The sequence below is a fragment of the Vitis vinifera genome, chromosome 17 (assembly GCF_030704535.1).
Source record: "Vitis vinifera cultivar Pinot Noir 40024 chromosome 17, ASM3070453v1".
NCBI lineage: Eukaryota > Viridiplantae > Streptophyta > Magnoliopsida > Vitales > Vitaceae > Vitis > Vitis vinifera.
This window is the reverse complement of record NC_081821.1, coordinates 14,469,134-14,613,312: the sequence shown is the minus strand read 5'-3', so window position 1 is coordinate 14,613,312 and position 144,179 is coordinate 14,469,134. Positions and strand designations below refer to the sequence as shown.

General features: G+C 37.6%; 1 protein-coding gene and 1 long non-coding RNA gene across 8 annotated transcripts; one reads left to right on the top strand and one right to left on the bottom strand.

Annotated features, from left to right (window-relative positions):
- Positions 1–1,732: 1,732 nt before the first annotated feature.
- On the top strand, positions 1,733–9,277 carry LOC100260795 (calmodulin-like). Its single transcript, XM_010647464.2, has 4 exons — positions 1,733–2,031; positions 5,580–5,737; positions 8,608–8,688; positions 8,885–9,277. The coding sequence occupies exons 1-4, from the start codon at positions 1,956–1,958 to the stop codon at positions 9,017–9,019; spliced, it is 450 nt and encodes a 149-aa protein (XP_010645766.1). The 5' UTR covers positions 1,733–1,955; the 3' UTR covers positions 9,020–9,277.
- Positions 9,278–46,709: 37,432 nt separating this feature from the next.
- LOC104877931 (uncharacterized) lies at positions 46,710–97,001 on the bottom strand. Of its 7 annotated transcripts, none has more exons than XR_009464619.1 (4): positions 92,411–97,001; positions 91,941–92,303; positions 47,178–47,264; positions 46,710–47,086 (listed from the first exon to the last, which is right to left on the bottom strand). It is a non-coding gene; the product is annotated as an uncharacterized LOC104877931 (long non-coding RNA). The 7 variants fall into 7 exon arrangements; XR_009464622.1 differs by lacking the exon at positions 47,178–47,264 and having other exon boundaries at positions 46,715–47,086; positions 91,941–91,993; positions 92,090–92,303; XR_009464621.1 differs by lacking the exon at positions 46,710–47,086 and having other exon boundaries at positions 47,095–47,264; positions 91,941–91,993; positions 92,090–92,303.
- Positions 97,002–144,179: the final 47,178 nt, after the last annotated feature.

Below are 144,179 nucleotides of genomic sequence, written 5' to 3'. Positions count from 1 at the left end.
CAGAGGGAAAAGGACGCAAGGAGGGAGAGAGAGCTGCCAGCAACCCCTTTACAAGGGGTGGGTGACTCGCTCGCTCAAAGCCCATCAACCCTCCGCTCTGATAAGATCAAGTAGTGTGGCCGCCTGGAGAGAGGGGGGGGGGGGGTTTCCAATGCCGACAGGAGCTGTCTGGGGGCGGGGTACCAGCCGGGCCGGGAGGGGGGTGGGAAGTTTTCCAACACCGATGGGAGCTGTGGGTGTCGCGGGGCGCCAGTGGGATGGATTTTCAGATTTTCTTATATAAGACTCCAAAACGGCGTCGTTTTGATGTTTTTTTTTTTAAAAAAAAAAATATTTTGGGTGAGGGGGGGGGAGAAGTTTTCCAACACCGATGGGAGCTGTGGGTGTCGCGGGGCGCCAGTGGGATGGATTTTCAGATTTTCTTATATAAGACTCCGCGTCGTTTTGATGTTTTTTTTTTAAAAAAAAAAAATATTTTGGGTGAGGGGGGGGGGGGGAGAAGTTTTCCAACACCGATGGGAGCTGTGGGTGTCGCGGGGCGCCAGTGGGATGGATTTTCAGATTTTCTTATATAAGACTCCAAAACGGCATCGTTTTGATGCCAGAAGCATCTAAACGAAGTTTTGATGTTGTTTTTTTTTAAAAAAAGAAAATTTTAAAATCAATTTAACTGACTAGTTCGTCGGTTCACCGATTGGACCTCCGGTCTAAGTGGTCCGATCCCGATTCAATCCCAATCCGGTCCAATTGACCGGACCAGAACGGTGACCAGTCGGATCAACTGGTTCGGCCCAATCCGATTTTTAAAACATTGATTAAAATATTCAACATAATTTTCTAAAAAAAAATATTAAATTTTTGTCTCCCAAAATGCCTTTTAGAGGCAAAATTATATTCATGGCAAAAGAATTTATAGCGAAAAGTAAAATTTCTTGTGGTATATAAAACCTTTTTCTCTTGTGAAACTTTTTCCCAGTCCTATTGTGAAACCTTTTTCCTTTTTATTTTTATTTTTAAATCCTTGCATTGAAAGAGATTACTTTATTTATGAGTGGAAACGGAATATTTGATTGATTATTCCATTCAAGAAATTTGACTAATTGATTTTAGTTATTTGTCTCATTCATTTAAAAAATTTGTCAATAATAGAATATTTCTTTATAATTGCTCTAATTATTTTATTTTATAAAACTTAATTTTGTAAACTTTCAAATTTTTTTATATATGACATTTTGAATTACATGCCATATGTTGAATGTATTTGACCCATTACTTATGAAACCTGAATTTATCGAGTCTATTGAGTCTGAAGTCACAGTTTTATGATAAATTTTGTGATAATTTATTCCATCAATTTTTTTATATTTATAATCATTTTTTAAAAACTTATTCTAAAAATAGGTTTAGAACATATTTAATGTTTTTCAATTATTATTTTTAACAATAACCCGAAATATAGAAAATACTTTGCAAACTTAAGGGTAATCTTTCATGAAGAATAAATGGAGAAAAATATTTTTTATATTTAGGTTTTTAAACAAAATTTTATTATTTAAATAAATAAAAATTTATTCTTAAAAACTATTTTAAGAAAATTATTTTAAAAAATAGGCTGTCAACACTTATATTTTTTTATTTATACAGTAAGTCAATATTAATTTTCGAAAAGTCATCATACAGCGAGTCAAGATCAGACATATATAGTATTAAAGACGGTGGGGAGGTGTATTGAAGACTTAGAAGGGCGGTGGACCGTGGGAATAAGATAAAGAAAAGGCCAGTGGGTCCCCAGAGAAAAATACTAAAGAGGTAGGGGCTAGGGGCAGAGTTGGTGGGGCCCAGTCACCGCGAGTTGTACGAGGCTTACAAATTTCTTCTCTCCATTTGTATTTGGTTTGAGCAGAAGCAGAGGAAAAAGAGAGGAAGAGAGAGGAAGGAAGAAAGAAGGGGGAAGCATGGCAGAACAGCTTACGGAAGAGCAGATCGCTGAGTTCAAGGAAGCTTTCAGCCTCTTCGACAAGGACGGCGATGGTATTTTTGTTTTCTTTTTTCTTTTTTTCCTTCTTTTCATTGTTTTATACATATGTTTTATAGGGTTTTATTTTTGGTCTTCATTTTGAATCTACCATAGATCTGTTGTTTGATGGTGAAGATGATATTTATGATGATCGTTTTAGGAAACCCATGCGAACCCGGATCCTCTTTTGTCTGTTTTCTTGGACTATGATGCTTCTTTGGGAGTTTTTTTTTCTCTTTCAATTGCTTTTTCTCCGTTAAATTCATTTCTGTGGTGTTGTTAGCGCAGATTTGAAACTAAGGAGGGACAAAAAACATGGTTTTCAAAGTTGAATCTGGATTGGTCTAGTTTGACACTTCCAGGGCTTTTCATAGTTAGGGCTTTTTGGTAGCTGAAATGAGAATTGTTTTATGTTTTTGAAAATAGATAAATTGAAACTAATATACAGAATTATGTTTCGTAGGATGTTTCTGAAAATTGTTGTAGAAAACATTCCTAGAAATGGGTGGTTTTAGGAAATGCCAGTGTGTTTTTCCTTTAATTTTTTTTATTTTTTATTTTAAAATTTTTTTTTGGTGTTTTAGAAAAAACCTGAACGCTTTAAACAATTGGAAATAACCCAAAGACGAAGGCGTTCTTTGTTTCCATTCTTGAAAAAGGAGAACATTTTTTCAACTATTCATGGGTTTATTTGGTTGGTTTGATGGTTCTCAATGAATGTTTTAGATGACCATTGCTGGTTCTTATTAAGAGTGTCTTGTTGCCATGAGGGTATGCTGTTTGGATTATGTAATTTATTCTGTGCCATGGAGCTTGGGTATTCCGGCAGCATAATTGGAAAATGAAAACTGGACAGAAGATGTGTTTATGCATTGAGCTTTATGGATTAGAGGTACCCACCTCACACCTACTAGATTGTCGTTATTGTATCTACTTTACCAAGGAATTGGGCTGTTAAGATGCTTCTGGAATGTTGATTTTGTTTTGCTTATTTGTTCCCTGAGGCAGTTTGCTGGTAGTGACCTTGTAAACATATAGGAATGTGGTAAAGTCTCATTTCCCCATGTTTGACATTTTGCTTCTGTGAAGGATATTAGCCAGTGTTGAAGTGAAATTGGAAAAGGGTTTTTGTTTTGTTTTATTTTATTTTATTTTGTTTATTTATTTATTTTTCATTTTGGGTGTGAGTTGTGGTTAATTCCTTATCTATGACTCAGACACAAGCTAAGGACTTAAACCTTTTGGTTGGTAGTCTTTTGCTAGAATAGACCATTCTTTATTGCATTTCATTTTTATTTTTGTTTTTTTGGAAATTATTCTAAAATCTATGATTCAAAGGTACCTTATTTCCTTTAGCAGTTAACATTAGAAATAAGATTACTTTATCAGCATGGAAGAAGTTTGCATCTGATATTCAGATTTGAGAGTATGTTTAGAACCTTTTATTTAAAGCTTTTCGCCTGATGAATTTTGTGACTTTTGGCTTTCAGAGTGTAAGTTGTTTTTCATATGCATTACACTTTTCTGTAAAATGGATTATGAGACTCAAATCTTTATGCTAAGCAAGGTATATTTCAAATTCTCTTTTTTCATGTTGCATTCTTCTTGCTTCTTGGTTTGGAGAAAGATATAATGAGGCTGAATTACAGGAGTAGAATATTTATGCTACAAAATGCACATAAAATCCTTATCATTTACGGCAGAATGCTGTTGCCTTCAACTTTGCCTTTGACAATACTGTTCTATGAACCATTGTTTTTGGGTTCCTTGCAGACGTATTTTCTTTAAAGCATCCTGAGCTCTTCCATTTTTTGTTTGAATTGTTTTTATTTTTATTATTGCCTTGTGGTGGAGCTATGTAATGGCTGAAGATGTCCTATACAAGCTCCTTGTTTTCAGGCCTTTCCATTTGAAAATAAATCACTGGTGTTCTGATGTTGCTGATTTCTATCCTCTTCTCATCAAAAGTGAGACATTAAGAGAATAGAACCATGGAATCTTTCTAAGTTTTGATATTAGTACTTTCCTGCACTCCAGTTGAAGCTTTTTTTAAGCAGCTTCTTACTTTTTAAGATATCCTTCTGGAAATCCCGTGGGAGTTTAGTGTTTTTTATTTTTTTATTTTTTATTTTTTTTTATGATGATTCCAGAATATTGGAAACATTTGGCTTTTAAACTTTTGCTCATGCTTAATTCCATCCAGTTTCAGCAATAAGAGATGGTTTTGTATTTGCTTCCACTATCAATCTGAGCCCTCCAACCTGTCAAGCAACAGCTGCAGTTTGGCTACCAGTCTGGCTGTTTTTCTTCTTTTTGCCTTCCTTATCCACACTATTGACGTTTTCAATCTTGGGGCATAATGCCTATGTTGAAAAGTTGTTTGTCAGGATGGCCTCTGTAACATCCTTGATTAGCGTGCCTCCTTCCAGCAGGATGATGTTTTGGAGTCTTCTTTTCTTAAATTTAGTTTAGTGAGGTTAACTGTTGGCTTGACGGTTTGATGTTTGACTTCCCTAAAACATTTTTGTCCATATTTACTAAAGTGTTGTGGATAATGTTTTTTTTCTAAGCTGAAAGTTTAGTTTCTTGTGATTCACCTTTTGATCACACTTTCCTTGATATTCTGCTAGAATATTTTCTAAAGTATGGCCTTATCCTGAGTCTATTTTTCCAATTTGTGTGACTTCTGTTTGGCACCCCCTACTGAAGTGAAGACCCTAGATTGCTTAAGAATGGATTGTGAATAGAGTGGATTCTAGGGGTCTACTCGATTGAGATTGTTTTGGGCTTCAAAAACTACAAAGTATGGAACCATTACTGATAATGGTTGAGAGTCTGTTTTTGTATGCTTTGCATTCCATTAAGAATTTCTCATGGAAAAGCTGTTGACCTGGTCATAGGCTGTAGATGTGTATACTTACAGAGAAATTATATGGAATACTAGAACTTCTTCAACTCAAAGAAGTTCACTTACTCAAAGAACTTCTGTAAGTATAGACATCCACAAGTGATGGTGAACTTATAATTCCACAAGTCATATGACGGTGAACTTATAATTTCACTTGTGGAATCCTTCTAAAGCACTATCTTTTCCCCTTTTGGTGTTACCACTTCCTGCATATGCTAGAACCTTCTCATTAAGAGAGCCTAGCTTGAGTTTGTATGATCCATAGTTGTTAAGGACCCATGATACATGATACAAGAAGGTTAATTTTTTTTTTTTTTTTTTTTTTTTTTGTGTAAACCGATATCTATAACTTGTACCATATAGATGCTACAAAGTACATCAGAAGTAGACAGTAGTTCTGGATTATCATCTTTTATCCTATGCAATATTATCTTTCTTAAAAGATGGAAAGGGAAAAGAATATCCCTGTTAGTATGGTTATACAAATTTGTATTTGTTTTTGGTTGTTTGCTGGCCTGGACTAGCATATTATGTTCTGTTATGTCTTGTACTTGTGCTTAATCTATCCCTTTGCTTTAAAACTGCTTACTCAGAATTCATATTGTGCTAAAAGAAAAAATAAATACCTTCCTAATGTATGCTATGATTGTATAGGCTGCATCACAACCAAAGAGTTGGGGACAGTAATGAGATCTCTGGGACAGAATCCCACTGAAGCTGAACTGCAAGATATGATCAATGAAGTTGATGCTGATCAAAATGGCACCATTGATTTCCCTGAGTTCTTGAATTTGATGGCACGCAAAATGAAGGTGAGTACATTTTTTTCATTCATCACAGGCCTGGTGTTGGCCATGCAAAAGTGAGGCCTGCCGGGATATTGTTTGCCACTTTATTTGTGGACCTTCTTGGGCATGAGGCTTCATTGCTGAACTTGTGGTTTTTCATCACTTTCTGTTCAAGTGCTGAACGTATGCTTGTTCTAGTACTAGCTGTTCAAGTCTTGAATTGTTCTTGTTTTGAACTCGGTTTTAAGCGCTAAATATCTCCTTGTTCTGAACTTGCTAGCCTATTGTTGACCCTATAATTGGTCAAAAGTCAATTTTTTCAACTGCTGCAGTAACCATTTTAGGCTCCATTTTAATTTTTTATTTTTTATTTTTTCCTTAAGCTTTTTTGGTTTCCCCAAAATTGGACTATTGGACATTTGGACTGTTGAACACCCTATTATTTGCTGCCTGCAAGTGTTGTGGGCAGTGTGGATGTTGTCCTACATTTACTATGGAAACTAAAAATTTCTGTCAAAGCAATAAATTATTAGGTGAAAAAAAAAAGTCATGCACTTTTGAGAAATTCTTTATGGCTTCCCTATTTTATTTCATCCATTTCCGTGTTATTTCTCTTCTGTGTTACCATCTGCCATGTTTATATATTTCAGCATTTCCTTACCCATTATATCTAATAAAGTTTTATGTTTGGGGGCTAATCTCATGCAGTGAATTGAGACATCAATACACTATGTCTCAATTTCACATAGCAAGGTTTTTTCTTTTGTCTAAATGTCATTTCCATTGAGTAATTAGCATGAAATTTGTGTGAAATTTCCGACTGAAAGATGCATTGCCTTTTTGTCTTAATTTCTTTCTTTGCTTATGTGTGTAATATACACGTGCTTCCACATGTAATTGCTTGTATCCACACATGTGAGAAAGGGTTATTATCAGAACTGTTTTGGTGCTTCAGTGGTTTTTTTGGTGAAAAAATCCCGTCCTTAGTCTCTTTCCACAGCACTCTTATCTTCCAAATTAGGATTAAGCCTCCTTCCTTGTATTGTCACAAGTAACCTCTCCACCTCCTCCACCTCCTCCACCTCCCAATCATTGAAGGGCCTAGAGAATCTAGGACTCCAACCCCCTTCCTCGCCTGTTGAGTCCCACAACTCCACTAACCAAGCCTCTTTAGAAGCCGCTAAGGCGTACAAAGAGGGGAAAGAATCATAAAGAGCAATGTTCCCACACCATTTGTCTTTCCAAAATTTCACTCTTTTATCATCCCCCACAGAAAATACGACTTTTTTTTTTTTTTTTGCAAAAGAGATCCTTCCTTCCTAATTTCCTTCCAAAATCCCACACCAAACCCCTCCCTCACTTCCCTAGTACACCACCCCCCTTCTTCCTCCCAAACTTCCTACTAATAACATGCTTCCAAAGAGTCCCTTTCATTCGCAAAGCGTCTGTTCCACTTATATAAAAGAGCCCTATAGAGAGTAGAAAGACGTCTAACTCCCAAACCACCCTTCCTTTTGTCTGAATAGACGGTATCCCACTTTACAAGATGAGGCTTACTCTCCAAAACACTCCCTCCTCATAAAAAATTCCTTTGAATTTGCTCTAATCTTAATCTAATCACTCTTGGAATATGCAATAAAGACATAAAGTAGATGGGCATACTAGACAAAGTACTGCGAATTAGAGTGATTCTCCCTCCTTTAGAGATAAATTGCCTCTTCCATATGGCAAACCTTTTCTGAAATATCTCCTTCACCTCATCCCAAACAGCCACGGACTTGTGTTGTGCACCCAATGGAAACCCCAAGTAAGTAGTTGAGAGCCTCCTCACTTCACAACCAAACTCAAGAGCCAAAGCCTCCAGATTCTCTACTCTCCTTACCGACAAAATTTCACTCTTATCCAAATTGATTCTCAAACCTGAAATGACTTCAAACCACATCAACAATTAGCTCAAATAAGCCATCTGATCTTGGAAAGCCTCGCAAAAGACTAGCCTCGCAAAAGACTAGCCTATCGTCAGCGAACAACAAATGAGTGACCAGAACCCCATCACCACTTCTACCATTTATCTTGCAGCCTGATAAATACCCCTCCTCTCTGCTCTTCTATCATCACTCCCTCTGTAGCACGTCTCAACTCCATCCAACAAACTACTAAGGCTTGCATCCCCAAATGCACCCTCTCAATTTCCCTCCTACGTTGTCAACCAAAAGCTCAAAAGATTTGGACTCCACAACAAACCATCTTCTTCCACCCCTAGGGCCTTTCTTCATCTCCTTCATTGTTAGTGTATCCTTTTATGAACTTCTCTACTATCAATTAAGATTAGAATATTAGTTTTTGGTCTTGGACTAAGTTGTATATAGATGATGATGGACCTTTACCTTTAATCAACTTCCTTGATTGGTTGGGTTCTAGGTGAGGACGAGTGTGATTTTTTGTATCCCCTCTTATTTTTTATTTTATTTTTTTGTTGTTGCCTTTTGGTGCCTACTGTATGCCTTGGGTTGACCATTGGGCAGCCTTTTTCCTCATTTATATATTTTTACTTCTGCTTTTACCGATTAAAAGAAAATAAAAATAAAAATTAGTAAGGTACCTTGGTTCGATAGTGAATTTGTAATTAGTAGCTTCAAGTCCCACATGAAGCTATTGAATGACATTAAATTGGCAAGTCTTGCAAGTGACATGTTAATATGACCATTGTTACTCTGATTGAAATAAAAAATAAAAAAAAGGTTTTTACATTATGGACTGCTTGTCTACAGGGAATAGCTTCCAGTCTTATAATCACTTTAGGCAGCACAAGAATTTGTTTTTCCATGTTGTTACCTTTGAAATTTATAAAGGTGTATACATTTTTATCATTCTTTTTTTTTTGGCCTCTGAAGGATACTGACTCTGAAGAGGAACTCAAAGAAGCTTTCAAGGTCTTCGACAAAGATCAAAATGGCTTTATTTCTGCTGCAGAGGTAGCTTCTTAGTCTGCTTCTCTTTTCTATTTTAGTTTCAATTATTTGATAAAATGAGATACACAGTTCAAATCCAAGTATTAAATCTCAGGTCTACCATCTGATCTGCTTCAGAAATATAAAATATGCTCTAAGCAGTTATTTATGGCTCTACAAATTTGTTTTGTTCTCAATGTTAATGATTCTCATCTTGCAGCTTCGGCATGTGATGACAAATCTCGGTGAGAAGTTGACTGATGAAGAGGTGGATGAGATGATTCGAGAAGCGGATGTAGATGGTGATGGGCAAGTGAATTATGAGGAGTTTGTGAGGATGATGCTTGCCAAGTGATGGACCATTGTCTTGTTGTCTATCTTGTTGGGGATAGAAAACCGTGCATAAATCATAAAAATTTGGTTTTAGCTTCGCCTTCCTACTTAATCAAGATGCTAGAAGGGTTTTTTCCTTTACTTTTTCATTTTTCTTTCCCTTTATTCTGCTCTGTTGATTAGTCTTTAGCATGTGAAACTAGTATGCTTATTTGGTTTCTTCAAAGTTTGTTGTCTTGGATGTTGATGGTAATATATTTCAGACTCCATGGTTTGTTGATGATCCTTCTTGAAAGAGAGGTGATTTCTCGAGGGGTTAGGGTTTGGTTCTCTTTGATAAAAACAATGACATAGTGCATAATCTGTTCCAATTGGGGAATTTACAAGTGAATTGTGTTTGTTCTGACAACTTATCACCATGTTTTTGGTAGGGAAAGAGAGTAGAGCTAGATTTGGACCCTGGAACAGGGAATGAAATGAGAGACCCAATCCATTATTCATTCCAGTACAATGGGAATGTGACAACATTAACACTCATGAAAAGCCTACCTTGGATTGCATTGCCATTCCTATTCCTATTTTCATTCCAGACTCCTGACAGGAAACGGATGGATAGTAGATCGTAAATGTTTGGGTGTTTCTCATTACGCTGAGAGGTTGCATAAGAACGGTTGTTTTTGCGAAAATATATTTTAGATAATATGATTAAAAAAAATTTAGTAGAAAAAATGAATTTGGTTTTTAGCTTAGTTTTGGAAGCCACATTTGAAGTTTATAAGGGTTTGTTTGGTAACGGTTTTCAGGAAAAAAAAAAAGAAAAAGAAAAAAAGAAAAAGAAAACACGTTAAATAATAAAAATTATTTTCTGTTTTTTGCTTTGAAATATAGTAAATGTAGCATTTTTTAAAAACATCTTTTAGTTATTTTTATTTGTTTTTTAAGGGATCTTTTAAAAAATATTATATAAATATATAGAACAACATTAGACATTAAAATTATTTTAAAATATTTAAAATAGGTTAAAAATTCTATAAAAATTGAAAACTATTTTTTAAAATTATTTTTTAAAACTGTTTTAAAAAACAGTTATAGACCAAGTCATAAGTCTCCCATAGAAAAGTGTAGGGGTGCAATACAAGATGAGTTTGAGTGAAGTGTAGATGTATACCAATTTATAAAATATAATACAAAATGCAATCTAATTGATAAAAGAATTCAAGATTGCAAATATTTTTAAAAAGTACTAAAAAAAATAAAAAAATATAAATTTTAATATAGAATAAAAATTTTTAAGAATAAAAGTGTTTGAAAAGAAAAAATAAAGCCAATGAGGTGCGTCTTTTCAATAAAAATGCGTGTGCACGTCTTTGCAAATAAGGTGTTAGAATTTTTAAATTGATATATTAGGTTTCATTTGTATATATTTCTTATATAAATTGTAAGATTTTTTTTTGAAATTTATCCTAAAAAAGATACTAAATTTTAAAATCTATTTAAAAAATTGAGATATTAATTTTTTTTTTCCTATCTTAAAATTTTAAAAATTATTTTGAAGAACATGATACAATCATACTTTTATACAATAATTATTATATTTATGTAAAAGATATTATTATTTCCTATTTTTAAAAACTGAAAATATGTAGTATATATACAAATAAACACTTAATTTTATATTTTTTATTTAAAATAAGATTTAAGAGGTTTTAGTATATATACAATAATTTTATATTTTCAAAAAAAAAATATTTTTTGAAAATTTATTCAGATTATTTTTTAGAGTAAATTTTGTGCATTTTCAACTATTTTCTGTAGTGTTCTGAGCAATAATAGACAATATAAAGAATGCTTGAGACACTTTTGCAATATGCATAAATGTATAGAGAACAAGTCATTTTCGTATTAGAGTTTTTAAACGTAATTTTGTTTTTAAAAATAATTTAGAATTGTTTTTAAGAATTATAGTCACGACATGTCAAATCAACAACAATGGTAAGCTTTAACCACATAACCACATTATATTGCCATATCATCGCCTCACACCGTAGGCAGTCACCACTGTCGTTCGTAGGTTACGACGTTTGACTATGAAAACATCCCTAGCATCTCGACCTCCTCAACAACCTAATGACTAATTCATTTAAAACATATAAAACTTTGGAGATGAGTATAATGGAGTCATTTAAAGTATAACGTATACTTTTTGAAGTGTTCTCTATTCTGAAAATTGTACTAATAGAATAGAACCATATATTTCTCACTAAAGAGACATTGCTGGTATATATATATATATATGGGTGGGATTTGACATTTATTTTCAATATTTAAATTAGGTTTGGGTTAGATTTTTTCAATCCAAGCTTAATTTGGGTTGAGCTCTGATTACGGTTCGGACAACTCGAACCTAACTTGAATCGGATTTAATGTTTTTATAATATTTATAATGTATTTTATCTTATATAATAAAATTTATTTTTATTTTTAAGAAAAATATCAAATTATATTATATTATATATTTTTTATTAGTTTTAGAAAATGTATAAATTTATGTTTATTTTTTGGTTGGTATCTTGAATTTTTGTCATATTTGTTATTTAAATTTTCATATAAATACATTAAAACAATATCATTGATAAATTTTGAAATTTGTAGCATGATCAACCTGAATCTAATCCGATCAATTTGAGTCTAATTTGAAAAACTCGAATTTAACCTAGACCTAAAAAAATAAGGTTGGGTTGAATACTCCAAGTTGGATTGAGTTTGAATTGACTATTTTTTAATTCAGGTTGAGTTTGGGTTAGTCATCAACCTCATCAATCCGCCTAAGTTGAAACCATATATATATATATATATATATTCTCTTTATGGGATTTGATAATTTTTTTTTCTTTTTATCTTTTCTACTATTTCTCAGGAAATCTTTATCTTATTAATAGTTCTCATTCTTCTAAATGATTCCATGGTCTTATCCATTTTTTTGGCTTTTGAATATTCACATATTCACTTAACTATTTGAGTTCATGGCACTATATATATACATCTCAAATTTGGGCTTTGGTGTTTTTGTGATTAATTAGTAGGCTTTTGGTTAGGAACTAAAATTCAAATAATTTAGTCATGATTTTCAACTTGCATCTTTTGTGTGAGAAATAATCAATGAAAGAATCTAAAAGTGATATAGACTAAATGGAAGGTAGACTTTAATATATATATATATATATATATATATATATATATTTTCCTTCTTGTTTTCTTTTGAATTTAATTTTTATTTTTATTTAGACATCGAGTAGTTTTTGTATTTAATTTTAAAATCAAGAAATAAGGAGTTGGACTAAATAGTTTAAATTAATATAAATTACTTAAGAAAATGGGAAGGTATTGTACTTCATGTTGAAGCATCGCATACTTAATAACTTTGCAATAATAAGGGAAACTTTTTTTTTCTATTTTCTTTCCTTAATATTTTCTAGGAATCGAACAAAACCTATACTATTCACCGTAGGTTTCTTAGTAAGATTAGTTTATACTTTATGGATCTTGCACAAAAGTAGTACAAATTGCTCATGGAAATTGATTAGCTTTTGGAAAATAAAGAGTTCTGCTTTTCATATATAAAAGCTTATACTTTATGGATCTTGCACAAAAGTAGTACAAATTGCTCATGGAAATTGATTAGCTTTTGGAAAATAAAGAGTTCTGCTTTTCATATATAAAAGCTTAGAAAGTTTTAGGCAAGATGATCCAAGGTCAACACTAATAGTATATTTGATTTGAAATGTATGAACAATGATGAGTAAAAATGTTTTGTTTGGAAGACTAAATAGATAACAACATTCTGAATGTCTTTTATAATACTGATATTAGTTAGTGATTTTGTAAATATATCAAAATTCTCTGTTCTTCCATATGAGTTGACTTGATTTATATATTTAAATTAAAAAAAAACTTAACCCTATATAGATGAGCTATGATGAAAACTAATATGGAATTGAATTTAACCTAATTTGTTGAAAAATATATCATTTTTTTTTACGATCAAATTTTTAAAAATAACATCTAGGATATGAAGAAGAAAACATATTTTGATTAATACTCCTAATTTCAATATAATTTGAAATACTTCAAGTAACATATTTGAACTTTTTCATTCTTAGTCTTCACTTCTTCTACTCTCTCTCTATGCACTCTTTTGTGATGGGTGTGAAAATGCTTTAAAAAATTGTAAGACTAGAAAAAGGAACAAAGAGCTCTTCTATTTATAAGTGCATTATGGTTCTTCCCATCAATGAACCATTAATTAAATACTTTGAACTTTTCTTTAATTAATAGTAATAGTAATGGTAACAACACCACCACCACCAACAACAATAATAATATTTGGAACATGATATTAATAAGTATTATGGATTTTAAAATGAATATAATTTAATTTCATTAAAATTTATACATGGGAAAATGAATCAAAATTTTTAATAAAAAAAAATCTTAACTTTTAAGAAAAGAAAACTTAATGTAGCCATTAAGACCATTTATGGTCTATAATGATGACTTTAAGTTTTTCTTACTAGATTCATTAAGTGGTTATCCAAAATCCTAGTTACTTTAAATTCCAAAATTATATACTTTGAATAAATAAATTGCAAATATGGATCAATGCGGTCCTACATTACTTTTTAAATACAATTCCAAACATTTATCACAATATTAGTAATTTTCTTGTTCAAAAAACCTTTAACAAAGAATTTAATCTAAAATCATTCTACTTTGTCCACAAACTTTAATGGTCCAACTTTAATGTAAAATAAATGACATTTCTGTTTTGAATGTTGTTCCATCAAAATGTGCACATAATGGAATAGGATAGAGCAAAATCATTATGAATAATAAAGGGATCTCATAGTGTCTTAATTAAAAATCCAATGATGAAATATTAGACACATGTTACGAAGATGTTCCTTAAAGGTCTTTGACGCTAATTCTTTAAACAAAGGGTTCATAATCATCAAGTTTGTAATGTATTCATGTGACATTATTTGATTTTGTACTCTTTTTCTCATATCAAGATATTTTATGTCAATAATATTTGATGCACTTGAACTCTTGCTATTTTTAAAGAAGAAAATTATAGTGGAGTTATCACATAAAATTCTCAATGACTTTGAAATGGAATCTAAAATTCCAAGCCTTGAGATGAATTTCCTTAATCAAAGTACATTAGAAGCAAGGTTTGAAATATCAATATTTGGATTTTATGGGCATATTGGTAAAATATTGGTGGATTTTTTGACAAAAATATTGGTGGGTGAAAATGATTCAAAATTCATGGAAATGCTTGAAAAAACACCAAAAAAATGATAAAATAAGTAAGAATATATATGTTAAATTATTTTGTAAATGTAATTGACATAAATATATGATTAAAGATAATATTTATCATTTTTTAAAAAAAATTAGCTTAAATTCCTTTAATATATTTATATTCATTTATTTTAAAAATTAAAACTTATTTTTATTACATTTTAAATAAAAAATTAAATCAATTTATATAATTAATACTTAAATACAAATTAGTGCTCACAAAACTTGGGAGATAAAAAATAAATGTTGAGTTTTAGGTAGATTTTAGTTCAAAATGAGGATGTGGAAACCTGTTATAAGGAAGTATGTACCTTGTGATAAACCTTTGAAACCATCAATTAACAAAATATAATTTATTTCACATAAAGAAAACCTGTACAATATTAGTTTGTACATACCAAAACCCTATGATTCACTAAGGATAACCCATAATGTACAAAAATAAACATAAATTATATCGTTTATTCAAAATGACTTAGTCTTCCTATAATACAAAGGCAAAAGCCTCAAAACACTCTAAACATGAGCAAAACAACATCAACAACACATGCAAAGCTCAAGCATTAACCCAACAATTGTCTTTTGGTCTGCATTTGGAAGTGGAAGGGATAAAGTGAGTTCACAACTCAGTAGAAAAATTTATAATCATCCTATGCATATTTTTAAAAAAACCTTGAATTAAACATTCAGCATCATGCATAATAAACATTTTATAACCATTAACAAACATGCAATAATATCAAATATGCATGCATGTGGTTGATGATTTTATCTTTGCTTTGTCTCATCCATTCTCTCATACATGACAAACTACTAATCCCCACCAATGTACATATCAACTATCAGTGCTCTAAAAGATGCTCGATCATAAATAATGTATATTCTACTACCACCTAAGGACAAGTCATAAAATGTGTCTTTTGGAACTCATACCCAAGGGTAGGACCAACCTCATGTCTTTAGGACTACAATCCAAGGGCAAGACCAATCTTGTGTCTTTAGGAACTGAAACCCAAGGGTAGGACCAACCCTATACACCTACATTAGAGTGTCTTCTTTGAGGGCTTTAGGGATTTTCACCCAAGGACCCACAGTTCCACATAAACAATATATTAAAAGATATGTTTGTAGCTTCTCATAGATACTTCCCACATACTAATATGTTTTTTTTTGGATATTATTTCCCATTGTTCCATATAATTCTTGCAATGTAACCATACCATTAACCATTTTCACAACACTTAACTCATGAATCCTCATACCAATACATATCTAAACATCATTACCATATTTTAAAATAATGAACTAAGGACACCATGGCACATTGAGATACTTCATAAAAATCATATTAAACATATGAATTTCCATTAAACGCTTTAGGAAAAGAAAACAAAGATACACAATAAAAGGATATAAAATTCCTTACCTTACATGGACTTCTCCTTTGCAATTCTTCTATGTAGACAACCCTTAGCTATTACAAGGAACTGAAATAAAACAATACAATTTATGTTTCTTAGCCATAAAAATTATACAATTAAGGCTTATGACATTTTTCCCTTATTGCTAATTTTAACAATTCACTATTGCTAACTTTAATTTCCATATTCTCTAATCTACATGCCCGTAAGTTTTCAAATCAAATTTAAAGTGAATTAAACAATCTTTCTTATGTATACTGATATTCCTCAATTAATTAGTATATACTAATTATTTTGATTCTCCTTAAACTCAATCTATTAGCAAGTTGCAAATGCACATATAAGCCTAACTAATCACATGATTAATCAATTTATTTTTCAATTAAAACAAACTAAAAAAATAAGCCTGCTGATTCTTCTATCAAAAGATACTTAAATCGAAATACTTAAAATGCTAATTATTTAATTTATAGTTAAAACAAGATTATAACTAATTAAATTTAGTTTTTAAACAAACTTTACAATTAATTTGCTTCAAAAGACTATTTAGACTCAAAATCTACCAAAATTACTAACCTTGTTTTCTTGCTCATCTTGGTTCCTCCACTCTCTCTCTCTAACTTCTCTCTCTAACCCACTAGATTTTTGTAGAGGATGGGCTGAAATTGCTTCAAAATGGGTTGATTTAGTGTTTTTTTTCATCCCTATTCTCATATTCAACTTATTTGGGGCAAAAAAGGTCGAGATCAAGCTTGGTATGGATTATAAGTGTGCACTAGAAGAATAAAGTGGGTACCTGAAGTTTGAAGGTTCTAGGCAAGTAGTTCAGGAGATGATTGAAAGCATGGATTAGGTAAATCATTGTATTTAGTGAATTTTCTTCATAGTGGTTGTTTTAATTGTTTGAGGCTCGTAGTTTTTTATCTCTTCAAAGGTTTTCCACATTGGAAGTTTGGTGTCAATATCTCTCTATTAGAAAGTAATTTATTTTAATAGATTAAAATGTGCACAATTGATTTATTACTTTGTTAATTATGGATCTATTAAAATTTTCTATTAGACAAAAAATAAATAAAGAAAATAAAATTAAAAAGAGTAATAAATATATATAATTCAGTTATTTAATTATTTTTCATGTAAAAGATAGTCCCACAAAAAACACATAATTCATCAATTTCTTTGTTTAATTGTAAACATACTATATATATTTTTTTATATTAAAATAACTAATGGAAAAATAAAAATAAAAATGAATAATCAATGAATGAAATTTAATTATTTTTATTATTTTCATATAAAAAATAGTATTAAACAAGGTTTTAAATTTTTATTTTTAAAAAAAGTTTTCATTTTTTAATTAAATGTTTTTTAAAAAAAGAAAATATAAAAAATATAAATCATATTACCATTTTTTTTGGGAACTATTTTTTAAAATAGTTTTTGAACATAATTTTTCTTTATTTATAATTTAAAATAGAAAATAATGTTGATTTTTAATTATTTAAAAAAAATTAAAAACAATGAAAAATCCAAATTATTAAAATATAATCATTATGGTTGCATGAATAGTGGTACAATAAAGACAAAAAAAAAAAAACTTAAGTAAAAGGTCATCAATTATTTTAGTCCATTAATATTTTATATTCTTAAAAAATAATATATAAAAATTTGAAAGATATATTCATCTTTTCATATCTTATATCATTCAAATGTTTATTTTTTCTCCCTTAATGTTTTGTCATCCGTCATGATTATGGTATCCTTTTAATGATTCGACAGTTGTATAGTTGAACGTCATAACGAGCCTTTACATAGACATTTTGCGAGGCCTTCAGGTCAGATTTCTTCATCGGTTGTTATACTCCCGAATCGACCCGTGCTTTGAGGCAGGGATGATGTATCTTATCGTATTTAATGCTCTGCAACGTGGTGGATCCCATGGGGATGTTGTAATGATTTTTGATTAACCCTCGTGCCTCTCCTACTTGGTGACACGTGGGAGCTGATGAACGCGTCCCTGCATGTAGTTGTGTGCTACTTCTGGGACGATCGATGGATTTCAGTTGCAGCAAAATAAATGTAGTTATTGTGTCAAAATAAACACTTCCTGCTTATCTGTGGTTTTTGCTTATGGCTTTAGGAGAAAGAGACGAAATAATCTCATAGGCTCGTTGAATGTTACAAGGCCTTTGGGAGTATCACATTTTCTAATATTATCAAAAACTGACACTGCACCGTACCTGAGGGTTTTCAGGACTCCACAAGGCCTAGCTCAAATTCAATTTACATGAGTACTTATTGGCAGTTGACCCCAGATGTCCTCGATATCTTTTCAAGAATTATCCTTTGGTAACTTTCCATAAACAACATACACAAGGCCATCCACAAAGATAAAAATAAATATATAGATGCCTTCTCCTCAATGTCAAAATCAAATTTGATATTGATTTATCCTCCTTTTGAGTCTGTGAATGATTTTCTTGGAAAAAATAAAATGCTTCCATATGGACTTATTGTTCTATCATTTTTTTCTTGTCTCTCATTCATTCCAAGAAGTGAAGCATCAGTAAGCTGTTGTTGAACCCACAGTAGGAGCATGTACATGGTAATTGCAGTTCCCAAATGGAATAGCAGGACATTGGGATCCACCATCTAAGTGAGTACTATATATTAAGACCTCATAGCTAAAAAGATAATCATGGCAGCTGGTTGACCACAATCATATGTTTCTTTGTACTTCTTCATTATGTTGTTCTTCCTTTTGATATTTTGATATAGAATTTATTGGTGCAACCCTTAAATGGTGGATCTTGTCCCACTCCATGTCTACTTTATACTCTTAGTTCTAGTGTCTGTATTATTGGTTGATTTTAAACTTCTCTAAAAGAGAAAAACAACTATCTATATTCTTCACAATATGGGCTTGCCTCTAAATTGTTTTCCATGGATGATGTGTACCTTTTGAGCCACAAATACATGAGATTGTATGTTCTTTCTTTTTTTGACATCTTATTTGATTACTACTCAAAAAGTGCTATTTTGTAGCTTGTAATTAATCCTTTTAAACACTTTTGAGTAGTAGTTATTGCCTTTTAACCCAATTAACATGTTAAGGACCCTTGCAATCATTTCTAATCAAATTGTGTAAGTTTTGGTGTTTTTGTTAGTAATTTGATCACCAAAACAATCCAAGAATGAGGGAGAATTGTATATAGTTCATGGCAAAGCAATGAAGAGCTCAAATTCATGAAGAACCAAGCTTTGGAGCTCCATAGCCCTTTGCCAAAGTCGTTCAAAGTATGCAAGGAGAGAAGCAAGGAGAAAGGAAAAACAGAGTGAAGAAAACAGAGGACAAGCAGCTACAGTCTTCATGCGCACTTTTGGAGCACTTCCCGAAGTCCATTTTCTGCATTCTATATACCATTTCAAATCTCAGGAAGTCAAGAATCCAATGCTTCAAACGGTGCGCGATTTGGAGTTGAAACGAAGGAGTTACAGCCATTGCAAGCAGATCACTCCAAAGTGTTGCGAAATCAGCCTTTTGTTGCGAGAATTTCGCAGCCTTTCTGTACAGTGCTATGGAATTCCTCCTGAAGCTACCCGATACATGCCGCAAGCTGGAACGCTGAGAACCTCAAGGTGGAAGCCAATTTCGCAGCCCTACGAGTTTAACTTGTTGTTGCGAAAATATTTCGCAGCCCTCTTGAGTGTCTGCGAAATCTCGCAGACACCATTTTCACCTGCGAAATGTCCTTAGTGCTTCCCGATATTTTTGCACCGACTCTTTTGGATATTTTTCTTCAGATATTTTTGTATAAATTTCCATTCTTCTCCTTGTAATCCACCAACCATAAGATTTCTTAGCTAGGAAGGTTGGAAAAACTCCTCCATATAAACTCTCTTGCATCCACTGTAAAAGGCAGAGGACCACCATATCGTGTAATCCAATATATAGAATCAAGGAACAGAGCACTTGCTCTGTTTTTCATATATATTCTTGTCTTCTCTTACATTTTCATTTTCTAGCCAACCAAACTCTGAGGATTTTTCCACAGAGGATGAGAGGCTAAGCTTTTTGTCTCTTGGAGTGAGGAAAGCCGGGTAAGTTTCCAAATGCATAAATTGGAAGTTTTGTTGTTTTAGTTTTTAATGAAGAGAAAGTGTAACCCGTTAGTGATTTCTATGTTTTTAGTTAACTTAAAACACCTTAGAGTCACCTGGGCGAACACTTGGTAAGGCAAGTGATTTCCAACCATGGAAATGCACTAGTTTACCCCTTGCGAGCCTTTGGGAGGTGACTTGAAGGTAGGATTTTCTAGAATAGCCAACACTTGGTAAGCTTTTGGACTCCAAGGAGACATCCATTAGTTATCTCTTGCGAGCTTTTGACGGGTAATCCAAGGTTAAAGATCACCTTGAATGGCAAGTGCTAGGTGAGAGGTATGAGCCATTGCAAAGTGCATCAGTGAGAGGGATTTAGTGTTTGAACCCATTAATTGGAAGCATCTGTACAACACCGGTTAGAGAATTAACTATATGTTAATTCTCTAATGCGAGGAAAAGAAACAAGTGACCGAAACTCCCTTTTTGTATGAGGAACCTGAGCCTAGTGATCTAAACTCCAAGAAACACTTTTCTTTGTAGTTAAAATCAGTTACTATTTTTAGTTAGCTTAAAACCAAACCTTTTTCATTTAAACATCTTTATGTTTTCTTTTAAAGCTAACCTTGAAATGAAAAGGCACCAATTCAGCTTTGAATTGATATCATTTGTGAAGTGAAAACCCATCCCAGTGAACGATCCTAGAGCCACTATGCTATAGTAGCTTTGTCTTTGCTACCCTAGTTCATGGTGTAATAGGTTATAAATTTTGTTGATTACTCCCTCAATCAAGGAGCACCAGCTGGACACGAATCAGCTGAGACACCAAGTGGGCACGAATCAAATGGCGCCGTTGCCGGGGATCGAACCTCGAATCAAATGGTGCCATTGCCACTGCCACTGCTGGGAATGAATCATTATTCAAATTGTATTTTCTCTTATTATTTATCTTGTCCTTTATGGTTTTGGGACTGAAGAGCAACACCTAATGCTCTTAGCTGTTATTTTTCAGAACATTTTTCCAACCATTGGCATTACATTATCAGTGCTTAGGCAATATCAATCAAATTTTGGTACCCACTGGAATACTTTTTCTTCATCTTAATGCTATCTTGATGCATATTTTGCAGGTGAAACTTTCTTCCTGCCAAAGAATTGTGTTGCTTAATCACAAAGACACAAAGCTTATTAGTTTTTGACATTATTCCATCAGATTACAGCCTATTGATGTCTCCAAGAGAATTAGAAAATTTGTGTAGAACCATGAAGTTTAATTCCTGATCTCAACAACTTTGTTACAAAGTAGTGGATCCTTCTTTTGTCACAGACCAAATCCGCTCCAAAGGCATGGTGGTTATTTCACACCTCAAGCCCAGAGGCTCAAAGTGGAAATGACATAAATATTCATCATGCAATTAAAAATTTCTAATTACCAAATTCCTATTCAGAGTAGTAGAATAAAAATTCTAAAATCTTTAAATATCGACTTTAAAACTAACATATCGACTAAAATATTATTGTCGAAACAAATTCAAACTTAAACAATAACTAATAGTAATCAAATTCTAACATTTAAACAAAGTCCCAAAAGAGAGTTTAAACAAACGTAATAAAGCCAAATTCCCCTCCTAACCATCACTTATTGTCTGAACTAAGGGTACCTAAAAAAAAAAAAAAATTATCAACAAAGGGGATGAGCTTAAAGCTCAATAAGGAACATTAGTATAGTTTCATGAATCAAATAGTTTCAATCATGCTTGCAAATAGGAGATATAGGGTACAATCATTTTCGTATAAACGTTTGAGTTCAAATTTGCTATTACGTTTTAAACTATTTAATCAAACATTTTCATATATACCAAAACCATTTCATATCAAATCCAAATCAAATACATTTCAAATGCTTTTATTCTAGCTATCAAATAACAAATAGTGTCCAGTTAAGTGAGACTTTACAAATGGGTAGATAACCTCAAATTTGTTCATTTTAAAGTGGACAGAACCAAACACTACTCGTACTAGTAACCTCTAACCAAACCCCTAGAGGTTGTGTCCAAATCAATTACATTCCCCACCACAAAAATGTAAAAATCAATTATTATATCTCGTTGATAAGAACTAAAAAGTCAATTATTATATCCCATTAACATGAGCCAAACAAACCAGATTTAAAGTCTTTATTTTATTTATTCAAATTTATGAAAGCATGATATCTCTATATGTTCAAAAGAAAAGTTCTAATATATTTTTCATACAAAAATATATTTGATCTATGTATAAAAGCAAAATAACATTTATACATTTCAAATAACATATATATACAAAATTATTTTATTTTATAAAGTTTGTATTAATTTCCCTTATCTAAAAAAAAATCTTCAAAAACCTTGGAGAAAAATATAATTTTAAAGAATCTACTCTTCACCTAACATAAAAAAATAACTATTATTATTGATTATTTATCTAAAATTATAAGTTTAAAAATTCTTAAAAACAATCCTATATTGATATTTTTTTATCGGCTATATTATTTTTAACTTCCTAATCAATAAAAATTTAATGAGCGAGTCTCCAAATTTTCATAAAAGTTGTCTTTTCTAAAAGAAAAAAGTCAATTCCTAAGAATCATTTAATATTTATATATTTTAAACTAAAATTCCTAAAAATATATTATTTCTATTCCTTGTATCAAATTATTATTATTATTTCTTAGAAAGTTTATGCAATAATTATCAAGAGTGGTTCTTCCTATTTATTTATTTATTTCTTATATATATATATATTCATCATTCTTTACTAAAAAAACACAATTTGGAGCATCCTTAATATTTTATTATATAATATATTTATACTTAATTAACATCCCACAAACCTTCAATTCTAACCTCCTGCGATGAAACCACCACCTCCAAATTCTCATTGTTTTTTAAAATATACATATATATTCTTTTCAATACCTTACAAGCCACCAACTACAACCATTCAACAGTATTACTCCAAGCCAAACAACTTTACGTTCCACTTTAACAACTTTCCTGCAAAATAGTTTTTATTTTATTTGTTTTTCTTCCTCCAAATTGCCACCCCAGCGTACGATGCATCAAAACCTTTATATGTGTATAAATTATATAACATACTTCCAGCCTCCATAAGTCATATAATTTTTTTTATTTAGATTTACTCATCTAAAAACTTAAAATTTTCTAATTTCCATTAATAAATCAACCCATATTATTAAATTTCCAATATTTTGATCTTAAAAAAATAAAAATAAACTAAGATTGAAATTTTCTAAAGAATATCTAATATGTTCAAAATTAACTAACGAATCTAAAATATTAATCTAAGGGGTTAGAATCTTGGAAAAAATTTGAACTTCAAACCTTAAACCTCCAAACTTTTAACTTTATGTTCTTCAATTTTTTGATTTTTGATTAATAGAGTTTTTTGAATAGAAAAAAAGAAGAATAAGAAAATCAAATTTATACCTAGAACTATTAATGAAAAAATGACCTTTCTACCCTTATTAAATTACTTTTTTTTACTACCTTACCCCCAAAATAAATTTATACTCTTAGTTCTTGTGTCTGTATTCTTGGTTGATTTTAAACTTCTCTAAGAAAGAAAAACAACTATCTATATTCTTCACAATATGGGCTTGCCTCTAAATTGTTTTCCATGGATGATGTGTACCTTTTGAGCCACAAATACATGAGATTGTATATTCTTTCTTTTTTTTTGACATCTTATTCAAATTGTATTTTCTCTTATTATTTATCTAATCTTTTGAATAAATTTCTAGCAGGTTGTCCTTTATGGTTTTGGGACTGAAGAGCAACACCTAATGCTCTAATCTGTTATTTTTCAGAACATTTTTCCAGCCATTGGCATTACATTATCAGTGCTTAGGCAATATCAATCAAATTTTGGTACCCACTGGAATACTTTTTCTTCATCTTAATGCTATCTTGATGCATATTTTGCAGGTGAAACTTTCTTCCTGCCAAAGAATTGTGTTGCTTAATCACAAAGACACAAAGCTTATTAATTTTTGACATTCTTCCATCAGATTACAGCCTGTTGATGTCTCCAAGAGAATTAGAAAATTTGTGTAGAACCATGAAGTTTAATTCCTGATCTAAAGAATCTTCAAGATGTAAGCAACTTTGTTACAAAGTAGTGGATCCTTCTTTTATCACGCCCCAAATCCATTCCAAGGGCATGATGGTTATTTCACACCTCAAGCCCTGAGGCTCAAAGTGGAAATGACATAAACATTTATCATGAAATTGGAAAATTCCAATTATCAAATTTCTATTCAGAATAGTAGATTAAAAATTATAAAATCTTCAAATATCGACTTTAAAACTAACATATCAACTAAAATATTATTGTTGAAGCAAATTTAAACTTAAACAATAACTAATAGTAATCAAATTCTAACATTTATACAAAGTCCCAAAAGAGAGTTTAAACAAACGTTCTAATAAGGCCAAATTCTTCTCTTAGCCATCATTCCTCGCTCGAACTGAGGGTACCTGAAAAAAAAAATTGTCAACAAAGGGAGATGAGCTCAAAGCCCAATAAGGAACATTAGTACAGTTTCATAAATCAAATAGTTTCAATCATGATTACAAATAGGAGATATAGAGTATAATCATTTTCGTATAAACATTTGAGTTCAAATATGCTAATACATTTTAAACTATTTAATCAAACATTTTCATATATACCAAAACCATTTCATATCAAATCCCAATTAAATCCATTTCAAATACTTTTATTCTAGTTATCAAATAACAAATGATGTCCAGTTAAGTGAGACTTTACAAATGGGTAGATTGCCTTAAATTTGTTCTTTTTAAAGTGGACGAAACCAAACACTACTCGTACTAGTAACCTCTAACCAAACCCCTAGAGGCTGAGTCCAAATCAATTACATTCCCCACCACAAAAATGTAAAGGTCAACTATTATATCCTGTTGACAAGGGCCAAAAAGTCAATTATTATATCCCATTGACATGAACCAAACAAATTAGAGTTAAATTCTTTGTTTTATATATTCAAACTTATGAAAGCATGATATCTCCATATGTTCTATCATAAACAAAAGAAAAGTTCTAATATATTTTTCATGCAAAAATATATTTGATCTATGCATAAAAGCAAAATAACATTTACACATTTCAAATAACATATATATATAAAATTATTTTATTTTACAAAGTTTGCATTAATTTCCTTTACCTAAAAAAAAAATCTTCAAAAACCTTGGAGAAAAATATAATTTTGAAGAATCTACTCCTCACCTAACATAAAAAATAACTATTATTATTGATTATTTATATAAAATTATAAGCTTGACAATTCTTAAAAACAATCCTATATTGATATTTTTGTAAGAAGAGTGTAAATAATTTTTATTTTATTCTATTAGTCTTATATTTTTGGGAAGAATCCTATTAGGAATTATTTTTATTTTATTTTATTATATTAGTCTTTTATTTTTGGGAAGAGTCCTATTGAGATTGTGCTAGTGGAGTCTCATTCCTTTTATAAGTAGAATCTCTTTCCACTTTGAGTCATATTCTGATTACAAGTAGAGTCCCATTGGGACTATATTAGTGGTCTATAAAAGCAGTCACCCCTCACTCTCTAAATATGAATACCAAATTTTCAGAGAATTTTTTCAAAGAGTTTTTTTAGAGAGTATTTTCATATATCTATCTGGAGGAATTTTTTCAAAACCCGAGTTGTACATATCTCGCTTACAGAGTGCACCCAAGGCAAGATCTGGTTGTTGAATCCCGGAGGTAGACCACTAGTACCCTAGTGCACCGAGTTCGTCTTTGAGGAAGGTGGATCTATTTCAAGGACAACATTTGTCACACTTCAGCCGATAAGTTTTTCTTCTTATTAATTCTGTTATTTGTTTGTGTCTTTTGGGCTAGTCAATTGTTTCCATACCCTTAAAACCAACAATCTTGAAATAAATCCAAATGGAAGCTTCCCTAGTTCACATCCATCCTAACACCTCTAAAATTGACCCCTTCAATGGGACATTCTTTAAGAGATGGCAGGAAAGGGTTTTCGCTACAATTGATGTGGTGAAATTGGGACACATTTTGACTGACCCAAAACTAGAAGATGGTTCTCATTTGTTACCAACCTGGGAAACTAGAAATAAACAAGTTAGACATGCTATTCTGAGTACCCTTTCTACTGAAATTTTTGATATTTATTGTCAATTTAAAGTTGCAAAATAAATTTGGGATGCAATGAATAAAAAATATATTTTAGAAGATGTAGGAACTCAGAAATATGCCATATGGAATTTTAGAAATTTCCAAATGATGGAGGATAGAGATGTATCATCTCAAATCCATGACTACCACTTGTTGATTAATGACTTAGCTATTGAAGACATTAAACTACCCGAACCTTTTATGGCTAGTTATTTAGTAGCGACTCTTCTAAAGTCTTGGAAAGACTACAAAAATAACATGAACCATAAAAGGAAACAGATGTCCCTAGAGGATGTCATAATCCATATTAGGATTGAGGAACAAAATCGAAATAGGGACAATGTTGAGAAAGCTAAGGAATTGTCTTCTAAGGCTAATGTAGTAGAAGAAAAACCTAAACCCAAAAACAATAGGTCCAGGAAACAAAACTTTAGGACTAAGCCTAATGCATCAAACAAGGTCCAGCACTCAACTATTAAAAAACGAGGTAATTGCTTTGTCTGTGGCAAGTCTAGACACCATGCAGCTCAATGTCGCCATAGGAAGAGAACTGAGAAGTCCAATTCAAAAGCAAATCTGGTAGAGGTAGAGGTGATCACAAAAGTAATCTCCTTTGAGGTGAGCACGGTCACCAATATGAAGGATTGGGTGGTAGACTTTGGGGTTACCAGGCACATTTGTGGGAATAAAAGTGCATTTACTTCCTATACCACTATAAAGGAAGGAGAGGAACAAGTGTTCATAGGTGATTCTAGATCTACTCCATTGATTGGCAAAGGAAAAGTTCTCATTAAGCTAACCTCTAGAAAAGTGCTTACCCTTAGTGATGTTCTTCATGTGCTAGATATATGCTGGAACTTGGTGTCATTATCTCTACTTGGGAAAGCAAGAGTGAGGATCTTGTTTGACTATGATAAAATAGTTTTAACAAAGAATGATGCATTTGTGGGGAAGGGTTATTGTAATCAAGGTTTATTTATGTTGAATGTTTATGATATTATCAATAATAATGCATCTTCTTTTTCTGCTTACATAGTTGATTCTTGTGATATTTGGCATGGTAGATTAGGACATGTGAACTTTTCATATATTGATAACCCGACTCTTGGTAGCTTGGCATGTAAGGGTATCAACAAAATTTATACCTAAGGTCCTTACACTAAAGTAGCAAAGCTACTATAGTATAGTGGCTCTAGGATCGAACACTGGGAAGGGTTTTTACTTTAACTAGTGAAGTTCAGAGGATGGAGTGAACTTTTCTTAATAAAAATTAGGTTAAGATGAAAACATAAAAAGATGAAGGTGTTGTAAACTAAACTAACATGAAAATAGGATAAAAGATGGAAAAAGAAGTTTCTCAAAGCTTTGGATAGCCATGCTTAACTCACCATGTAAAAATGGAGATTTTGGGACTTTTCACCTCGCGTTGGGGAAGCAACTAAGGTGATGCTTACTTCCCGAACCGGTATGAGTTTAACAACTGAGTTTTAGTCCTTGAAAACTTACAAAAAGGGTAGCTGAACCTCATAAATGCCCTTTTAATGATATAGGTCATCTCCTCAACTTGCAATAGAATGGCTCGTAGGAGATAACTAACGAACGTCAGTGGATCTAACAATAAGAATCCACTGAGACCAAAAGCTTATCAAGTATTGGCCATTCAAAGCAAGTCAGAGGGATTAAAAGCTTTACTTTGAATGAAAACATTTATGGTGCTCAGCTACTTACATTCATGGCTTGAAAATCTCCATCCTGACACGGGAGCTTCACATGGCATCCATTACTTCAAGAAACTAAAAGGTTTTAGCCTCTCATCCTTGGGGATTTCATCCTCCAAGGATGTTTGGCTACTAAGAAAATGAGAAAATAGAAGAGAGAAAAAGAAAGCAAAAGAGATCTATGTATTTCACTAAGTAACTAATTTACATTGGTCTCCTGGAGAAAGCTCCCCGAAAGATGTCTTTTCAGTGATTACAAGAGAATTTATATAGGAAGGTAGTTTTACCCTTCCTTGGATACTTCCTAGCTAAGGAATTACATGGTTGGTTGAATACAAGGAGAAAATGGAAATTTAGACACCAAAATATCAGAAGAAAAAGAGTCGGCAAAAATATCCAATTTTCGCACGCTGAGTTCTAATTTCGCACTTTGATTTGAGGTGTGCGAAAATGTCGCACAGTGGGCTGAGGATTTCGCAACTTGATTTCCATCGTGCGAAAATTTCGCACAGCCTGATGCAGTTGTCTTCCGAAGGCCATATCTTTCTCATTTCAGCTCCAAATCATACATGGTTTGAACCGTTGGATTCTTGACTTTCTGAGCTTTGAAATGGTATATAGAATGTAAAAAATTGACTTCGGGAAGTGCTCCAAAAGTGCAATGAAAGACTGCAGCTGTGTCCCCTGTTTTCCTCTTCTCCATTGTTTCTTCCTTGTATACTTTGAACCACTAAGGCAAAGGATTATGAGGCTCCATAACTTGATTTCTTCATAAATTTAAGCTTTCAAAAGCTTTGCCCTGAACTATAAATAGCTCTCCCTCATTCTTAAATTGCTTTGGTGAGCATAAAGCTATCAAAAAGCACCAAAACTTAACACATTTGTTAGAAACGATTGCAAAGGTCCCTAATATGTTAATTGAGTTAAAAGATAATAATTACTACTCAAGGGTGTTTAAAAGAGCTAATTACAAGCTACAAAATAGCATGTTTTGAGTAGTAATCATATATGAAGAAAATGGTTGAATTGAGTTTAATCCCTAAACTGTCCTTAGAAAACCATGGAAAATGTGAATCTTATGTAGAATCTAAAACCACAAAGAAATCTTGCAAATTAGTTGAAAGATAATCGGATCTACTAAGTTTAATACACAGTGACTTAGGAGACTTAAAAAATACAATGACTAGAGGTGGTAAACGATTCTACATAAGTTTCATAGATGACTACTCAAGGTATACAAGGGTATATCTTTTGAGAAACAAAGATGACGAAAGAGATGCTTTGATCAAGTACAAAAATGAAGTGGAAAATCAACTAAGTAAGGAAATTAAAAGGTTTAGAACTGATAGGGGAGGAGAGTATGAGTCCAACCCCTTTAATTATTTTTGTGAAGATCATGGGATCATTCACGAAACTACTCTTTCTTATTCCCTTGAGTCTAATGGAGTAGCAGAAAAGAAAAATAGGACCTTAAAAGAAATGATGAATGCAATGTTGGTAAGTTCCGGAGCACCCTTGAACTTGTGGGAGGAAGCTATCCTATCCGCATATCATATTCAAAATAGAATACCTTACAAGAAAACTGGTAAAACTCCTTATGAGTTGTGGAAGGATTATGCACCTAATATAGCATACTTGAAAGTGTGGGGGTGTTTAGCTAAAGTTCTTCTCCTTGAACCTAAAAAATGAAAACTAGGTCCTAAAATCTTTGATGCAATGCTCATTGGATATGCTGAGAATAGTGCGGCATATAGGTTTCTTGTTACTAAGTTAAAAAATAGTCTTGTAGATGTCAAAACTATAGTAGAAACAAATAATGTAGATTTCTTTGAAAACATCTTTCCTATGAAACTAAATGGTGAACAATAAGTTTAGAAAACAAGTAAAGACAAGTCCATTGAACCTTCTGAATTTGAACCTAGAAGGAATAAAAGAGATAGGAAAGAAAAAAAACCTTGGAGATGGTTTCTACACCTTCCTAATAGATGAGGACCCTAGATCCTACAAAGAAGCTATAACTTCTCCTGATGTACCATTCTGGAAGGAGGCCATTAACAGTGAAATCGAATGAATCATGTATAACCATACATGGGAGTTAGTAGATTTACCTCCTGGTGCAAAGACTATTGGTTGTAAATGGATCTTTAAAAGAAAGTTAAAACAAGATAAGTTTATAGAGAAGTATAAATCTCGTTTAGTTGCTAAAGGCTTTAAACAAAGGAAGGATGTAGATTACTTTGACACCTTTACCTCTGTGACTAGAATAGCATCAATTAGAGTATTGATCGCTCTAGCTTCCATTCATAATTTGGTGATACACCAAATGGATGTCAAGACTACATTCTTGAATGGGGATTTGGAAGAGGAAATTTATATGGATCAACCTGAGGGTTGTGTAGTTCCAAGGAAGGAGAAAAAGGTGTGTAAGTTGGTTAAACTATATGGGTTAAAACAAGCTCCCAAACAATGGCACAACAAGTTTGATCATGTGTTAGTAAATAATGGATATTCCATTAATGATGTTGATAAGTGTATTTATAGCAAGTATGAGGAGAACACATGTGTAGTCATTTGCCTTTATGTTGATGACATGCTGATCTTTGGAACTAGCCTAGAGATTATGTGTGAGACCAAGAAATTTCTAGGTTCTAAGTTTGATATGAAAGACCTAGGAGAGGCAGAGGTGATTCTAGGAATTAAAATAACTAGAACACCTAATGGGCTTAAACTTTCTTAAGAACACTATGTTGAAAAGACCTTAAGGAAGTTTGAACACTTTGATTGTAAACCAATGTCAACTTCTTATGATCCCAACTTACAGCTGAAGAAAAATAGAGAACATGCCCAAATAGAGTATGCTCAAATCATAGGGAGTCTAATGTACTTAATGAACTATACCATACCTGACATTGCTTATGCAATAAGTAGATTGAGTTGGTACACCCAAAGTTATAATCAGGACCATTGGACTGCTGCTCGTAGAATCCTTAAGTATTTGAGAGGCACCATTAACTATGGTTTATGCTTTAGTGGATTTCCAAGTGTTCTTGAAAGATTTAGTGATGCAAATTAGATCTCGGATTCAAATGAGAAGAAATCCACTAATGGATATGTTTTCATCATTGGTGGAAGTGCAGTTTCTTGGAAGTCTGCCAAGAAAACTTGCATTACTTGGTCTACTATGGAGGCTGAGTGGCTTAGAAACCTCTTAGCAGATATCCCTTTATGGATGAGACCAACCCCATCTGTTTTTATGCGTTGTGATAGCCAAACTACAATTGCTAAGGCTAAGAGTAAAATTTTTAATGGGAAAAACAAGCATATACGCCTAAGGCACAATATTGTGCGGCAGTTGCTTGAAACAAGGGTTATATCCCTATAATTTGTGAGGTGATAGTTGAATTTGGCTGATCCTTTGACCAAACCACTAAATAAGAAACTAGTGGAAGAAACATCGAGGGAGATGGGGCTTATGCCTATTACAGAAGTCCAGAGTGGTGGTAACCCAACCTTTTAGAATGGAAATTCCATGAAGTAGGTTCATATGGGTAATAACAAATCACTTGTTGACTTGAGGTGCTCTATCAACTCTAATTATATGAGAGTCTATCCCTATAGTGTAGATAGAGTGTATTCTGCATTGATTAAGGTTAAGTGTTTACTCTTAATGAATACCATATTCCTTATGGATGGTATGTTTAAGTGCAAAACATACTTGATGGATTCACCTATATGAGAGTGGAGGTGGGGTCGCTTCCTATGAGAACTAAGGCAGGTTCTCTAGTGCTCTCATGAATATCCAGGCAGGGCACATGACCTATTTGAATCAACCCATTTTATACAACTCGTAGTGTAGTTGAGAAAACTAATGTAGATAAAAGTCCTTTGAGTTACATCAAGAAACATTGGTTCATAGGAATTTATTTTTACCGTGTTTTGTGATTCAATACTTATTTGTCCTAAGACTGGTTCATAGCCTTTGGACACTAGTACTGATGCATTGGATTCTTTTTTCCTCAAAAAAATAAAAAAAATAAAAATCACGTATACACTTTGTGGGGGATTGTAGGAAGAGTGTCAATAATTTTTATTTTATTTTATTCTATTAGTCTTATATTTTTGGGAAGAATCCTATTGGGAATTATTTTTATTTTATTTTATTTTATTCTATTAGTCTTATATTTTTGGGAAGAGTCCTATTGAGATTGTGCTAGTAGAGTCTCATTCCTTTTATAAGTAGAATCCCCTTCCCCTTTGAGTCATATTTTGATTACAAGTATAGTCCCATTGGAACTGTATTAGTGACTTATAAAAGCAGGTCACCCCTCACTCTCTAACTATGAATACCAATTTTTCAGAGAATTTTTTCAGAGAGTTTTTCAGAGAGTATTTTCATATATCTATTTGGAGGAATTTTTTCAAAACCCAAGTTGTACACATCTTGCTTACAGAGTGCACCTAAGGTGAGATCTGGCTACTAAATCCTGGAAGTAGACCACTGGTACCCTAGTGCATCGAGTTCATCTTTGAGGAGGGTGGATTTATTTCAAGGACAATGTTTGTCACGCCTCAGCCGATAAGTTTTTCTTCTTATTAATTATGTTCTTTGTTTGTGTCTTTTGGGCTAGTCAATTGTTTCCATACCCTTAAAACCAACAATTTTTTTTATTTTTTATAACCTATATTATTTTTAACTTCTTAATCAATAAAAATTTAATGAGTAAGTCTCCAAATTTTCATAAAAATTGTGTCTTTTCTAAAAAAATAATCCATTCCCAAGAATCATTTAATATTTATATATTTTAAACTAAAATTCCTAAAAGTGTATTTTTTTCTATTCCTTGTATCAAATTATTATTATTATTTCTTAGAAAGTTTCTGCAATAATTATCAAGAGTGGTTCTTGCTATTTATTTATTTATTTCTTATTCACCATTCTTTACTAAAAAAACAACAATTTGGAGCATCCTTAATATTTATTATATAATATATTTATACTTAATTAACATCCCACAAGCCTTCAACTAACCTCCTACGATGAAACCACCACCTCCAAATTCTTATTGTTTTTTTAAATATACATATATATATTCTTTTCAATACCTTACAAGCCATTGACTACAACCATTCAACACTACTACTCCAAGCCAAACAACTTTACTATACATTCCACTTTAACCACTTTCCTACAAAATAGTTTTTATTTTATTTGTTTTTTTCCCCTCCAAATTGCCACCCAATGTATGATGCATCAAAACCTTTATATGTATACAAATTATATAACACACTTCCAGCCTCTAGAGGTCATGTAATTATTTTTTATTTAGATTTATTCATCTAAAAACTTAAAATTTTCCAATTTCCATTAATAAATCAACCCATATTATTGAATTTCCAATATTTTGATCTTAAAAAAATTAAATAAACTAACCTTAATCTAGATTGAAATTTTCTAAAGAATATCTAATATGTTCAAAACTAACTAATGAATCTAAAATATTAATCTAGGGGGTTAGAATCTTACTTGGAAAAAATTTGAACTTCAAACCCTAAACCTCCAAACCTTTAGCCTTACGTTCTTCAATTTTCTGATTTTTTATTAATAGAGTTTTTTGAATATAAAAGATAATAAAGAAAAGAAAATCTAATTTATACCTAGAAGTATTAATGAAAAAATGACCTTTCTACCCTTATTAAAGGTATTTAATTACTTTTTTTACTACCTTACCCCCTAAATAAATTTGGGGTGTTACATCTTTATTTATTTTTTCTTTAGGAGAAAAACAGAAATTGAAATGTGAACAATTTCATGTTTGTATAGTTAATTTGTTGTGTACAATATTCTGTGCATTTGAGTTATGTCAACTACTTATCCTTTGTAGGGTTTCATTTTACTTTGTTTTATTTATTTATTTATTTTTGTTTCTCATTCTACAATCATTGTATTGAACAGGTGGTCAAGCACGGGCTGATACTAAGTTGGTAAAGAGGTATTTTCACATGTTTATTAAAAAAAAAAAAAAAAAGTTAAAGTTCCAAAGGACATTTTATTTTGCCTAAACTTACTAGACCTGGTTCTTGCTCTAAGAGGGTAATTTTGGTTAAAGAAATTGTTAATTTTTTGCTTCATATATTAAATTTTCTGTTTTACTATTTCTTTCCAAATTATTAAATCAAATGAAGGTTATGGCCATTTAAGATTTAATTTGTGTTAAGTATATCCTTGATTGCTCTAGTGAGCTCCATCAACTATGTTAACAAAGCTGAAAAAGCCCCAATGTATGATGGATTCCTTTGTTAACAAGGATACCAAAACTTTGCTTTATATGATTTCCATACTCTTCTTTCAAATTATTGCAAGAAATTTACCATACACCTTTTTAATTGTACACAAGTGACCCACAAGATGACAGAGGCCTCTATTTGACCAACATGATGAAGTCTCTCTAGATGGCACACAAAGCATGATTAATAATATAAGGTATTAAACTTTTTAGATAGCTTAAAATAAGGTTTAAAACTGGTTATGTTATTTCTGTATCTATCAAAACAATTGTTGAATGATAAATCCACAAATAACTTAAAATATACTAGAAGAAAAGTAGAGGATATATATACCATATAGATGCATGTGTGTGTATTCCCTACCAGTAAAATAATCTTTTCCATTTTCATGAAGCTCCCAAGGTTATACATATAAAGATTATTATCACATTTAAACATATTTATTTAATGTTAAACTAAATCTATCAATTTTTATGGGTAAATTGAGTTAAATGTATATAGCACACCTTCATAATCTTCTAGTTGCTATAAATTTCATTACCTTGATTCTTTTGTCTCTTATGTTGTGTTACTCCTTTTTAGTAGTCTTGAGTGGTTTAAACAATGATTTTGATATATGGGTGAGATTATAATATGATCATGTATTCACTATGGATTAACTTGTGATTTAAGCAAGTAGTAATATATAATAGAGACATTATGATATCTAATAATTTTAAGACAATATGCCTTCTTAGGTGATCCTAAGTATTTATGATTATGAAATCTATGAACAATAGTAATTTCTTTAGTAAAATTTGACATATATCATTTGTGGGCAAGAGTGTATCAGTTCATCATATAAGTGTGTTGGGATAGAGCCGTGGAAAGCAAGACATGATGTAACAAATGGTTGGTTTATTAATAAATTTATTTATTCATGTATCTAGTTCCTTTTATTATCCCATATGTATTAATTGATTATCTAAGTATATACGTTCATATCACTTGCATTGTATATGCCTTGGGTGCATTAGGAGTTGCATAAAGTGTTGGGATTGAACCCCTAAAAGTAAGACATGATGTAACAAAGTTAGACTTAACAATCCCCTTGCTATCTCTTTAGTGTATTAACATTGATTTGAGCATTCAACTCATGTCTCTTACATTGTAAATGCCTTGGGTGCATTAGGAGTTGTATAGAAGATACAATTCATGGGTTCCTTGTAAGTAGATAAGTTGTATCTATTAGGATTGAGTCCCTAAAAGCAAGACATGATACAACAAAGTTAGAATTAACTATCCCCTTACTATCCTTTTGGTGTATTGACATTGATTTGAGCATTCAACCCATGTTTCTTACATTGTACATGACTTTGGTGCATTAGGAGTTGGATTTCAGATATAATTCATGGGTTCCTTGTAAGTAGGTTCATGGATTTAGGCAATCCAATAGAGACTATAGTACACCACCTCCTAATCGAAGGGATGACTTGTCTTGGTCATTGGGATGGGTTTCCCATGGTGGGTGCACTATATGTGATGTACAGTGGACAAGACCTATGGTGAATCATGATGGAAGACTATCAATTTCCATGATTCACCAAATTACTATACTACATGGACTCTTAACCTTGATAGGATATTGGACCTATGCTAAAATCATAAGGAAACTTTAACTTATGGGTGAGACCTTAAAGTGGTCATATATCCCTATGGATTGGGTCACTATTGATGGAGGTTGGTGGCAACAAGTATTCTCAATAAAGGCACCATGATATCTCATAAGATTGAGACAATTTATTCCCTTAGGTGATTCAAAGGATATGTGATCATGAAATTTATGGCCACAATAATTCAATTAGTAGAATTTGACATATGCTCCTTGAAGCTAGAATATGTTAATTGATCACATAATAAGTGAGATCTGTAACTCAAGGATTGGAAATGTAATCTTGATAGGTGATAGCACTACCTTATTATATTACGAACACCGGTTCATGGGGAGTCTGCATGCAGTGGATAGTAGGTCATGGACCCGAGCACTTGGTGTCTCATTGTAATATACATAGGGTACTAGAGTGTAGTTGACTTTTTGTAGTGGGATGTTGAGTCAATTTCAAAATTTAATTTTGAAGGAGCTAGTACTCCTATGGGTTCCAGTGGTCCTCACTCTAAGCTCATATTCCTTGATGACATGGTTTTGAGGGTTGGATGAGTTATTAGTTCACTTTTGTGCATAAGGGCATTTTGGTAATTATGCAAGGTTGCACAAGGATAAGTAAGTGGTATGTTTGGATTGGGATAATTGATTAATTAGGGCCTTGTATGGTTAATTAATCAATTAAAAACCTTTTTGTGCTAGATTAAGGGACCCAAGTCCATGGTGGACTTAAGTCACTTAAGCCTAGTTGGAAGCCTATAAATACCCCTTTAAGGGTTAGGGTTTCCAAGTCTTGCCATTCTTCCCTTCAGTCTAGAGAGAGAACCTTAGCCTCCACATTTGAGATCTCCACCATCTTAGTGCCTAAACACAAGGAAGAGTCATCGGGCGGAAGATCATGGTGTTTACGATATCCATTATGACTTTGGAGTTATCTACATCTATTAGAACTAATTTAGGAACATCCGAATCAAAGGTGTGTGACTTTATTCTCTAGATCTATGTTTTCTATGGTATGTATATTGTTTTTTGATTTTTTTTTATCTATTGCGATAGATTTAGAGAGCCTAGGATAGATTTGCATGCACCTTACATGATCCAAGGCATGAGAACAAAGTAATCTAGGGTTCCTAACAATATCTATTTCCTTTTATGTATTACTATTATTTTTTGCTCATCTCATTATATTCTAATGTACGTCTTCCCTTATCTATTATTCTTATTTATATTATTTATTTCATACCAACTAGTTACCAGAAAAATTTCAAAAACTAGGTGTCAAATCCCATCTTTTCATTTCTTCATATAAGGTAAACAACAACTTTCTTTCACTCTCTTATTTTCTTCCAACCATTTTTTTGTTGGTTGTTTATCACTATATAATGTATATAGATTCATTTTTATGATATTTGAAAAATGATGAAGAATCCTTATTGAAGAAGTTGTTGCATAGATATTTTATGCCTTGAGAGGTATATAGATTTCTTATTATCATTGTTCAATTATGAATAGGTTGCTAATCTAAATTGTTATGTTGTTACTTATTTCACTTCAATAAGAGGACACATTTCTTATTTTTGATGATTTTTTATTTTTTATTTTAATTTTTTAAATTTATTCTCACCACAAATCTGACTCTCTATTTTAGGGAATCATTTTTTATATTGATTCTTCATGATTATTATTTTGAGATCAATTTTTGATTTTTATTTTTCCTGATTAATCTAGTTAGGATATTTTTGGGGTACATTCATTTAGTTTATACCTTAATTTATTTTGGGGAAATTGTAATTGAAAGGAAATGAAATTTTTTTTTCCATTAATTCAATTAAACCTAACCTATTAGAAGATTCAAAATTTTCCTTCTTTCTAAGAAAAATCGGATGTGACATTAAGTAGCATTGCATCTAGAGATATTAGTTTTCTCGTTAAATTTATTATTATTATTATTATTATTATTGCAAGAATATATACTTTGCTTGTGTTTATTTATTTATTTATTGTGATTTATTTTCATTATAAGTCATAGCAAGCAAGAAGACCGATACACCTTTCTTGAAAAAACGAGGGAAAAACGTAGGTACACGATAGTGATTATATTTATTAATCTAATAATTTAAATTCATTTAGAACTTTGATTTATATAGACTTTATAGAAAAAAAAAGTGTGTTTGTAACATAGATTTTATTTAGCTTTTTTCCTTCTATTTTGTTTGAAGTTTTAGATGGATGAATTGATAAGTTGTGTTTTATTAGGATATTTGTAAATACCTATAGGCATTAGATAATCATTTTTAAAATTAATTTATTTTTACTATCTTTGGATGATTATAGAACACACAATTTTTTTTTTTTTTTTGGAAATTGGAAAAACATTTAAAAAAAAAAAAAATCTTTTTAGAGGGTGAGAGTGAAAAACCAAAGAAATATAGAGTATAAGATAATTACATTTATTTGGATAAAAATCATATATTTTTGTAAAATAATTATATCCATATGTATAATTACAAAATCATATTAATATTGAAATTTTAACTTCACTTAAATTTAAAATTAATATTTATCAAATACAAAATATTAATAATTGTAAAATTAATATTTAGAAAAATATATAAAATTGAGATATAAACTTCTTTAAATCTAAAATGCCATTTCCATTTTTTTTTTTAAAGTAAATGTAACACAACTATGAAAGATTTTTCAAATTAATAAAATTTGTATATACAAATTATTTGAAAAATTTATATTTAAAAGAAAAGGAATGTGGGTACTCTCTTTTACTATATCTTTTATATTTTTTAAAATATAGAATATATAATCTTCTCATTCTATTTCCTAAGTTAAAGATGTTGCTTGACTTGATCAATGATTGATTAAGTGTTTGAAAACAATAAAAATTCTACAAAACTCTCTTCTTATTTTTTTTAGGTAAATTTTTTTTTTCTATTTCTATCTATAAAATAGAATTATAAATAATAATTGATTTTAAATTAAAATCTCTATAAATAGAACTATGGATAAAGATAAATTGATTTTAAATTCAAATAATTATTGAATATGTTACTCACATGCTCTTGATTAATTTTTGAAATTATATACAAGAAAATCAATTGTCTTTATTATTTCTGATAAAGTGCATGTTGGGTGATATTTGTTTCATTGTTCGATTATTTCTGATAAAGCGCATGTTGGGTGATATGCTATTTGAACTAACCATTGATGTCTTGTGATAGCGCTTAAGATGCAACTCAGGTACGCACCATTTGACTCTCTTTTATAATCATGATTTGACTTTTTGGCTTAATATGTTAATTATGAAATCACCTTAGTCTACTTAGGTACCCTCAATCAACCAATTAATTGTCGCATTTCTCTCAACTTAGTTAGTAGAGACCTTTATAGGGCTTAGAGAGGTGCTACCTCTTAAAGGTACCTTCCCAATAAGCAACCTGATCCCTAGACCTAGATTCGGGTTTTTCAAAGACACGCTTTTCCAAAAACTATGGAGTCATTTTTCAAGGTTTTATTTCTTGTTTTATTTTCCCTTTGAAATAAAATAAAATAAGTGGCGACTCCGACTTTTCCAAAATTAATTTTTCACCAAACAAAAAGTGAGTCTCGCCGATCGAGTGGAGCGCACGTGAAAAATGCGGGTCCACAACAATACTTGGAAAAAAGATAATGGAGTAGCAACCCTCATCTTGCTAGTCGTCCTGAAAGAATTGGCTTTGATAGCACATACTTAATAGGATCATCATGTGCTATTAAGTGTACCATGTATGCCTATATGTAATGTCTTAGTATTTTTGCTGAGAAGATTAAGGCAAGATAAGTCTTCTCTATTGGGGAGTAATTTAGTTATGATCCCATGAGAGTTTGACTTAAGTAATACAATGTCCTTTCTTTGTTCTCTTCATTTTCTTGTGCAAGCAATGGTCCAAGAGAGCATTCTTGTACAACAATGTAGAGTATCAATGACTTCCTCACCATAGGAGCACCTAAAATTGGTAGATTAGCCAAATACTTCTTAATGCTTTCAAAGACTTTATGACAAGCTTGGTCCTAAACAAATGAGGCATCTTCCTTTATAAGTTAGTCGAAAGATTGACATTGTCTTACAAGGTTTGAAATAAAGCATAAAATAAAAGGAAGATGTCTTTAGAGACTTTTGAGCTCCTAAAGATTCCTTGGCTTTGGCATATCTCAAATGGTCACGATCTTGGATTGATTCACTTCAATACCACAGTGTTGAACAATAAACCCTAGAAACTTACCGGAAGTAACACTAAAAAGGCCTTTGAGTGAGTTCATCTTGAGTTAGTACCTTCTTAATCTATTAAACACCATGTAGAGATCTTGTAAGTGGTATTATCTTTTTCTAGGCTTTACCACTAGATTGTCAACATTGCACTCAACATTCTTATGGAGCATGTTGATATATTACACCTACATTCTTTATTCCAAGAGACATCACTTTGTAATAGTAAATACCCTTTGGAGTATGAAATACAATAAGCTTTTCATCCATTGGCACCATCCATATTTGATTATACCCCAATAATCCAACCATGAAGGATAAAGTTTCATGACTAGTAGTTGCATCAATCGTGAGCTCAATGATTGGTAAGGAAAATTTATCTTTTGGAAAGCACTATTTAGATGTATAAAATCCACACAAATGCTAAATGCCCATTCTTTTTCTTAATTGGAATGATGTTCGCAATCTTTTCGGGTATTTTACCTCCTTAATGAAACTAGCTTCAATCAATTTGTCGATTTTTGTTTCTATTTGTGAAACAAGTTTTGGTCAAAATTGTCTCCAGGCTTGCTTAATTGGTTGGATGCCATGTTTCACCATGAGTTGATGCACTACAATTTTTGGATTGACACTTAACATTTCTTTGTATGTCCAAGCAAAGACATCCTTATGTTCAAGCAACAACTCAAGATAATTGTTCTCTTAAGGACTTAAAAGTAAAATACATAGATTGGCTTCAAGTCCTCATTTGTACCCAAGTTGAGTCTATAGAGTGGCTTACCCCCTTTCTCAAATGCTTGAGGAACTTCTCCTGGTTCACTTTTTAAAGATTTTGAATTAAAGTCAACTTTTACCATAACATGATAGCTAGCATGTGTTGAACTTTCTTTAACATCCTTGGGGCATCTCTCCTTTAACTACTTGGTGATTATAATGGTACATCATTTTACTGTTAATAAACCATTAGTGCAAATTTCCCAAGTTGAGTTGTGTTTTATCCATGACGGGATTAAACTCCTTGTCTCCATGTCTTCCTTTAGATCAATACATTGCTTCTTATTAGACTTTTGTTACCATGAATTTTAGGGTAGAGTCCAAATCCTTTGTTGTGTTGACCTTCATGAAATATGTGTTAAATTATGTTCCACATAGTTAAAACTTCCCAACCTAGTGGACACCGAAGCTCATGTAGTTAGAGTGCTAATTCAATCAAACACTGAAGTTCTAGGAGGAGAGTTCGACCTATTACTCTCTTTGATGTCTTCAATAGTGATATGTTGTTTACTTGCCTTAGAACTTTTAGTCATAGCTGAAACCTTGATAAGCTCAGAAGGTACAAACCCTAGACCTACCCTGGAGAGTTTGACTACATACCCCTATTGTTTGAACTTCTTTTGAGTTTCATTAAGACCATGCATCTTTTCACTTATGATCTCAAGAAATTCTCCTAATTATAATGATGAAGTGAAGTCATACTCTATTTTTGTTAATAACTTGTAAGCCTTAGTGTCAAACCCCTCATATGTTCTTTTGTAAGGAAAGAGTCCTTGCTCTATTTAATCTCTTGAGGATTTGATGGATTTTTACGTCTCATACTTAGAGATAAGTTGTAAGTTTAGAAGGGAAATGATCGTCTCTTCTTTCAAGACCCGAAGATCCCCATTTTCCAATCTTCAAGGTTGTATTTTTCTTTTGTATCCTATGAAAGGTGGTTAACCCTCACTTCGTCAAGATCACGGGACATACCTAAAAACTAGGAGAGTTGTGACACCTCTCGAATTCGACATTGATCTTTTTGAATATTTCTCTTTTTCTTTGATTCGACACACTATTGGTTGTGAAATTTTCCCTATTATTGTTGGCATACACTACTTAACTTTTTTCTTAAGCTTAACTTTTCCAATTGAGGGATAATTGTAGAGAGAACTTCCTATATAATATCATATTTTATGTGGAATTTGGCATCAATAAAGTAAGACTTGACTTCTATAAATGGTTTAACATCAACCTTTACTTTATTTACCCCTTCTCTGTAGAATTTGTAGTACTAGTGTAGTGTCAAAGGAATTACTCCATTCTCATGAAGCCATGGTTGCTCGAGTAACATATTATGAGGTGTTTTGCATCAATTACATGAAACAATGTGTTTGAACTCGGCTCACCCGTAACAAGCTCCAAGCGAATCATGGCAATAGCTCATTGTCTCCTTAGATTAAAGTCTTGGATCATTAGGCGACTTCGTGCTAACTCCATTGTGGCAATCTCGAGTTTTTTCATCATTGTTTTAGGCATGGTATTTACTATAGACCATTTTTCAATTAAGATACAAGTGACATTCTATTCTCACATGTATCCGATAATGAATAGGGGTCGATTATATGGCTTTGACCCTAATTGAAGGTCCTTGTCGGTGAATGTGATGGTTGCACAACATGTTGCACGATTGTGGCTTTCATCTTCAAGTCTTTTTTGCCTCCTTTATTTTTGTGGCATAAAGTGATGGATTCTTGAGTACCTGGATCAATGTAGCTCATGTTTCCTTGGGTGATATGTTATTCTTTAATATAAAGTACGAGGTGAACACACCATTACAATATGTATATTAAACAAAAAAATGTATGTATACCCTTGCTAAAATGGTGCATATCACCAAAACCAAGTGAACAATACACTGGCCATGAAAACTCAATACAATGTTATGTGTACAATAAAGGGTTGGGTGTGCATTCAATCCCAAACCTAAGCAGGACATAGATGTATGACGAACAATAGAGGATTAACTTATAATATACATGAAATTGGTGTATAAGTGGATGTGACAAGTGAAGGGAATTTATATCAAAACTGAATTTGATTAAGGCAATATGTGCAATCAAATTTGCATGGATTTTAAATCACAACCACTCACGAAAACTAAGTTAACAATACATCATTTCACACATGGTACATAATTTGACCAGATGTGGGACTCTAAGCCATAAACACTATTACATTTACATTGTCATGCTGATACTCTAAACTTTGGCTATGGTCTACTCAGGGCTGCTATGTAAACATGGCATAGATGTATGATGGACAGTAGGGGATTAAATTATAATATACATGAAATTGGTGTATAGGTGGATGTGAGGAGTGAAGAGAATTTATATCACAGCTGAATTTGATTAAGGAAATATGTGCAATCAAATTTACATGGATTTTAAATCACACACACTCATGAAAACTAGGTTAATAATACATCATTTCACCACATAGTACATCATTTGACTAGAGATGGGACTCTAGGCCATAAACACTATTACATTTACATTGTTGTGTTGGTACTCTAAAATTTGGTTGTGGTCTACTTAGGGTTGTTATGTAAGCAGGACATAGATGCATGACAAACAGTAGAGGATTAACTTATAATATGCATGAAATTGGTGTATAGGTAGATGTGAGGAGTGAAGATAATTTATATCACAACTGAATTTAATTAAGGCAATATGTTCAATCAAATTTGCATGGATTTTAATTCAAAAACACTCACAAAAATCAGGTTAACAATACATCATTTGACCATATGGTACATTATTTGATAAGAGGTGGGACTCTAGGCCATAAACACTGTTACATTTACATTGTCATGCTGGTACTCTAAAATTTGGCTATGGTCTACTCAGGGTAGCCATGTAAGCAGGACATAGATACATGACGGACAGTAGAGGATTAACTTATAATATACATGAAATTGGTGTATAGGTGGATGTCAGGAGTGAAGATAATTTATATCACAATTCAATTTGATTAAGATAATATGTACAATCAAATTTGCATGGATTTTAAATCACAACAGGAGTGGGATTGAATGAACCATCCTAGGAATGAGGGTCACACAATAATATACAAACAGTCACCAAAACCAGGTGAACAATACACTAAGCATGCAAGCTAAAAATAATGTTACGTGTACAATAAAGGGTTGGGTGTGCATGCAATCCCAAACATGGCTGACAATTGCATGGTACATCATTTCACCAGACATGGGACTTTAAGCCATAAACACTGTTGCATTTAGATCACCATGGAGGTACTTTAAAATTTGGCAATACTCTGAAAACGCCTGCTATGTAAGAAAGACATAGATGCATCATGGACAATACGAAATTAAATTATAATATACGTGTATCTAGTCTACGACTGAATGACTAAAAATATGTGCAATATTTGCAATACAAATAGCATGGATTTTAAATTACATCTCAGTAATATATATAAAATAAATAAACACCAGTCTAGTATGTTCTTAACCATGTAAATGAAAACCCATTGACAGAAAATGAATTAAAAAAGTATTAACTTCCCTAAGCAAATCCAATAAAATAAGTTCCCAGTACACATTTTCCTCTGTTTCTCGTCTAAAATCTTAAGCAAAAAAACCTCACTCAAACATGAACACTGTAATCCATTAGAGAGTTCCCAAATGTGTGGCTTTGCTTTCTATTTTATAAAAACCCTAACAAATATCCAAAAAAAAAAAATATGCATTTCAGATGGCCACTGTCGTGCATCGATTTTGAACAAACTCATGGATGTCCCACCATTGAACCATGACTACATACAAATGACGAAAAAAAGACAAAAAAGTTTCTCCCTCATCTCAACCAACAATTCAAAACAACCAACAAAAAGTCCAACACCACCGATTTAGCATCGAACAAAGATACAAATAGGGAGCACAAAGAGAAAATGATGATACCTTCTACGCAGATTAGCAATACTGAATCGACTTCCTATGTAAAAAAACTGGACGTTTTTTAAGCAAGCATGGGGAAGGTTTGTCACTGCTATCTCCACATCATTGTTGGGTCTCCATCATTAACGACTTCTCATTGCCTTAGGGCTCCATCAAATTTGTCTAGTTGGTTGGGGGTTTAAGGAATATTTACTTCTTTTAATTTATTATGTTTTAAAGAAATGATGTGTTTATGTGGGTTGGGGTTTTTTCATAAAGGATGTTTGGGTTTTCTAAGGGTTTTTTCATGAAGGATGTTTGGGTTTTCTAATCCCATATCATTAGGTTTTATTCAACACTTAACTCTGTGCCTCTTGTAGGTTTCCAAATAGCCCATTGAAGGGCATTTTTGACCATTAAGGGAGGTGCACTGTTACAGTGCATGAAATGGGCATTATTTGGGGTCAAAGGGGACTTTACTTGAAAAGGACCTTTTTGGGTTCTGATTTCTTTGATTATTCCTCATTGTTGCATATTTACATAATTCCCCCTTTCTATTACTAAGATCATTTTTAATTTTGTTTTTTTAATGACGTCAGTCAGACATAGGTGAGCGAAGAGATGCAAAGTGAAATGAAAATCATTGAAAATGAAATGTAAAGCAAATTTAGGTTGACTCGTTTTTTTTTTTTTTTTTTTTGAAAAAATAAAATAAATTTGACATCTATCTCCTAGCATCCCACACCTAATGGCACTCTTGATTATCATCCAATGACGAGAAACCCTTTTTTTTTTTCCTTTGTAATTATTATTTTAAAGATATGTTAGTCAAATGGTAAGATTTAAATTAAAATTATGTAATTAGTTTAATTATATTATTTCTATAGTAATTTAATTAAAAGTAATTATTTCTTATTGATCATTACATTTAAATGTGTCAACACTTGCATATCATCAACTATACAACAAATATATTGGTTTTTCAAAATAAATAACTTTAATATATGAATTATTACTTATTTTATCATTTTTGAAGTTTTCTTTTCTTTTCCTTTTTTATATTTTTATGAGTTTTTAATAAATTTTCATCTCACCAATATTTTTTCTAAATTTGCATCCAATATTTTTGATGTCATGAAATTTTCAAACAAACGAACCATTTGATATTCAAAAGAATTTCTTAAATGCATGTAAAATAACTTTTAAGGCTTACATAAAAGCGTGTGTAGTAAATCAATTTAATGTCTTGATAACTTAATTCAAGTAATTAAATATATTAAATATATTTAATAAAATAACTCAATATTACAACTTAAAGTAAAAAAAACCTTAAAAAATATTAAATCATATTAATTAACTTATTCCTAATCTCATTTTTTTTTACCTCATTTGTTAATGTTTAATGAATATATTTTACAACCATAAATTTAAAATCACAATTTTTATCTTTTATAATAAATATTTTTTTAATTATCTTGAATATGAGGGTAAATATACAAATTAAATAAACTTTAAGCTAATTTGAGCAAACAATCTTAATACTAGTGCTTAATTTGGGCAGAAATATTAGTAGTCTTTTGTATTATTTTGAACGAAAGGATCATTCAATGCAGTCTTCAGCTTCCCCCAATTTGCCTATGGAATGATCAAAGAATCGATGAAAACATCCACACCCATTTCACTTTCTAGGACTACTAGTGATGTTTAGAAATAAAAATGCCTAAAGAAGAAACCTTTCAGTTAGGGAGTATGTTTTGGAATTCCATTCTTAGGAGATAAGTATGAAAAATGGATAGAAGAATTTGTTGAAATCCTTGGATATAAAAGATAAAAAAACTTCACTTTAGCTTCCCTCACTATATATTATTAATAGAACAGAGCTTGAGCAAATTTCCTTCCCCTGTTCATCTACTTGCATCAAGGTTGTAGGCCACACAATTCCAAGTACCAACTCTCTTGTTAAAAGATAAGTCTTCAATAAAATGGAGCAGATTTCATAATCTTTGTATTCATTCTTTTACATGAATGCCACTTCAATAAAATTCTCCAAAAAATAATATCATATTATAGAAAAATGGATTCCATAGTTGTCAAAATGCATATACGAACTCTAGCAAACATGCACCTATGCCATCAGTCCATGAGAGCACCTAAAGCAAAAGTACCAAAACCTAAGGAATTGGCTCAGTTCATTTGTCTCCTGTTGGTATACATTGTCATTACGTGTTTAAGTGATGCAAATGGTTACTCAATCACGAACTAACCTCATTACACATCAGAGAAACAAGTGTTTATATTCCCCATTTGCAAGTTGGCAAAGCTGATTGTATGCATATGTGTCTGCCAAAAAATAAATAAGCTTTCACAGAAGCAAAATCACAAAATCTTCCAGTAAGTTAAAAATGTGAACTCATATGCTTAAAGAACATACTTATGATTATACAATTTACTCTCAAGACCTCAATCTGTTAAACATCTGCACATATCCCCAACAAGCACAAGGGAACCATGATTCTACCTTGTAGGGACCCCTTCCCCTGATGACGCGTGGCGCACATTTCCTGATGACACATGGCACACGTTTTTATCCAGATTACCCCCATCAGGATTTCCCCAAGAGGACACGTGGCGCGCTTCTCCTATCCGGACTTCCTCAGGGAGAGGCACACGACACTCACAAACATCACATCCGGACGACCGCCATATCACATCCGGACGACCGACATATCCTATCCGGATATGTTTTTGTCCGAATCGTTGACTGAAGTAAGCAGGTCTTGCACGTCATTTCAACAGCCTGCCACGGCCCATGTTCCGCCACCTACAGAGTGAAAGGACAGGAATGAAGTGATGGCAAGTCACTTCCCATGATCTCTGACAGCCGCGGCGCCTCCCACGATCTCTGTCAGCCGCCCGTAGGGTGATGATGACCCTGCCACCACCTAGAGGCATCATGACAAGCCAAAAATCTCCCTACCATTAAAGAGAGAAACAAAGCTCCTAAACGCTATATATATGGACCTTCACACAAAAAGGAAGGTAAGCTTGCTATACTTAGTAAAAGACCCAACTGATTATTCTCTCTAACCATGGCTGACAAAACCATCGGAGGGTGTGTCCGGACACCCTGTCCGGACGCCTTTTGCAGGAACGACTGAACCAGGAATCTATATTGGTTGAGATCGTGCGTCCATCCATTTGGCAACTACGTGGATCACTAGGGACACGAGGCTTCAACATTGGCGCCGTCTGTGGGAAACTCACTGATTCAGTCACCGACGAAGATGGCCACACCTTCCCAAAGTCGTTCATCTGGTAGGGGAGAGAAAGATAATTCTGAATGGCGCCAAGCCATCGAAAGAAGATAGTTGGCAAGCGAGTGACAACTGCAAGCTCTCATCCAGGAGACAGAAAGGTTAAGAGAACAAAACGCGGTGCTACGCATCCAGGCTTCATTGACGGGGCCTCCCCGTCGTCAGCATTTAAGAGGTCAGGTAGCAAACTCAAGGCCAGAACCAGAGTCAATATACCCTGGGACAGTAGGAGCCATCCCAGAAGCATGCAATGTTAGGCCACATGAGCCACACACTCCCATGCACCAAGCTCCCCATGAGGAAAGCTCAGACTCCACTCATTTTTCAGTAAAAAGACAACACGATAAAAGACCCCAGTTGTCAAACTCAATGTGCGCGAGACTAGGCCTGCAGCAGCCTAGGAGGCCAAGGCCGCCAATAGCCACAACCTGGGGAGCGCACCCTGACCCTATGGTCACCCCTGTGGTGCAGAACGTTCTCCCGCACCATGACCCCATGGTCACCCCTATGGTGCAGAACGTTCAACCGCACCTAACGTACGACAAGCTGGGAGAAACCTCCCAAATGAGCCACCTATTAGCTCCATCAGCAAAATGCTAGACGATATGCTCTTCGGCCTTTTTGCTCTCATATCATTCATTATGAGCCCCCAAGGGGATTCCTCGTGCCCAAATTTTCCACATACGATGGGTCCAACGACCCCTTCGACCATATCATGCATTATCGGCAGCTCATGACTCTCGATATAGGCAACGACGCGCTGCTATGCAAAGTATTCCCTGCCAGCCTATAAGGGCAGACCCTCTCATGGTTTCACCGCCTACCTTTCAACTCTGTTGATAATTTCAGAGACCTATCAGAGGCCTTCGTGGGACAATACTTACGCTCCGCTCGACATAAGCAAAACATCAGCACTCTGCAAAACATAAAAATGCAGGATAACGAATCCTTAAGGGAGTTCGTGAAGCGGTTTGGTCAGGCCATACTACAGGTAGAGGCTTACAGCATGGATGCTGTCCTGCAGATCTTCAAGTGAAGCATCTGTCCAGGTACCCCATTTTTTGAATCACTCGCAAAAAAGCCTCTTACGACGATGGACGACTTGTTCCGGCGTGCTAACAAATACTCAATGCTCGAAGATGACGTGCGTGCAGCCACCCAGCAAGTCTTGGTTGCCGGACAGGCATCCAGAGGGGGTGCGGAAAGAAGTGCCAAACTTTCGGACCGGCCAAGGCCGTCCGATCGAAGGCAGAAAGGGCTAAGTCGCCCGGAAATGCCACCCCTCACACCGTTTTCCATATCATATGAGAAGCTTCTCCCTATGATCCAAGATATGTCCGACTTCAGGTGGCCTAGACCCCTCGGAACGGACCCATCCAAAAGAGATCATAGTAAAAAATATGCCTTCCATAAGAAGCATGGTCACACAACGGAGACATGCAGGTGCCTCCATTATTTGGTCGAAAGGCTCATACGGGCGGGACATCTAAAGCAATACCTCCGCTCAGATGCCGGAGGTAGAGACGCTTCCTGAAATCACAACTCTGGAGCCCCCAGGGCCCCAGCCGCCCCCAAAGCCGTTATAAACTATATTAACAAAGGCCCATTTGACGAGGAGTACGACTCCAAACAAAAGAGACAAAAGTTGTTGCGAGCAGCATCGGTGCGTGAACGTGTCAACTCCATCCGGCCTGGGGTAACTGAGGGGGGCCCTCACCCCATAGATGGGACAATCATTTTTCCACCAGTAGACCCCACCAAGATATTGTAGCCGCACCGTGACGCCCTCATCTTATCCCTAGAGATAGGAGACTTCGACGTGAGGCGCATCCTGGTTGACCTAGGCAGCTCGGCCGATCTTGTACAGGCATCAGTCATTAGCCACATGGGACACAGTCTCACAAGCCTCGAAAACCCTGGGCGAATCTTGTCCGGATTCAACGGGTCATCAACTATTTCTTTGGAAGACATTGTACTGTCGGTCCAAGCTGGTCCAGTCACTCTCAACATACAATTTTCGGTGGTACAAGATTTATCACCCTTCAATGTCATCTTGGGGCGCACATGGCTGCACTACATGAAAGTCATCCCCTCTACATATCATCAAATGGTAAGCTTCCTTACCAAGGATGGGCAAATTGACCTATACGACAGCCAGTTAGCCGCTCGCCAATGCTACCAGATAGCACGAGAAGCAGGGACCAGCCAGGAGGATGCATCCCTCCTTGAGTCCAGTCACACACGTGACCAATAGCAATTATTGAGTCCAACAGACAAAGATCCCTCGGCAGCGGATCCCTTGCAAGTGATCTGATAACCCGACTCTTGGTAGCTTGGCATGTAAGGGTATCAACAAAATTTATACCTAAGGTCCTTACACTAAAGTAGCAAAGCTACTATAGCATAGTGGCTCTAGGATCGAACACTAGGAAGGGTTTTTACTTTAACTGATGAAGTTCGGAGGATGGAGTGAACTTTTCTTAATAAAAATTAGATTAAGATGAAAACATAAAAAGATGAAAGTGTTGTGAACTAAACTAACATGCAAATAGGTTAAAAGATGGAAAAAGAAGTTTCTCAAAGCTTTGGATAGCCATGCTTAACTCACTGTGTAAAAATGGAGATTTTGGAACTTTTCACCTCGAGTTGGGGAAGCAACTAAGGTGATGCTTACTTCCCGAACCGGTATGTGTTTAACAACTGAGTTTTAGTCCTTCAAAACTTACAAAAAGGGTAGTTGAACCTCATAAATGCTCTTTTAATGATATAGGTCATCTCCTCGACTTGCAATACAATGGCTCGTAGGAGATAACTAATGAACGTCAGTGGATCTAACAATAAGAATCCACTGAGACCAAAAGGTTATCAAGTATTGGCCATTCAAAGCAAGTCAGAGGGATTAAAAGCTTTACTTTGAATGAAAACATTTATGATGCTCAGCTACTTACATTCATGGCTTGGAAATCTCCATCCTGACACGGGAGCTTCACATGGCATCCATTACTTCAAGAAACTAAAAGGTTTTAGCCTCTCATCCTTGGGGATTTCATCCTCCAAGGATGTTTGGCTACTAAGAAAATAGAAAATAGTAGAGAGAAAAAGAAAGCAAAAGATACTCTGTATTTCACTAAGTGTAAAATTTACATAAGTTGCCCTCTTGGGGAAAGTTCCCCGACGTTTTTAAAGTGAAAATTACAAAACAATACATATCAGGTTGTTTACCCCTGCATCCTTGCTCAACAACTAAGGAATCATCTAATTGGTGGATTACAAGGAGAGAATTGGCATTTAGACAACAAATATCTAAGGCAAAATAACAAAAAACGATGGTCGCAAATATCTGGAAGCACTCGGGAGAATTTCGCAGGCGCACAAAATGGCTGCGAAATTTCGCAGATGAACAAGATGGCTGCGAAATCATTTCGCAGCCGAAGGCTGATTTCGCAGCCAAAGGCTGATTTCGCAGCCCTGCGAAATTGGCCTTCAGCTTGGAGTGATCTGCTTCCATTGGCTCTAACTTCTTCATTTCAACTCCGATTTGCGAACCGTTTCAAGCATTGGATTGTTGACTTCCCGATCTTCGAAACGACATAAAGTATGCATAAATTGGACTTCAGGAAGTACTCCAAAAGTGGCTGAAATGACTGTCATCAAGAATGCTTCAAGGTGGATTCTCTCTTTACTTCTCCTCCTTGCAATCCGGATTGGTTATGGCAAAGGACTTTAAGGCTTCAAATCTCTGATTCTTCATGTTCCTGAGCTTTCTATTGCTTTACCATGGATTCCAAATAACTCTCCTCCATCTTGGATTGCTTTGGTGATCAAATTACTAACAAAAACACCAAAACTTACACAAAGTGATTAGAAGTGATTGCAAAGGTCCTTAATATGTTAATTGGGTTAAAGGGCAATAATTACTACTCAAAAGTGTTTAAAAGAGTTAATTACAAGCTATCAAATAGCCCTTTTTGAGTAGTAATCACTCCCCCCAACCGACATATTGCTAGTCCCTTAGCAAATAAGGAGAGAAAAACTAAGCAAACAAAGTAGTAAACAAAAAAAAGAGGTCATGCAAATCATTCCAAAAAAATAATTGAGTGGCATGACCGATATCAAAACACATCTCACATGGTGAACTAAAGATATGAAGATTCAAAATGCAATAGGAGTTGTCAAAGCTAAAAACTTAAACAAAAAGTACAAAGAGTGGAGATTATGCAATTAAGTGTCAAAAGAATCTCTACTCTCAAGGCTCCAAATCAAACTCTTCCATAATGAGCTAAGTGTTAACGAGATTAGGCTCCGGATATAGTATATACAACTATCCTCACCCTCCAACCTAAGCTTTTCTCGAACAAAGGCAAAATTAACCAACTCTTAATAGGTTAGGAACGCACCTTCTTATTCACAATTCTTTTTACTCACTAAACTTTAACCAATTCACCTATGTAGCAAGCAGAGGATCGATGACTCCCAACCAATCAAGGTTTAGGGCATCGGGTTTTAAAGGCTTTCGCCACCCCTTCGGATCATGCTTAGGCTTCAAGGAAAGAATAGAAGCTTATTCTCTTTTTCTTTTTCTTTTTCTTTTTCTCTTTTTCTTTTTCTTTTTCTCTTTTTCTTTTTCTTTTTCTCTTTTTCTTTTTCTAAGACTCATTGGCCTTTTTGAGGTGTCCCAACACTATTAAAAAAGAGGTTAAGTAATGAACCAAGTCAAAATTTTCCTAAGCTTAGAAGGTGAGAAAGTTTTACATCATATATCCGGGATCTAATGTGCACTGTGTGTGTAAAGCTTGAAATGGAAGAAATAAGTTCGAAAACAAAGAGAGCTTTAATAGATTATCAACTTTGAAAGCATAAAACAAACTCAAAGACTTAAATAATTAAGTTAAAACTCGACTTATCCTATTTATTTTTGAGAAATTATCTTTAACAACCATAGAGAAAAATTTTAAAATTAAACAAAAGTAACCTAAATTACCAAAAAATTTAGTATTAACACTAATAATAATAAAAAACTTCCTTCCTCAACTGTCTCCCCCCAACCAAGCTGAGCATTGTCCTCAATGTGGTATGAGCGATTGAAATTACAGGGAGGAAGTGGTGCCTCCTGAGTGGATGTAATTTGAGTAGACAAGGAGAAACCACATGTTTCAAAAAGAAAATAGATATGAGTAGAGGAATAAAAATAAAATAATACCAAGAGTATGCAAAAAATGATAGAGTTGTATTACTTCATGAAAGTACATTAAAGATGATAACAAGTAATACAACCAATCCCACAATATATAATAACAAAAGCATAGGATTGCAAGTGCTACTATAATAAGAAAGTGCATAAAGAAAATACATAAAGTAAACTATGGAAATGATCAAGTAGATGGGTGCTGATGATGTGAAGATAATGGCTCAGGTGGATGTCTGTGTGTCTCCTGGAGTCGGCTCTGTGGGCTCTAAGGGGGCAGGCATCTGGTGCTGAGGGGCTGATGGAATACCCAGATGGCTCTGAATTTGCCTCAGAATGGCAGTATGCTGAGTCTGAGTAGCAATAATTTGCTCCTGATGAGCACGAAGAGCTGCCATCTCCTGAGTAAGAGTGCTCTGTGAAGTGGTCAATGTCTGCAAAGTGTGACATAGAGCTCTGTACTCGGAAATGGATATGGTAGTCCTCGGCTCTGCTGAAGAGGAGGGCTGTGATGTGGCTGAAAAAACAGGGGAAGGCTGTGGTGTGGCAGGAGAAGCAGAGGGAGCAACCTCAGGTATGGGCTCTGCGGAGGGCACTGCAGGGGCAGGTGCTCTCGTGTCAGCTGGTGTCTCAATGGGCTGTAGCTCCTGTGGCTGCTCTGCATGTGGAATCTCTGGATGCTCTACTCCAACTGGGGCCCCTGGCTCTGCACTATAGGCTGTCATATTCGTCCATTTGTCAAGAGTGAATATCTCTCGACAAATCCGTTTGCGCTCAAATTGAGGCTCAGTTGGGTAGCCCAAGTGTTCCAAAATCTGACATAACAATCTGGGGAATAGCAGAGGAATGGCATCAGCTCTGAGCAGCTTCTTCTGATGGACCTTCTCTTCAAAATATAGAAGGGCGGCCATAATGAGATGATGAGGGCCAAAGAAGAATCCCTCAGATATCCGATATAATGCCTCCAGCAAAGCTCCTCGCCTCTGCACCCAGTGCTGTAGTGGAAAGATATTGTGGCGGAGGAGAGCATCTATGAAAAACATGCTAGGAGGGAGCTCCTTCCTCTGTAGATACTGGCCTATGGATGCCCCTCTGGACAGAATACGAACTATGTCGCTCGGGGAAGGATTAGTCCAGACTCGATAATCCTCTGGCCTAGCTGGCTCGTAGGGAATGCGCAATGCCTCTGCTATGTGCCTAGCTCCCAGAATACCATGACGTCCGTCTATGGTGAAGTGGATGACAGTAGGATCGCGGACATGGTGTGTGGTCATGGATTGGTAAAAATCCATTGCCACACGGGGATAAAAGAAATCCCTTGGAGTAAGCAATTGTTCCATATGATACCTCCGGAGCAGATGGAAGGAGTCCCTGAGCTGGGGCTGAAGTCTGAAAGTGGCCACGTCAAAACAGAGCTCAGAGTGGAAAGGCCTAGCCCTGCAATCTAAATTACCCTCTATGGGCGGCTGAGTGAGCATGGGGCGCTTGATAATCATCTCAGGAGTCATGCCGGAGGGGATCTGAGAATCTGAAGGCGGCGGCTGAGACGACTGAGGCTCTGAAGCTGGCTGAGACGGCTGAGATGGCCGAGAAGGCCGAGACGGCCGAGAAGGCGGAGACGGCTGAGGCTCGGTAGCTGGCTCTTCTGGCTCTGATAAATCGATTAACGTTGGCTCAGATACCTTAGCTTTCTTCTTGGGTGGCTGGCTACTCGCCCGTGTATGATAGCGCCTGACCGGAGGGCTCATTGGTGCTCCCTCAACTGGAGGTGGGACGCGCGGTGGTCGCGGAGGCTCAGATGTGGAGCCTTGGATAGGGGTCTTTGATGAAACCCTCGTATGGCTTGACGGGGAGGAGGACTTAGCTCCTCGGGTTCTTGCCATGGCGGGCCGGCGGAGATGAGCGGAGGTGCGCGCGGCCGAGGTTCAGGCGAGAGGGAGAAGATGGAAGGTTGCTCTGTTTTTGGGTCTTCTCTGGTACTATTTAAAGTTCAAATGACCGGTTATATTAGAAATTTGGAATTTATACCGTTAAAAATTGGATACCAAGGGTCACTTAAATTTTCGCAGCCGAGGGCGGATTTCGCAGAGAAAGGGCATTTTCGCAGAGGAGGGCCCTTTTCGCAGCCCATTTCGCAGCCCATTTCGCAGCTGCGAAATTGGGTTACTGTGTTGCGAAATGGCACACGAGTGCCAAAGGGGTGTTTCGCAGCTGCGAAACACCCTGCGAAATGAGGCTATCGCTGCGAAAATTGAAAATTTAACTCTTTGGGGATTTCGCAGCCATTTCGCAGCTGCGAAATGGAGTTACTGTGCTGCGAAATGGCACACGAGTGCCAAGAGGTGGTTTCGCAGCTGCGAAAATTTTCGCAGAGGAGGGTGTTGGGCTGCGAAATTTATTTCGCAGCGGAGGGCCATTTTCGCAGCCAAACCTCGATTTCGCAGCAGACACCAAGGGGCTGCGAAATTATTTCGCAGCCGATGGCCATTTTCGCAGGGGGCTATTTTGGGCTGCGAAATTTCGCAGACCATTGAAATTTCTTGGTTTTGAGCTCCTTTTTGCTCCCTGGGACCTTCCTTCATTTTCTTTGCAATTCCTCCTACAAAAGATCATTAAAAAAAAACTAAGTTAAATCAAACCAAAATAAAATTAAAGCAAGAAATCAAAATTAAAATAAGTTTAAAAATAAAACAAAAAGATATGGACTAGCTAGTCTTTAGAAAGACTAAGTCCATAAAAAAAATTGGATCCGGATTTAGCTTGCCCGGATCCCATATGAAGTTTGCATTTAAATCAACAGGAAATGGCTTCAAAACTAGCTTTGGAGGGTCCTCCCTAGCTACTCCTTTTAAGTCCTCCTCATTGAACAAGGGTAAGATCTCTTCCTTTCTCCTCCAAGGAGACATGATGGCTAGCACATCAGAGGGTTCAGGTAACCCTTCTTCAAGCACTTCAAGGCTTTCATTCAAGCTCTCTTCAAACTGATCAAGCATACTCTGATTACAATGCTCCTCCACCAGGGTATCTATCATACAAACTTCTTCTGGGCCCTCATCTTCTTCAAGATGGATGTGCTTTTGAAATAGATGGAAGATGTTGAGTTCCAATGTCATATTCCCAAAAGTGAGTTGCATGACCCCATTCCTACAATTGATGATTGCATTGGATGTTGCAAGGAATGGTCTTCCAAGGATGATTGGAACATAGTTGATCCCTTTGACAATGGGATCCGTATCAAGCACCACAAAATCTACCGGATAGTAGAATTTGTCAACTTGAACCAATACATCCTCTATTACCCCCCTGGGGATTTTCACTGATCGGTCAGCTAAGGATAGGGTGATCGATGTTGACTTGAGTTCTCCCAACCCCAACTCCTTGTATACAGAGTATGGAAGCAAGTTAACACTTGCCCCCAAATCAAGCAATGCCTTCTCCACTTGGGTTCCTCCAATATTAACTGAGATTGTAGGACACCCCGGATCTTTGTATTTGATTGGAGACTTGCATTGGATTATAGCACTCACTTGCTCGGTTAGGAAAGCTTGCTTTGTAACATTGAGTCCTCTTTTCACAGTGCACAAGTCCTTCAAAAATTTTGCATATGTGGGTACTTGCTTGATCATATCAAGTAAAGGAATATTCACCTTCACTTGTCTTAGAACATCAAGAATCTCAGAAGCATTCTTGATCGGTTTCTTCCCACGCAAGGCTTGAGGAAATGGAGGAGGCATGTGCTTCTTCATCATGCCTTCCTTTAAAAGAATTTGAGGTTCCCCATCCATGCTAGGAATGATGCTTTCTTTCATCTGAACTTCCTTTCCTTTTCGTTCATTCTTCTTTTCTTCATTTCTATCAGCCTTGTCTTCTTTGGCTTTCCTCTGATCATGCTCTGGCTGATGCACTTCCTTACCACTTCTCAAAGTGATAATGGCTTGCACGTCCCTCACCTTTGAAGAATCCTCGTCTTTGGATTCCACTTCATGTATCCCCTTAGGATTTTGGTGAGGCTGAGAGGGAAACTTCCCTTTCTCATTGACAGTGTTCAAATTTGTGAGTCTTGAGATGGAATATTGGATGTTGTCAATTTTCTGAGACAACTCATTATACATCCCATCTATCTTCTTGTTCAATGTACTCTCAACGTTGTCAATCTTCTGATTTAGTTGAGAGTTGATGGATTTTTGCTCACTCACAAAGTCACCCATAACCTTGCTAAGGCTTACGAGTGCTTGCTCAACTGAGGATTGACCTTGACTCTGTTGGCTTGATTGGGCTGGTGACTGATATGGGTTTGGCCTTGGCTTCCATGCAAAGTTTGGGTGGTTCCTCCAGCTAGAGTTGTACGTGTTGCCATAGGGAGCATTTGAATTTGGCTTCCATTGGCCAATCAAGTTAGCTTGTTCCCCAAACATTTCTCTTACTGCCGGAATGGTGGGACATTCTTCCACCATATGTTCAAACGACTGACATATGGAGCAAGGATTGGCTGGTTGTTGAGGTTCTGAAATAGCTTGGACTTCGTGAACTTTTCTCAACTCCATTTCCTCTATTTTTCTAGCCATGGCAGCTACCTTGGCTTTCATCTCCATGTCTTCACTCAGATTGTACATCCCCCCTTTTGACATTTGCTGAACTGGTCTCTTCCCTATTTCCCTGTTAGTGGGCTGATCCCATCCACGGGAAACCTCTGAGACGTAACTTAGGAAATCCATAGCCTCCTCAGGGTTCTTGCTCATGAAATCGCCCCCACACATTGTCTCCAATATCTGCTTCATTGAAGATGACATGCCATCATAAAAATAACCCACCAAAATCCATGTATCAAAGCCGTGGTGAGGGCATGCATTGATGGCTTCCATGTACCTCTCCCAGCATTCATAAAATTTTTCATTCTCACGTGCTGAGAAGTTGGAGATTTGTCTCTTCAATCCATTTGTTCTGTGAGTAGGGAAAAACTTCTTCAAAAAATCAGCTTGAAGTTCTGTCCATGTTCTTATGCTTCTCGGCCTCAAGGAATTGAGCCATATCTTGGCTTTGTCCTTTAATGTGAATGGAAAGAGCTTCAACCTCATAAGCTCAATAGCTGTTCCCCCTTCTTGAAAAGTATTGCACACATCTTCGAATTCCTTTATGTGTGCATATGGATTTTCACTTTCCATCCCATGGAAAGTAGGAAGCAGAGGCACGATGTGTGGCCTGATAATCAATTGCTCTGTAGGAGGAATGATGCAAGATGGTGCACTCATCCTCGGAGGGTGCATCCTGTCCCTCATGGACCTATACAAGTTCGGATCATTCCCCTGCCCGTGTTGTGAATGTTGATCCTCTGGCTGATTCTCCATGACTTCTAAAATAATCTCCAATTCAATAGCTCGTGGAGTCTCTATCCGCACTAACCTTCCCTCTTGGTCTCTAATCCAATAGGGCATGCACGGATTCAGCTGGAACAAAGTAAACAAACAAAACAAAGAGAAAGAAGAAAAAACAGAGCACGCGGAAGGAAAAACAGAGTATGAAAAATAAACTAAAAATGAAAGTTAAAAGCTAAAAGAAACTTATCTAAACTAAGTTAAAAATGTTCTAAAACTAAAATAAAAGGTTAATAAATGAAAAATGAGATAGAATTCACCTTACTCATGAGAAGTCTCACAAGTTACCTCCGGCTGATATATTCATAGTGAAGTAGCACCTTCCCCGGCAACGGCGCCATTTGACAACCCGACTCTTGGTAGCTTGGCATGTAAGGGTATCAACAAAATTTATACCTAAGGTCCTTACACTAAAGTAGCAAAGCTACTATAGCATAGTGGCTCTAGGATCGAACACTGGGAAGGGTTTTTACTTTAACTGATGAAGTTCGGAGGATGGAGTGAACTTTTCTTAATAAAAATTAGATTAAGATGAAAACATAAAAAGATGAAAGTGTTGTGAACTAAACTAACATGCAAATAGGTTAAAAGATGGAAAAAGAAGTTTCTCAAAGCTTTGGATAGCCATGCTTAACTCACTGTGTAAAAATGGAGATTTTGGAACTTTTCACCTCGAGTTGGGGAAGCAACTAAGGTGATGCTTACTTCCCGAACCGGTATGTGTTTAACAACTGAGTTTTAGTCCTTCAAAACTTACAAAAAGGGTAGTTGAACCTCATAAATGCTCTTTTAATGATATAGGTCATCTCCTCGACTTGCAATACAATGGCTCGTAGGAGATAACTAATGAACGTCAGTGGATCTAACAATAAGAATCCACTGAGACCAAAAGGTTATCAAGTATTGGCCATTCAAAGCAAGTCAGAGGGATTAAAAGCTTTACTTTGAATGAAAACATTTATGATGCTCAGCTACTTACATTCATGGCTTGGAAATCTCCATCCTGACACGGGAGCTTCACATGGCATCCATTACTTCAAGAAACTAAAAGGTTTTAGCCTCTCATCCTTGGGGATTTCATCCTCCAAGGATGTTTGGCTACTAAGAAAATAGAAAATAGTAGAGAGAAAAAGAAAGCAAAAGATACTCTGTATTTCACTAAGTGTAAAATTTACATAAGTTGCCCTCTTGGGGAAAGTTCCCCGACGTTTTTAAAGTGAAAATTACAAAACAATACATATCAGGTTGTTTACCCCTGCATCCTTGCTCAACAACTAAGGAATCATCTAATTGGTGGATTACAAGGAGAGAATTGGCATTTAGACAACAAATATCTAAGGCAAAATAACAAAAAACGATGGTCGCAAATATCTGGAAGCACTCGGGAGAATTTCGCAGGCGCACAAAATGGCTGCGAAATTTCGCAGATGAACAAGATGGCTGCGAAATCATTTCGCAGCCGAAGGCTGATTTCGCAGCCAAAGGCTGATTTCGCAGCCCTGCGAAATTGGCCTTCAGCTTGGAGTGATCTGCTTCCATTGGCTCTAACTTCTTCATTTCAACTCCGATTTGCGAACCGTTTCAAGCATTGGATTGTTGACTTCCCGATCTTCGAAACGACATAAAGTATGCATAAATTGGACTTCAGGAAGTACTCCAAAAGTGGCTGAAATGACTGTCATCAAGAATGCTTCAAGGTGGATTCTCTCTTTACTTCTCCTCCTTGCAATCCGGATTGGTTATGGCAAAGGACTTTAAGGCTTCAAATCTCTGATTCTTCATGTTCCTGAGCTTTCTATTGCTTTACCATGGATTCCAAATAACTCTCCTCCATCTTGGATTGCTTTGGTGATCAAATTACTAACAAAAACACCAAAACTTACACAAAGTGATTAGAAGTGATTGCAAAGGTCCTTAATATGTTAATTGGGTTAAAGGGCAATAATTACTACTCAAAAGTGTTTAAAAGAGTTAATTACAAGCTATCAAATAGCCCTTTTTGAGTAGTAATCATGATCCAAATTTCGGAAGAAGGTACTCACCTTACGAATATCAGTTCCCTCCTAACACCAGAAGAGACCCGGAACATGCAGAACGCCCTTAGACAAAATCATGACGTCTTCGCATGGGCACATTCTGATATGAAGGGAATTCATCCTCCATTACCTCTCATAGGCTTAACGTCTTGCCAACAGCAAGACCCATCCGGTAGAGGGTTAGGCGTTTTCACCCGGACAGACAGAAAATTATCCGAAATGAAATTGAAAAATTGCTAGAAGTCGGATTCATCAGAGAAGTGGATTACCTGGACTGGTTGGCAAATGTAGTGGTGGTACCCAAAAAAGAAGGCAAATGGCGGGTGTGCGTCGATTACACCAACCTCAATAATGCATGCCCAAAAGACAGTTTTCCTTTGCCACGGATAGATCAAATTGTGGATTCCACTGCTGGGCAAGGGGTGCTCTCATTCTTGGACACCTTCTCCGGATACCACCAAATCCCCATGTCCCCGGTTGACGAAGAAAAAACAGCCTTCATAACGCCACACGGTCTTTATTGCTACAAAGTCATGCCATTCGGACTCAAAAATGCTGACGCCACTTATCAGAGACTGATGACGAAAATCTTCAAACCTCTGGTCGGCAGCACAGTAGAGGTATATATTGACAATATCGTGGTTAAAAGCAAAACCCGAGAGGAACATGTCCTCCACTTGCAAAAAGTCTTCCAACTCTTAAGGAAGTATGGCATGAAGTTGAATCCTTCCAAATGCGCCTTTGGCGTAAGTGTTGGCAAATTCCTGGGATTTATGGTCAGCCAAAGGGGGATAGAGGTTAGCCCGGATCAAGTCAAGGCAGTCATGGAAACACCACCCCCCAGGAGCAAAAAGGAATTACAGCGCCTCACAGGCAAACTCGTCGCGCTAGGACTTTTTATAGCCCGCTTCACTGATGAACTACGACCCTTCTTCTTGGCAATACGAAAAGCTGGAGCAAACGGATGGATGGACAGCTGTCAAAGCGCTCTTGAAAAAATTAAACACTGCCTCATGCAACCGCCCATCCTGAGCAGTCCCCTCCCTGAAGAAAAACTGTATATGCATCTAGCTGTATCAGAGTGGGCAATTAGCGTTGTTCTATTCCATTGCCCATCGCCCAAGGAGCAGAAACCTATCTACTACATCAGCAGAGCATTGGCAGATGTAGAAACCAGGTATTCAAAGATGGAGCTAACGGCCTTAGCTCTTCGAAGTGCCGCCCAGAAGCTCCGCCCTTACTTCCAAGCCCACCCGGTGGTTGTGCTAACTGACCAACCCCTTCGCAACATTCTGCACAAACTGGACCTAACCGGAAGAATGCTTCAATGGGCCATAGAGTTAAGCGAATATGGAATCGAGTTCCAACCCAGGTTATCCATGAAAGACCAAGTTATGGCTGACTTCGTGTTGGAATACTCCCGAAGGCCTATCCAGCACAAGGAACCAAGTGAAAAAGAGTGGTGGACTTTGCGGGTCGATGGAGCTTCACGATCATCAGGATCCGGAGTAGGGCTCCTGCTGCAATCACCAACAAGAGAACATCTGGAGCAAGCCATCCGGCTGGGGTTCCCCGCCTCTAACAATGAAGCGGAATATGAGGCCATCCTATCCGGATTGGACCTCACCCTGGCTCTATCCATCTCCAAGCTCCGGATCTATAGTGACTCCCAACTCGTGGTAAGGCATGTTCAGAAGGAATACGAAGCTAAGAACGCGCGTATGGTGCGATATCTGGCTAAAGTAAGAGACACCTTACAATGGTTCACCGAATGGACGATCGAAAAAATAAAACGAACTGAAAATAGGCGCGCCGACGCCTTGGCAGGTATAGCTGCCTCCCTCCCCATCAAAGAAGCCATATTGTTGCCTATACATATGCAAGCCAACCCTTCCGTCGCAGAAGCTTCCACTTGCAATACCATTGAGGAGAACCAACCAAAAGGCCAAGAGTGGACGGAAGACATTATAAGGTACCTCCGGACAGGCACTCTGCCTGAAGAACCCAAGCAGGCACACAAGATCCGAGTGTAAGCCGCCCGTTTCACCTTGATTGGGGGGCACTTGTACAAGCGATCCTTCACAGGTCCCTATCTCCGGTGCCTAAACCACATAGAGGCCTTGTATGTATTAGCTGAATTGCACGAGGGAGTATGTGGAAATCATTCTGGAGGTCAATCTCTGGCACATAGGGCCCATTCGCAAGGATATTACTGGCCCACGATGAACAAAGATGCGACAGCCTATGTCAAAAAATGTGAGAAATGTCAAAGGCATGCACCTGTACCGCATGTGCCGTCGGAGACATTGAAACCATTCAGGCCCCTGGCCCTTCGCGCAGTGGGGCATGGACATAGTAGGACCCCTACCAGCTGCACCCGCTCAAAATAAATTCCTGCTCGTCGCCACGAATTACTTCAGTAAATGGGTGGAAGCTGAGGCATATGCTAGCATCAAAGACAAAGATGTCACCAAGTTCGTGTGGGAGAACATCATCTGCCGCTTCGGAATCCCCCAAACCATTATAGCCGACAACGGTCCACAGTTTGATAGCATCGCCTTCCAGAATTTCTATTCGGAACAAAACATCCGGAATTCATACTCCACACCGCATTATCCTCAAAGTAATGGGCAAGCAAAGGCCACAAACAAGACTCTAATCATTGTCTTAAATAAAAGGCTCGAGCAAGCTAAAGAGAAGTGGGTGGAGGAGCTACCCAGCGTCCTGTGGGCTTATCAAACCACACTCGGACGTCCGACAGGAAACACTCCCTTCGCCCTCGCATACGGTATGGACGCAATCATTCCTACTGAAATAGGGCTACCCACTATCTGGACCGAGGCAGGAAGGTAGGATGATGCAAATACGGAGTTAGAAAGAAATTTGGACTGGGCATACGAAGTAAGAGAAACTGCATCCATCCGGATGGCAGATTATCAACAGAGGGCATCCGCTCATTACAATCGTAAAGTAAGGCCCAGAAGCTTCAAAAATGGTACGCTGGTCCTTAGAAAAGTTTTCGAAAATACTACTGAGGTAGGAGCGGGAAAGTTTCAAGCCAATTGGGAAGACCCCTATATAGTATCTAAGACAAGTGAAAGTGGAGCTTATCATCTACAAAAGCTAGACAGAACCCCATTACTCAGACCATGGAATGTGTCTAATTTAAAACAGTATTACCAATGAAAGAGAGATACAAGTACAAATATGAATAAATATGTTTTATTAATATTTGTAAAGTTGTATACAAAGAGTTCTCTGGACTACAAGATATAGAGAGAAGATAGCAGTAAAAAATTACAAAAAGAAAAGCTCTCATTGGGAAGGCTTGCTGCACAACTTTTCCTCCTCACCTGGGGGAATCGAAGGGATGTCTCGCTTGATACCATGTTTCTTCATACAGCAGCGGTAGCCGAAGAAGTACATTTTGTCTACCTGCTTCTGGTAGTTCGCTTCAAGTTCCTCCCTTTCCGCAGCAAACTCAGCCTCCAACTCTTCTTTTTGCATTGATAAATGCAACTGCAAATCCTCTCTGCTTTTTCTCAATAGACACCTTTGTCCGGAGTTGCCTCACTTTCCCCCTCAGCTGGGCCATCTCGTCCTCCGCCTCATGCAGGCGGGCGTCTGTAGATTCCTCCCGACTCTTTGCCTCAGCTAGCTCTATCCGGAGAGCCTCGTTTTCATTTCGAGCAGTGGATAAACTGGTTTCGGATTGCTCCAATCTCAAGCGCAGATCCTCTTCACTCTTTTTGTGCTGAGAGACGAAGGCCTTCATATAATCAGCAGTCCGCAACAGGTAAAAACAATGGTCACGTTGTTGAGCCATGCCACGAATACCGCTCACCAGCTACAGAAAAACCCACAAACAAGAATTGTAAAAAATTACAACCCATATGACAAACACATCAGTATGGCGAGAAAAATCAAAGAAGTAAACTATACCATTTCCGCCGCTTCAAACACTTTTGCTGAAGACACGCAACATCTAAGCCGGATGGAATCCGTTTCAGCATCTCTCCCAACTCCACATAGCTGAAAGGGTTAGCGGTGATGCAAGCTACATCATCAACGGGACTCCCCCCTGATGAGGCATTAGGGAGTGACTCCTCCCCCGGGTCCGCGGCCCCATCATTCTCGGCCGACTGGGTCTCTCCGGGTGAACCCCCATCCGGGACCAGCACCGGGGCGGTTAGGTTCTCTTCTGCCATCTTCGTCTCACTCCCCTCCTGATGATCCTCTTGGACGGATGAGCAGCTGACTTCGATGGCTTCCAGAAAACGATCCTGAAGCCGCCCGATGAGGCTAGACTTTAAGTCACGCGCCGGACGAGACTTCCTTGTAGCTGGCCCCTTCATCGGTACAAAGGCAAAGGAGCTTGGCTCACAAGGAGGCAAACCCTGACTCTCAACCCCTGTTTCTTCCGTTAAAGGCGTCATAGGAGGCAGCGCTTCAATACGAGGGGCCCTGGCTGCATCCGCGTCCGGATGGGGAGAGCCGGGTTGGTTCACTGAAGTCGCCTCCTCAGCCAGAAGGGTCAGTCGTCCAGCCACTGGCATCGAAGGCCCCGAATGGTTGAGACCCGCGAGACGTCCGGAGCCGCTTGAAACAGAGGGCAAGATGGGGGGATCCGACGTTCTTATTATTATTCCCCCCCTTACGAAAGTTGGAGCTGGTATTACAACTTCCTTTGGGGGAGTTGGGAGTTTTATTTCTTTTCCCTTATTAAGAACCAACTTCTTCTTCTTCTTCTTTTTCACTGGGGCGCCAGTAGGTGGAGAGGACGCGGGACGTTTATCCCCAGAAGCTTTCCGCAAAAGTCTTTCTTGCCTTTTCACCTCCCGTTTGTTGAGACGGGCTTTGCGTGATCAAGCGTCTGCCTTTCGCACCGCCGCATAGAATGGGAGATCTTTGAGAACGAAATGCTCCCCAGCCACTACCTCTTTGGGCAGCCGCCTCGGGAGTATGTTCAGCACATACGGCTGGGGCTCTTGGGTAACCGAGCGGAGATTTTGCACGGAGAGCAGCGTTTCACAACTCCTTTTGGCCGCTGCAATCTCAAAAAGCCTGTTCAAACGATTGAACGAGGCTTTCTCCACCCATTGCACCAGCTTCGCCCTTTTATCTTGGCCTGCACCCAAGAAAGCAAAGTATGTTAGCCACCTAACAATGCTGACCTAAACTCACAAACCATGGAAAGACAGGAAGTAATTTAGTCATACTTGGGACCTTCAACAACTAGTTAGGAGCGAACGGCCTATCCGGATGCACCGCCAAACCCGCCCATAGGCCCTTGACCAACACATGTCCCTTGGCGGCCTCCTTGGTCGAGTCCGGAAGGCTGGTCACCAACTGAAGCGATGGAAGGCTCGCGACAAAGTTGAAGATGTCATTTTTCACCTTCTTGATCGAATAAATGAAGGGAACCTCCAGCAGTGAGAGATCCAGATTGAATAGCATGGCCAGAATGCTGCACCCCATCAGCACTCGGACCATGTTGGGATGAATATAAGCCGGAGGAATCTGGGTGAAGTGAAGAAACTCCTTGAACAACGATGGCAGGGGGAACCGGAGCCCAGCATTGAACTGCTCCTTGGTAAAGAAGATAGCATTGTCCTCAGTTTTTTCAGTTGACATGGCCTCTCCGTCCGTAAGTTCAACAAACACGCCATTTGGGATGCAGAAGCGTTCACAGAACTCCCTCACATTCAGCTTATCCAAGGATTTCTCAGCATGAGCATCTCCGGATGAGCTAGATGAAGTAGCTTCCTTGTTCACAGACATTTTTTAGGCTAGGGCTGAAATGGAATCTGCATAGAGGAATGCCAACAGTCAAACACAGCAATCCGACCCCACAACCTTAACTCTACCTCAAAGAAGGATCGACAACCCACAAAAAGTGCAGGGGGGCAATAGAAACCCTAAACACACCCAAAACACAGTCAAAACCCCCCGAAAAAAACCCTAGAAACCAATATCGACACCTAGTCGCAAACAACTTGCCCAACAAGCTAGAAACAACCAAACAAAGTAAACACAACAAAGAGAAAACAGAAATAGAAAACGTACCGAATGTAAACTGGAAAAATGGGGATGAGAACCATAGTGCAGTCACCGTCACAACACGAGTATTGCCGACAGAAAACCCTAGAACCTCACACACAGACGAAGGTACACAAAAAGCTGAAGATAAAGCACTATCAGAAACAAATGCAGAAGGAAAAATGCAAAGTAAGGGCTTAGTCTGCTATTTATAATGAGACAACCCCTCGATATCCCAAATGCTTAGCCGCACCATCATTGAAACGATACGCTGCCTGGGAATACCCAGAGACGGCGGCTCATCATGAATGCTCTTCTCTCTTTTCGCCCCCGCTCGCCACGTGGCCTAATGAGCGCAAAAAAGTAACCTCAGTTTCAAAAACAATTATTTTTTTTAACCCACCCATTATGCTCAAGCAAAATCGGCAAGTTAAAAAGGGGGGCATTGTAGGGACCCCTCCCCCTGATGACGCGTGGTGCACATTTCCTGATGACACGTGGCACACATTTTTATCCGGATTACCCCCATCCGGATTTCCCCAAGAGGACACGTGGCGCGCTTTTCCTATCCGGACTTCCTCAAGAAGAGGCACACGACACTCACAAACATTACATCCGGACGACCGCCATATCACTATCACATCCGGACGACTGACATATCCTATCCGAATATGTTTTTGTCCGGATCGTTGACTGAAGTAAGCAGGTCTTGCACGTCATTTCAACAGCCTGCCACGACCCACGTTCCGTCACCTACAGAGTGAAAGGACAGGAATGAAGTGATGGCAAGTCACTCCCACGATCTCTGACAGCCGCCCGTAGGGTGATGATGACCCTGCCACCACCTAGAGGCATCATGACAAGCCAAAATATCTCCCTACCATTAAAGAGAGAAACAAAGCTCCTAAACGCTATATATATGGACCTTCACACAAAAAGGAAGGTAAGCTTGCTATATCTAGTAAAAGACCCAACTGATTATTCTCTCTAACCATGGCTGACAAAACCATCGGATGGTGCGTCCGGACACCCTGTCTGGACGCCTTTTGCAAGAACGACTGAACCAGGAATCTATATTAGTTGAGATCGTGCATCCATCCATTTGGCAACTACGTGGATCACCAGGGACGCGAGGCTTCAACATACCTGATGAAAATAACTCACGTTCAAATCTCAAAAATACCGAAAATTTTGAAACATATTTCTTCAAATCCAATTATTCACTGCAATAACATTAGCCATGGGAAGAGACACAGTAGCAAAAATTTAAGCTCATAGTCCATACTTTAAGTAAAAATGACTTGATTCTTAACTTCCCATAGGCAGTGAAAACCAGACTAACTTTGAATATGAACATTAAGATAAGTGGGAATATAACAATCATACAGAATATCAAACATTAGCATTTAAGGTATCCAAAATCTTGAATTAGCTGCTTGGATATGTGTAGAATCCCATATGGGGCTCGTTTTTTTTTTTTATTTTCTGCAGGTCACACTTCTTGTCAGGTGGAGGACTATTCCAGGGCCATGTGTTGCCTCCTGATTAGCTACTAAAGAATGACACTAGTGCTTTGATAGGAGCTATCAAGAGGCGACACCTGTGGGAGAATATGGAGAGGAGTTTCATTTCTATTGAGGGGTGGCAGGCCAGCTACAGGTTGGCAGAGGGTGCTTTTTCAGAGGGGGGAGATATTTTTTTAGGGGATGGCTTAGCTGGTAGAAGGAGCCAGAGACAGGTGTGGAGAGATTTTCAAGAGAGCTGTAGGAGAGGTGGTGCTTTGCAAGAAGGAGCCATAGTCTAGAGCAGAGATCTTGGAGAGGGATTCTGAGCTGAGCGCTTACCGGAGACGGAGCAGGGAGTTGCAACCCAAGACACCTAGTTGAAGAAGAGGCTTTTAGGTATGGTTGTTATGGCTTTCCCGTGCACTTTCATTTTTTTTATATTTCTCATGACTCATTCTCTGTGATTTCCACTCTGCTTGTTGGGTTGCATTGGTTTGGTGATTATTGGTTTAATATTTAGAGAGCTTGCTACATTTTATGCTCTATTCTGGCAAATGTTTTTCATCTTAACCCATTGATTGTTGGACCCATGGATAAAATGAGGAAATGGGCTTAACATATTTGTTAAATGCTTCATGTTCTATTCTCGTTTTTGTTCTCCTGCTCCTCTGTTTTCTCTTGAATGCACGCTCAAGGCTTTAAGACTGTAAATCTGTGCTGGTGCGCTGGTGGAGAATCAATTGATTTGAAGAACATTTGAGGGATAGAAGAGACTTTCAGATGTCCATGAATCTGGGTGGATGTGTGGGGCATATAGGTATTAAATCAATGCAACAGGGTATTAATTTCCTATGAATGGTCAGTAGCTCTGGTCAGAAGGTCAGAAATCTAGCTCAATGTAGGAGGTTAGTGCTTTCATTTCTTGAAATAAAAAAATTCATTCCTTTAAGGATTGGTGACTCTGGTGTTCGGATGGGGAGTTTTCCATGTATATCTGGTGGGAAAGCGATTATTCTGGGTGGAATGAGAGGGTAAATGCTCACCTTCTGTCACTAGGAGAAACCGAGTCTAAGCTGAACTTGACAGTCTATGATAAGAGGGTTGATGGGCCTAAGTTCTCGCACTGATTCATCCTGTAGGTATGGCATTTATGTAAGAGATGACCATTTCCTCTTCATTGTTGGCCAAAGCTGAGGTTGCTTCATTACTTTGCGAGATTGACTCCACCACTGGTGATTGTGAAGTTGAATCTCCAAGGGAAAACCACTGCACGCACAAGTTTACTCTCATCCTTGGTGAGGAGTAGATGATTTGCTGTTGAAATGAGACAGATGCCATGATGCCAAGTCTTCTGAAATAAAGCTTCGAATGTGTCCTATGGTTGTGGTTAATATCTATTTATTCCCAAGGTGTTGGTTGAATTCCCTGTCTGTTTGGTTTTGAGTTGAGAGCTTGCCTATTTGCAGTAGTCCAAGTGTTTAGCTATTTCATTTCATGGCATCCAAAATAGAATTGAATATTGCCTCTTTTGCCTCGATGACTATGGTGTGTCAAGCTGGTCAAACACTACAGAGTGACAAATATAGTTGTTGGTCATTTTTGGAATCGAAGTTTTAATCGCATCAGTTGGTTGAAAGCACTAAGCATAATGAACTGAAGCCCCTTCAAAATCAACAATGGACAGATTCTGCTTCAAAACATTTGAAGTTGGAACACATGGAGGCATCTGTACCCAGCTTCCTGATGATTCAAGTTCTTTATTTGACTTCTCTTCTATAGAGAAATTTTCTAGTAGCAACCAGGACCTTTTAAAGAGCAATAATATGGCATTCTCATTAGAAAAGACTATCCCACCTGAGAAGTCAAGTTTATGTTATTGTGATCCTCAAGAGATGCTCTTGATGGGTCTCCTTTTCAAGAACTTGGTAGAACATGCCATATCTGAAAAATAAAGCCAAGTCTGCCTCTAGCTTTGATCTAGCTGCCAAGTCAGAAAACTCTGATGCTTTTGGGGGACGAGAGGAATGTGTTGCTGACAGAGCAGCCTAAGCTTCACTAAGAGATGTGGGGAAATGACATGATGGTTAGAAGTAGTCACTAAATGAGGAAATCATAGTGCCAAACCAACAGCTAAAGGGTGAGTTTGAGGGCTCGGCCACACCCCAGTACGAAAATTCATTCATACATAGCTCATCACAATCAACCATCCATGATGAGAATGGATGAGGCATGGGTGTTACAATAGATAGGGATGTTGCTTCTTCATAGGAAACCTTCAGGTTATGGATGTTGAGGCCTCGCGTCCCTGGTGATCCACGTAGTTGCCAAATGGATGGATGCACGATCTTAACCAATATAGATTCTTGATTCAGTCGTTCTACCTGCAAAAGGCATCCGGACAAGGTGTCTGGACGCACCCTCCGACGGTTTTATCAGCCATGGTTAGAGAGAGATAAATCAGTTGGCCTTTTACTAGGTATAGCAAGCTTACCTTCCTCTTTATGTGAAGGTTTGTATATATAGTATCAGAAGCTTTGTTCCCCTCTTTAATGGTGGGGAGATATTTTGTGTTGTCATGATGACACTAGGTGGTGGCAGAGCCATCATCACCCTACGGGCGGCTGACAGAGATCGTGGTAGGTGATCGTGTGAAGTGATCGTGGGAAGTGACTTGTTGTCACTTCATCTTGTCCTTTCACTTTGCAGGTGGCGGAACGTGGGCCATGGCAGGCTGTTGTGATAACGTGTAAGACTTGCTTACTTCAATCAATGATCTGGGCAAACGTATCTGGATGGCCTATGTTAGTCGTCCGGATGTTATGCTTATGAATGTTGTGTGCCTCTCCTTGAGGTAGTCCGGATAGGAGAAGCGCGCCACGTGCATTCTTGGGGAAATCCGAATGGGGTTAACCCGGATGAGAATGTGTGCCACGTGTCATCAGGAAATGTGTGCCACGTGTTATCAGGGTGAGGGGTCCCTACAATGCCCCCTTTTTTAACTTGCCCATTTTGCCCGAGCAAAATGGGCGGGTTAAAAATAATTGGTTTTTTGAAACTGAGTTTACTTTTTGATCTCATTGGGCCACGTGGCGAGCGAGGGCAAAGAGAGAGAGAGAAACATTTATGATGAGTCGTTGTCTCTGTGTATTCCCAGGTAGCATGTTGTTTCAATGATGGCGTAGCTGAGCATTTGGTATTCTGAGGGGCTGTCGTCCTATAAATAGCATACTGTGCCTTCTGTTGCATTTTTCCTACTGCGTTTTTTTTTAGAGTGTTTCTTCTTCTACCTTCTGCGTTACTTTTCACTTTCTGAGTGGAGCCCTAGAGTTTTCTGACGGTGATTTTTGCGTCTTGACGGTGTTTGCCTTGCGGTTTGCAACCCTTTTCTTCCATTTTACACTTGGTACGTATATTTTGCCTTTGTCTTTTCCTTGTTGCGCTTTGGTTTTGTTGGTTTGCTTTTGGCTTGTTTGGGCGAGTATCTTTGCGACTGGGTGTTTTGTCAGTGGTTTCGAGGGTTTTGGTTGCCTCCTTGTGTTTTATGTGGGTTGTGGTTTTTCTTTGGGGTAGAGTCAAGGATTTTGGAATGGGTATACTGGTGGTGTGAGGTTTTTTGAGAGTTTCTGTCGTTTAGGGTTTGTGGGGCCGATTTGCTATGTTTTTTACCGTTGGTACTCCCTCCATGCAGATTTTTCATTGTGAGGCTAAAAAATGTCTGCGACCTAGGAAGCGACCTCTTCTGGCTCATCCAAAGGTGCCCGTGCTGAGAAATCTGTTGACAAATTGAGTGTGAAGGAGTTTCGCGAACGTTTCTATATTCCAAATGGCGTGCTCTTGGAATTTTTGGATGGAGAAGTCGTATCTACTGAAAAAACTGAAGGCAATGCTATCAGTTTTGCAAAGGAGCAATTCAACGCTGGGCTCCGGTTCCCTTTCCCATCACTCTTCAAGGAATTCCTTCACTTCACACAGATCCCACCAGCCTACATCCACCCTAATATTGTCTGGGTGCTGATGGGATGCAACGTTCTCAGCCTGCTTTTCAACTTAGACCTCTCGTTGCTGGAGGTTCTCTTTGTCTACTCCCTCAAGAAGGAGAAGAATGACATTTTTAGCATGGCTACTCACCTGCCCTCTCTTCAACTGGTGACTGAGTTGCCGAATTCAACGAAGGGAGGAGCCAAAGGCCATGTGTTGGTCCGGGGTGTCTGGGTTGGTCTTCAGGGGCATCTAGAGAGGCCATTTTCCCCAAACCATTCTCTAGAGCTTCTGGGTAAGTCAGCTTGCAGGTCTTGTTCGGCGTTCATATTGTTGTATTGGTTGGGAGGCTTACCACTTAGCCTAATATCTTTGTTTTGCTGATAATGCAGGTCCGGACAAGAGGGGTCGCGTAGTCGAGTGGGTAGAAAAAGTGTCGTTCCTTCGGCTGAACAAGTTATTTGAGGTTTCTGCCGCTGAGAGGCATTATGAGACGCTGCTCACTGCGAAAAACCTGTCAGCCGTTGTCCGGGAGTCCCAAGAGTATGTCATCAACATTCTCCCCAGGAAGCTGCCAAAGAAGGTAGTACCTGGGGAGCATTACATTCTGAAAGACCTCCCTTTCTACAAGGAGGTGCAAAAGGCAGATGCTCAGAAACGCCGAGCACTCCTTGACGATCAGGAGAGGAGGAAAAAAGAGGGAACCTTGCGGAAGGCTCCTGGCAAAAAACGCAGCGCAGTCTCCCTTTCAGGCAAAGTCCCAGCAAAAAAGAGGAAGCTGGTTCTTCATAATAAGGGGAAAGAAGTGAAACTTCCCACTCCTCCGAAGGAGTTTGTACGCCCTCCTATTACTTATGAGAAAGAGGTAACAATAAAGGAGCCGGAAAATCCTCTCCCACCCTCTATTTCAAGCGGCCCCGGACATCTCGCGGGTCTAAACCATTCAGGGCCTTCAATGTCGGCGGCTGGCCGCTTGGTTCTTCTGGCAAAAGAAGCTAAGTCAATAAATCAACCTGACTCTCCCCATCCAGATGCGGGCGTAGCTGAAGCTTCTTGCGCGGCAATATTGCCCCCCATGGCAACCCCAATGGAGGAAATGGGGGAAGAAAGCCAGAGTCTTCCTTCTTGCGGGCCAAGCCCTCTTGCCCTTGTACCGGTGAAGGGGCCAGCTTCAAGAAGGTCGTGTTCGGCGCGCAACTTAAAGTCCGGCCTCATCGGGCGGCTTCAAGATCGATTCCAGGAAACCATCGAAGTCAGTTGCTCGTCCGTCCAAGATGATCATCCTGAGGGGAGGAAGACGAAGATGGCAACTGAGACCCCAGCCGTCCCGGTGGTGGCCCCGGATGAGGGTACGCCCGGAGAGACCCAACCGGCTGAAAATGAAGGGGCCCTAGACTTGGAGGAGGAGCCACCCTCCAACGCCTCATCAGGGGGGAGTCCTGTTGATGATGCGACTTGCATCTCTACTGGCTCTTTTAGCTATGTAGAGTTGGAAGAGAAGTTGAAACAGATTCCATCCGGCTCGACCGTTGCCATGCCTTCAGCAAGGATGTTCGAAGTGGTGGAAACGGTATAGTGTACTTCTTGATTTTCTTTACCATGCTGATGTGTTTGTGGTATGGTTTGTAATTTCGCTTTTCTTGCTTGTGTGTTTGTTTGCAGCTGGTGAGTGGTCTTCGCGGCATGGCCCAACAACACGATCTATTCACTGACTTGCTACGGACCGCTGATTACATGAAGGCCTTCGCCTCTCAGTGCAAAAACAGTGAAAATCAGCTGCGCTTGAGACTGGAAAAAGCCGAAGCCAGTTTATCCACTGCTTGGGGGGACAACGAGGCTCTCCGGGTGGATTTAGCTGAGGCAAGGAGCTGGGAGGAGTTGATGGATGCTCGCTTGCATGAGGCGGAGGATGAGGTGGCTCTCTTGAGAGGGGAGGTGAGGCAACTTCGAACAGAGGTATCCATTGAGAAGAAGCAGAAGGAAGATTTGCAGTTGCGCTTATCAGCGCAAAAAGAGGAGTTGGAGGGTGAGTTTGCTGCAGAGAGGGAGGAGCTTGAAGTGGACTACCAGAAACAAGTAGATGATATGTTCTTCTTCGGCTATCGCTGTTGTATGAAGAAACATGGCATTAAACGGGATGTCCCTTCAATTCCTCCGGGTGAAGAGAAGAAGCTGCTTGACAAGCCTGCTCCCTGATAGCTTTTGTTTTTATAATTTTTGCTGCTATCTTCTTTCTATATTTTGTAGTCCGGAGACCTCTTTGTATATACCTTCACAAATATTAATAAAACATTCTTTATTTTCATTTGTGTTTGTCTTCTTTCTTTCATTGATAATACTACTTTAAATTGGACACATTCCACGGTCTGAGTAATGGAGTTTCGTCTAGCTTTTGTAGATGATAAGCTCCACTTTCACTTGATTTAAATACTATATAGGGTCCTTCCCAGTTGGCTCGAAATTTCCCTGCTCCCAAAAGCAGTATTTTCAAAAACTTTTCTAAGGACCAGCGTACCATTTTTGAAGTTTCTGGGCCTTACTTTGCGATTGTAATGAGCGGATGCCCTTTGTTGATAGTTTGTCATCCGGATGGCTGTGCTTTCCCTTACTTCATCTGCCCAATCCAAGTTTCTTCCTAACTCCGCGTTTGCATCATCCTGCTTTGCTACCTCTGTCTGGATAGTGGGTAACCCTATTTCGATAGGAATGACTGCGTCCATACCGTATGCGAGGGCAAAGGGAGTGTTTCTTGTTGGCCGCCCGGGTGTGGTTCGATAAGCCCACAGGACGCCGGGTAACTCTTTCACCCATTTTCCTTTGGCTTGCTCGAGCCTTTTCTTTAAGGCAGTGATTAGCGTTTTTTTTGTGGCTTCTGCTTGCCCGTTACTTTGAGGATAACGTGGTGTGAAGTATGAATTCCGGATGTTCAGTTTCGAACAGAAATTCCGGAATGCGATGCTATCAAATTGTGGACCGTTGTCGGCTATAATGGTTTGAGGGATTCCAAAGCGGTAGATGATGTTTTTCCATACGAATTTGGTGACATCTTTGTCTTTGATGCTTGCATATGCTTCAGCTTCCACCCATTTAATGAAGTAATCCGTGGCGACAAGTAGGAATTTCTTCTGGGCAAGTGCGGCCGGGAGGGGTCCCACTATTTCCATGCCCCATTGTGCGAAGGGCCATGGGCCTGAGATCGGCTTCAATGTCTCTGATGGCATATGTGGAATGGGAGCATGCCTTTGACATTTGTCACATTTTTTGACATAGGCTGCCGCATCCTTCTTCATCGTGGGCCAATAATACCCTTGCAAATGGGCCCTATGTGCATGAGAGCGTCCTCCTGAATGATTTCCACATACTCCCTCGTGTAACTTTGCTAACACGTACTGGGCCTCTGAATGACTTAGGCACCAAAGGTAGGGTCCTGTGAAGGATCGCTTGTACAAGTGTCCCCCTATTAGGGTGAAACGGGCAGCTTGTACCCGGACCTTGTGTGCCTGTTTGGGATCTCCGGGCAGAATGCCTGTCCGGAGGTATTCTGTGATGTTGTTCGTCCATTCTTGATCGTCTGCTTGGCTTGCCTCAATGGTGTTGCAAGTGGAGGTTTCTGCGACAGAAGGGTTGGTTTGCACATGTATAGGCAACAATATGGCTTATTTGATGGGGAGGGAGGCAACGATGCCTGCCAAGGCGTCGACACGTCCATTTTCAGTTCTTCTGATTTTTTCGATTGTCCACTCGGTGAATCCTTGTAAGGTGTCCCTTACTTTTGTCAGATATCATGCCATGCGTGCATCTTTGGCTTCGTATTCCTTCTGGACGTGTCTTACTACAAGTTGCGAATTGCTATAGACTCGGAGCTTGGAGACGGATAAGGCCAGAGTGAGGTCCAATCCGGATAAGATGGCCTCATATTCTGCTTCATTGTTGCAGGCAAGGAATCCCAGTCGGATGGCTTGCTCCAGGTGTTCCCCTGTTGGGGACTGTAGTAGAAGCCCGACTCCGGACCCGGATGATCGTGAGGCTCCATCAACTCGCAAAGTCCACCATTCTTTTTCACTTGATTCCTGGCGTTGGCTAGGCTTTCGGGAATATGCCAGCACGAAGTCAGCCATTACTTGGCCTTTCATGGACAATTTGGGTTAGAATTCGATTCCAAACTCGCTTAATTCGATAGCCCATTGCAACATTCTTCCTGTTAAGTCTGGTTTGTGAAGAATGTTACGAAGGGGTTAGTCGGTCAGCACGACCACCGGGTGGGCTTGGAAATAGGGGCGGAGCTTCTGGGCAGTGCTTCGAAGGGCTAAGGCTGTTAGCTCCATTTTTGAATACCTGGTTTCTACGTCCACCAATGCTCTGCTGACGTAGTAGATAGGTTTCTGCTCCTTGGGTGAGGGACAGCGGAATAGAACAGCGCTGATTGCCCACTCCGATACAGCCAGATACATGTATAATTTTTCTTTTGGGATGGGGCTGCTCAGGATGGGCAGTTGCATAAGACAGTGTTTAATATTTTCAAAAGCGGTTTGACAGTTGTCCGTCCATCCGTTTGTTCCAGCTTTTCGTATTGCTAAGAAGAAGGGTCGCAATTCATCAGTGAAGCGGGCTATAAAACGCCCTAGCGCGACGAGCTTGCCTGTGAGGCGTTGTAACTCCTTCTTGTTCCTGGGTGGTGGTGTTTCTATGACTGCCTTGACTTGATCTGGACTGACCTCTATGCCCCTTTGGCTGACCATAAACCCCAAGAATTTGCCAGCGCTTATGCCAAAGGCGCATTTAGAAGGATTTAGCTTCATGCCATATTTTCTCAAGAGGTGAAAAACTTCTTGTAAGTGAAGAACATGCTCGTCTCGGATTTTGCTTTTAACCACGATATCATCAATATATACCTCTACCGTGTGGCCTATCAGAGGTTTGAAGATTTTTGTCATTAGTCTTTGATAAGTGGCGCCAGCGTTTTTGAGCCTGAATGGCATGACTTTGTAGCAATAAAGGTTGTGTGGCGTTATGAATGCTGTTTTTTCCTTGTTAGCCGGGGACATGGGGATCTGATGATATCTGGAGAAGGCATCCAAGAAAGAGAGCATCCCTTGCCCAGCAGTAGAATCCACGATTTGATCTATTCGTGGCAAAGGGAAACTGTCTTTTGGACACGCATTATTAAGATTGGTGTAATCGACGCACACCCGCCATTTTCCTTCTTTTTTGGGTACCACCACTACGTTTGCCAACCAGTCCGGATAATCTACTTCTTTGATGAATCCGACTTCTAGCAATTTGTCAATCTCAATTCGGATGATTTTTTGTCTGTCCGGGTGGAAACGTCTAACCTTCTACCGGATGGGTCTGGCTGTTGGCAAGATGTTAAGTTTATGGGAGGTAATTGAGGGATCAATTCCCTTCATATCAGAATGTGTCCATGCGAAGATGTCATAGTTTTGTCTGAGGACGCTCTGCATTTTCTAGGTTTCTTCTAGTGCGAGGAGGGAACTAATATTCGTAAGGTGAGTTCCTTCTTCTGAAATTTGGATTGTTTGCAAGGGATCTGCTGCCGGGAGATCTTTGTCTACTGGACCCAATAATTGCTATTGGTCATGCGGATTGCTGGACTCAGGGAGGGATGCATCCTCCTGGCTGGTCCTTGTTTCTCGTGCTATCTGGTAGCATTGGCGATCGGCTAACTGGCTGCCATATAGATTAACTTGCCCATCCTTGGTAAGGAAACTTACCATTTGATGGTATGTGGAGGGGATGGCTTTCATGTAGTGTAGTCATGTGCGCCCCAAGATGACATTGAAGGGCGATAAGTCTTGTACCATCAAAAATTGTACGTTGAGAGTGACTGGGCCAGCTTGGACCGTTAGTATAATGTCTCCCAAGGACGTAGTTGACGACCCGTTGAATTCGGACAGGATTCGTCCAAGGTTTTTGAGGCCTATGAGATTGTGTTCCATGCGGCCAACGACCGATGCTTGCACAAGATCGACCGAGCTGCCTGGGTTAACCAGGATGCGTCTCACATCGAAGTCTCCTATCTCTAGGGACAGGATGAGTGCGTCGCGATGTGGCTGTAGTGTCCGGGTGGGATCTACTGGTGGGAAAATGATTGTCCCATCTATAGGGCGAGGGCCCCCTCCAGTTAGTCCAGGCCGGATGGAATTGACGCGTTCGCGTATTGATGCGGCTCGCAACAATTTCTGCCTTTTTCGCTTGGAGTCATACTCCTCGTTAGATGGGCCTCCGTTAATATAGTTTATAATGGCCTTGTGGGCGGTTGGGGCCCTAGGGGCTCCAGAGTTGTGATGTTGGGAAGCGCTCCTACCCTCAGCATCTGAGCGGAGACACTGCTTTAAATGTCCTGCTTTGATGAGCCTCTCGACCAGATACTGGAGGCACCTGCATGTCTTTGTTGTGTGACCATGTTCTTTGTGGAAGGCACATCTCTTGCTATGATCTCTTGTGGATGGGTCCGTTCCGATGGGTCTAGTCCACTTGAAGTCGGACAAACCCTGGATCATCGGGAGAAGTTTTTCATATGATATGGAAAGAGGTGTAAGAGGTGGCATTTTCGAGCGACTTGGCCCTTCCTGCCTTCGGTCAGACGGCCTTGGCCGGTCTGGAAGTTTAGCATTTCTTTCCACGCCACCTCTAGATGCTTGTCCAACGACCAAGACTTGCTGGGTGGCTGCCCGTACGTCATCTTCGAGCATTGAGTATTTGTTTGCACGTCTGAACAAGTCGTCCATCGTTGTAGGAGGCTTTTTAGCTAGTGATTCGAAAAATGGTGTGCCTGGACAGATGCTTTGCTCGAAGATCTGTAGGACAGCATCCATACTGCAAGCCTCTACTTGAAGCACGGCTTGACCGAACCGCTTCACGAACTCCCTTAGGGATTCGTTATCCTGCATTTTTATGTTTTGCAGAGTGCTGATGTTCTGCTTGTGTCGAGTAGAGCACAAGTATTGTCCCACGAAAACTTCGGACAGGTCCTTGAAATTGTCAACATAATTGGGAAGTAGGCGGTGAAACCATGAAAGAGCCTGCCCTTGTAGACTGGCGGGTAATACTTTGCACAGTAGCTCATCGTTGTCAATATCGAGCGTCATGAGCTGTCGATAATGCATAATATAATTGAAGGGATCGCTGGACCCATCGTATGTGGAAAATTTTGGTACGAGGAATCCCCTTGGGGGCTCGTAATGAATGATATGAGAGCAGAAGGGCGTGGAGAGAATGTCGTCCAGCCTTTTGCTGATGGAGCCAATGGGTGGCTCGTTTGGGAGGTTTCTTCCAGCCTGTTGTACTGCTAGGTGCGAGTGAACGTTCCGCACCATGGGGGTGACCATAGGGTCACGGTGCGGGAGCACGTTTTGCACCATGGGGGTGACCACAGGGTCAGGGCGTGCTGCCCAGGTTGTGGCTGCTGGTGGCCTTGGTCTCCCAGGCTCTTGTGGGCCTAGTCTTGTGCGCATTGAATTTGACAACTGGGATTTTCTATCGCATTGTCTTTTTGTTGAAAAATGAGTGGAGTCCGAGCTTTCCTCACGGGGAGCTCGAGGCATGGGCGTGTGTGGCTCATGTGGCCTCACGTTGTATGTTTCTGGGATAGCTCCCGCTGTCCCAGGATATATTGACTGTGGTTCTGGCCTTGAGTTTGCTACCTGGCCTCTCGAATGCTGACGACGAGGAGGCCCCGATGTTGAAGCCTGGATGCGTAGTACCGCGTTTTCTTCTCTTAATCTTTCTGTCTCCTGGAAGAGAACTTTCAGTTGTCGTTCGCTTGCCAACTGTCTTCTTTCGATGACTTGGCGCCATTCAGAATTATCTTCTTTTTCCTTACCAGATGAACGGCTTTGGGAAGGTGTGGCCATCTTTGTTGGTGACTGAATCAGTGATATTTTCCCATAGACGGCGCCAATGTTGAGGTCTCACGTCCTTGGTGATCCACATAGTTGCCAAATGGATGGATGCACGATCTCAACCAATATAGATTCTTGATTCAGTCGTTCTACTTGCAAAAGGCATCCGGACAAGGTGTCCGGATGCACCCTCCGACGGTTTTATCAGCCATGGTTAGAGAGAGATAAATCAATTGGCCTTTTACTAGGTATAGCAAGCTTACCTTCCTCTTTGTGTGAAGGTTTGTATATATAGTATTAGAAGCTTTGTTCCCCTCTTTAATGGTGGGGAGATATTTTGTGTTGTCATGATGACACTAGGTGGTGGCAGGGCCATCATCACCCTACGGGCGGCTGACAGAGATCGTGGTAGGTGATCGTGTGAAGTGATCTTGGGAAGTGACTTGTTGTCACTTCATCTTGTCCTTTCACTCTGCAGGTGGCGGAACGTGGGCCATGGCAGGCTGTTGTGATAACGTGCAAGACTTGCTTATTTCAGTCAATGATCTGGGCAAACGTATCCGGATGGCCTATGTTAGTCGTCTGGATGCATTTGTGGAAGTCGTCCGGATGTTATGCTTATAAGTGTCGTGTGCCTCTCCTTGAGGTAGTTCAGATAGGAGAAGCGCGCCACGTGCATTCTTGGGGAAATCCGGATGGGGTTAACCCGGATGAGAATGTGTGCCACGTGTCATCAGGAGATGTGTGCCACGTGTTATCAGGGGGAGGGGTCCCTACAATGGAGGGTTTCTGATTCAAAGTTTCAGCTTCGCACTTCCCAGTGGCAGTCTTTGACATGAGATGATGAGAGGATGGCTTGAGGAATAAGGCTATTGTTCCCTCATTTGTCATACCTACTATCAGCAGCCACTTCTATCCCATCACATAATAAACCAATCATCATATCCACTGCCCACGTATCCATCACATTTCACCTCCATGTCTACATTCCTAATTTCCAAATACCTATTATCCACCATTCATTCCCTACCCATGCATATCACCACACTCTTATCATCCATTTCTCTTACCATTTTATTTCGTCACCCATCCACCATCTCTTTCCCCACTCATCTACCATTTCCAACCCCCTTCGTTTCACTAATGTCGTTTCCCAGGAACAGGAAATCCTGCGTACATGACCGACTTCATGCTCACTCACCCATGTCTTCACTAATCCCATTCATTTATTATTCATCCAATTCTGATAAATGACCCATGCATGCATGGTCATTCTGGCTCCTTCAGAAGCCCTCTACCGACGTATTTCCTTTTCCAAACTCACTTTATCTCCCCATCCTTCCACCCTTGCACTCAAAACTCATGAACCCATTAAACCCAGAAACCGGTTCTGTAGTGGAAACAGTGCAAGAGAGACTCCGTGGCTGTCATCAATAATTCAAGCCAGAATGATCCGCAGTGAATGGATGTATTGCCAACTATTAAGATGAATGACGATAAGAAACGAAGTCTAGAGGCTTGATGATATCATGTTTCTGAATTGGGAGAAGCAGAAGATGAAGATGAAGAAGGGCAAGAATATGGGTGTGGACCCGCATTTTTCACGTGCGTCCCCACTCGATCGGCGAGACTCGCTTTTTATTTGTGAAAAATTAATTTTTAAAAAAAGTTGGAGTCGCCACCTATTTTATTTTTATTTTAAAGGGAAAATAAAACAAGAAAGAAAAACCCTAAAAAGTGACTCCATAATTTTTGGAAAAGCGTGTCTTTGAAAAAACCCGAGTCTCAGTCCGGGGATCAGGTTACCTATTGGGAAGGTACCTTTAAAAGGTAGCACCCCTCTAAGCCCTCTAAAGGTCTCTACTGACAAAGCTAAGGGAAGTGTGACCATTAATCAGTTAATTATGGATACCAAGTAGACTAGGTGATTTCAAATATTGCATTCCTAACAAGAAAACAAACCATAAGAGAGAGTCGAAGTGCGTACCTGAACGACTTCTCAAGCGCCATCATAAAACACAAAAGTTAGTGTAGAAATATATCGCACAACATATGTTTTATACAAGATAATTGCACAATGAAGCTTATATATTAAAGCACCCAAGGATTATATTGAACATGGATATGATCTTCAATAGCATACATCTCTATAGAATTTTTGAAAGTGAGTGAAGAAGAAAGCGTACCTGGGTAGCAAGTTAAACGCCTTTATGGAAAACAAGGTTAGCCAAATAATAGATTCAAAATAATCTCATATATATCACAAAGAGAAATCACAATATCAAACAAAAAGTGTTGAAGAAAACATCATGGATGTCGGGCCCCCACCAAAGCCCTGATTGATTTTGCATGAGTTGATTCCATAAATTCCATGACTTGGAATTATGGAGTTTGTTCATGCTTGAGAAAATCGAGAAAATCATGAAAATAGTTGAAAATAAAAGAAAATAGTGAAAATGCATGCCCGGAGGAAAATGGCAGCAAATAGCATGTTAAAATTGGGATTTTACACCTAGATGCTCCTAAGGAACCTTAGAGAAAACCAAATTCATTTTTGATAGAAAAAGGTTTTGAAATCCGGCTTTAAGACGTATAAGATCATAAAAAAAAAAAAAAAAAAAAAGAAACAATAGGAGGAGTACGATGTGAGGCAAAGTGACCATGTTGGAGTGAGGTCGGGGGTTATGATCAAGTTCGCACTGTTGGTGGACACATGAGGAGACCTTTGCAGAGCACTATTGGATATCCCGTACTGTCATTCATTTTTGAGTTTCGAGTCTTCACTCAAAAATTCATCTGATTCATCAGTTCTCTCACGGTTCACTTCTGAATTTTTCTGTAGTTCGGGACTGTGTTTTCTAACTCATCATGAACCTTATCTTTTATCTCTTTTCTAGTACTAACTGATCATCTGTAGCTCGCATGAAGAAGTTCCACTGATTATTATTTATATGACCCACTTCCATTATCCAAAGATGTAGTTGCAGCAAAGACTTCAATTTCTGAATCAGAATACTCCTATGTTTGAAGTAGACTCTCATTTCTGTTTAGCATTGTTGATGTGGCCATTAAAACTGTCTTGACGGTAGCGAGGATCTACTAAAGATCACTTTCTCGACATCGGTAGTACTACAAGATATCTTAAGTTGTGGCTCCAAGGATTCGTGTTCAAGGATTTTACTACCAGTGGTGGTTGTTTGCCTTGCTTCTAGTCCTTCAAGCGTTTTATGAAGATTCCCAACATGTAGATTTGCAATTCGTGCCAGCCTGGTTAACATAGAATAGAGTTCCTTCATGGAGAATGTAAGTAATGGTACCAAGGGTTTCAAAGTTGGACAAGCTTCTCTAATCCTTAAACAACAGGACTGGTAAATGGCTTGACCATGAGTGGGGAATATTTCCAATTTGGTCTCTCTTTCTCGAGTCATAGCATCAGTCTTAACTGTCGCATCCTTAGTCAACACTGATTCACGTGGAAGAAGGACCATATTTGCCTTTGAAAGGTCTTCCATGAGAGAATGGTTTACTGCAGCAGCATCCTTTCCTAAACTATGAACATCATAGAGACCTTCAGTAATTACCAGAACCTCTTCAAACGTGGAACCACATTCAGAAGTCGAAGCAGTATGGCCCCTCATAACACGACTAAAAGTAGAGAGAGCAACACTGGCTTCATAGGCACAATCCCTCGCCGCAAGAACAGTGCTTTGTAAATCAACTGATGCCGACTTTGCTTTAACAGGAGCAATGCAGAGTTCATTGTTTGCAGTTTACAAGCCATTCGGAGCAGCTTCCACACGGCTTTGTGTAGGTTTTCATTCTTGCTTAGCACGTATAAATGATTGATAAGTGACATCTAGTCTTGTTAGTGCATTGGAGTAAACTTGTTGCCATGTACTGCCATCACCGCCAGGAATCTAAAAGATGCCATCTCTTGATGCTTCAAACTTTAATACACAAATTCTGATCATATCGGATGCCTTTTCTCGAACTTCCCATAATAATTGTCTTCGTCTCGTAGGTGATCATTGAATTCAGTAGGAATTCCAGAACTCTTAGTCAAGGTATTTCCAGTTGCACTGGAATTTGGGCCACCACAGGCCCATCCCATGGTTCTCTCAAGTGGTCATTCTGATTCCATGTTTGATGGAGTTGGTCCGGCTGTGCCTTACAAGCTTTTCCTTGGGAAGCTAACTCTTCTACCTCTTTCTAAGAAGGATGATCCCTACCCTTCAAAGCAGCCTCTTCAAGAGCCAATTATTGCTCAGTAATGACGCCAATCTTAAGAAAGTAATTCTGCTCCAGGTCTACTAAAGAAGCTCTCTCGATTTCAACCTCAACAAGCTGTTCCGGTGTCATATCAATAGACCCTCGGATTTGTGAGAGGGATCCAGATACACCCGTTACTTCCAAGTTAAATGAAACAAAGGATTTAATTACATCTGGTAAAATATCATCAGTCATTTTCCACACCGAGCCCTTACAGGAAAGTAAACTTGTTCTAAAAATGGAAGTCCAGTTCTTTTCTGAATAGTATCTTGAATGTTCCATGTCTGTACAAACAGTAGGCATATCCCCATTGATAACTTGCTGCAATTTATTAGCAAATCCTGCTATAAGTATGCATTTCTCTACTCGCTCTTCAAATTTGCAGAAAATAGTTCCATGAAGCTCCCTGGCACAATTTGATTCTGGCAAAATGACATGGAACATAACCACCCTTGCATCATTCAGTTTGGAAATGAAATCACTTGAATCAATTGTCTGATTAATCGTTTTGCTAAGTTTCTGGGGCTCTTCAAGAAGTCTGTCACAGGCAGCAAATGATGCTTTAAAGACTTGAATTGATCCGTCCAGATCCTCTCCAGCAACGTCTTCAACAGCATGAAAATTGCTGGGTATTTTCGATGAAGGCGCATGAATATCAGCTCTCAATAGAGGAATATGTAAGCTTATATCAACAAGCACAGCGTGGAAAGAATCAAAATGAATGGGGCAATATGAATGCAATCCAAGGAAAGCTTTAGGAGGAATCTGAAATTCCTGAACTGAAGCAGAGCATGCGTCCAGAGAAGCCTGTAACTCGGACCCATTCTCCAACATGGGAGCATACATAAGCTCAGACTTCAAAACAATAGCTGATGTTGATAAGCCCTCACATATTCTGCTGTTGTGATTGGGGATGTCCTTTCTTTCTAGTCTTCTTCTGATGCTCTTTTATTGAGTTTGGGCCTGCCAAGGGTTTCTCTTCTTCTGCCTTCATTGCTGGTCACCAATGATGCATTTTTACCAGAAAGGAAACTTGGAGCAGAGGGTAAAGTATCGAATGCTGAGCTCCCCACAGAAATAGTATCAGTGACCATAGAAAATTGCTTGCTTTTTACACCAGCAACTTTCGCATCTTCCGTTGTCATCTCATCGTTTGAGCAAGTCATTACTGAATGTACAAAATGCAAGTAGTCCTGAATATGAAAGAATTTCGCCTTAATCTAAGAAGTCTGCTTGGTCCATTTGCCACCTCAGTTGAAATCTCCAAGCGTAGATTCCTTCCCTTAAGAATATTTCCATCCAGATAAATAGAAGACAAAATATCCTTCCAGTCAAACATGTGCGACCCATAATTTACGAGTCCTATGCTTTCAACTTTACTCATTAATTATAAATTTTCTTGTCTTCTGATCACATTGCTCAGAGGAAAACCTGTTGGGTGGCCCATTGTGATAGACATGATCATGAGGTTTTTGACAGGAGTCACTATCTTCATCAGCAAGCATGATTCTAGATGTTTCCAGGTATGACAATTCTGATTGAGAGCACGCCTGAATTCTTTGAAATTGCAATACCAGCACCTCCACCAGTGGAGCTTATACAATTCACCCCAGGATGCATCGTTAGAAAGTCAACAATTTCAGAGCCTTTCCTAGTAACACAACTGATAAGGCCTTTTGAAAAGCCAGCCAGGGTGAAAGCAATGCACCATATGAAGAGCAGATACAGCATCCTGGGTTGAAGGCTTGAGCATGGTTGAGTTTCCAGCAATCAGTGCAGGAGCAATTTTTATTTTTTATTTTTGGGACAACAAGGTTGACTGGATACTTAAATTGGTGGAATGGTCAAAATGACCAGGTGGAATCTTTTATGTGAGGCAATACTTGCTCCTCTCATTCCCAAGAAAGCTATCAGAACCCAGAAACTTTTCCTCTCCCACAATCTTTACCCCTTCAGCAGTATAATCCTCAGACTTCATATCCTCAATAAATGCATCCTTTAAAGTATCTTTCTTCTTCCTACCGAATCTTCTTTGCCCATCAAGACTGTCCTCGTCGTCAGAGAAGTTTCTACGATCTAAAGTGGCAGTAAAATCCTCGGAGTCAGATGTAAAATCAGAACTTGAACTCTCCTGATTAACCTGTTCATCAATTTCTGGAGCATTAGGATTATGATCACCATCCTCTGAATCATCAGAAAGAGGCCCCATACACTGCTCATTATTCGGTGAGGCCACCATATCATTAGAAGCAGAAGTGAAATCAGATTCATCAGATTCATCAAATTCGTCAGATTGACTTATATCCCTGATCCTTCTCATCGACCGATGGACCTTCTCCAGAGCCTCATAAATACACTTTCTAATTTTGATTTCCCCATTCGTAGGTAGCTCCCTAACAGGTTCCAGAACATGTGCCCACTGTAGGATACTGCCATCATTCACCACAATCCTATCATGGTCACCAGTAGCATCAGATCCTTTCTCTTCTATAGTAAAAATGTCATCTTCTCTTTCCAAAGAAACAAAACCCTGTTTTTTGGCCTCTGCAAACAAAAGTGCATCTGCTTGCATTCCCGCGACTCTGGTAAGTGAGTCACCAAGCACCCCACCAAGTCTAACTCCTGGAGCAGGACCTCTTCTTCCAAATATTTCAATGTTGGCATTCCAATTGTATTCCATATCAGACTCAACAGTCAATGATCTTCTCCTGAGTTCTTATTTCAACACTTTCACCCCAATCACATCTTCACACTGACATTCAAATATCATAACCATTAAAGTAGCAGGTTGTTTTCAGTGGTCATTGTCAAACATCTTTAAGCAATCAAAAGTTCAAAGGCAACCAATCTTTCTTGTTTTTCTCATCCTTCTAACTTTTTTGATATTTCTGAACCAAAGATGCCCAAGAGGATTTGCACTACTCTGGACTTCCCAACTCCCTTACGGATTTTTCTCTTCTGCTGTTCTATTTTTCTTGTGGACCCAGAATCTCAACCCCACTGAAATCACCTTTACAGCTCATAAGCCCACAAATCTATACCTTATTCATTCATAAATATAGGATGACACACCCGGGAAGCAAAACAGAGCAATTTGAAGCATGCTCAACTGTAGAAAAACAACCCCGCCAAAATAGAGTTTGATAAAAAAAAGGGATGAACAAATAAGTGATCCATTAGATGAAAACCCATTTCATGTCAGGTTCAATGGGATCTGGAATGATGGGATAAGTACGAGCAGATTCCAACAAACGAATACAACCACGGTTCTCATGTAATGCACAGGAAATAATAATAAATGGAACCTAGCAGCACTAAATCAAAATTAGAGAACTCCTAAGGGATAAATCAATAACATCTATAGAAGCAAGTATCGATGTAGACAAACATGTGACCTCTGTCATTCTCCCCCCTAGCATCCAAGCAAGACTCAAAATATGGCAAAGATTAATACATAACAAAAGGATAATGGGAATGAAGAAGGAATCTACAGTAGACATACCTGGGAATGCTTACTTCTGATAAATAAATAAAAAATCTGCACTGGTTTCTATCCTCAGAAAATCTCCACTGGTTTTCTTGTGCTTCTTTCTTCTTCTCCTCTTAAACGGTTTCCTCCAATGCGTCTTTCTTTCCTTTTTCCTCTGAAAAAAATCCCTCTTTTATGCGTGCTGCCAGTCCCACTTTTCAAAAAGAAACCATCTTGCTGAAAAGGAAAATCCTACTTCCTTTTCTCCTTTCTTTCCTTTCTTTCTTTTTCTTTCCTTCTTCCTTTTCTTTCCTTCTTGTAGCCGATCCCCACATGGAAGAAGTATATGTGCTGTCCCTCTAAAAATAAAATCTCCTCTTTTCAAAATTCTGTTGATTTTCCTTCCAAATAAATGGTGGTCCGTTTCCTCATGCCCAAAAAAAAAAAAAAAAAATAAATAAAGATACAAATAGAAATAAGAATAAAATAAAGACAAAATAGAATAAAGATTAAAATCAATAAATATCATGAAATTGAAAATCAAAAGAAATTTAAATCACATATCTAAAAAAAAATAAAATAAATAAATAAAAATAAAAAATAAAAATAATTAAAAACAAAAATAAAAAAAATCAACCACATGCAAGCCATACGAGCTATGTAACCACCAAAAGAATATGAGTCATGCAACCATGCAAAAACATCTAAAGGTGACCTAGGGTGTGTCCTAGTGCGCTAGGGCAAACGAAGTGGACTAAGTGTGCTTAAAAGCTATCCTAAAAAAAAAGAAAAGCCTAAGACTAAGTTAGGGCTGTCAAGGGTCACAATAAGGGATCAAATAATCCCTCAACCAAAATCTCCGAGGTGACTCAAAAAGGGGTAAGTGGTATGAGTAGCTATGGGCCACCAAGGAACTATTTTGAAGCACTGAAAACGAATTTTAAAGACATGTGCTAAAGGGACGAAATTGAGGGTCTACAATGGGTACAAGGCTACAGAGTTGATAGAGGATGATCAGAAGGATATCATGGATTTAGGCACTTCCGGGATAGAATGAAACAAAACAAAAGTCTTCTTATGATGCCGGAGCTATAGCCATTGATGATGCTGAATTAAATTTGCGAGAGGAAGGAACAAATGATGAAATTAATGATGTCATGCTGATGAGAAAGCCTGAGCCTACAATTATCAGTGCGAACCTTGATGAGAAACTAGAGCATTCTGGTGAGGCAGAAGCAAAGAGGATTAATGCTAAATATGGCATGCTGCCCAATGACCAATGCTTAACTGTTTTGGAGATGGCTTGGTCCAGAAAGTGCCAAAGTGCAGTCATAGGTGTTTTCATGTGGCGAATGAGGGTTTGATACAAGCCTTATCTCTCTACACTACACGCCTCCATACCCATCTTCTAATGCCCGTCGCCACACCACTCCCTCACACTATCCCACTCACCCATGCTCAAAAGAATGCATGGCTGAAACACTGAGGATGTTAAGGAGTTCCAGAGAGTGCCAGGGTGCAGATGTATATATTTCCATGCAGTGAACAGCTTGCAAGATGCCCACGAACAGATCGGTACAACCGTCTCAACAGTTTTGAAGGCAAGCCACCTGTTTCTCATATTTTAGGGTTTTCGGAACGGGGTCTGATTGGACACTCTTCTAGTATCCAACCGAATTCGATCCTGGAAGTGAGAGAAATTCAAGGAAGGCCTGCGAAGACTACCTCTCATGCCTTTGACAACGAGAATCATTCCAGCTTGGATTGATATTATCCCAAAAGCTCCAGTTTTGCCAAAAGATCCAAGAATAAACGAAGAAATGAATGGTGGATTCATGGTTGCGGGGTTATATGTTTCGAAAACGACAAGACAGGTGGGAGGGCTTGAATTTCAATGTGGTCAGATCTTATGAAGCATCGAGACATTAGTTGATAAACTCGTCTTGAAGTCATCAGAAGAGAGGGGGGAAGAAATCAGTCTAGCAGCAGAGATAGCAGATGTTTTCTTCATGGCTTTTAGAGACACTTCAATAATGGCTAGTTGAGGGCTCATAACAGGAAAATCTCTTTCTGAGGGTCTGGAAGTCACTTTCAAAATGAGCTATGCGCTGGGGTACACTGTTAGGCTGATAACTATCAGACATCAACAGGTTTCCCTTGTGGCTACTAGACCTCACAAGTAAACCTCCAAAAATTCCATATTTTATTTTCCCTGGTAGTGTTGGTGACAATAAAGCACTAGCAGGTGTATTGCAATCTTGGGTTCGTCTGTTTAGACTTTCATCAACAAAGGAGCCTCTTCTTGACACGGAAAGGAATGGATGTGTTGTTGGAGCACTCAATGTTTATAATCTGGGATGATTTGCGGCAGTTGTTACTGCTGTAGAGGAAGGACAAAATCCGGTTATTCTACAGACCTATCCTAGGTACTTCAAAACAAGGAGGAATTCCCTTGGTTGCATGTTGTATTGCTATTGCTGCATAAGCTGGTGTTCTCATCACTGTTCACTTTGATCATGGAAATTCCAATAGAGTTGGAGGAATATCTGGGTACAGGATGTCAGGCACTCACAATGAGAGGAACAGAACCGTTGACCTTGGTGTATTTGACCAGCTTGATTTAGTAGTGACTGAACCAATGATTTGTAAGGCATCATGCACACATATCTCCCACTCATATACTATATGCATGGCCACCTTTGGGCCACGTGCTCTTTCCTTTTATTTCCTATTTCTTTGATTTTGAAAATAATTGCCCCTAATCCTATTTTGTAAATATTCTCTCAAATTCAGTTTTTCAAATAATCCCAACTCCTCCACTTTTTCATTCCTTAGCATTTAGGTCATAAAAAAAACCTATTTTCCAATAAAATTTGGTTGCCATTTTCTCTTCGACAAGCTTATTGTCACATCTTCCATGTTTTTTTTTAAAATGTTTTAAAATAAGCAAGAATTAAATTTTGTAATTCCTCGTGATGGAATTTACAGATTTGGTTCATGCAAAATAAATGGGCTTTGGTGGGGGCCCAACATCTGAGATGTAAGAATAAATCCGATTGGATTGTGATATTTGGTGATTCCATGCTATGATTTAGTAACATTTGAACTACATTTTGTATTCATTGATTGCGCACTAACCCCTTTTCTTGCTAGTGCATTGTAGCCAGTTGCCTAGGTATGCGTCCATTCCCATTCTGGTCATTTTCTATGCATGTTTTGATACTCATATGTGCATGATTGATTTGAGTATTCATTGATTTCCTCATCATTGCCACATCAACTTCATTTTATTAGTACATACCCGACTTTAGGGACTTAGAGGGGTGCTACGGTCTTTATCATACCTTCCAGATAAGTAACCTGACCCCCGAACCCGATCTAGTTTTTCGTAGATCACCTTTTCCAGAATAAAGAGTCGTACTTAGGGCTTTCTTATTTTGTTTACCCTTTTAAAATAAAACAAAAATAAATGGTGACTCTAAGTTATTTTCTAATAAATAAAATCATTTTTCAAAAAAAAAAAAAAAATCGAGCTCGCCATCGAGTGGGAAACGCATGAGCTGAAATGCGAGATCCACAATATGTTATTAAATTCCAATGATGGTGAAGCAGGATGGTGGTGAATTTGGTGGCAACCATGGTGAGAGAGGTGGCAGGAGTTTTGGACCGTGGTATTGGGGATGGGAATGACAATGCCTACTTAATTCCTCACAAGAGAGGATTGGAAATTAGTCAAATTACACTTATTTAGGTGGTGGATATTAAAGACAACATTTAAGCCTTCCAGATCCTCCTACCAAATCCTTTTAGGAATTTAAAAATTCCTTTATTTTGATGGGCTAAATAGGGGAAATGCTTAAAAGGGATCTTAAATTCCTTCCAAATGCAAACTCAATTTTGGATGTCCCAACTAGTCAATTTTATAAGCAATATCATCAAGTTCAATAAACTCAACAACATTTGATAGGAATTCAACAGAGAGCTGAAGATTTGAAAAAAGTTAAAATCAGTCTTGTAGCTAACTTCAAGCACCCAAGTCAGTATAGGCTGAAAATCCTATTAATTGACATGTAACAAGTTACAACAATTAAGCAGGTGCTGGCACAAGGAGAAAGAATAAAATACACACAAGTGATATAGGTCCATAGCAAGGATTAGTGGTTACCCATCAGGACAGACTGGTCTCCAAATGCTGCATGTTCCACCATCTTTCGAAATCTAAAAAATGAAACCACATTCACTTGAAGACTACCACATCCCAGTCAACTAAAATTTCAAAATGAAATTTAACACAACAAGAAGACAGTTATATACTTGCTTCCTGTACAGTGCGCATCAACCTTTTGAGTTTTGTTTACTGCTCCAAATCTTCAAAAAGTTGATATAATGTTTAACAAATCTTCTTTCATCAAACATGGAACCAAATGAAAAGAGTTCTCTTGACTGAATAATGGCTTTGTTCTGCATACATGGATCTTTTCCATTCGACTCTCCCCAAGAAAAATACACGTTATTGGCTTGAAGGAACCTGCACATAGAGAATCATCATTTTTTTAAGCTTCTATGCACCAATTTTTAAGTCTCTCAGGCATCTCATGGAAGGATATTTCAGGAATGATTTAAGATTTAACTCACAATGGGAAGAAGAGGCAAATGAATGATTTTGAAAAGGGAAAATGTACTATGCTGCATATTATTTGGTGGACCAATGACATGACTATATCTGCCATCAAATCTTAAACAAATCTAAGACATCAAATCAGAAGGAAAATAAAAATAAAAAACATAGATTAAACAGAAGTGGAAGGAAAGAATCCTTTCTGTAAGTTATTCATAAACTTACCACCAAATCAAGCTGATAAATAAGGAGGGATTGTTGCTTCCAAACCTGAGCCAAATTTTTATAGAGCAAAGTGGAAACCTGCTTGCATAATCACTTCAGAAAGTCAATTTTGTAAGCATTTCCAAAGATGGTCTTGAACAACTCAACAAAATGAAGTTCCCTGCAATTCCCATTCTTTCTGAGAACATACTTTTAAGGGAGTGAATTTTCTTGCAAAAGAGAAAGTTTGAGGTTCAAGTGGGATTTTGTAGTTGGATGTATAGAAAGTGCTTATGCAACAGTAAAAAAACAGTATCTCCCATAGAAAATCTCATTAATAGTATCTCTCTGCACCAAAAATAAATTATAATTATCACATACTAAATAAATAAAATTGGTTTTTCAGAGAAAAGTATTATATAGAAATAGAATCATTAGGAAGGAAATTCATCATAGCCTGCAAATTTTAGTGACAAATTTTCCAAGAATTCAGTAGAAATTTAATTTAATACAAATGAGCATCCAAAATCTGATGTTGGCAAATAAATATAAAAATGTCGTGGAGCTCAAGGTCTAATGCAAAAATTCTACTGCTTGAGATATTCGCAAGGAAGCCACTGATGATATCATTGAGATGTTTCAGGAAGGCCTAAACCAGAAGAAATATGGATCAGCAGTGCAAGAATCAAGCTGTAGGGATTGTTGATCCTGGGCTTTTGAACCATACTGATTCTTTAGAACATACCCATTTCATCAATTTTTCCAGGGATGCCCACCACAATAGCACCAACAATACTATAACAATTAGGGAAATGGAAGTGAAGGATGTTTGGCAGTTGCAATAAGACTATAAGAGTTGGTTTGTCTTATGCAACTCATTCCCCTATCGACTATTTAACCATGAGGGAAACTTTAACAAAATTGCAAGAGATCAGGAAATCTCTGCTGAAGTTGTGAGGATTTTCATCCCTCACATTCTTCAATAATCATCTTGTAGGCATAGTATTATCTCATATTTATCTCTTGTTGTATTAATGCCATAAGTTTCTGGAGCTATGACTCTTTCATCATCTATTCCAATCTGTCACCACAATCGCAAAACAATCTTTTAAGGTGTTGAGAAATTCCTACGCTGCTGACAAGGTAAACAACTGAGTGATAATTTGCGTTGCCTCACAATACATGCATTTTCTAACAGCAACTGGTTGCTGGAGAAACATTTTTTGTGGGAAAATGAGCATAGAGATGCAACAAAGGTAGTTGGAGTTGTGGTCATAGCATCCTCCGGATCAATCCTACATCATAACGGATGTGAATTCTGCATAAATATCAATGCTATGATAAAATAAAAAGAGAAATCGGCAAAAATTTTGTAAAGAGGCTTTCAGGCATAGCATGTGCAAATTTCTCAAGCTAAACAACTTCAACTTCCAGAACTAAATCACATATAACTTCAAGCTGCTGAACGACGATTTGAGCAGTTACATCTCATAGACTAGAGAAAGATTGTTGCAGCATCCATGAGAAAGGAAGAATTCTAGTTCAATTGCTGCTCTCTCAGTAATGATATAAGTTCTTCAATGCCGAGGAAAAGCACCACAATGACAAAACAACCTTATTAAAGCAGAATTTAGAACTCTATGTTAATATTTAACTTCTAATACAAAACAAACATATTTGGAACTAAAATGGAATGGTATACCTGACTTGATCACTTTTAGGAACGATGTCCTGTTTCGAATAATAAAAAGCATGGACTTCACAAAGAAATTCCCATCTTTGAGACTATTACAGAGGACAAACATATTCACCAGGGTCCTGGGGACTAATTACTTGATTACCTTAAAAAGCCAGTCTAAGGGTGAGTAGCCCTTTTCACATTGGCATCTGAGTCTTGTAGAAAGCTTACATAAGGCACAAAAATTTTGATGAAAAATATTAAAAAAATCTTCTCTTACAACCTGCACAGCCTTAAGAGACAGGTTCGGCCCTTTACAGATCTGGAAAGATGTAATGGAATTAAAGTAAACCAATTAACCTCACCCTTGTAATGTCATAGAGAGCTTCACAAGAAAAATAATGAACTCTGCTATCTTGGTGAGCAAAAGAATTAAGCACAGCTAGTGGATTGTGAGAAATGCAAAAGAAATTCATGAACAAGAGATATCCATGAAAAAAAGTAGATACAGAAAAGAAGATTTGCTATATAATAAATGGTTAAATATTGAAAAATCTGGCATGGTTACAATTTCTAAGATAAAATTCTACTATGAAAGGAGGGTCTTGGAGGCTAAAATTTCTCAAATTTCATGCCATATCTACCTAAACAAAGAAGAAGGTTGTATGCTATTGAACAAAAGACTTCCAATTTCAGGGATAAGGCTAGCAATGGAGTGCTATGGTGTCCTTAATGAATGGGGCAAACAGACTAAGGCACACTTTCAAGCAAGGAGGAGGCATGTGTGTATGCACATATGTATGTATATATGTATGTATGTATGTATGCCATGTATGTATGTATGTATGTATGTATGTGTGTGTATGCCATGTATGCATGTATGTGTGTGTATGTATATATATGTATATATGTATGTATGTCATATACGTATGTATGTATGTTTGCCACGTGTGTTTGTATGCATGTACGCCACATATGTATGTATGTATGTCACATATGCATGCCACATCTGGATGCCACATATGTATGTCACATATTTATTAAAAGAAATTACTAATATTTTATTAAAAGAAATTATTGAAAACATTTTTTGGACCTGTTTTATTTAAAAAAAAAGATTTTTGGATAACTTAATTTATTTAAAAACCAAAATTCTTGACAACTTTATTTATATAAAAAAAAATTATTTTATTAAAAGCATTCCCGAACAACTTTATTAAATAAATAAACAATATGTACAACCAAAATAAAATTAAAAAAAAAAAGAAATAATATATGTATAAACAACAAATATAAACAAACATAAACAATATGGACAAATATTAACATGACTAAAAAACGTAAAATGAATTAATATATGTATAAGATATTTACAAAGAACAAAAAACTTAAACAAATATAGATAAATATATGAATAGAATATTTATAGTGAACAGAAAACGCTAAACAAACACATATGGACAGATAAACTATGAACAAAAAATCTACAATAAATAATATATGAACAAAATATGAATAGAACTAAAAAGAAAATGAAAATAAATCAAATATTCAACTCCATGTACAACCAATGAATACATACAAAAGGATATTTATAGAAGCCAATAGAAATGAAGCTAAATATAAGTGGGGAAAGAAAATCAGACCTAAGCCTACAACAAGCTCAATGTCTTCCTTCTACCTAAGTTTTCACGTCCCATTTATATATCCTAACCCTCATTTTCTTTCAATCCAGCTCTCCACGTGTCACAAATTCATGCTCAACCAAAAGAGTCAAAAAATGGGTTCATGCATAACATAAAATAAAACTCAAGTCAAATAACATATAAGCCCAAAATCTAAAAAATAAATCAAGCCCAACTCCAAATAAGAAAACCTCCAATCTAATGGGCCCAAATGACACACACACATGTATATACGTATATACAATTCTAAATTATTTTGGATTCCAAAGGGAAGAAAGACTAATCCTCTAGGACCCAAAAAGATATGGGTACCAAAGGTTACTTAATTTGTTTTGTAGGGATCCATGCAAGAAGGAGGATATGCTTACCTTGGAAAGAATGCATTGATAATATTGGTAATGGCATCCAAATTAAGTAACCTTAAGTAATTCTTGTTTCCTTTAATATCAAGTAATTTTTTGTTTTCGCTGGCTTGATTTAATTAATCATTTAATTAGGTACTCCTTCCAGTTTTAAATTATGTGTGATTATAGAAGAGATATGGTTTGGATTATGCAGCCTACTCATTAGTTTCTTTGTTGTAAATTTGAGAATCCAATTTTTTAACTTGCAACAACTACATGGACAATCGCGTTAACAACCTTGCATTCAATTATGGAATAAAAGGTAAGAGCTTTCGAGCTTTCCACCTGAACATAAAATTATTTTCTGCTTTTGAGATTAGTCTTTATTTAGCTTCTCGAAGTTCTTGTCTTTAGGCTTGACTAAATTTATATTTGGTGTGCAGTGAGATATGCCACAATATAATGATTCTCCTCGTTGCCAAATCGAAAGAGTGTTTGTAATTGAGCATGTTTGTTGTTGTTTTTACTATTTTACTTGCTTGGCTTTTTCTTGGCTTTCCATGGAAGTCTATTATTAACTGAAAATAGTAGAGTAGCTGATTATTTTTGTTTTGTTGAAGCAAGTGGTTGTTTGCCTTAACTGTAATTGCATCTGTATTTTGGTTTCAATGAGATTATATTTCATCTTTGGGTTGAACCTTTGCCCTTTAGGTTTACTAGGAAACCTTGGACATATACCATAAATCTATGTAGCTGGTTTTTTCTTTTTCATGCCTCTCCTAAAATTAATTATTATTCTTACCCCCTTTCAACTTATTTTCTAGCTTCATCACTAACAATGGTTTAAGTTGTCTTTTACGTGAAGTTTGAATTATTTTCAATTATCAAAGTTAGATAAAAAGGTAATTTTTCAGGTAATGTCAAGGCTATTTTTGTCAAGTAATGTTAGAAATTCAGTTTGTATGCTTGCATTTTCATTATTGTACCCTATTTTATTTTTCTTTTGATACACTTGCAATGTAGAATATAAAAGATATATAACATAAATCTATGTTTAACATATGGGTTCAGGGTCTAAATGCATGCTCTATTCAAAAGGATTTCTCCTAACTTCAATGTCAATACATGTAGGATGCCTCTAGAATATATGCATATGATGTGTGTCAAATACTATGTAAATCTCTCTCTTTCTCTTTTTTTTTTTCTCTTTTTATTTCTATTTCTCGAGTAATTTTTAGTGGTGTTTGTTTCCTCATTTTTCCTTATAATTATATTTTCTTTTTGATAAAGTAATTTGTTGTTTTCGCTGGCTCCATTCAGTTAATTATTTTCTTAGGTACAACTTCCAACTTTATATTATGCGTGCAATTGAAGAAGAGTAACTTTCTTTCTCTTTCTCTTTTTATTTGCATTTCTATTTCACAAGTAATTTTTTGTTGTTTGTTTCCTTATAAATTATATTTCTTTTTTTATCAAGTAATTTTTTGTTTTCGCAAGCCAACATACAGATGCAATTACAGTTAAGGCAAACAACTACCTGCTTCAACAAAACAAAAATAATCAGCTACTCTGCTATTTTTAGTCTATAATAGACTTCCATGGAAAGCCAAAAAAAAGCCAAGCAAGTGAAATAGTAAAAAAAATAGCAAACATGATCAATTATCATGCATCAATCAAACCAAACATTCTTTCAATTTAGCAACAAGGAGAATCATATTTCATATTTCACTACACACCAAATATAAATTTAGTCAAGCCCAAAAACAAGAACTTCAAGAAGCTAAACAAAGACTAATCTCAAAAGAAGAAAATAACTTCATGTTCAGGTGGAAGACTCAAAAGCTCTTACCTTTTATTCCATCATTGAATGCAGATTTGTTAACACAACTGTTCATGTAGCTGTTGCAAGTTAAAAAAAATTAGAATCTCAAATTTACAACAAAAAAACTAATAGGCATGCCGCATAATCCAAATCATCACTCTTTTACAATTACACATAATTTAAAGTCGGAATCAGTACATAAGAAAAATAAGTAATTAAATCAAGCCTATGAAAAAAAAATTTATTTGATAAAAAAAATAAAAAAAATAAGGAAACGAACCACAAAAAATTGCTTGTGAAATAAAAAGAGAAAAAGAGAAAATTACTTCTTCTTCAATTACACGCATAATTTAAAGTTGGAAGTTGTACCTAAGAAAATAATTAACTAAATTAAGCCGACGAAAATAAAAAATACTTGATCGGTTAGGAAATATAATTATAAGGAAACATGAGAAACAAACACTGCAAGAAATTACTAGAGAAATAGAAATCAAAAGAGAAAGAGAAAGAGAAAGAGAGAGATTTTACATAGTATTTGGCATACATCATATGCATATTCTAGAGGCATCTTACATGTATTGACATTGAAGCTAGGTGAAATCCATTTGAATAGAATCTGCATTCAAACCCTAAACCCATATGCTAAACATAGATTTAACTTATATATCTTTTATATTCTATATTCCAAGTGTATCAAAAGAAAAATAAAATAGGGTACAATAATGAAAATGCAAGCATACAAACTAAATTTCCAACATTACCTCATAAAAACAGCCTTGACATTACCTTACTGATTCGACTCATGGTAGCTTAGCTTTAAAGGCGTATCAACAAAATTTATACCTTGAATACTATTACTAAAGTAGCCAAGCTACTATAGCATAGTGGTTCTAGGATCGTTCACTGGGAAGAGTTTTCGCAAACACAAGTGATATTTAAATTAGGAAAATAGGTGATTTTCTTGTGGATGTTAGCTTTAAAAGAAGATGTAAATGTTTTAGAAAGATTTAAACTAATTTAAGCTAACATTAAAGACTAAAATGAAAGGGTGTAAAAACAAGTTTCTCAAAGATAGGATAGCTATGCTCTGGCTCTTATGCAACTTGGAAATCTCAGGATAGGCTCCTTGCGTTGGGGTTGCAACTATGGTGATGCTTGCTTCCCGAACCGGTATGGATTTAGCAAATCAAGTTTTAATCCTTTAAAATGGCAAAACAGATGGTAGTGAATTTCATCAATGGTTATTCACCTTAGACTTCCTTTGAATGGCTCGTAAGAGATAACTAATGGTCTAAAGCCAAAAGCTTACCAAATATTGGCAACTCAAAGTCATTCCAAGTGATAAACTCACCTTTCAATGGCCATTGAAATTGGTTCTAACGGATTAATGCAAAACTTGGAATTGAAAACCTCACCTTCCAATAGCTCGTAGGAGATAACTAATGGATAGAAATCCAAAAGCTTATCAAGTATTGGCCGTTGGAAGTTGTCCAAAGGAAATAAAAACCAAACTTTGCATTAATGAACCTTTAATGAAAAACGACTACCTTACCTTTCGGGTGCGAGAAATTTCCATGGGATTGCATCCAAACCATCACATAACATCCATAATTTGAGAAACTAAAAGTTTTAGCCAATCATCCTCTAAGGAAAAGCCCTCAGAGGCTGTTTGGCTACTAAGAAAATAGAAATGGGGAAGAACAGGAGAAGAGAGAAAAACAGAGCAAGGCTCCGTCTCTGTATATATGCGTCTATTTCTTCAAGAGGTGATTTCCACCTCTTATATAGTCTTTACAAAAGCAAAAGCTTGTGATTGGTTAGTTACAAGGATAAGAAAGGAAATTACATCACAAAATACAAAGGAAAATATCTAAAGTGGAGTCGGCAAAAGCAGAGGAAAATTCGCAACACGCATGGGTTATGCGAATTTTGAAGGTGTTATGCGAAATTTTCGCATAACCTGGAGCAGTTGGCTTCTGAAGGCCATATCTTCCTCATTTCAACTCCAAATCGTACACGGTGAAGCGTTGGATTTTTGACTTCCAGAGCTTTGAAATGGTATATAGCATGTAAAAAATGGACTTCGAGAAGTGCTCCATAAGTGCGAAAGAAGACTGCAGCTGCTGTCCTCTGATTTTTTCACTTTGCTTTCCTCTTCTCCATTGTTCTTTCCTTGCATACTTTGAACGACTTTGGCAAAGGGCTATGGAGCTCCAAAGCTTGGTTCTTCATGAATTTGAGCTTCCAAAAGCTTTGCCATAACTTGTCCAAGTAGCTCTTCCATCATTTGGCATGCTTGAATTGATTCATAAGCTGATAAAAACATGTAAACTTGCCACAAAATGGTTAAAACCAATTACTAAGGACCTTAATGAATTAATTGGGTTAAATGAATATGATTACTACTCAAAGGTGCTTAAGAAAACTCACCAAACTTGTGATGACGATCACAAGTTACCCTTAATGGTTGCTTCACTATGCTTGTGGCACCTTCCCCGGCAACGGCGCCATTTGATTCGACTCATGGTAGCTTAGCTTTAAAGGCGTATCAACAAAATTTATACCTTAAATACTATTACTAAAGTAGCCAAGCTACTATAGCATAGTGGTTCTAGGATCGTTCACTAGGAAGGGTTTTCGCAAACACTAGTGATATTCAAATTAGGAAAATAGGTGATTTTCTTTTAGATGTTAGCTTTAAAAGAAGATGTAAATGTTTTAGAAAGATTTAAACTAATCTAAGCTAACATTAAAGACTAAAATGAAAGGGTGTAAAAACAAGTTTCTCAAAGATAGGATAGCTATGCTCTGGCTCTTATGCAAATTGGAAATCTTAGGATAGGCTCCTCGCGTTGGGGTTGCAACTATGGTGATGCTTGCTTCCCGAACCGGTATGGATTTAGCAAATCCAGTTTTAATCCTTTAAAATGACAAAACAGATGGTAGTGAATTTCATCAATGGTTATTCACCTTAGACTTCCTTTGAATGGCTCGTAAGAGATAACTAATGGTCTAAAGCCAAAAGCTTACCAAATATTGGCAACTCAAAGTCATTCCAAGTGATAAACTCACCTTTCAATGGCCATTGAAATTGGTTCTAATGTGTTAGCCCAAGGGTTCTCCTAATCAGGTTTTGATGATAACAAATCATGGTTAAGTGACTAATTGTTTTAAATTGTTAAGAATCTCAGGCAAAATCTCAAAAATTCATCAAGGACCAAACGAATAAGGGATCGAGATCATTTGGAAGACTTGTGATCATAGGAAATGAATGTAAGATGATAGCATGAGTGCACTTAGGATGTTCATACCTTTTCATGCATCTTAGAAAACTCGGTTTATTCTTTAAAACTTTATTTTCTTTAAAAACCGAGTTATATCAAATATACCTTAGGCAAATTGATTCAAAATTGGCATATTAACTCACCTAAGGACCTTGTCTAAGTATTGGAAAAGAAAGAAATAAAAATGGATAGGTTTTCAAGGCCAAAAGGCTCATCCGGTCGAGGCTATGGCCAACCGGCTCAACCGGTTGGGGAACCGGTCGAGGTCTGGTCGAGGGAGGCACAAAAACCTTCTCTCTCTTTCCTAGTAGCTTTCTCTTCCTGGTCGAGCCTCACCCCTTGTTCGGTCGAGGTCCGGTCGAGGTCCGGTCGAAGTCCGGTCGAGGTCCGGTCGAAGTCCGGTCGAGGCAACGGTAACCTGCTATGCATTAAATGCTCCAATGGCTAGTGATCCGGTCGACCCTTTGATCGTCCGGTCGAGGCTTCTTTTTGTTGTTTTTGTCTCCCGAGCTTAGAAACCTATAAATTGAGAGCTCCTCTTCATTTATGACTAAGAGAACAATTGCATTCAAAGCCTACCTACCTGTTCTTGATCTAAAAAGCTCTCATCTTCTTTCTTAGTGCATTAAACCATCAATTGCATATTCTTAGTGCACTCTTGCAATTCATCCTAGCTTTCTCTTGTACTTGAGCCTTCCTTAAGCTAGGTTGAGAGTTTCATCCTTGTGTAAACTGAGTGTGAAAGCCTTCAAGTGGTACAAATCTTGAAGAGATTGTGTAAGAGCCCATTGGAGCCAGAATCCAAGTGTAAGACGATTGAAAGCTTGATTGTAGCTTCAAGTTAGTGGAACCCTCACTCGGTTAGGAGATTCAGGAGAGTGGACGTAGGCAAGGGAGTGCCGAACCACTATAAATCTGAGTTTGAATTCTCTACCTTTATCTATTTCCTTTATTTATTTTGTGCATATATTATTGTATGGAAAAAGATTTTGAAAAACCCAATTCACCCCCCCTTTTGGGTATTTTCCTTAATTATTCATAGCCTTTGTTTTATCAATTGGTATCAGAGCTAGACCTCTTGCTTAAGACTTAATCGTCTAAGAGGAAAATGGCTATTCCATCAAGCTCATCTCAAACTGAAAATTTTTCAAAACATAGAGCTCCATTCTTTACGGGAACCGACTATCCCTATTGGAAAGCTAGAATGACTTGGTTCTTACAATCAACTGATTTAGATGTATGGGATGTCATTGAAGATGACCCAACTTTTCCCACTAAATTAGTTGATGGAGTTTTGGTTCCAAAACCCAAGAAAGAATGGAATGAGCTTGATAGAAGAAATTTTCAATTAAATGCTAAAGCCGTCTTTACTTTGCAATGTGCTATGGATAGGAATGAATATAATAGAATATGCCAATGTAAATCTGCTAAGGAAATTTGGAGATTGCTTGAAATAACTCATGAAGGAACAAATCAAGTGAAAGAGTAAAAAATTAATATACTTGTCCATAACTATGAATTGTTTTCAATGAAAGAAACTGAAACTATTGTTGAGATGATCACTAGGTTCACTAAAATTGTCAATGGCCTTGAAGCATTGGGAAGGGTCATAAATGAATACGAAAAGGTGATGAAGATATTGAGGTCTCTACCCTCAAAGTGGCATACAAAGGTCACCGCTATTCAAGAAGCTAAAGACTTGACCAAGCTACCTATGGAAGAACTCTTAGGGTCATTGATGACTTATGAAATCAGTTTGACAAAGCAACTACAAGAGAGTGAAGACAAGAAGAAGAAAAGCATAGCTCTCAAGGCTACAACCAAGGAAGAAGAAGATGTTGAAGAAGAAAAACCAAGTGAAGAAGATGATGATTTAGCTCTCATCACAAGAAAGCTAAACAAGTACATGAGAGGTGAAAGGTTTAGAGGGAAAAAGTTTACCTCTAGAAGAAATCCCTCAAGAAGGGAATCCTCATCACATGGTGACAAAGAAAAATGGGAAGAGAAAGGAGATTTGATATGCTTCAAATGCAAAAATCCGGGACACATTAAATATGATTGTCCTCTCTACAAAATTGAAGCTAAAAGAAGAATGAAGAAGGCAATGATGGCCACTTGGAGTGAGAGTGAAGAATCTTCCGAGGAAGAAAAGGAAAAAGAAGTGGCAAACATGTGCTTCATGGCAATAGATGATCTTGATGAGGTAAACTCTAACTCTAGTGATGAAGATATGCATGTTATTTTTGAAGAACTATATGAGGATTTTGAAAAACTTAGTTTGAAAAATAATTCTCTTAAAAAGAGAATTCAAGAACTTGAAAAAGAACTTGAGGAAGTGAAAGAAAAGTTTTCGATTGATGAAATCTCTAAAACTCATCTTGAAAAAGAGAATGAGATTTTAAGAAATGAAAATGAAATTTTGAAAAAGAAAAATGAATGGTTGACCTCCTCTCTTTCAATTTTCTCTTGTGGACAAAAGTCCTTTGAAATGATCTTATCAAGCCAAAAATGTGTTTTTGACAAACAAGGACTAGGATTCAAATCTTCAAAGAACCAAAAGTATTTTAAAAACTATTTTGTAAAAGAATCCTCAAGTGAATGTCCTTCCACTATTTGTAACTTTTGTGGAAGAGGAGGGCACATTAGTAGTACATGTCCCTTAAGAAATGGTGCTCAAAAGAATTCAAATGCTAAGGTTAAAAAGGTTTGGATTGAAAAATCCAAAGTCACTAAACCTCAAGGACCTAAAAAGACATGGGTACCTAAACCAACTTGAATTCTATTTTGTAGGGGTCAAAGGAGGACAAGTGGTTCTTGGATAGTGGGTGCTCAAGACACATGACCGGGGATGAGTCCAAGTTTGCTTTCCTTACAAAGAGAAAAGGAGGATATGTCACCTTTGGAGACAATGCAAAAGGAAGAATCATTGGTCAAGGTAACATAGGTAATGGTACATCCTCCCTTATTGAAAGTGTTTTATTGGTAGATGGTTTAAAACACAATCTTTTGAGCATTAGTCAACTTTGTGACAAAGGTTTTAAAGTAATTTTTGAAGCATCTCATTGTATCATCAAGGATATTCAAAATGACAAAACCATCTTCATGGGCCATAGATGTGAAAATGTATATGCTATAAATATTTCAAAATATGATGGCCATGATAGATGTTTTTCAAGCATGCATGATCAAAGTTGGTTGTGACATAGGAGGTTGGGACATGCTAACATGGACCTCATTTCCCAACTCAACAAAGATGAACTCGTTAGAGGCCTTCCCAAAATTAATTTTCAAAAAGACAAAATTTGTGAAGCTTGTCAAATGGGAAAGCAAATCAAAAACTCTTTTAAAAACAAAAATTTCATCTCAACATCTAGACCTCTTGAATTGCTACACATGGATTTATTTGGTCCTTCTAGGACACCTAGTCTAGGAGGAAAATCTTATGCTTATGTCATTGTGGATGATTTCTCTAGATACACATGAGTCTTGTTTTTAAGTCAAAAGAGTGAAGCTTTTTATGAGTTTTCAAAATTTTGTAACAAGGTTCAAAATGAAAAAGGCTTTTCAATCACTTGCATTAGAAGTGATCATGGGAGAGAATTTGAGAATTTTGTCTTTGAGGAATATTGCAATAAGCATGGTATCAATCACAATTTTTCGGCTCCTAGAACTCCTCAACAAAATGGGGTAGTTGAAAGGAAAAATAGAACTCTTCAAGAAATGGCTAGAACCATGCTAAATGAAAACAATTTGCCAAAGTATTTTTGGGCCGAAGCGGTAAACACTTCTTGCTATGTTTTAAATAGAATATTGTTGATGCCCATTCTTAAGAAAACTCCCTATGAGCTTTGGAAAAACAAGAAACCCAACATTAGCTATTTCAAAGTCTTTGGGTGCAAATGTTTTATATTAAACACCAAAGATAATCTTGAAAAATTTGATGCAAAATCTGATGTTGGAATTTTTCTTGGCTACTCAACTTCAAGTAAAGCTTTTAGAGTTTTCAACAAAAGAACCATGGTTGTAGAAGAGTCCATCCATGTCATTTTTGATGAATCTAACAATTCTCTTCAAGAAAGAGAAAGTTTTGATGATGATTTAGGATTGGAGACCTCCATGGGAAAATTGCAAATTGAGGACAAAAGACAACAAGAAGAAAGTGGAGAGGATCCCAAGAAAGAAGATTCACCTTTGGCACTACCTCCTCCTCAACAAGTGCAAGGTGAATCAAGCCAAGACCTCCCAAAAGATTAGAAGTTTGTCATCAACCATCCACAAGATAAAATCATTGGTAATCCATCAAGTGGGGTAAGAACTAGATCATCCCTTAGAAATATTTGTAATAATCTTGCATTCATCTCTCAAATTGAACCTAAAAACATAAAAGATGCTATAGTTGATGAAAATTGGATGATTGCTATGCAAGAAGAATTAAATCAATTTGAAAGAAGTGAAGTATGGGAACTAGTACCAAGACCTTCAAATCAAAGTATTATTGGAACTAAATGGGTCTTTAGAAACAAAATGGATGAAAATGGCATCATAGTAAGAAATAAGGCAAGATTGGTGGCCCAAGGGTATAATCAAGAAGAAGGAATAGACTATGAAGAGACTTTTGCCCCCGTAGCTAGATTGGAAGCAATTAGAATGTTGCTTGCTTTTGCATGTTTCAAAGACTTTATTCTATATCAAATGGATGTGAAAAGTGCTTTTCTAAATGGGTTCATAAATGAGGAAGTATATGTTGAACAACCACCCGGTTTTCAAAGCTTCAACTTTCCAAACCATGTTTTTAAACTTAAAAAGGCACTTTATGGTTTGAAACAAGCACCTAGAGCTTGATATGAAAGACTAAGTAAATTTCTTTTGAAAAAGGGTTTTAAAATGGGAAAAATTGACACAACTCTCTTCATAAAAACCAAAGACAAGGATATGCTCCTAGTTCAAATATATGTTGATGATATTATTTTTGGAGCTACTAATGACTCTCTTTGTGAAGATTTCTCTAAGTGTATGCATAGTGAGTTTGAAATGAGCATGATGGGAGAACTTAATTTCTTCCTTGGACTTCAAATCAAGCAACTAAAGGAAGGAACCTTCATCAATCAAGCAAAGTATATAAAGGATCTTCTCAAGAGGTTCAACATGGAAGAAGCCAAGGTGATGAAAACTCCAATGAGCTCATCCATCAAGCTTGACATGGATGAAAAAGGTAAATCTATTGACTCAACCATGTATAGAGGCATGATAGGATCCTTGCTTTATTTGACCGCTAGTAGACCCGATATCATGTATAGTGTATGCTTGTGTGCTAGATTTCAATCTTGTCCTAAAGAATCTTACTTAAGTGCCGTTAAAAGAATTCTTAGATATTTGAAAGGGACAATGAATATTGGTTTGTGGTATCCTAAGGGTGATAATTTTGAATTGATTGGTTTCTCGGATGCCGATTTTGGCGGTTGTAGAGTTGAAAGAAAGAGCACTAGTGACACTTGTCATTTCTTAGGACACTCACTTGTCTCATGGCATAGTAAGAAGCAAAATTCGATAGCTTTGTCAACGGCAGAAGCCGAATACATAGCAGCCGGTTTGTGTTGTGCACAAATCCTTTGGATGAAACAAACACTTAGTGATTTTAACTTGTCTTTTGAGCATGTTCCTATCAAATGTGATAACACTAGTGCCATAAATATTTCAAAAAATCCCGTGCAACACTCTAGGACCAAGCATATCGAAATTAGACATCATTTTCTTAGAGATCATGCACAAAAGGGTGACACTACACTTGAATTTGTAAGCACAAAAGATCAACTTGCCGATATTTTTACAAATCCTCTAAGTGAAGAACAATTTTCCGATATCAGAAGACAACTAGGGGTTATTTCTCTTTGATCTGATGTTTCTATAATGAATTCTTGTTGGAAATGCATTATGATTGCATAAAATTCATCTCATACGCATCATATAGCAATCCCTTAGAAAATAGGTCAATTTTTGACCAAAAATCAAAATTCCCGTGGCATTGGACATCAAAAATTGGGGATTTCAACTGAAAAGAGCAGGGGGAGGATCACGAGACAAGAAAATGCAAGAAAAATTGGAAAATGTAACCGTTGACCGTTGACCAGGTGGTCGACCGGTTGAAGAGCCGATCGACCGGTTCGTCGGGGCTGGGAATTTAAAAGGCCCCCACTTATCAGTTTTTCCCATTGTTTTCTGCCATCCCTCAAGACCCTTCATCTTCCCGCCTTCAGAGATCAGTTTGGGTTATTCCTAGGACCGATTTGAGGTTTTGGAGTGTTTTCTGACGAGATTTTGAGGCTAGGGTTTCATCTCTAGACGGATTTGGACTTCGGATCTGGACGGGTTGCTCTCTGTTTGCGCGCCATCTTCTGGTTTTGCTCCTTTCCCGCGTGCCTAGGGCTTCTTGGGGTTAGTCTTCTCTCTTTGCCTACTCGCTTCAGTTCTCCAAGCATATCTCCATTTTTGGATTTTGGATGGCTCCTCAAAAGGAGACGGGTACTTCCAGGACTCAGGGCAAGCGCCCTGCTGAGCCCTCTCAGTAGCCCGAGCAGACCGAGGCTCACCGAAAGGTGAGGTACGACACCGCCCTCTTCGGCTCAGTTGAGGATTATCAGAGGTACAAGACTCATTTCGCCAAGAGAAAGGTCATTCCAGGGAGAAACATCAATTTCTTCCAACTTCAGAGTCTCGGGTTTGAGGGCCTCTTCATCAGGATGGGATGGCTTCCAGTTGTGACGGTCTATGAGCCTATTTTTTCGACCTTAGTGCGTGCATTCTACTCCAGGATGACCTATGGACTTGGAGGGCCGATTAGGACTACTGTCCGAGGAGTTGAGATTGAGCTGAGTCCAGAGAGCATCTGTCGCATCCTTGACATTCCCCCCGTTGGTCTCAGAGTATATAAGGCCAAGGCATGGCCTACTATCCCCGGGTTCGAGCCTAGAGAGGCCATTCAGATGCTGTGCGGACTTGCAGATGCCCATGGGATGGGCAAACCTTCAGCACATAGCCTGACCGTGCCTAGCCGAGTCCTTCATCATATGATTTGCTCCATCCTATTACCACGGGGTGGACATCGGGACGAGGTCTCCTACTATGAGGCCTTTCTTGTCGACTCACTTCTCATTGGGAGGCGGATACATGTAGGATATGTGATGATGAGGCATATGATGTCCTGTTGTGAGAGCACCACACGAGTGCTTCCCTACGGCCGCTTCCTCACTCGTGTCTTCAAGGATGCTGGGGTAGACTTGAGTAGAGAGACAGAGTTTGAGGCACCTAGCATCTATGACACTTATGACGAGCATTCTCTGGGGCGCATGAAGCTTGAGAAGGCCCCCGACGGCTCTTGGGTTAGGAAAGCCGAGCGACAGGCCCTGGGACATGATCAGCTACACCCCGGAGTAGAGGAGGAGGACGAGATCAGAGAGATGGAGGATGGGTTGGACCCTCAGAGGGACCTTGAGCAGAGAGGGCCAGAGCTTGACATTCCGGCTCCACATCAGTCGGAGGGCATTCATGTTGAGGCTACCTTCTTAGAGCCTATGATGACCGAGCCATCATTTATCGAGCTACCATCTCAGGCTCCCCATGCTCCTAAGCATCCACCTTGGATGGATTTGTTGGCACAGATTAGCTCTCTCGGGACTCGTATGGAGGAGTTAGCTGTTGTTCATGATACTCGCTTTTATTCCGTGGAGGATCGCATCGATCAGTATCAAGTCGGCTTCACTTCTTAGTTTGAGCAGCTTGTACAGAGGATTGAGCGTCTTGAGAGCCGCCAGGAGAGTCAGCACGAGGAGATGATGACTTACCTCCGTTCTGTGTTTCCACCACCACCTCCTCAGCCTTGACTTTGTTTGGGATCCCCCTTCATTTCTTTTTGATGTTGCCAAAGGGGGAGATATGTTAGGATAGGGACCTTAGGAGACTTTTTCATTTCCATGCATATCATACTTATGCTTTCATGTACTCTTGCTCTTGCTTATATATGATATGACACTCTTATTGATTTACATTGTCTTATTGCTTTAACTTTCCTAAATTTTGTGTTGATTATCCCATGGTTGGTTTGAGGGGGAGATTTCTCTGTCTCCTAGATAACCAAGGTTTGTCATCATAAAAAAGGGGGAGATTGTTAGCCCAAGGGTTCTCCTAATCAAGTTTTGATGATAACAAATCATGGTTAAGTGACTAATTGTTTTAAATTGTTAAGAATCTCAGGCATAATCTCAAAAATTCATCAAGGACCAAACGAATACGGGATCGAGATCATTTGGAAGACTTGTGATCATAGGAAATGAATGTAAGATGATAGCATGAGTGCACTTAGGATGTTCATACCTTTTCATGCATCTTAGAAAACTCGGTTTATTCTTTAAAACTTTATTTTCTTTAAAAACCGAGTTATATCAAATATACCTTAGGCAAATTGATTCAAAATTGGCATATTAACTCACCTAAGGACCTTGTCTAAGTATTGGAAAAGAAAGAAATAAAAAAGGATAGGTTTTCAGGGCCAAAAGGCTCATCCGGTCGAGGCTATGGCCAACCGGCTCAACCGGTTGGGGAACCGGTCGACCGGTTTCCCTTGTCCGGTCGAGGTCTGGTCGAGGGAGGCACAAAAACCTTCTCTCTCTCTCCTAGTAGCTTTCTCTTCCTGGTCGAGCCTCACCCCTTGTCCGGTCGAGGTCCGGTCAAGGTCTGGTCAAGGTTCGGTCGAGGTCCGGTTGAAGTCTGGTCGAGGCAACGGTAACCTGCTATGCATTAAATGCTCCAACGGCTAGTGATCCGGTCGACCCTTTGCTCGTCCGATCGAGGCTTTTTTCTGTTGTTTTTGTCTCCCAAGCTTAGAAACCTATAAATTGAGAGGTCCTCTTCATTTATGACTAAGAGAACAATTGCATTCAAAGCCTACCTACCTGTTCTTGATCGAAAAAGCTCTCATCTTCTTTCTTAGTGCATTAAACCATCAATTGCATATTCTTAGTGCACTCTTGCAATTCATCCTAGCTTTCTCTTGTACTTGAGCCTTCCTTAAGCTAGGTTGAGAGTTTCATCCTTGTGTAAACTGAGTGTGAAAGCCTTCAAGTGGTACAAATCTTGAAGAGATTGTGTAAGAGCCCATTGGAGCCGGAATCCAAGTGTAAGACGATTGAAAGCTTGATTGTAGCTTCAAGTTAGTGGAACCCTCACTTGGTTAGGAGATTGAGGAGAGTGGACGTAGGCAAGGGAGTGTCGAACCACTATAAATCTGAGTTTGAATTCTCTACCTTTATCTCTTTCCTTTATTTATTTTGTGCATATATTATTGTGTGGAAAAAGATTTTGAAAAACCCAATTCACCCCCCCTTTTGGGTATTTTCCTTAATTATTCATAGCCTTTGTTTTATCAATTGGTATCAGAGCTAGACCTCTTGCTTAAGACTTAATCGTCTAAGAGGAAAATATTAAGAAAAATCCTAAAGGAATCCTAAAGGGTATTAGGAAAGATTATAGAAAAATCCAAGAACATACCATTGGGGAATAAAAAGTTAGTTTGGGTTTAAAAAAACCCTAAAATGTATTAGGAAGGCAAAAGATAAATTCAAGATTGAGAAATTCATATTGGAAGATAACGAATACGAACAAGAACCCTAAAAATAAAATATTAAGAAAAATCCTAAAAGATATTAGGAAGATTAAAGAAAAATCCAAGAACATACCATTGCGGAAATCCAAATAGAAACTGTTTCTATAAAATACTTTTCTGAATATGAAATTGAATTCATCCACCACAAAAATTCATCCAACTCTAAAACAAGACATTGTATGGGAAGAGAAACCCTAACATGCTGAAATAGTACAGGAAGTGAAACCTAAGATAGAGATAAACCTAACATTGAGATAATCTTTAACACAAACCCTAGTACAGGAAAGAAACCCTAACCATATAGAGAAAATCTAAAACAGAAATTGGGAACACATTGAAGAGAAACCCCAACATGGAATTGGGAAGACATTGGAGGGTAAGGGCTTAACAATCGGATTCATATCGGAAGAGAGAAGAACTCTAGCAAAAACCCTACTAGGTAGAGAAACCCTTAACATAGAGAGAAGGTATTTATAAACAAAGGGGAAAGGCTCAACGGTCGGACTTAAAAAAAAAAAAAAACAAATATTTTTTTAAAGTTTATCTTTGGGTTATTTAAAAAGATTTAATAAATCAAAAGGAGATTTGACTTATGAAAAAAAAAACATAATAGAATTAAGAACAATAAAAAATTCGAAAAAAAAATGAGTCATGTTACATCTTTAAAATTATTTACTTATTTTAATTTAATAAAATAATCTTTTTATTTTCAGTTTTTAGAGAATCAAAAGAAAAATAATATTTTAGATGGAAATAATTATAAGTTCTTGGCACATTATAAAAAAAAAAAATTTGATAAAATTGTCATTATATTTCCTCCTTGTCATGTTTAATTTCTACAAAATACAAACAACCTTTTACCTATCATAATTAAAATTCAAATATAAAATTTATAAATTTATAATTAATCAAATATAAATTATGATAATATCACAAGCATATTAAATACAATTTTAAAAAATAAAGGTAAATGAAAAATACATAAATATTGAAAATACTAAAAGTCTTGCTAAAAAGTAAAATGAAAATTCATATACAAATAAACTTATTTCAATTGAAAATATAACATTTATAATTAATTTTAATATATATATATATAATACTTTTAAGAAAGGGAATTGACATAAAGAAAGATACAAGGAATTATAATGATGATAATTTTTTTTTAAATCTTTTTATTTAAAGCAAAATAAAAGTTATGAAAATAAATATTTTTAAATTTCAAATGATTTTAAGAAAAGATGGTGATCTTAAATTTCAATAACATGGTATAGATAATTTTAAGGAAAACTATATAATAAATATCAAGTTCAATTAATAAAAACTAAAAATTATATTAAAAAAACCTTTCCCAAAAAGGAAAATAAAATTTTAAAAATAAAATATAAAAATTATATAATTTAAAAATAAATTTCACTAATTTTAATATATATTAAAGTTATGTTTGCTAACTATTTTTCAAAAACGGTTTTTTATTTTTGAAAATAAAAAATAAGAAAATATATTTAGTAATAAAAAAATAAAAAACCGCTTTTGTAGACCCCCATTTGGGGCTCGTTTTTGCCAGGTGGAGCAATCTTGAAGGGCCACATGTCGTTTCCTGGTTGGTTGTTAAGGAATCAAGTAGTGGAATTGAAGCCATTCTTAAATAAAAGAAATTAGAAAAAAAATGATTAAAACAATGAAAATAAACTGAGAATCTTCAATGTCGTCTTCTTTCCCTAAGAAAATCTAATAACATTTAATAATTCTCACACTCCTTAAAAATAACTCTAATGCTCTATTTATAAGCCAAAAGTTAAGTAGACACATGACAAGATCCTAGAGATCCTGTAAAATTTTCTTTCCAAATCAAGGGCTCTCAATAAAAGTTGTAAAAATTTGAGTCACAAGAGCCTTTAGTGAAAAGATGTTGATTTCGCATGGTCATGCAAAATATAAATGGATTGGCATCATTCCAACATCATTTTGTCTTATTTGGCATGGTCATGCAAATTGTCACAAGTTCATGCAAAACTAATTTCCAAGCTGCTTCAAAAACAATCTCTCTGGTCTATTTTACACAATCATGTGAAACTTACACTCCTTTGATTCTTCTTTATGCAGTTCTCTTCAATAATCCATATCTCCCTCATTTTAGCTTTGATTTGCACACACTTTAACGCATTGGATTCTTGACTTCTTGAGTTTTGAAATGATATATAGCATGCCCAAAAATGACCTAGGGAAGTACTCAAAATACCACCTCAAAATCATTATATATGTTGTTGCTAGAATTTGAGTTCCAATTGGAATGTATGAACTTCAAGCCATATCCTTCAACCTTATTTCTCATTTTTGGTTGCTCTCCAACTCTTTCCATAACCTTTATTTCTTTCTCTCCTGCAATGAATTGCTCCTCTTTCATTTATCCAAATTTTCCTCATGCTTCACACTCTTGGAGCTTGTTCTAAGCATATCTAGTCTCATTTCCACAATGATTGGAAATGAATTCTCCAACTTGCATTTTTTTTCATCCTTTAAACCTGAGATTTAGCTCAAGATATATGTTAGATCCATGGCTAGGGTCTTAGCAACAATTCAAGTTATGTTGGGTGAATTGGATCTTTAAATTTGCATAATTCATTCCTATAAGTGCCATCAGAGCACAATTTGTGGCTCTAATCAGTGACCTAAGAGAAAATAAAGAATCTTAAAGGTTCTTTTTGAGATTCTATGGTGGTTAGAGAAAAAAATGAGCATTCGTGGAAGTCCTTGGTTTGAGATCTATGGCAACACAATGATGTCAACTTTGAGCAAAAATCGGGGATATTTTGAATAAATTTCTTTGGGAAAATCACACATGGTTTTGAAGCTTAGGAAGTCATGAATCCAATGCTTCAAGAGGATTGCAATTCGGAGTTGAAATAAGGGAGATATGGTTGATTGAAATAAGGCTACGTAAAGTGCATGGCAGCATAGTAAAATCAAATTTGAGCCATAATTGGTACCACTTATATTGATCTTATTTAGTTAAATCACATATGGTTTTCAAGATTATAAAGTCAAGAATCCAATGCTTCGAACGGATTACAATTCAAAGTTGAAACGAGGGAGATATGGCCAAGTGAAGCAATACTATGGAAAGAGCATGTTGTTACAGGATTGCATATGGGTCCAATTCATTTTGGTTGTTTGGGCTGAATTTTGAGCCTCTCCTTTGGGCTCATTTTGGTGGCAATTGGGCCTTTTAGGTTTTCAATTTTTGCAAGACTATCTTTGGAAATTTGGATTTTATCCAAATTTTAATTACCAAATTTGTAAGAGGATCCTTAAAGGTCATAGGAAAAGTTTCTATTTATTTATTCCCTTTTCTTTTTATTACAATCTCTTGATTAATTATTGCATGTGTAGCCTCAAGATATTTTGGTATTATTAATTGGAAATAAATTTTCATGTTTTTTTCAAAATTGGAAAAGCATGGTTAAGAAATTTTATTTTAAAGAAAAGGTAAGTTGAAAAAGGATTAAGAGCTTTCTTACCTTTTAAAATTAATTCTTAGATATTTTAATTTTATTTAAAATCTTCTCAAATCTTTGAGATTTCTAAGAATAAAATCTTTCTTTTAAGGAAAAACTCTTATCTTTCCAAATCTTTATAAAATAGTATTTTTCCTATTTTGCATAGGATTTCGATTTAAAGAAATTAAGTTAATTTTGGAAATTCATGATAGATAATTTGTAATTAAAAATGGTTACCAAAATAAGCATTATAACCTAAAGAAAGTTTTTTATTTATTTATATTCTTAGTAAATTTTCATAAGAAAATATTTTCCAAAATTATTTATTTAAATTGGTTATTGTTAAGAAGATTTTTATTTCTTTAGAACTATCTGTTGATTAAACTTTAGAAGGTTTTCCCACTTTTTCTCGATGAAAAGAGGAAAACTATACCTATGATTGGTTCTCCAAGTGTAGACCCTCCATTTTGTCCCCTTAGCACATGCCTTATTAGGTATTCTTTTAGTACTCTACAACAGTTCCCTAGTGGCCCATTGCTACTCAAACAACTTACCTTTTTAAAGCTACCTTAGAGACTTTGGTTGTAGGATATATGTAGCCCCTCATTGTGACCATTGGTAACCTTAAGTTAGATTTTTTTTTCCTTTTTTTTTTTTAGGTTATTAGCCCTTTTAGATGCACTTTCCTTTTTAAGACAACATACTTAGGCATTTCCTAGGACACCATGCCCACTTAGCCCCGTTTAGGCTCATCTGGGCCCATTTAGATGTCTCCTTAGGTTAGATTCCACTTAGTTCACTAAGAGATTTTTTTTTTTTTTTTTATTTAGGTCACTTAGGCACTTTTTCTTTTATTCTTTTATTTTTTATTTTTGCTAACATCTACTTCCTATATATAGGTAAGGTGACTTAAGCAATCTTCTTATAGAGAGAGAATGATCAAGATTTTTGTTGGAGAAAAGAAATGGTAAAGTTTAGATTTTAGGAATTTACATTGTAGACTCTGTGTTAAGAAGAATCCTAGTAGAAGATTTTCAAGGAAAGCAAAACAAACTAGGGCTTCCATATAGTTATGACGTAAAACATGGGGTTAGGGTGAGCATTATACACAATAATCTTTGTTTAGAGTTATTTGACCATTCATGGTTTCATAGTTGAGAGTCTACAATGGAAGTAATTGAAAGATGGCAGATGAGAGATGGTTTAATGTTCTGGCAAAGTCAAAACTATAATATTGTGAGTATAAGTGAAGAGAAAATGATTTGAATGGTTTTACCCTATCTTGGCATTCCTAAAGACTATTGCTCTTATCCATGGATAAACTTGGTTATTTTTTATGAGAAGTATCAACAAAAGATGCATTTTTATATACAATTACCAATATAAGTTATAAGGGTATAGAGAAGTGACAAGGAAAAAGATATTATTAAACCCATTTTTTATAGTATCACAAATGCTATCCCACATTGGTCTTAAACAAGCTAGGACCCCTCATAATGGCTTATGAATAGAAAATGTTATCCCACATCGGTTATATAGAAATTTAAGGCATTCCAAGGAGCCTATAAATGAGATAAGCCCTTGGTTTTTTTAAAACTCAAGGTGAATGAAGTACAAGTTTTATTTAAGGAAAAGCAAAAATACCACCAAGGCTTGGGGCTTGTAGCAAAGAACTACTGTAGCTTTAAGGATAAAGGTAAGATGCACATGAAATATCAAATATATTTATACTTGTTAGTTTGATTTACTATTTTTATAGAAGAGTATGCTTTTGTTTGCTTATGTTATATTTAGAATATATGGAAATTTCCTTTTTAGTGTTTTTTTAAGCAAGGTATGTACTCAATTTTAAGATTTGAGCTTATTTCCTAAGTTATTGATGATTATAGGTCATAAATAATATTATCCTAATGTAATTTTTTTAATTTTACAAAAAACCTATTGAATGCCAACTAAGCTAAAAATAGAAGAATTACACTTTCCTAGAAAGTCTAGAATTAATTTTGTTAAGGTTGCATAGGAAAATGATCAAATTACCAAAATATAATAAGCTTTGTCATAGAAATTGAATCAACTCTCATTCTAATAAGATCAGTTCTATTAACTCAAATATCCATTCTGATTATTAAAAAATATTTTAAAATTTCAAAAAGCAAATTTTAATTTAACAATAAAACTTGTAGTCAAATTGATCATTCTTCTCTTATGAGGAAAGATGATCTTACTCAAATACTCTAATTATTTTGCAACAGAGAGTTAATAATTAGATTTAGTTACACTAATTATAGCAAAACTTAATCAAAGGTTTAGTGATTCTCGTTCCTAATTGGTGTCTCAGCTGATTCATGTCCAGCTGGTGCTCTTTGATTGAGAGAGTAATCAACAAAATTTATAACCTATATCACCATGCATTAGGATAGCTTTAGCTAATATAGCATAGTGGCTCTAGGATCGTTCTCTAGGAAGGGTTTTCAACTCACAACTGATACCAATTCAAAGTTAAATTGGTGCCTTTTCATTTCAAGGTTAGCTTAAGAAATAAAACACAAACTTTGGTTAAACGAGGTTTTGTTTCAAGCTAACTAAAAAGAAAGTAATGGAAATTACTTGTGAAGAAAAACATTCCTTGGAGGTTTGGGTTCACAGGGGAGGTTCCTTATGCAAAAACAGAACTCTGGTCATTTAGTTCATTTCCTCGCATTAGAGAATTAACATATAGTCAATTGTCTAACCGGTGTTATACAGATGTATCCTTTAAATGGATTTCAGCTCTAATTCCCTCTCACTGATGTAACTTGCAATGGCTCGTGCCTTTCACCTAGCATTTTCCATTCAAGGTGATCTTTAACTTTGGACTTCCCTTCTCAATCTCACAAGAGATAACTAATGGATGTCTCCTTGGAGTCCAAAAGCTTACCAAGTGTTGGAAATTCTAGAAAATCCTACCTTCAAGTCACTTCCCAAAAGCTCGCAAGAGGTAAACTAGTGCATCTCCATGGACGGAGATCACTTGCCTTACCAAGTGTTGGCTCAAGTGAATTGAAGGTGTTTTAATTTAACTAAAAAACATAAAAATCATTAAAGGATCATACTTTCTCTTCATTAATGGCTGAAACCACAAAGCTATAAATTCTTGCACTTGGAACCTTTCCCGGCAACCTTAGCTCCAAGGAACTAAAAGTCTAGCCACTCATTCTCTGAGGAAACTTCCTCAGAGCATGTTTGGCTAGTAAGAAAAAGAATGAGAAAATAAAAATATATATGAAAAACAGAGCAAGTGCTCTGTAAAATATATTTCTTGCAAAATTGTACAAAGGATGCGTCTCAGAACAAGCTCCCCCACACTCCCTTTTTAAAGAAAATTACAAACTATATGTATGAGGTTATTCACCCTTTGTTCTTACTTAAAGACTAAGGAATCCTATGATAGGTGGGTTACAAGGAGAGTTTGGGGATTTAGACATCAAATATCTAAAGCAAAATATCTCAAAATGTCGATCGGGAAGCTTCAGGAGAAATTCCGTTGCACTGTGCAAAATGAAGACTTGGTCGTCAATATTATCAGAGTTTGCTTTTTGATTGATTTTGGGTGATTACTACTCAAAAATTTCTATTTGATAGCTTGTAATTAATCCTTTTAAACACTTTTGAGTAGTAGTTTAGACCTTTTAACTCAATTGGCATGTTAAGGATCCTTTAAAGCAATTTTAATCACTTTGTGTAAGTTTTGGTGTTTTTTTTGGTATTTTGATCACCGAAGCAAGTCAAGATTGAGGAGAGCTATGAGGAATATTGGGCAAAGCTTAGAAGTCATTTTCTAAGAGTAAATCCGGATTGCAAGGAGAAAAAGCAAAGAGAATCTGCCATAAAGCATATTCTTGATGACAGTCGTAGAAACCACTTTTGGAGTACTTTCTGAAGTCCAAATGATGCATGCTATATACCATTTCCAAGCTCAGGAAGTCAAAAATCCAATGCTTCAAACGGTGTGCAATTCGGAGTTGAAACGAAGAAGTTTCAGCCATTGCAAGCCAATCACTCTGAGCTGAAGGAAGCATTTTGCAAAGTGCTGCGAAATCACCCTTTTGTTGCAAAGTGATTCCGCAGCCTTTTTGTACAGTAGGGTGTATCCCCTTCTAAAGTTGCCCGACATATACCGCGAGAAGGAAGCTTGAAACCTGATGGTGGAAGCCAACTTCGCAGCCCTGCGAGTTTAGCTTGTTGTTGCGAAAATATTTCGCAGCCCTCTTGAGTGTCTGCGAAATCTCGCAGACACCATTTTTCTCATGTGAAATGGTTCCTGAAGCCTCCCGATATTTGCTACCGACATTGAGAGATATTTTACATCATATTTTTTGTTGTCTAAATCCCAAAATACTCCTTGTAAGCCACCAATTACAAGATTCCTTAGCTTTTAAGTTAGTAAAAAGAGAAAATATCTATGTAAGAATTAGTTTTATATTATGTTCATATATATACCTCTCGAGAGCCTGTTCTAAGAGAGGAGTTCCTTCTGTAAAAGTTTGGGTAAGCAAGTAAAGTTTATTTCTTTCTACTGCCTTACCTTATCACTTTGTATTTGTTAGGTAATACTAAGTTATGAACTCTCTGAGGAGTTTTCCCCAGAGAATGAGTAACTAAACCTCTAATTCCTTTGAGCTAAGGTTGCTGGGGGGAGGTTCCAAGTGCAAGGATGCAAAGCTTTGTGGTTTTAGCTAGTAATGAAGAGGAAGTGAAATCCTTTAGTGATTTCTATATTTTTAGTTAACTTAAAACACCTTGGAGTCACCTAGGCCAACACTTGGTAAGGCAAGTGATTTCCAACCATGGAAATGCACTAGTTTACCCCTTGCGAGCCTCTGGTAGGTGACTTTAGGGTAGGATTTTCTAGAATAGCCAACACTTAATAAGCTTTTGGACTCCAAGGAGACATCCATTAGTTATCTCTTGCGAGCTTTTGAAGGGAAGTCCAAGGTTAAAGATCACCTTGGATGGTTGAGGCTTAGTGAGAGGCTTAAACCATTGCAAGTTGCATCAGTGAGAAAATTAAAGTGAAATCTAATTGAAGGAGTCTCTGTACAACACCGGTTAGAGAATTGACTATATGTTGAATCTCTAACGCGAGGAAATGAACCATCTGACTGGAGCTATGTCTTTTGCATGTGGAACCACCCTAGTGAACCTAACTCTCCAAGGAATGCTTTTCTTCCTAAGTTATTCCAAACATTTGTTATGTTAGTTAGTTTAAGTCTAAACCTTTACCAATCAAAGTTTGTGTTTTACTTCTTAAGCTAACCTTGAAATGAAACAAGACCAATTCACTTGGAAGTGGTATCATTGATAGCTTGCTAATCCTTCCCAGTGAACGATCCTAGAGCCGCTATACTATAGTAGCTTTGTCTTTGCTACCCTATTATATGGTGTAATAGGTTATAAATTTTGTTGATTACTCCCTCAATCAAGGAGCACCAGCTGGACGCGAATCAGCTGAGACACCAATTGGGCACGAATCAAATGGCGCCGTTGCCGGGGAATGAGTGTCAAGTTTATAGTGATACCATTTTTGAGCACTTGCGATTTTCATCACAAGTTGGTAAAGTTTCTTTCACTTTACTAATTTTCATTCTTTCTTTATTTATTCATAATCTAAGTTTATATTTTAAAATTTAGTCTAATCTAATTTTCTTGTAGTAGCCCTGTTTCTTTTGTTGTCTTTTGTTTTCATTTTTAGTTGCAGATAGATACTAGTTGTGTATGCCAAAGTGGATACGAGACAGTGGAGGAAGGCTTGTTAAGTGTGATACACCTCAAAGAAGAGAATTCGAATTAAGCTTGAATATCATGGAAGCTACACCTGAAGATCAGCATAGTCACCAAGGTCATCAGGACAATCTCAATGAATTCAGATCAATGAGGGACCGCATGCATCCACCTCGTATGAGTGCACCATCATGTATAGTGTCCCCTACCGAGCAGCTAGTGATCAGACCATATCTTGTTCCACTTCTACCAATTTTCCATGAAATGGAGAGTGAGAATCCGTATGCATACATCAAGGAATTTGAAGATGTTTGTAATACGTTTCAAGAGGGAGGAGCTTCAATTGATTTGATGAGGCTTAAGTTATTTCCTTTTACTTTAAAGGATAAGGCCAAAAATTGGCTTAATTCTTTAAGGCCAAGGAGTATCCGTTCTTGGACTGACTTACAAGCTGAATTCCTCAATAAATTCTTTCCTACTCATAGAACAAATGGCTTGAAAAGGCAAATTTCAAATTTCTCAGCTAAAGAGAATGAGAAATTCTATGAGTGTTGGGAAAGATACATGGAAGCTATAAATGCTTGCCCTCATCATGGCTTTGATACTTGGCTATTGGTGAGCTATTTTTATGATGGTATGTCCTCTTCAATGAAGCAACTCCTCGAGACAATGTGTGGAGGAGATTTCATGAGCAAAAATCCAGAGGAAGCTATGGATTTCTTGAGCTATGTAGCTGATGTTTCAAGGGGATGGGATGAACCAACTAAAGGAGAAGTGGGAAAGATGAAGTCTCAGTTGAATGCTTACAATGCAAAGGCTGGGATGTATACCTTGAAAGAAGATGATGATATGAAAGCAAAGTTGGCAGCTATGACAAGAAGCTTGGAGGAGCTGGAGCTGAAAAGAATACATGAAGTGCAAGCTGTTGCTGAAGCACCAGTGCAAGTGAAGCTGTGTCCTAATTGTCAATCATATGAACATTTGGTGGAGGAATGCCCTGCAATTTCAGTTGAAAGGGAAATGTTTAGAGATCAAGCAAATGTTGTTGGACAATTCAGGCCAAATAACAATGCGCCTTATGGAAATACCTACAACTCAAGTTGGAGGAATCATCCAAATTTCTCATGGAAGGCTAGAGCAACTCAGTACCAACAGCCGGATCCACCATCTCAACAATCTTCAAGTATTGAACAAGCAATAGCCAATCTCACTAAGGTAGTGGGAGATTTTGTTAGAAAGCAAGAAGCCACCAATGCTAGAGTCGATCAAAGAATTGACAGAGTGGAGAGTATGTTGAATAAAAGGATGGATGGAATGCAAAATGATATGAACCAAAAATTTGATAACATCCAGTATTCAATTTCAAGGCTTACAAATTTGAATACACTGCAAGAAAAGGGAAGATTTCCTTCTCAACCCCACCAAAACCCCAAAGGTGTCCATGAAGTGGAAAGCCAAGAGGGAGAATCATCACAGATGAAAGATGTTAAAGCCTTGATCACTCTAAGGAGTGGTAAAAAAATTGAGCAGCCAACACCCAAGCCACATGTTGAGAAAGAAGAAGAGATAAAGAAAGGGAAGGAAATGGAAGATAAAGAGAGTGAGACCAGTGAAGAAAAGAAGGACTCTGATTCAACAAGGAAAGTAATTCCAGAGAAGGAGCTTCTGAAGGAAGAAATGCTGAAGAAATCAACTTCTCCACCTTTTCCTCAAGCATTACATGGGAAAAAGGGGATTAGAAATGCAGCTGAAATCCTTGAAGTCTTGAGGCAAGTGAAAGTTAATATTCCACTGCTGGATATGATTAAACAAGTTCCAACGTATGCAAAATTCCTAAAGGATTTATGTACTATCAAAAGAGGGTTGACTGTAAACAAGAAAGCCTTCTTGACTGAGCAAGTAAGTGCAATCTTACAATGTAAGTCTCCTTTGAAGTACAAAGACCCTGGAAGTCCTACCATTTTAGTCATGATTGGAGGAAAGGTAGTGGAAAAAGCCTTGCTAGACTTGGGAGCAAGTGTGAATTTGCTTCCATATTCCGTCTACAAGCAATTGGGACTTGGAGAGTTGAAGCCAACAGCAATCACTCTATCTCTAGCAGATAGATCAGTGAAAATTACAAGAGGGGTAATTGAGGATGTATTGGTTCAAGTAGATAATTTCTACTATCCAGTAGATTTTATTGTTCTTGATACAGATCCTACTGTAAAGGAAGCTAATTTAGTTCCTATCATCCTTGGAAGACCATTTCTTGCAACTTCAAATGCAATCATCAACTGCAGGAATGGACTTATGCAACTCACTTTTGGTAACATGACATTGGATCTCAATATTTTCTATATGTCTAAAAAGCAAATCACTCCAGAAGAAGAAGAAGGACCAGAAGAGTTATGCATCATTGATACTTTGGTGGAGGAGCACTGTAATCAAAATATGCAAGACAAGTTGAATGAAAGTCTTGTGAATTTTGAGGAAGGTTTGTCTGAATCCCCTATTGGGCTTGCTACTCTACAAAGTTGGAGAAAGATAGAAGAGATTCTACCTTTGTTCAATGAAGAAGAGGAGGCATCTGCTGAAAAAGAAATTCCAAAACTCAATCTGAAGCCTCTACCTGTGGAGCTGAAATATATATATCTTGAGGAAAATAATCAATGTCCTGTTGTGATATCTTCATCTCTGACCAGTCATCAAGAGAATTGTTTAATGGAAGTTCTCAAGAGGTGTAAGAAAGCAATAGGATGGCAAATATCCGACTTGAAAGGCATTAGTCCTTTAGTTTGTACTCATCATATATATATGGAGGAGGAAGCAAAGCCAATTCGTCAATTTCAAAGAAGGTTGAATCCTCATCTACAAGAGGTGGTGCGAGCTGAGGTGCTGAAGTTACTTCAAGCAGGAATCATTTACCCTATATCTGATAGCCCTTGGGTGAGTCCTACTCAAGTGGTACCAAAGAAGTTAGGAATCACAATAGTTCAAAATGAAAAAGAGAAGAAATTACTACAAGCCTCACTTCAGGTTGGAGGGTGTGTATTGATTATAGAAAGCTGAATGCTGTCACTAGGAAAGATCATTTTCCATTGCCATTTATTGATCAAGTGCTGGAGAGAGTCTCTGGACATCCATTTTATTGTTTCTTGGATGGGTATTCAGGGTATTTTCAGATTGAAATTGATGTGGCAGATCAAGAAAAGACCACTTTTACATGTCCATTTGGAACATATGCTTATAGAAGAATGCCTTTTGGTTTATGGAATGCACCTGCTACATTTCAAAGATGTATGTTGAGTATTTTCAGTGATATGGTAGAGAGAATTATGGAGGTTTTCATGGATGACATCACCGTATATGGAGGTACATTTGAGGAATGCTTAGTTAATTTGGAAGCAGTTCTTCACAAATGCATTGAAAAAGACCTGGTGCTTAACTGGGAGAAATGCCATTTTATGGTACATCAAGGAATTGTCCTTGGCCATATCATCTCTGAAAAAGGCATTGAAGTTGATAAAGCAAAGGTGGAGCTTATTGTCAAATTACCATCCCCAACAACTGTAAAAGGAGTAAGGCAATTCCTTGGCCATGCAGGGTTCTATAGGCGGTTTATAAAAGGTTTTTCAAGTCTTTCAAAACCTCTTTGTGAGTTGTTAGCTAAGGATGCTAAGTTTATATGGGATGAAAGGTGTCAAAACAGCTTTGATCAACTGAAGAAATTTTTAACAACAACTCCAATAGTGAGAGCCCCTAACTGGCAATTACCTTTTGAACTGATGTGTGATGCTAGTGACTTTGCTATAGGAGCTGTGCTTGGCTAAAGAGAAGATGGGAAGCCCTATGTGATTTACTATGCAAGTAAAACACTAAATGAAGCTCAAAGGAACTACACAACTACAAAAAAATAATTGTTAGTTGTGGTATTTGCTTTAGACAAATTTCATGCTTATTTAGTGGGGTCTTTCATCATTGTCTTTACTGACCATTCAGCCTTGAAGTATTTATTGACAAAGCAAGATGCAAAAGCAAGGTTGATTAGATGGATTCTTTTGTTACAAGAATTCGATCTTCAAATCAAAGATAAGAAAGGAGTGGAGAATGTGGTAGCTGACCACCTTTCAAGGTTAGTTATAGCACATAATTCCCATCCCTTGCCTATTAATGATGATTTTCCTGAAGAATCACTCATGTTCTTAGTGAAAACTCCTTGGTATGCTCATATCGCTAATTATTTAGTAACTGGTGAAATTCCAAGTGAGTGGAATGCACAGGATAGGAAGAACTTCTTTGCCAAAATTCATGCTTATTATTGGGAAGAGCCCTTTCTTTTTAAGTATTTTGTAGATTAGATAATTAGAAAATGTGTCCTTGAAGATGAGCAGCAAGGGATTCTATCTCATTGTCATGAGAATGCATGTGGAGGCCACTTTGCCTCTCAGAAAACAGCCATGAAGGTATTGCAATCAGGGTTTACTTGGCCATCTCTTTTCAAAGATGCCCACATCATGTGTAGGAGTTGTGACAGATGCCAAAGGCTTGGAAAGCTAACAAAAAGAAATCAAATGCCTATGAACCCCATTCTAATAGTTGAGCTATTTGATGTATGGGACATTGACTTCATGGGACCTTTCCCAATGTCTTTTGGTAATTCTTACATTTTGGTGGGAGTAGATTATGTTTCTAAGTGGGTTGAGGCAATCCCCTGTAAACAAAATGATCACAGGGTGGTTCTCAAGTTTCTTAAAGAGAACATTTTCTCAAGATTTGGGGTGCCCAAAGCCATAATCAGTGATGGAGGTGCTCATTTTTGCAACAAACCTTTTGAAGCTTTGTTATCCAAGTATGGAGTGAAGCATAAGGTGGCTACACCTTATCATCCTCAGACTTTCGGGCAAGTTGAGCTAGCCAATAGGGAAATAAAGAACATATTGATGAAAGTGGTGAATTCCAGCAGAAAGGATTGGTCTATTAGGCTTCATGACTCATTGTGGGCATATAGAACAACTTATAAGACTATTCTTGGGATGTCTCCCTATCGTCTTGTCTATGGTAAAGCATGCCATCTCCCTGTGGAAGTTGAATACAAAGCTTGGTGGGCAATAAAGAAGCTGAACATGGACTTGATCAAGGCAGGAGAAAAGAGATATCTAGACCTTAATGAGATGGAGGAATTAAGAAATAATGCTTATATCAATTCCAAAGTTGCAAAACAGAGGATGAAGAAATGGCATGATCAACTCATCTCCAACAAGGAATTTCAGGAAGGGCAAAGAGTTTTGCTGTATGACACAAGACTCCATATCTTTCCTAGGAAGCTCAAGTCAAGGTGGATAGGCCCGTTCAATATTCATAGAGTATATTCCAATGGAGTGGTGGAATTATTGAATTCCAATGGCAAGGACAGCTTTAGAGTCAATGGATATCGTCTCAAGCCATTCATGGAGTCATTCAAACCAGAAAAGGAGGCAATCAACCTCCTTGAGCCTCAAAAAGCCTAAGCGAAAAAGGGTTTGTTGGACGTGGTTTACCACAGTCCAAATTTTTTGTAAATTTTGTAAATTTTCAAGTTTTTTCCATACATTTGATCTTAGTTTTTTTTTTTTTTTTATCTTAAATCATGTTTTTAGGTGTGTTTTAATCGTTTTGAATGATCCCAAGTGGAAGAAATTTCAAGGAAATTGAAAGAAAAAAAATCGGGAAGAAATCGGAGCAAAAACAGAGCAAAAACAGAGCTCTGCGAAATTTCGCAGAATGAAGGAAACTTCTTCGAAATGAGCATTTTGTTGCCAAACCATTTCGCAACACTTTGGGATTCTCTGCAAGAATTTTCGCAATTGCGAAAGTGGAAATGGCACACGAGTGCCACTTCGCAGCACAGGAGCATTAGTTTTGCAGCTGCGAAACGCATTGCGAAGTGGTAAAGCCTGATTTCGCACCAAAAGTCCCATTCCGCAGGGTATTTTGCAATTGCGAAGGTGATTTTGGCACACGAGTGCCACTTTGCAGCACAGTAACATTAATTTCGCAGCTGCGAAACGCATTGCGAAGTGGCTGCGAAAATGGCATTTTGCTGCGAAATTGGCGTTTTGTTGTAAAACTCAAACTGACCCTTAGGCTTCCGTTATTCCTATTTATACTGGTCATTTGAGCTGCGAAAAGGGTTTCAAAATCAGAGCGTGCCATTCTCGCAGACCGTCCATCTCCTTCCTCAAGCCTCACCGCGCAAACCTCCGGTCATCTTCTCCGACCATCCGTCGGCCAAGTTTCGGCAACCCGAAATGGCGCGAACCAGAGGGGCCAAGTCTTCATCTCCTTTGAATCGCAAGAAGAGTCTGCGAAAGGAGCCAGTTCCAGATTCTGCTCCAGAGCCTTCACCGTCAAAAGCAATTCCTCCTCCGGTGAAGCCAGCGCCGCCAAAGCCTCCGGCGAAACGTTACCTTACCAGGTCAGGGGGTCGGCCACTGGAAAAGAGACCCAGGGTGGAGAGCTCAGAACCCATCGATTTGATTGAGCAATCTCCAGAGCCTTCACCAATTCCATCACCGGTTCCAACTCCAGTTCCCTCGCCGATTCCCATGCCATTTCCGTCGCCGGTGCCATCTCTGGCGCCGTAAGAAAAATCTCAGGAGCCTCAAGCACCACTTCCCGAGCCCCAAATTCCATCCGAAACAGCTCTGGAAGAAGTAATTAGGCGGCCAATGCTACCTCAGCCCCCAATTGAGGGAAACTTGGACTGTAGAACTCGACCATTCCATTCCGAGCTATGCTTCGACATAGCCGCATTCAGAGTGAGGCCGGAGCTTGCACAGACATTCAACCTGCTGAGAAGGTACCATATGGAGCATCTGCTAGCTCCGAGAGACTTTTTCTACCCCCGGGTAGCCATGGATTTCTATGAATCCATGACAACAAACCAGGTTAGAGATCCAATTTTAATTCATTTCACTATTGATGGGAGGCATGGCATATTGGGAGCACGCCATATTGCTGAAGCCCTGCAAATTCCCTATGAGCCAAACCAATTCGATAATTTTATAGCTTGGGCAAATCCTACTGAGCTGGAGATGGTGCGCACCCTTTCCAGAGGAGATGCAAATCGATCACATCTGCTGAGCGGGGAGCTTCCTCCAGTTATGTTTTTGATTGATGCATTTTTGCGTCATAATATCTACTCATTGCAACATTGGACCCAAAGAAGGGGAGTCCTCTTAGAAGCTCTTTACAAGATGTCAGAAGGATTTTTCTTTGGGCCTCATCATCTGATCCTGGAAGCCCTTCTCTATTTCGAAGAGAAGGTTCACAAAAAGAAGCTTTAGAGAGCTGATTGCATTCCTTTCCTCTTTCCAAGGCTGCTATGCCAAATTCTGGAGCACTTGGGATATCCTTCTGAGCCTCAGCTGGAGAGAAAGTGAATTTTCCGTGAGCCATTCACTCTTGATAAATGGAACAACATGACGGCCTACAAAGTTGATCAGCCTGAGCAGCCTCAGCCTGCTGCAAGGAGAGCATCCCCACGACACATACCTGAGGGTATAACAGTTGCTGCTCCTGCCATTCCTAGAGCTGCACCAGCTGCACCAGCTTCATCTCAGCCATCCACTTCAGCTGAACCAAGGATGGCCATTCCTATATCTGAATATCGAGAGTTATGCCGTGCATTGGAGACTCTCACAGCTTCTCAGAGCAGTCTTGCTCAAGAGATGGCAGCCATTAGAGCATGCCAAGAGCAGATGTTGGCCACTCAGGCTTAACAAGCTGCCATCTTAAGGCAGCTCCAGCTTCATTTCGATCTGCCACCAGCTGTTGAGCCCTCCACTTCTATTCCAGCAGAGCCACACTCTCATCCCTCAGAGTCTCATCCTCCAGAGCCCCAAGCCCCAGCTGATGCACCTACTGAAGAGGCAGACCCATCTGCCTAGCCCCAGCACCACCCACTCATCAGACAACCATATATCTATTATCTTTGTTTTATGTATTTCGTTTTTTTTATTGTTTGAAAGAAATCCCATTATTTTGGTACTATATTTGGGATTGCTTGTATTGCTTTTCTTTTGCATTGTACTTAAATGGATTCAAAGTAATACAAGTTTAATATTTCTTGTTAACAGTTAGCATTAACTTATTCTTATTTCCTTTTCTCACATATTCTATTCTTTTTGAAACATGTGGTTTCCCCAATCAATATTCGAATTTGATATCAGCCAGGAGGTACCACTTCCCCCCTTTAATTACAGTCACTCATATCACATTGAGGACAATGCTCAGTTCGGTTGGGGGGAATGAGGAAGGAAGTATGCTAAATCTTTTTGGTATTGCAATTATATTGGTTAATTAGTTGTAGTTTTTACTTTTTACTCTTTTTACTCTTTTCTCCATGAATTTTGAGAAAAATTTTCAAATTAAAACAGGAGAAATTGAACTGTTGTTTTTCACTTGACTTAGAGTATGGATTATGCTTACTAAAGTGGTTCAATTGTTGAAACTTTTATTGAAATTGAATTTAGTTCTTCCACTTTAAGTTATTCACACACTGTGCACATTAGATTCCGATTATAAGATGAAAAGCTATTTCCCTCTTGACTTAGGATAATTTTGGGACTTGGTATATTTGACCTCATTTGATAAAATTGAAACACCCTGCAAAAGGCCAATGAGCCTTTGAAATAAAGAAAGTTGTTTGCTTGCCTTGAAACCCGAGCAAGGTCTAAGGGGTATATGATGAAAATCTTTAAAGCCTGGTGCCCTAAGCCTTAATTGGTTGGGAGTCACCAACCTCAATGCTCGTTATAAGGGTGGATAGGTGGAGTTAGCATATGGTAGGTGCTTGGGTATTAGAAATTCATTCTCAAAAGTCCGGGGAAAAATCCGAGGAGTTAGTGGTTGAAAGATCCTTAAAGCTTGGTGCCCTAAACCTTAATTGGTTGGGAGTCATCGATGGACCCCCATTACATGGACAAGTCAGAAAGAGTATCCCATAAAGCACTTTAAAAAAAAAAAAAGAAAAAAAAAAAAGAAAAGAGAAAGTGTGTTCTTTCTTTATTGATTTTGGTCAATTTGCTAAGTGTTGAAAAGAGATAGGTTGGGGGGAGAGATTAGTTTAGCATATTATTCTCGGAACTTAAGGAACCAATACACATAGATTTTTGTCGAAGATTAAAGTTTGGTTCTTAGAAAGTGGAAATGATTTTAAAACTTCAGTTTGCATAATGCATTCCCTTGATTGACAGTGTTTAGCATAGTTTGTTATAACTATTGTTGAAATTTGGGTTTGTATTTCTTTAATGTTTCATGTGAGAATTAGATCATCATGCCACTTGAGAATTATTTTCTTTTAGCATGATGTTGTAAATTTTAGATTAGTTTACTATTTATTTTCATTTTTCTCTCTGATTCGTGCCCAATTGGTGTCTCAGCTGATTTGTGTTCAGCTGGTGCTCCTTGATTGAGGAAGTGATCAACAAAATTTATACCTATAACACCATACACTAGGGTAGCAAATACAAAGCTACTATAGTATAGTGGCTCTAGGATCGTTCACTGGGAATGACTAACAAGCGATCAAGGATACCAATTCTCAAGTGAATTGGTCTTGTTTCATTTCATGGTTAGCTTAAGAAATAAAACACAAACTTTGATTGGTAAAGGTTGAGACTTAAACTAACTAACTTAACAGAAGTTTGGAATAATTTAGGAAGAAAAGCATTCCTTGGAGATTTAGGTTCACTGGGGTGGTTCCTCATGCAAAAGACATAGCTCCGGTCAGTTGATTCATTTCCTCGCATTAGAGATTCAACTTATAGTCAATTCTCTAACCGGTGATGTACAGAGACTCCTTCAATTAGATTTCACTTTAATTCTCTCACTGATGCAACTTGCAATGGTTCATGCCTCTCACGAGCACTTACCATTCAAGGTGATCTTTAACCTTGGATTCCCCTTCACAAACTCGCAAGAGATAACTAATGGATGTCTCCTAGGAGTCCAAAAGCTTACCAAGTGTTGGTAATTCCAGAAAATCCTACCTTGAAGTCACCTACCAGAAGCTCGCAAGGGGTAAACTAGTGCATTTCCACGGTTGGAAATCACTTGCTTTACCAAGTGTTGGCCCAGGTGACTCCAAGGTGTTTTAAGTTAACTAAAAACATTGAAATCACTAAAGGATTTCACTTCCTCTTCATTACTAGCTAAAACCACAGAGCTTTGCATTCTTGCACTTGGAACCTCCCCCGGCAACCTTAGCTCCAAGGAATTGGAGGTTTAGTTACTCATTCTCTGGGGAAAACTCCTCAGAGAATTCATAACTTAGTAAGAAAATGAAAATACAAAGTGAGAAGGTAAGGCAGTAGAAAGAAAAGACCTTTACTTGCTTACCCAAGTGTATGGTGTTATAGGTATAAATTTTGTTGATCACTTCCTCAATCAAGGAGCACCAGCTGAACACAAATCAGCTGAGACACCAATTGGGCATGAATCAAATGGCTTCGGGAGGCTTCAGGAACCATTTCGCAGGAGTAAAATGGTGTCTGCGAGATTTCGCAGACACCCAAGAGGGCTGCGAAATTATTTCGCAACACCGAGCTATCTTCACAGGGCTGCGAAGTTGGCTTCCACCTTGAGGTTCCCAGCTCCCTTCTCGCGGCATGGTTCGTGAATCGTCAGAAGGAGAAACACCTTACTGTACAAAAGTGCTACGAAATTCTCGCAACAAAAGGCTGATTCCGCAACACTTTAAAGTGATTGACTTGTAAGGGCTGCAACTTCTTCGTTTCAACTCCGAATCGCGTACCGTTTGAAGCATTGGATTGTTGACTTCCTGAGCTTTGAAATGATATATAGCATGCATCATTTGGACTTCAGAAAGTGCTCCAAAAGTGGCTGCTACGACTGTCATCAAGAATAGGCTTTATGGCAGATTCTCTTTGCTTTTTCTCCTTGCAATCCGGATTCACTCTTGGCAATTGAATTCTAAGCTTTTCCCAAGATTCCTCATAGCTCTCCTCATTCTTGACTTGCTTTGGTGATCAAAATACTAACAAAAACACCAAAACTTACACAAAGTGATCAAAATTGCTTTAAAGGATCATTAACATGCCAATTGAGTTAAAAGGCTCAAACTACTACTCAAAAGTGTTTAAAAGGATTAATTATAGGCTATCAAATAGCACTTTTTGAGTAGTAATCACTCTCCTTTATTGCTAAGGGACTAGCAATATGTCGGTTGGGGGGAGTGATTACTACTCAAAAAGTGCTATTTGATAGCTTGTAATTAATCCTTTTAAACACTTTTGAGTAGTAGTTTAGACCTTTTAACTCAATTGGCATGTTAAGGATCCTTTAAAGCAATTTTAATCACTTTGTGTAAGTTTTGGTGTTTTTGTTGGTATTTTGATCACCGAAGCAAGTCAAGATTGAGGAGAGCTATGAGGAATCTTGGGCAAAGCTTAGAAGTCATTTGCTAAGAGTAAATCCGGATTGCAAGGAGAAAAAGCAAAGAGAATCTGCCATAAAGCATATTCTTGATGACAGTCGTAGCAACCACTTTTGGAGTACTTTCTGAAGTCCAAATGATGCATGCTATATATCATTTCAAAGCTCAGGAAGTCAACAATCCAATGCTTCAAAAGGTGTGCAATTCAAAGTTGAAACGAAGAAATTGCAGCCATTGCAAGCCAATCACTCCGAGCTGAAGGAAGCATTTTGCAAAGTGCTGCAAAATCACCCTTTTGTTGCGAAGTGATTTCGCAGCCTTTTTGTACAGTAGGGTGTATCTCCTTCTGAAGTTGCCCGACATATACCGCGAGAAGGAAGCTTGAAACCTCAAGGTAGAAGCCAACTTCGCAGCCCTGCGAGTTTAGCTTGTTGTTGCGAAAATATTTCGCAGCCCTCTTGAGTGTCTGCGAAATCTCGCAGACACCATTTTTCTCATGTGAAATGGTTCCTGAAGCCTCCCGATATTTGCTATCGACATTGGGAGATATTTTACATCAGATTTTTTGTTGTCTAAATCCCAAAATACTCCTTGTAAGCCACCAATTACAAGATTCCTTAGCTTTTAAGTTAGTAAAAAGAGAAAATATCTATGTAATAATTAGTTTTATATTATGTTCATATATATACCTCTCGGGAGCCTGTTCTCAGAGAGGAGTTCCTTCTGTAAAAGTTTGGGTAAGCAAGTAAAGTTTATTTCTTTCTACTGCCTTACCTTATCACTTTGTATTTGTTAGGTAATACTAAGTTATGAACTCTCTGAGGAGTTTTCCCCAGAGAATGAGTAACTAAACCTCTAATTCCTTGGAGCTAAGGTTGCCGGGGGAGGTTCCAAGTGCAAGGATGCAAAGCTTTGTGGTTTTAGCTAGTAATGAAGAGGAAGTGAAATCCTTTAGTGATTTCTATATTTTTAGTTAACTTAAAACACCTTGGAGTCACCTGGGCCAACACTTGGTAAGGCAAGTGATTTCCAACCATGGAAATGCACTAGTTTACCCCTTGCGAGCCTCTGGTAGGTGACTTCAGGGTAGGATTTTCTAGAATAGCCAACACTTGATAAGCTTTTGGACTCCAAGGAGAAATCCATTAGTTATCTCTTGCGAGCTTTTGAAGGGAAGTCCAAGGTTAAAGATCACCTTGGATGGTTGAGGCTTAGTGAGAGGCTTAAACCATTGCAAGTTGCATCAGTGAGAAAATTAAAGTGAAATCTAATTGAAGGAGTCTCTGTACAACACCGGTTAGAGAATTGACTATATGTTGAATCTCTAACGCGAGGAAATGAACCATCTGACCGGAGCTATGTCTTTTGCATGCGGAACCACCCTAGTGAACCTAACTCTCCAAGGAATGCTTTTCTTCCTAAGTTATTCCAAACATTTGTTATGTTAGTTAGTTTAAGTCTAAACCTGTACCAATCAAATTTTGTGTTTTACTTCTTAAGCTAACCTTGAAATGAAACAAGACCAATTCACTTGGAAGTGGTATCATTGATAGCTTGCTAATCCTTCCCAGTGAACGATCCTAGAGCTGCTATACTATAGTAGCTTTGTCTTTGCTACCCTAGTATATGGTGTAATAGGTTATAAATTTTGTTGATTACTCCCTCAATCAAGGAGCACCAGCTGGACACGAATCAACTAAGACACCAATTGGGCACGAATCAGTGGGCGGAAATGGATTCGACGAATCACGAGTGTCTAACGAGCCAAGCTGTTCGGGGAATCTGAATTGTCGACTGCGGATGCTCTTTGGGTAAGCGCTATCAGAGGATCCAGACATGTCTGACCGGGGAAGTTGAAACGCCCTCCTCTCCCATCCGGCGTCAGGCGTCAGATGTGAAATATCTGATCAGAGGATCCGGACATGTATGACCGGACAGAATTCGTGATGTGAGATATTCGGGGAAAGTGGAATGTTGGCCGGACAGAATTCTTCCCCGGGTGGAATGAGCTATGTCGCGCATCGCAAGGAGGACCGTCTGCGTGTGCAAGGTGTAGGGACCCCTCCCCCTGATGACACGGAGTGCGCATCGCTATCCGAACTCCCTCAAGGAGAAGCACACGACACTCGTGAACATCACACCCCAAACGATAGCATATCCTATCCGGATATGTTGTATGGATCATTGACTAAAGTGAGCAAGCCTTGCTACGTCATTCCGATAGCCTGCCACAGCCCACGTTCCGCCGCCCTCTGATGGTGTGTCTAGACGCCCTGTCCGGACATCTTTTGCAGGGAAGATTGAACCATAACTCAATCTGGGTTGAAAGCGTGCGTCGACTTGGCAGCTATGTGGATCATTGGGACACAAGGCATCAACACAAGTGAGAGAGATCCACGTGGCATTTTTTAGGGAGGATCCCACACTCCTTGCATTCCGGATTTGCTTATGGCAAAGGACTTCAAAGCTTCGGTTCTTCATGTTTCTGACTTTCCATTGCTTTTCCATGGATTCCAAAGAACTCTCCTCAATCTCAGATTGTTTTGGTGATAAAAAAGCTATCAAAACACCAAAACTTAACACAATTTGATTAGAATTGATTGCAAGGGTCCTTATATGTTAATTGGGTTAAAGGGTGATAACTACTACTCAAAAGTGTTTAAAAGAGTTAATTACAAGCTATCAAATAGCACTTTTTGAGTAGTAATCACTCCCCCCAACCGACATATTGCTAGTTCCTTAGCAATGAAAGAGAGAAAAATAAAAATAAAAAGTATTATAATTTGCAACATCATGCTAATAAAAAAAACAATTTTCAAGTGGCATGAGGATCTAACTCTCACATGGAACATTAAAGAAATAAAACTCAAACTTCAATAAGAGTTATCAAATAACTTGTCTAATCACAATTCTTAAAGAGAAGGAATTAGGCAAATTTAAGCTTTAAAAGAGTTTCCACTCCCAAAGGGTCAAACCTTACTTTTCCACAAAAATCTAAGTGTTATTTATTAGTTTCCGAATATAATATGTTGAACCAATCTCTCCCCCAAACCTAGTTCTTTTTCAAAGCTTAGCAAACTAATCAACCTCCAATAGGCTAAGAACGCACCTCTTGGTTCACAATTTTTTTCATTGTAGGAGTACAAGGCTTAAAGGTATTCTTTTCTAAATTGTCCATGTAACGGGGGTCCATCGATGACTCCCAACCAATTAAGGTTTAGGGCATCAAGCTTTAAGGATCTTTCAACCACTAACTCCTCGGATTTTACCCCGGACTTTTGAGAATGAATTTTAATACCCAAACACCTACAATATGTTAAACTCCACATATTCACCCTTGCAACGAGCATTGAGGTTGGTGACTCCCAACCAATGAAGGCTTAGGGCACCAGGTTTTAAAGATTTTCACCATATACTCCTCCGACCTTGCTCGGGTTTCAAGGTAAGCAAACATTTTTTTTCTTTCTTTCTTTATTCTTTTTTCAAAGGCTCATTGGCCTTTTACAAGGTGTCCCAACACTATTAAATGAGGTCAAAGGTACCAAGTCTAAAATTTTCCTAAGTCAAGAGGGAAATAGTTTTTCATCTTATAATCGGAACCTATTGTGCACAATGTGTGAATAACTTAAAGTGGAAGAACTATGGTTGAATTCAATAGAAGTTTCAATAATTCATCAACTTTAGTAAGCATAATACAAACTCTAAGTCAAGTGAAAAGACAAAAATTCAATTTCTCCCTTTTCATTTTGAAAAATTTTCCTTAATAACCATGGAGAGTAGAAAAAAATTTAAAATTAAGCAAAAAGCAACTAAATTACCAAAATAAATTAGCATTAATAAAAAAAACTTCCTTCCTCAACTCTCCCCCCAACCAAGCTGAACATTGTCCTCAATGTGATAAAAGCGATTGAAAAATAGGGAGGAAGTGGTACCTCCTGAGTGACGTGGAGTGATGTTGTGGAAATGATGGCTCAGTTGCCTCTCCTGTAGGAGGCTCCTAATGAGGCATAGGCTGATCAACAAAAGGAGGGGCCTGTGATGGCTCTGATGAGCTAGGAATGGCATCAGCTCGGAGCAGCTTCTTTCGATTTTCTTGCAATTCCTCCTGATTTTAATCTTTCAAAATTAAGTTAGTTACAATTAACATAATTTAAGTCCAAAATTACAATCAAATAATTTACAAAACTTAAAAATTAACATATTTAAAAAAATTATGGACTTTGGTGAAACCAAGTCCATCTAACCCTTCTCTGATCAGGCTTTTTGTGGCTCAAGGAGGTTGATTTCCTCCTTTTCTGGCTTGAACGGCTCAATGAATGGCTTGAGGCGATGACCATTGACTCTAAAGGTGTCTATGCCATTGGAATTTAGTAATTCCACCACTCCATTGAGATGTACTTGGTGAATAATGAAAGGACCTATCCACCTTGACTTGAGCTTCCCTGGAAAGATATGGAGCCTTGAGTCATAGAGTAGGACTCTTTGTCCTTTCCACAATTCTTTGTTGGAGATTAGTTGATCATGCCACTTCTTCATCCTCTGTTTTGCAACTTTGGAATTGATGTAAGCATCATTTCTCAATTCCTCCATCTCATTAAGGTCTAAGCACCTCTTTGCCCCAGCTCTGATCAAGTCCATGTTCGACCTCTTGATTGCCCACCAAGCCTTATATTCAACTTCCACAGGGAGGTGGCATGCTTTTCCATAGACTAGACGATAGGGGGACATGCCAAGAATAGTCTTATAAGCTGTTCTATATGCCCATAATGAATCATGTAGCTTAATAGACCAATCTTTTCTGCTTGTAATCACCACTTTCATTAGTATGTTTTTTATTTCCTTATTTGCTAGCTCCACTTGCCCGGAAGTTTGAGGATGATAAGGTGTAGCTACCTTATGCTTCACTCCATACTTGGCTAATAGGGTTTCAAAAGGTTTGTTGCAAAAATGAGTACCTCCATCACTGATTATGGCCTTTGGCATCCCAAATCTTGAGAAGATGTTCTCCTTAAGAAATTTGAGAACCACCCTGTGATCATTATGTTTATAGGGGATTGCCTCCACCCATTTGGAAACATAGTCCACCCCCACCAATATATAAGAGTTACCAAAAGACACTGGGAAAGGTCCCATGAAGTCAATACCCCAAACATCAAAAAGATCAACTATAAGGATGGGGTTCATGGGCATTTGGTTTCTTTTTGTAAGCTTCCCGAGTCTTTGGCATCTATCACAACTCCTACACATGATGTGGGAATCTTTGAAAAGCGATGGCCAAGTAAACCCTGATTGCAAGACCTTCATGGCTGTTTTCTGAGAGGCAAAGTGGCCTCCACAGGCATTCTCATGGCAACGGCTGAGGATCCCTTGTTGGTCTTCTTCAAGGACACACTTCCTTATGATCTGATCTGCACAATACTTGAAAAGGAAGGGCTCTTCCCAATAATAAGCATGAATCTTTGCAAAGAAGTGCTTCCTGTCTTGCGCTTTCCACTCACTTGGAACTTCACCAGTAACCAAATAGTTAGCAATATGAGCATACCAAGGAGCTTTCTCTAGCAACATAAGTGATTCCTCAGGAAAGTCATCATTAATAGGTAACACATAAGAATTATGTGCTATAGACAACCTTGAAAGGTGGTCAGCTACCACATTCTCCACCCCTTTCTTGTCTCTGATTTGGAGATCAAACTCTTGTAACAAAAGAATCCATCTAATCAACCTTGCTTTTGCATCTTGCTTTGTCAATAAATACTTCAAGGCCGAATGGTCAGTGAAAACAATGATGAAAGACCCTACCAAATAAGCACGAAACTTGTCTAAAGCAAACACCCCAACTAACAATTCTTTCTCTGTTGTTGTGTAGTTTCTTTGAGCCTCGTTCAATGTTTTTCTTGCATAGTAGATCACATAGGGCTTCCCATATTCTCTTTGGCCAAGTACAACTCCTATAGCAAAGTCATTGGCATCACACATTACTTCAAAAGGTAATTGCCAGTTAGGAGCCCTTACTATTGGAGCGGTTGTCAAAAATTGCTTCAATTGATCAAAACTCTTTTCACATCTTTCATCCCAGAAAAACTTAGCATCCTTAGCTAAAAGTTCACAAAGAGGCCTTGAAAGCTTTGAGAAGTCTTGTATAAATCTCCTGTAGAACCCTGCATGGCCAAGAAATTGCCTTACTCCTTTTACAGTGGTTGGGGATGGCAATTTGGCAATAAGTTCCACCTTTGCTTTATCAACTTCAATGCCTTTCTCGCAGATGATATGGCCAAGGACAATTCTTTGATGTATACCATAAAATGGCATTTCTCCCAGTGATTACTGATTCGTGCCCAATTGGTGTCCCAACTGATTCATGTCCAGCTGGTGCTCCTTGATTGAAGGAGTAATCAACAAAATTTATAACCTATTACACCATAAACTAGGGTAGCAAAGACAAAGCTACTAAGTATAGTGGCTCTAGGATCGTTCACTGGGATGAGTTTTCACTTTGCAAATGATATTAATTTAAAGCTGAATTGGTGTCTTTTCATTTCAAGGTTAGCTTTAAAAGAAAACATAAAGATGTTTGAAAAAGGATTATTTTTAAGCTAACAAAAAATAGTAACTGATTTTACTTACAAAGAAAAGTGTTTCTTGGAGTTCATATCACTAGGCTCAGATTCCTCATACAAAAAGGGAGTTCCGGTCACTTGTTTCTTTTCCTCGCATTAGAGAATTAACATATAGTTCCTTCTCCAACCGGTGTTGTACAGATGCTTCCCATTAATGGGTTCAAACACTAAATCCCTCTCACTGATGCACCTTGCAATGGCTTGTGCCTCTCACCTAGCACTTGCCATTCAAGGTGATCTTTAACCTTGGATTACCCGTCAAAAGCTCGCAAGAGATAACTAATGGATGTCTCCTTAGAGTCCAAAAGCTTACCAAGTGTTGGCTATTTTAGAAAATCCTACCTTCAAGTCACCTCCTAGAGGCTCGCAAGAGATAAACTAGTGAATCTCCATGGACGGAGATCACTTGCCTTACCAAGTGTTGGCTCAGGTGAATTAAAGGCGTTTTAAGTTAACTAAAAAGATAAAAACCATTAACGGGTCACACTTTCTTTTCATTAAAAACTAAAACAACAAAACTTCCAATTTATGCATGTGGAAACTTACCTGGTTACCTTAGCTCCAAGAGACGAAGAGCTTAGCCTCTCATCCTCTGAGGAAAAATCCTTAGAGTTTGGTTAGCAAGAAAATGAAAATGAAAGAGAAGGAAAAAATAGAGCAAGGTTCTGTATATTCTATATTTTTATATATCTATATATATGGATCTCCTGGTTAAAACTCCCCGAGAGTCCCCCAAGAGTCCCCTTTTTTAGTGTTTACAAGAGAGTTTATATAGGAAGGTAATTTACCCTTCCTTGGATACTTCCTAGCTAAGGAATTACATGAGTGGTTGAATACAAGGAGAAAATGGAAGTTTAGACACAAAAAATCTGAAGAAAAATTTCTCAAAGTGTCGGTCGCAAATATCGGGAAGCACTAAGGACCATTTCGTAGGTGAAAACGAGGTTTACGAGATTTTGCAGACGCACAAAAAGGGTTGCGAAATCATTTCGCAGCAAAAGGCTGATTTCGCAACGCTGCGAAGTTGGCTTTCAACTTGTGGTGTTCGGCTTCCAACGTGTCGCATATATCGGGAAACTTCAGGAGGAATTCCACAGCACTGTGCAAAAAGGCTGCGAAATCATTTCGCAACAAAAGGGTGATTTCGCAACGCTGTCAAAAATTATTCCTTTAGCTTGGAGTGATCGGCTTGCAATGGCTGTAACTCCTTCATTTCAACTCTGAATTGCATACCGTTTGAAGCATTGGATTTTTGACTTCCTGATCTTTGAAATGGTATATAGAATGTAGAAAATGGACTTCGGAAAGTGCTCCAAAAGTGCGAAAGAAAACTGTAGCTGTTGTCCTCTGTTTTCTTCACTCTGTTTTTCCTCTCTCCGTTGTTCTTTCCTTGCATACTTTGAACGACTTTGGAAAAGGGCTATGGAGCTCCAAAGCTTGGTTCTTCATGAATTTGAGCTTCCAAAATCTTTGCCATGAACTATATACAGCTCTCCCTCATTCTTGGATTGCTTTGGTGTAGCTAAAAGCTATAAAAAACACCAAAACTTAACACAATTTGATTAGAAACGATTGCAAGGGTCCTTAACATGTTAATTGGGTTAAAAGGAAATAACTACTACTAAAAAGTGTTTAAAAGAGTTCATTACAAGCCATGAAATAACACTTTTTGAGTAGTAATCAATTACTACTCAAAAAGTGCTATTTGATAGCTTGTAATGAACTCTTTTAAACACTTTTGAGTAGTAGTTATCACCTTTTAACCCAATTAACATATTAAGGACCCTTGCAATCAATTCTAATCAAATTGTGTTAAGTTTTGGTGTTTTGATAGCTTTTTGATCACCAAAGCAATCTGAGATTGAGGAGAGTTCTTTGGAATCCATGGCAAAGATGTTCGGACAGGGCGTCCGGACACACCATCGGAGGGCGGTGGAACATGGGCTGTGGCAGGTTGTCGGAATGACGTAGCAAGGCTTTCTCACTTTAGTTAATGATCCGGACAACATATCCGGATAGGATATGCTATCGTCCAGGGTGTGATGTTCACAAGTGCCGTGTGCTTTTCCCTGGGAGAATCCGGATGGAGTTGTTTTGGATAGCAATGCGCGCTCCGTGTCATCAAGGGGAGGGGTCCCTACACCTTGCACATACAGACGGTCCCCCTTTGCAACGCGTGGCATAGCTCATTCCACCCAGGGAAGAATTATGTCTGGCCGACATTCCACCTTCTCTAGACATCTCACATCCGGAATTCTGTCCGGTCAGACATGTCCGGATCCTCTGATCGGATATTTCACATCCGGCGCCTGACGCCGGATGGGAGAGGAGGGCGTTTCAACTTCCCCGGTCAGACATGTCTGGATCCTCTGATAGCGCTTACCCGGAGAGCATTCGGAGCCGACAATTTAGATTCCCCGGACAGCTTGGCTTGTCAGACACTCGCGATTCGCCGGATCCATTTCCGCCCACAATCAAAAAGCAAACTTTGATAATACTGATGACCAAGTCTCCATTTTGCACAATGCAACGGAATTTCTCCTAAAGCTTCTTGATATTTCCGATCGACTTTTTGAGATATTTTGCTTTAGATATTTGATGTCTAAATCCCCAAACTCTCCTTGTAACCCACATATCATAGGATTCCTTAGTCTTTAAGTAAGAACAAAGGGTGAATAAACTCTTATATATAGTTTGTAATTTTCTTTAAAAAAGATATATATGGAATCGACGAACAGAGCACTTGCTCTGTTTCTTCTTCATATTTTTGTTTTCTCGTTTGTTTTCTTTCTAGTCAATCAAACTCTGAGGATTTTTCCTCAGAGGATGAGAGGCTAGGCTCTTCGTCTCTTGGAGTGAAGAAAGTCGGGTAAGTTTCCACATGCATAAATTGGAAGTTTTGTTGTTTTAGTTTTTAATGAAGAGAAAGTGTGACCCGTTAATAGTTTTTATCTTTTTAGTTAACTTAAAACGCCTTTTAATCACCTAGGCCAACACTTGGTAAGGCAAGTGATCTCCATCCATTGAGATGCATTAGTTTATCTCTTGCAAGCCTTTGGGAGGTGGTTTAGAGGTAGGATTTTCTAGAATAGCCAACACTTGGTAAGCTTTTGGACTCCAAGGAGACATCCATTAGTTATCTCTTATGAGCTTTTGACGGGTAATCCAAGGTTAAAGATCACCTTGAATGGTAAATGCTAGGTGAGAGGCATGAGCCATTGCAAGATGCATCAGTGAGAGGGATTTAGTGTTTGAACCCATTAAGGGGAAGCATTTGTACCACACCGGTTAGAGAATTAACTATATGTTAATTCTCTAATGCGAGGAAAAGAAACAAGTGACCAGAACTCCCTTTTTGTACAAGGAATCTGAGCCTAGTGATCTGAAACTCCAAGAAACAGTTTTCTTTGTAATTAAAATCAGTTATTATTATTTTTGGTTAGTTTAAAACCAAACCCTTTTCACTCAAACATCTTTATGTTTTCTTTTAAAGCTAACCTTGAAATGAAAAGGCACCAATTCAGCTTTGAATTAATATCAATTGTGAAGTGAAAACCCATCCCAATGAACGACCCTAGAGCCACTATGCTATGCTAGCTAAGGCTATCCTAGTACATGGTGTAATAGGTTATAAATTTTGTTGATTACTCCCTGAGGACCAAAATCAAGGGACACCAGCTGGACATGAATCAGTTGAGACACCAATTGGGAACGAATCACCCAGTTGAGCACCAAGTCTTTTTCAATGCATCTTTTAAGAACCGCTTCCAAATTTACTAAGCATTCTTCAAATGTACCTCCATATATAGTGATATCATCCATGAAGACCTCCATAATTCACTCCACCATATCACTGAAGATACTAAGCATACATCTTTGGAATGTTGCAGGTGCATTGCATAAACCAAAAGGCATTCTTCTGTAGGCGTATGTTCCAAACGGACATGTGAAAGTGGTCTTCTCCTAATCTTCAACATCAATTTCAATTTGGAAATACCTTGAGTACCCGTCCAAGAAACAATAGAAAGGATGGCCAGAGACTCTCTCTAGCACCTGATCAATAAACGGGAGTGGAAAATGATCTTTCCTTGTCACAGCATTCAATTTCCTATAGTCAATACACACCCTCCAACCTGAAGTGAGGCGTGTAGCAATTTCTTCTCCTTTTTCATTCTGAACCACAGTAATCCCTGACTTCTTTGGTACCACTTGAGTAGGACTCACCCAAGGGCTGTCAGATATGGGATAAATAATACCCGCTTGGAGTAGCTCAGTACCTCAGTTCGCACCACTTCTTATAAATGAGGATTCAATCTTCTTTGAGGTTGATGAATTGGTTTAACTTCTTCCTCCATATATATGTGATGTGTACAAACCAAAGGATTGATTCCTTTCAAGTAAGATATTTTCCATCCTATTGCTTTCTTGCACCTCTTAAGAACGTCAAGTAGAGAAATCTCCTGATGACCGGTAAGAGATGAAGATATAACAACAGGACATTGGTTATTTTCTTCCAGGTATGTATATTTTAACTCCATGGGCAGAGGTTTCAAATTGAGCTTCGGGAATTCTTCTATTACATCATCTTGTCTCTCATCTTTATTGAATAAAGGTAGGATCTCTTCTTTCCTCCTTCAACCTTGTAGAGTAGCAAGGACATCAGCGGGTTCAGACAACCCTTCTTCAAGATCCTCAAGACTTTCATTCAACTCGTCTTGCATATTCTGATCACAATGCTCCTCCACTAGAGTGTCAATAATGCATACCTCTTATGGTCCTTCTTCTTCTTCCGGAGTAATTAGCTTCTTAGACATATGAAAGATATTAAGCTCAAGTGTCATGTTGCCAAATGTGAGTTGCATAAGTCCATTCCTACAATTTATGATTGCATTTGAAGTAGCAAGAAATGGCCTTCCAAGGATGATAGGAACATAATTAGCTTCCTTAACTAAAGGATCAATATCAAGAACAACAAAATCTACTGGATAGTAGAAATTATCAACTTGAACTAAAACATCCTCAATTATCCCCCTTGGAATTTTCACTGACCTATCAGCTAAAGATAGAGTGATTGATGTTGGCTTTAATTCACCAAGTCCCAATTGCTTATAAATAGAGTATGGTAGCAAATTCGCTCTTGCTCCCAAATCTAACGAAGCTTTTTCCACTACCTTTCCTCCAATCATAACTGAAATGGTTGGACATCCCGGATCTTTGTACTTCAAAGGAGATTTGCATTGTATGATGGCACTCACTTGCTCAGTCAAGAAGGCTTTCTTATTCACATTCAACCCTCTTTTGATAGTACGCAGGTCCTCTAGGAACTTTGCATATGTTGGAACTTGCTTAATCATGTCCAGCAATGGAATGTTGACCTTCACTTGCCTCAATACTTCAAGGATTTTTTATGCATTTTTTTATCCCCTTTAACCCATGCAAAGCTTGAGGAAAAGGTGGAGATATGTGTTTCTTCATCAATTCTTCCTTAATAAGCTCTTTCTCCGGATTTGCATTCATTGTTGAATCATGGTCCTCCTTCCCTTCACTGATATCTTTCTTCTTTCCTTTCATTTCCTCCTTCTTCTTTATCTCTTCGTCTTTCTTCTCTTCAACATATGGCTTGAGTGTTGGTGACTCAACCTTTTTACCACTCCTTAGAGTGATCAAGGCTTTAACATCTCTCACCTGTGAAGATTCTCCCTCATGAGTTTCCACTTCATGGATACCCTTGGGGTTTTGGTGAGGTTGAGAAGGAAATCTACCCTTCTCTTGCACTGTGTTCAAATTAGTGAGCCTTGAGATTGAGTATTGGAGATTA

Bases quoted from the DNA above. Each gene is read 5' to 3' on its own strand.
- LOC100260795 (XM_010647464.2), top strand. From the start codon at position 1,956: ATGGCAGAACAGCTTACGGAAGAGCAGATCGCTGAGTTCAAGGAAGCT. The intron at 2,032-5,579 runs GTATTTTTGTTT...ATGATTGTATAG, and splicing joins CTTCGACAAGGACGGCGATG to GCTGCATCACAACCAAAGAG. The intron at 5,738-8,607 runs GTGAGTACATTT...TGGCCTCTGAAG, and splicing joins TGATGGCACGCAAAATGAAG to GATACTGACTCTGAAGAGGA.